Source organism: Eleginops maclovinus, chromosome 3 (assembly GCF_036324505.1).
Source record: "Eleginops maclovinus isolate JMC-PN-2008 ecotype Puerto Natales chromosome 3, JC_Emac_rtc_rv5, whole genome shotgun sequence".
NCBI lineage: Eukaryota > Metazoa > Chordata > Actinopteri > Perciformes > Eleginopidae > Eleginops > Eleginops maclovinus.
Window position 1 is genome coordinate 12,000,669 of NC_086351.1, and position 119,741 is coordinate 12,120,409.

At 40.2% G+C, this 119,741-nt stretch overlaps 2 protein-coding genes and 1 long non-coding RNA gene across 3 annotated transcripts; 2 read left to right on the forward strand and 1 right to left on the reverse strand.

The window, feature by feature from the left end:
• Positions 1-2,857: 2,857 nt before the first annotated feature.
• LOC134862124 (transcriptional repressor scratch 1-like) lies at positions 2,858-9,293 on the forward strand. The gene is made up of 2 exons (XM_063879857.1): positions 2,858-3,062; positions 8,439-9,293. The coding sequence occupies exons 1-2, from the start codon at positions 2,948-2,950 to the stop codon at positions 9,164-9,166; spliced, it is 843 nt and encodes a 280-aa protein (XP_063735927.1). The 5' UTR covers positions 2,858-2,947; the 3' UTR covers positions 9,167-9,293.
• Positions 9,294-20,172: 10,879 nt separating this feature from the next.
• On the reverse strand, positions 20,173-100,327 carry LOC134862160 (uncharacterized). Its single transcript, XR_010165472.1, has 7 exons — positions 100,250-100,327; positions 97,722-97,851; positions 60,168-60,246; positions 25,888-25,988; positions 21,268-21,369; positions 21,021-21,129; positions 20,173-20,518 (listed from the first exon to the last, which is right to left on the reverse strand). It is a non-coding gene; the product is annotated as an uncharacterized LOC134862160 (long non-coding RNA).
• dgat1b (diacylglycerol O-acyltransferase 1b) lies at positions 99,512-113,430 on the forward strand. Its single transcript, XM_063879899.1, has 17 exons — positions 99,512-99,945; positions 100,741-100,828; positions 102,019-102,059; positions 102,404-102,489; positions 104,918-104,970; positions 105,430-105,535; positions 108,283-108,411; positions 108,796-108,864; positions 109,005-109,108; positions 109,518-109,556; positions 109,783-109,824; positions 109,918-109,962; positions 110,587-110,699; positions 111,051-111,116; positions 111,517-111,604; positions 111,779-111,841; positions 112,318-113,430. The coding sequence occupies exons 1-17, from the start codon at positions 99,716-99,718 to the stop codon at positions 112,465-112,467; spliced, it is 1,512 nt and encodes a 503-aa protein (XP_063735969.1). The 5' UTR covers positions 99,512-99,715; the 3' UTR covers positions 112,468-113,430.
• Positions 113,431-119,741: the final 6,311 nt, after the last annotated feature.

Genomic DNA, 119,741 nt, shown 5'->3' on the forward strand with positions numbered 1-119,741 from the left:
GGCTTAAATGACCCAGATGCTTCAGTCAGTTCAGTCTTCGTCACCACCACCACCACCCAGCTCATTAAAATTGTTAAACTTGCAAGAAAACTCATCCTTCTGCAACATTTCTAACACAACGTCTTCACTGTCCTCCTCCATCTGTTTGACAAAAGTTGATTTATTCAACCAGCAATCTCTCAGTCAAGAAAGACATGACCAAAAACTCCCAAGATGACAGGCTTGGAAATCTCATCTCCTAATGAAAAACCGGTCATCATGGATAATGACTTTCCAAATATTCTAATACGTAATACTTAATTTATGAATACTTTTACCCCTGCCTGTTGACCCACATGTAGAAACCTTTGAATGAAACGACTTTCAAGCGCATTACCTTCAGTGTAAGTTCAAATTTGACCACCGTAAAAATAGAAGAAGGTAGGAGAGAAACCAATTAACCTTTTTTCCCAGCTGTGTGGATAATATTCACATGTCACACTCTTATCATAGTAAAAAACTCACCATAAAGATCTTTAATTAGTAAATGAGTAACTCAAGAAACTGTAGGTACATTTTTGGTTTCTTTAAATATTGATGTATTTGTATTAGTTATTTTGTTGATATTTGAACATTACATTTATCATTTGAAGAAACACAATTCCCAGTTGAATTCATAATGTATTCATGATGTATTTTAAACTCTGTTATTTCTAAATTTGGTCAAATCTTGAAAAGATCCTGAGTCATTATCAAGGTTAAAGTCTTGAGAATCAACATATTAATAATAAACCCTGATTCTGGAGTTGAATGCTCCTACACAGTGAACACTTGATCTTTAAATGTTTTATCTCAGTAGATCTGAGCCATGCGCTAAGTTTCCTCTAACCTTTAACAGATGTTCAGCCACTTCCTAACGGCACACAAACCTGAGTCCATGTATACCAGCCTCATTAAAACACAGCAATACTTTTAAAAACCCAACACAGTAATGTATACTTTCACACCCTGGGACTAATTAAAATATATTTATACACCGTCATTCTGACTCTCAAAGTAGTAAAATGATATTATGAACCACTTAAAACCTGCCAGTATTCACTGTTAGGGTCCCAAGCTGCTGTTTATGAACATATCAAACTTGACAGCATAGTATTAGATGGTTTATGCATTCTAAATGTAATCAGAATCCAACTTGTTGATACGATCTCTGAATTATGACAAACATGTCAGAAGCACAGCACCTTTAATATACATTTCTTGTAAAAAATGTATATTAAAGGTGATGTTATTTGACTTACAGTAGAATTCCTCAAAAGTGGGGCTAAGACGGTTAAGAAAACAGGAAGAAAGGAAGGCAAAATAAAGAAAGTCGTCACAGCAGATGATTCATTAATCTCTCAAATTATGTTTGTTGTTACATAATATCGAGACAATCCTCGATCTGGCAGTTAAATTAGCCTGTGAACCAAGTGTGACCCTGGAGCAGATATTTCTCTACTCTCATATTAATCCGGCAGTAATTGTAAAACACTTGGTCTACACCCATTTGCCTTCGGGGCCACATTAATGATAATTACGGGGCTCTCAGCATGCAAGTAAATATCCCCCCATATAATTCATGTCATCGCGTGGTAGGTCATAAAAGAAGAGGAAACCAAAAAAAAGTATTGACTCCCAGTAATCACAATGGGGCAATACCTAAATGTAGTGCAACACACTGAGATAGCTGAATCAAATCGATGAGTGCTTGAAAAAACTAACAATAAAAAAAAACATAACAACTTCCATTCTTATCTCCCCAAAACATGGCGCCTCATCTCAGACACACACACACACACACACACACACACACACACACACACACACACACACACACACACACACACACACACACACACACACACACACACACACACACACACACACACACACACACACACAAAATGAAAAGAGAGAGAGAATGGAGTGAGAATGAAAGACATAGAAGGAAAGAGAGAATGGGGGGGGGGTGGGGGTGGGGGTGTTGATAACAGCTTCAATAAATCATCCGGGCCAGTCGCCGCTCCCCAGGGATGGTGGATGGATTAAATTAAGCACTCCCTCTACCCGTGTGTCTACCCCTCCATGTCCCCCCTCTCTGTCGCTCTCTCTCTTTCTCCCTCTCTCTCCCTCTCTCTCTCTGAGCCGTATAAATGCCAACAGCTGATCGCGAGACGGCACACTCACGGGAACACCTCGCGGACGCAGCAGAAAGAGAGACAGAGGGGAAGAGAGGGAGAAGAGAGAGGGATACTAAAAGAAAAGAGGGGACGCTGTTGATTCACTCGCCCACAGGGAGTCTTATTGTGATATTCACCGTCCTAAGTATTCGTCATTAACGGGAATAAAGGACTATTTCGGCGGCAAAAAGGACATTGGACAAGGTGCCCGACATCTTTCTTTTGAAGAGCTTCCAAAATCGTCCTTTCTCCCTCCCCCCCCCCCTCTTATTTCCTTCGCATCCCTCCCTCCTCCTCCTAGATCTCTTCTTCCTCTTCTTTAGAGGGACCCGAGAGCTGCCACACGCGCTGCAGGTTGCGTCCAACAGCCTTTTATTTTGTTTATTTATTTTGTTGACTGCCCACGAGCCTCTGCCCCCTGGTCTGCCGCCTGCTTGCGAGAAAAAAGTGCGCGAGCCCCCCCGGAGGGAGCTATCCGGTGCTGAAGTTGCATTTCTCTCCCTGTCTGCACAAGGACTAAAGCAGGGGGACAGTCAGAAGGACAGAAACTAAAGACATCATAACTACGCGGTGGTTGGACAGTTTTAACGGTTTCAACTCGCAGCTTCTTTCAAAAGCCTGAAGACAGTCTTCCTCTGGTGTGTATCGGGCGAGTCAGCACGCTGGCCAGGCTGTCGGTAAACGGCTGTATTTGTGAGTGTGTGTCGTTGTGTTTGTGAGTGTGTGTGTGTCGGTGTCGCAGCACCATGCCAAGGTCTTTCCTGGTGAAAAAGGTGAAACTTGATGATTTCAACACCGGAGCGGATTTGGAGAATGTCTACCGGCACAGAACAGACCTCAGCCTGCGGCTACATGACAAAGGTAGGTCAGGCTGCTGCACCGCAAGCACTAACAGGTGTCTCAAAAACAAGTCTCTCTGACAGAGGAGGAGGAGGAGGAGGAGGAGGAGGAGGAGGAGGAGGAGGAGGATGAGGAGAGGCAGGGATCCTAGCAATGCTGTTTCCAAAAATAACACTATGTGACTGTGAGGTGGATCCAAGTGTTACATCCTGGAGGGAGACCCTGTGATTGTTCTTTTAATTGACCCAAATAGCCATGCAGACCTGCTGTTGTTAACACAAATAACTATACATTTCACACAGGGACTCAACAGTTATAATGAGCATACAGTATTCCAGTTTGCATGTACTGTTCTACCTGCTCTTGTCATGTCCTATAATATATCCATACCTAATCTGTAGCCTTCGAACCATTTCATAGTGTTGTTGCTACCTGTAGGGTGATGTGGGTGTAGCCGACCCCGGGCAGATAAGTAGCCTATAATTATTGATTACAGCACACTGGCAGAGGGCTCGGAGTTTTCACAGTTATTACCTTTGTGCTGCACGATAAAAGCATCAAAGCCCTGCACTAAGCAGTCCATTATAAGTCATTCTCTACGATTTGGCACCATAAAACACTGAAGAACTGCAAACCTTAATAACCACGACAGCTTAATGATACCACGCCACGTAATCCAACAGTTGATCTGAAGCGTTTGCTCGGTTGTAGGAGTTGACTTGCCACTGGAGCGGAAAGGTCACTTGGGATATCAACTAAATCCAGCGCGTCCCTCGTTTCATCGATTTTAGCCCATGGTCAGCAGGGAGTTTTCCCCCCTACGCAGGCTAAATGAGGTTAAAAGAGATAAAGACAGGGCCGAGGTTATTAATATGTGGTGCTCTTTAACTTGGTTAAGGGGAATTTGCAAGCTGAGTGAAAGTCAAAGTATTGGGTGCAGATATTTACATCATTAAGAAAATGTTTTACAGTGCTGTCCACCTGAAGACTCCAGGTGAAGCACAGATAAGCATAATAAGGTCTTGTTCTCCTTTATGTAACACCGCTGTGTCCATGACGATACCACCAGGGGTTCATTCATTGTTACTGATTGTATATAAAATGATCCCCATTACAGGCCGTGTTCAGGTATTACCTCTGGTGTGTGGAACATTTTGCAAGGCGATATCCCCCCTAGATTAAGTATTATTGTTATTATTTAATTATGCCGTATTATTCTTTCTGAATAAAAGCATCCCGTTGGGTATGCCTCATAGCTGCAAAAGGCTTACTTAGTAACAATATCACAAAACCATAATTGACACTCCTAACTGCACTTCTCCCGCGGATGAACTGTTGAATAGAAGTTACAGGTAACACATTCTGAATGGAAGTCACATTTTATTCCAGGGGAATCATTATTTTGTACAATCCTGACTATGGTGTTTTCTAATGAATTTATTTGTGATAAGCTCATTAGGTGTAACAGATCAGGGCCCAATCATGTCGGAGACAGTGTGACTCATAGTGCTGCCTCTCTGCTCCCAAGCTGTGAACTTCCCCACACCCTGTAACGGTGTGCGTCACATTTTACACCAAAAACCTGAGATGCCTTTGCAATGTAAATGAATCGTCTGCACTGCTTCCCCCCCCACAATGTCATTGACACACTGTTGCACATCAACATGTGTATTCTGTGCGCAGTCTTGCCTGCATTCCTCTGCTTGTTGAGCAAAAAGCTGTCAGTGGTGTATTTATAATGCCGAGGTTAACAAGCCCTGCTTGGCTTGACACGCGATCTGCCACCTCAGCAGCTGCGTGCACTGCCGCCTGTCCCGGCCACCTTTGTCTCTCTCCCGAACATCTGATGGAAACAGCTTAATGCAGCTTCCACATACAGTACAACAGGCCCCACACAGCACCGCGTTAGGAACAACTCTCTGCTTGAAGCAACCGGCTTTTGGAATAATTTATACCTCACCCTTACTCAGTGTGTGATGGGACTGTCTTTTCAGTTGGGATGCTTTGGCAGATATGTGGAGGCTGTTATCGTATGCAGACAGATATGTGGTGTCACAGAGCGGGTTGCTTCTGCATCTCAATCAATACCCCAAGAGACTGGATTTAATAAAAACAACATGGATTTCCTGAAGGGGAGAAAAAGTAAAAACTAACAACACTAATAAGTAATGTTCTGATGATGCCTATCACGAACAACTTCCCTTTACATCATAAACATATTTAATTGACACAGACTTAACATTTTCGACTTCCTGGTGATTCAACCTAAAAAGTATTTTATAATATGTAGATATGCTGCTAAGTATTTAGCAATATTCACTATTTATGGTTGTGATTTGTTTGTATAAATGCATTTCGAATGTGGACAAATGCACGCCACATAATATGATACTCTATTACGTCACAGCACCCAGCTCATATACTGTGTATCTGCATAGCTTTAGAGTGAGTTTTAGTAACTGTACTTTACCGAAAAGGCTTGCCATGCAGCTCTTCAACCCCCTGATGTGTAAAAAGCCAGCACACTGTTGCCCGCACTGACTAAGCCTGTGCAGCAGCCCTGCTGTCACTGTGCCATCGACCTGCACCGCACTGGAGCTGTCTGCGGTGCTGATGCTCATTTTCTCTGCCTAAATCAGCTTTCTCAAGTTCAGGGTCAGCCTCTGTGCATTTATCTTCCTCAGAGGATGGGATTTAAACTGCAACCTTTGAGAACTGTGGGGATGTATATTGCTGAATTATATATAGACTAATACTGCAGGCTTTTTTACACTCCACAGGTGTGCAGGAGTGAGACAGATGTTCTGCGTTACAGTATGCCAATTCACACATCCACATATGTTTACAGCTGTTGAAAGAAGTTACAGTAGCTGCTGCTAAATGTGAGTTGAGATCTTCCCAGAGTTCTTAAGCAGGTTTAATGCAGTGGACATTGATGCTGCAGCAGAGGGCAGGTACACCGTAGGACTGTGACTATGGGATGGAAAGAGACTATCGACACATATGGCTATCAGAATATTCAGTTTTCTTTCGAGGATGAACTGATGATGGTCAAAAGTCAAGGTCGCTGTGACCTCACAAAAGACATTTTTGGTCATAATGTAAGAATTTCTAAGCTAATTATGACAATTAAGCACATGTCCCAAAAAAAGGACATTTTATTCTGACATGGATGTAAACTTATACCTGCTGTAGGCAAAAAACAACTTGTATGTTGTTAGTTGTTACAGGGATCATTGCAAGTCCAGATCCCACTGATCAGATTGCAAAGAATCACCTTTTTATTTAGATTTGATGCATTTGTTCTTTATACTGACCGTTCTCCTAATATTAGATTTTAAAAGTGCATTGTAACGGATGCTTGCAGTATCACGCTGTATTGTAATTGTCAGCCCTGTATCGTGACGGATCACCACAGTCGTGCAGATACAGTATTCCGTGTACTCTACACCAGACATGTGGCAGCCTATTAAAGTATTTTACAGAGCATTTTATTGAGAGGAGGACCTCTGCACAATAGAACACATATTTTATAAAACCACAGATGATCTTGTGGTTAGAAGTCTTAAAACTACATGTAGAGTTTAAAAATATCTAGATCAGCTCTTCTTGCTGTAGTGTTTCTATCCTTTGTTTTTCTTCTCTTTCAACTTAAAGGTGCCATAGAATGGAAAACTGTATTTACCTTGGCATAGTTGAATAAGGAGAGTACATTGAACTGACATACCGTGAACCTCAAACACCATTGTTTCCTCCTTCACGTGCAAATCATGAATATGCATATCACAGCGGTAAAACGGGCGAATTACAACAATCCCTGTGTGTTACGTCACACACGGTAGTCCAGTCCCCAACATTTGCATACATCAGCTGCTGGAAACACTAACGCTAACACTTACCACTCCGTAACGTTGCTCTCCATTCTCCGACCAACTGGCTGTTCTTCAAATTCATCGGTTTCCTCCTCCGATAAAGACTCAAACATGTAAGGCTGGATGTCAATATCCTCCATGGTTCATCTCTCACAGTTTTGCGAACTTCACTTACTTCTGTGGGCTCTGAGGCAGCCATGGAGTACTCCTTGTAAATCAGCCAATCAGAGCAGAGCTTGTCTTAATTATTTAAATGAGCCCCAAATAAGGCAATTCAGTTCGTTTCATTCTAGGACCAAATCATAGGGTTTTAAATGGGTCTGTTAAACCGAATCTGGACATTTTTTGGATCAACCAAAGTTATATACCTTCTTTGTAGACATCAGAGAACAATATAAAATACCAGATAGATAAATTCTATGGCACCTTTAAAGGAAAAATGCGTATGATTTCTAAAGACACGCAGAACTGCTCAGCCTTTCGTGCCAGTGTTTGTGTCCATCCACAGCACTTAGTGAAGGCCTTAATGGTGTTCCTGCACACCTTACAGCAACATGCTAGACACAAGGAACCGGTTGAATGAACAAGCTGAATATTCATGTCAACCTAACGTCTCTATGTTTTCTTTTGTAATAAATGCACTCAAGTGGAATGTAGGAGCAGGAAAACACCATGCGGCTGTACAAGAGATGTACATCTCTAATGGCGTAGTTGTTTACAACCCTGAGTAAGCACTTGTTCAATTTCACCGATTCAGACAGAGTAAAGCTGCTCAGTAAAGTGAAGCCCTGCATTACTGTCTCTGTGAAGAAGGATAAGCTCGAGAAAAGAGGACTATCTGATTTCACTCTGTTCTTCCTGTCCAGCTGGCTAAAGCAATTTAATGGCGTTAATCCAAACTGTTTTCCCTGTTCAGTCCCTATTACGCAGACGTGTGCAGTCGAGAATGTCAGTCACATTACGTGCTGGTATCTGAACCGCAGGTCTCTGATGTGGAGTTTGATCATCCTTTTTTTCTTAATTCATTTTAATATCGCAAATATAAATGATGTCACTGCTACAGTAGGGTCTAACACCTAGATCAGACTCCCTGTGTCTTTGTTCCATTGCCATGCTTCACTATAAACAGGTTTTACTACATTTTGTTTATTGAAATGTTAAACTCTTATGTGTTTTATGAGGGCTGCCACAGTCGGACAACATATGATTCAACAAGGCACTCAGATGTGGCTCCCCATTCTATGTCACATGCAGGTTCACTAAAATACAGCACCGCTAATCTGAGTTTCTCCACCCACAGTCTAAGAATCACCTTTACAAAGGTGCGGTTGTTTTTACCAATTAGATCACAGATTTGATGGGGAAATTTAGACAAAGGGTTCAAACTTATTTATTTAGAAGGAGAGTATGAGAAACATTACTGATGATCTATAAAAGTAAAATATAACCACATGAAAAATATTAGTCACATGTGTCCTTTACCTTCAGTGTTCTATAACCCTGTTTTCGTTTGTCTCCATGCCAGCTGGTTACATCAGCGACTACATCAGCCCGGTTGTGTACGATGGTGAGAGTGACGGTGGGATCAAGGTGCCCTCCCCCGAACCCCTCTACGATGGTATCCACAGTGAATACGGGGCCCCTGACTCCGAGTCCCCTGACAGTCCTAGCTCAGAAATCACCGATGGGTACATCAACGGGGATGCTGCCGTGAGCGAGGGTTACACAGTCGATGCATTCTTCATCACCGATGGCCGCTCGAGGAGGAAAGCCATCAGCAGTCCCAGGACCATCCAGAGGCACACCTGCAACGAGTGCGGCAAAACCTACGCCACGTCTTCCAACCTGAGCCGGCACAAACAGACACACCGCTCGCTGGACAGCAAGATGGCAAAGAAATGTCCGACCTGCGGTAAGGTGTACGTGTCCATGCCCGCCATGGCCATGCACCTGCTCACTCACGACCTCAAGCACAAGTGTGATGTGTGTGGGAAAGCCTTCAGTCGGCCCTGGCTTTTACAGGGCCACATGCGCTCTCACACGGGCGAGAAGCCTTTCGGATGCGCCCACTGCGGCAAGGCCTTCGCGGACCGCTCGAACCTGCGTGCTCACATGCAGACGCACTCGGCCTTCAAGCACTTCAAGTGTAAACGCTGCAACAAGACCTTCGCGCTCAAGAGTTACCTGAACAAGCACTACGAGTCTGCCTGCTTCAAAGGCCCCTACTCTCCTCTCGGCCCCCTTGATGCATGACCCCCTGCATAGATGAAACACTTACTGCAGACATAAATGACCATTATCCTTACACACTGAACTGCAGACACAAACAATCTATTTTTGGTCAGAATATGACCTTGCTTCCCTCCTCTTCCTCCTCCTCCTCCTCTCTAACTTACCCTGCTTTTCCTCGGAGCCTATTCATAATGATAGCACAATTTTCTCCTTGAGGTTTGTCCACTTAAGGATTTAACTGATCGACGCATGCACTTCCTCAAAAACTCTTCACCTCCTCTTCCTCTATCTGCTCTGGATGGAGACAATAATACTAACACGGCTTCCTTCTGGCATCTAGATACGTATACTTTGGGACACTGATGACAGCGAGGACAACAACAAAGACAATATTAGCCTATAGCTACTGGGTGACTCCCTGCACTGACGCAGTGAACGAGTTTTACTCCTTCCCATTTTGTTTTTTGGGGGAATGATAGTAATAATAATAGTAATAATATTGATAATAATAATGTTCTGCTGCACCAAGTGACCATATTCTCTCCACTACTGAGGTAAAAACTATTTATTTACTTATTTATTTGAACATAATTTTACTTTTTTATTCGTTATATCTTTATACTTGATTGAATCACCACGAAGTGATACCGTTAACTTATTTGTTGCACTTTAATTTCTGTATATGTATGTAGGATATTTGCCAACCTCTTTCTATCACTACAGGCCAAAGCATATGTCACTTTTTTAAGTACTTTTTTAAGTTACCTTTTTTTTTTCTCTTCGTATTAACGTTATTGCATGCAAAAAAATTATGAAATCTATGCCAACGTCATAAAAAGCTTATGATTTTTTTGCCAAATTCCTATAAATAGAAACTTGAGGGCAATATTTTTTTCTCTTGGAGCCTCCGTAGGACTCTTTAAAAGCAATAATCACCTAATGCAGGGGTTTTCAACTGGTTTTGTCCCAGGGACCACCATTCGGACTAGAAAGCAATCCGCGGCCCACTGATGTGCCTGCGCGTGCGCGTGTGTATTTGGTGTTACATGCATAGCTCAATGCATGAAACATGAAAGAGAGGCCACGCAGATTTTATAATAATAAAAGTAGATTTATTAAATTAAATTAAATTAAAGATTATTTTAAAGAAAGAATAAAGAATAATAAAGTGTTGTGCAATTCAGTATTGGGAAAAGTAACTAAAAATGTCATGCAAAGTCAGTCTAGGTGTGTGACAAAACAACAACGGAGAACAAAAATCCAACAACACCGGAGAACCAAAATCCAACAAATGAAGACCAAGGCAGCCTCAACTGCTGGCTGGTCAGGGCTTTTATAACCCAGCCAGGACAGACCTGTCACCAATCACCTGCTGTAGAGACAGAGAGATTGAGAAAAGCAGAGAGAGATTGAGAAAAGCAGGGAGAGAGAACAGGCTTACCATTAACACAGGGCGGGGCCTAAACCCGCCAGGGTCGTAACAGTGAAAACATGGGAGAATTAGGCCTACCTGTCAGTGTGATATCTGGGCGTGGTGAAGTCCACACAGCCTGTCTATTCGTGGCGAAATGGTAGACAGAGACAGTCTCATGTCATTCTCTGGATCAAGCCTAGCCCTGTACTTATTCTTTAAGTACGCCAGTGTAGAAAAACCACTCTCACACAGGTATGTGGTTGGAAAGGGCAAAAGACACCTCATTGCTTTTGCAGCAAGCTGTGGAAATTCTGTCTGGCAACTTATCCAGAATTTAACAAGGGGCTGTGTGTCGTACATATGCCTCCTGACAGAGTCTGTGGACATCTCAATCAGCTTATCCTCTTCCACAGCCGTCAGACTTGACCCTACTGATGCATCGTCACTGAATGGGAGCAGGATCCACTTGCTGTCACGGCGCCACTCTTCCGAATCAGTGAAGTACTTTGCGAATTGACGCACAAGCTTCCTCAAATGCTCACATATAGTGTCGTTGATGTCAGTGCTGTCAGGGTATTCCTCAACTGAAGGAAACATCGCCAAGTTATTGCTCTCCACTCGTTCGATCCACTTTGACATTTTTTTCACAAATGCGTCGAGCTTCTCGTAGAGCTGCATGACGTTTGCATCTCACCCTTGCATGGAGCTGTTCAACTTGTTCAGCTCTGCAAAAACATCTGTGAGGTACGCCAGCTTAGTTAACCAGTAACTATCGTTGAAATTGGAAGCCAGATCAGAATGCTTCTCGCACAAGAACTCGTAGATAGCTCCGCGTAGTTCAAACACACGGGCGAGCACAGCGCCGCGAGCACAGCGCCGCGAGACAGCCAACGCACCTCTGAATGATAAAGGAGAGAGCTGTGTTCACTTCCCAAGTCATGGCATAGGGATGAAAACAGGCGTGTATTCAATGCGTTTCGTTTTATGAAGTTGACCGTCTTGACAACGACATCAAACACACCACTGAGCTCAACACTGAGATCTTTGGAGGCGAGAGCCTCTCTATGAATCAGGCAGTGTGTCCAAATTACCCCCGGAGCCACCCTCCTTACATGCGCAAACAGTCCAGTCTTGCTGCCACTCATGGCTCGGGCCCCATCGCTGCATAATGCAACGCACCTCTGCCACGAGATATTGTGCTCCGTGAAAAAATCGTCCAGTGCTTTAAATATTTCTACACCGGTAGTTCGCCCGGGCAGTGGTTTGCAAAAAAGAAATTCCTCGCACATAGTGCCACTGTCCTCGTATCGCACAAATGTTAACAGTTGCGCATCATTAGTAACATCTGTCGTCTCGTCGATTTGAAGGGAAAACAGAACTGTCTGAAGTTTTGCCATCAGCTGGTCTTTGACATCATTTGCCATTTCCCCAATTCGTCTTCCGATTGTGTTGTCTGACAACGGAATAGTTTTTAATTTGTTGGCACATTCTTCGCTTACCATATCACATATCTATGGCTGCTGGCAATATAAGCTGCTCTGCAATGGTATGGGGCTTCTTACTTTTTGCAACCCTGAGAGCGACCAGATACGATGCTTTCAGTGCGTTTTCATTTATTTTTGCACTCTTCCTCATGGTAGCCTGCTGTCCTTTGAAATCACGCAACATCTGTTGCATGTACTCAACGGGTTTGGCCTTCAAGTGGACGTGATGCGTCTCCATATGCCGCGTAAGTTTCGACGGCTTCATAGCTTCATTACAGAGAATTGTTGAACATACGAAACACAGTGGTACCTCCTCTCCTGCTCTGTCTGTCGTCACTGTGAATCCATATTTAACATATTCCTCATTGTATTTTCTTTTTCGTCTTTTTTGCGAAGTTGACGCTTCGGAAGCCTGTCCTTGCCCTATCGTGGCGGCCTGTCCCTCTGTCGTGGCAGCCTGACCCTCTGTCATGGCAGCCTGTCCCTCTGGCACTTTCCTCACTACAAAACGATCCATTGGTGCTAGATATATAGCTAGACTAGTACATATGTAACAAATGTTTGCTGTACTACAACCTATCTTAAAATACTCTCGTCGGCTATGCTTATAAATGTGTGTCAACTTTGCTCGCAAGACTGTACGTAATGAATAATAAGTGAGGTTAGCGACGCAACTCATTACCATTAGCGAATCACAGGCTACCATAGACTGGATAGGCGCAAGGCTACATTCTGTCAGCTTGAATTTCCTTTATATTATTTTAAACATATTTTTCACGATATGTAACGGTATTCTGGAAATGTGTTGAAATATCAAAGCGAATTTATATTAAAAAAAAACAATGGTGAACTGATCAACATAGGCTCTTGTCACGGACCACATGCAATGCCGCCGCGGACCACCAGGGGTCCGCGGACCACCGGTTGAAAACCCCTGACCTAATGCATGGTATTTTATGATGAAGTATTACCTACTACTGTATAGCAGTTTAAAAATCAGGTATGTTTTACTTCACCTATAGTCATAAACAGAAAAAAGACTAATATTACAGACATCAGGGAACATGCCAATGTAGTGTTAGAGTAACAAAAAGAAAAGTCCTGTCTTTCCTCTCTTGTTATGCACTGCCTGCCTCTTAGTGAGTAGAACTAAAGTAGGATGTAGGCTAGAGAGGCTGGGATCAGCTGCCTGCTGGGTGTGGGCCTACTGTAGGATAACTACAACCCCGTCAGACCTGTGCTAGGCTAAACTAGCATCAGAAAAGCCTGCTAACAATACTTTGGATTACGCGTTGCAACAGTTAGGCTGATTGGATCATTGGACATTCAACAGATTATTAAAGGTGCTGAGATGTTAAATTGGCACAAAACAAATCTGTGTCATGCAAATAATAACAGATCTTTAATAATCACAATAGATATATATTTGTCAACCAAAATTATAGTAATCATACTGTAGCAACTCTCAGTATTCCTTCAATAGAAATCAGAGTTTGGTGCATTGTAGAATTTGAACCAAGGTCATCTTTAAATGCAATGCATTATTCAACTCCCCTTCCAGTGCACTTCCAAACCATAAAGCGTGCATTCTTCAACCACAGAAAAAGCATGCACTTTAGCTGGAAGGCTCAACCGTTACAGTCCAACAGACACATTTGGCAAGATTATTCTGCAGTAGGCCCCATTTAACCCCACTGGGCCGACCATGGGCTAACTCTATGAGCGATATACCTACAGACAGGCTAAATCTAATCCACCCCAACCCATAGATGGTTAAACCTTTTATTTAGGCGGCCAATACCAGTGTTGCTGAACCCAGTTCTCTGCAGCTCAGAAACCTTTTCTACAGATCCTTGGAGCTTCCTGAGAGACAGACTGAGGACACAGATCTGAAAACATGGAGTGCTTGTTTAAATGTCATATTTATCATTGTAACTTTGCATGCCCACACATGAGAGCACACGGTGCCTGCTGTCGAGCTGTTGTGAGAAACACACAGGGGGAATGTGTGTCTGCAGTCAATCTTCCAACAATTGAAAAGAAATGGGTTTAATATTTAAATGTGAATCTCTGACAGAGGAAGTTTTGATAATTACAGTGCTTCCTCAGGCACAAGATTACTCAATTAGAGATGGAGTTGATTGATATCCAACACCATTTAGGGTTTTAGGGACAAAAGGAGAGTCTGCACTGATACATGGACCCATTACCCAATTTAATTAACATCTCAGAGATAAAATTAGAGGACCTGTGTGACATCAAAGGCTGAAAGATCTGCTCTGAAGTGAGAAGTAAACATTTTGCAATGAAAGGCTGCGTTTGCAGGAGACGATACGATCTTTAAGTATTTTACAAAGAAGTATTTGATTGTATGAAGTCAGTGAGAAAGAGGCGGTTTCTGTTGTGATGGGAGCAGTCAGTGTGTGAGTCAGCAAATTACAGGTCTCTTATCTCTCTGCCTGATGTGTGCACTAGATTTGAGCTGCACTTACTTGAATTGTATCAGACACTTAATCATAGAGCTTTTACTTCTTAGTGCGGACATTTGTCTTGTTATCAGTGATTTTTCAGACTTGTCCAAATCCTCATAATAAATAACACGCATTCATTTGTAAATTAAAACTCTGAGTACGGCCAAGACACAGTATATTCAAAGAAAAACAACTTAAAACATCTTAGAGATCCCTGTTGGTAGAGATACAAAGAACAATATGGTTCTATTTTAATTGTTGAATTTAAAGGTCATATATTATGCTATATTTGAACAATATAGGGCCATATCTATACAAAACATGTCTGTGAAGTGTTTTGCTCAAAATAGCAAACAGATCACCCATAGTAGCATGCCTCACCCCCCTCTATTTCAGCCATGTCCCTAAAGCGCTGATTCTGCGACTGTCGCTTTAAATCTGAGCGGACCTGAAGCTGGCCACGCCCCTTAGTAGTGATTAGCTTTGGGTGTCTACCGGAGACACTCTGCTAAACGCTGCCGTGATTAAAAGCCATATTATGTTCCAAACCACATCAAGCATTATTTCTGAAACAGTATGAAGCTCAACATTTCTCTCTCGCGGGTTTACCACAAGGACAGTACCTTTTATATCCGGCTTCTTTACACATAGTCTCTCCAGTACAGCGTTAGCTTTGAGTGTTAGCGACGCTTGCTAATGTAAACACAGACCATATTACTTCCAAAACACGTGGCGCATTGTTTCTGATACAGCACATAGCTTGAAATGTTCTTTCTTCAGTGTTTACTGCTAGATAAACGCCATTATATGTATTATATATATAAACAACAACTTTACTCTTATGTCCCTCCAGTATACATCCTGCTGCATACACAGCTGCTGGGGGGAATCAATGTAAAGCCAGCACACATTTCCGATATGACGTCAAGTCCACAGCAAATCTGGATCAGCTCTGTTGTACCCCCGTTTTTTTGGAGATGTGGGTAAGGATGAAAATAGAGAGGGTTTATTTTCTGACACTTTGTGAGTCTCCTTACACACCGGGGACACATATTCATGTATAACATACTCAAAAGTGCATTTTGCATAATAGGTGACCTTTAAAAATGTTTTTTTGTATTGAATCTTAACGCGAGCAAAAAAAAAGTAATGGAACAATTCCTGCTGTAGTTACTGATCAAAGTGTTAAACTACAGAAACCACTGATGGGCTCTCTGGCAGCGATGTCTCCTGTTGCTGTTTAGTATCACAAATTGTATCATTGTGTATGAAGAACTCTTTGGAACTTTGCACTGCAGTCTAAACGTCTTAAGGGTATTTGTTGACTTGTTGCTGGGTGGCTGTTTTTACTGGTTTTGAGGCAGGAAAGCTGCCTGTGTGCATCTGACTGTGCGTCTGTCTCCGGGGGAGCTCCAGGTCTGTTCTCTAAGCACTTCCATTCTAGTCATCTCCACCTTAAAGAAAGTAGCACAATGAAACTAACTAGAATTCAGGTAGAGAAGAATTAAAAACCTTGTACTAGCTTGACCTCTCTTCTTTTTTTGTATTTCCAAGTTAAAGAATGATGATAACCTAAATAATCATTTATTGCAAATGGGTTTGTAAAAAATCCTTTGGATTGAGACATTTTTACTGCTGTATAGCGATATCTAACACACCTTATCTCGGGCGGTCTGGCTCTCTGATGCAGAGAGGGGACCTCCTGGGTTTTTTTTGAGCCAGAATTCAGACAATGTAAGCACAATGAACACAAAGCATTTTGTGGCACTTCATAATAAAGAATAATCTTAAACAACCAGGGCGGTCTGTCATAGTTTTGTGTGTTGTCTGTTTTAAACAATATAATAACAGCCTCTGTTGATCATACTGAATACACCCAATACAAACAATAAGAGCAGAATTGGACTGTAGCTGCTCTGCTGCACTTGAAAGGTGAGTAATTCCGATTTTTCTCATTCCTTTTAAACTCTTTTGACTCCTATAATGTATATTCTGTTTGAGTAGCTTTTAAAGCAGTTCATGCAAATAAAATGAATTCACCTTAGAGTCAGAAGAGTGTTCATTTACATAGAATAACACTCAGCTATGCACTCCACAGGACATTCTTTGTATTAGCTTTGTCAATATTGTATGTTTAAAGAGGGTCTGGGTTAACACTGGTGCACAGTGTGCTCATTAGCTCTCTTTAGGCTGCAAGCGATCTTCCAGTAATGGGCTTCTGGATGGCTAAATACATACAGCAGCTTGTTTAGTCTGTATTTGAACATTTAGTGGTGGTTAAGTAGGGAATCACTTTAGGCCCCTTCGTTTCAAATCTTACCGATAAACTTACAGTAATTATGGAAATATAAATGTTGAAGTTTGGAAACTGGAAAATGTTTATTCAACTGTTAGCAAAAGTTTTCAAGAGTGATACACTGCACGAATAAAATACAATGCTACACAAAGATGAACATTGAAACACACTAAAGTGGAGTTCAAGTGCCTGATGCTGTTTCTCTGAGCTGGCAGAGGGTCACATTGTTTCCACAGCTGCTCTGTGGGTCTGCAGCCATGTGTGCTTCCGGTGACATTGCAGACATGCAGCATGGGAAACTGACCAACTAATCTTTATCTTTAAGTGACTTTGAATTAAAGGTGACCTGCACGGGCATCGTTTCAGCTGGACCTCACCTCAAAGTACACATTTCAGTGTAATTGGCAATTTGGAGAGCCACGTTGCAGAAGCTTCATTGCTAGTGACGAGTCAGAAGCATTTGTAAACTCGACCTAACGTCTCTTTTCATTCTCTATTTATTTTGAAATCCGTAATGTTAGTAATGCGTTACAAGTTGTATTTATAAGATTATTGAAATGTGTTTGTATGATCACCTGTTACCTAATATCCTACAGAGGGTAACCTTTTCTTTGCTGCTGTTTGCTTCCTGCAAAAAGTCAGAATATATTGTTGCTATGCCAACATGTGTCGTGTCCAAGGAAATAAACTACAGTATCTATAGAACTAAACTTTCAGAACTGCTTTCAAAAAACACCATGCATCACTCTCCAGCTTTATGAAGTACCATCCTAACCCAAAAATTGGTTGCACAGCAGTTAGAAAAAGATAGAAATGTGTCCGCCCACGTTCATGAATCACCTTCTCCTGTCTTCAAACTTCTCCTTATCTCCTCATCTCAGTTTTCTTTCTCATCATTTACAGCTGTTCCCCCTCTCCTCACATCTGGTTTTCTCTCCGCTCCTGTCCCCTCCTCTTCTTCTCCATCATCCCCCTTCTCCATCACCTGCCTGCTTCTTCCTGCCATCTCCTCTTCCTCCCTCCTGCGTGCTCCCCTCTCCTTCCTTTGCTTTCTCCCTCCTGCAGAGTCAAACCAGGCCATCAGGCCTTTGAGGACCTGAAAGTCATTTAACTCCTGGTAGATAATAAGTCTTAGAATATAGCTCCTCTCAGATAATAAGCTTTATCACTTGATTGCTCTGCACGCTCCCTACTGTCTTTAGATTCATGTCCAGGGACCTACTCAGGCGAATCACACTATTTCCTTCCTGGCAAGGCAAATTAAGATCCTGTGTGTGTGTGTGTGTGTGTGTGTGTGTGTGTGTGTGTGTGTGTGTGTGTGTGTGTATCAATGATTGCTCATTACAGGGAATGAGAGATTGCTGAGGGGGCAAATAAAATCAACCCAGCCAAAGGTTATCTTCCGTTAGTGAATGTGTCCAGTGGAAATAGTTAAACAGTTAAGATGTAATGGTCCACAATTGTAAAATAAACGTCTTTATTTAACCACATGCTGACTTTAATTTTTGTCCGTTTTAAAAGTCCCTAAGAAACTTCTCTCGCTTCACCTGTCCTGTGCCTCATCCTGCTCTTCATGTTTTACCTCTTCTCCGCTCTCACACCTAACTTGTTTTGGTCTCACCGCTGAAATCCTATCCTAACTGAAACTGCTTTATCTAGCACCTATTGATGGGCAAGGAGATGGAATAAAAGAAACATACACAGGAAGATTTTAAAGGGATAAAATAGGGTAAAATAAATGCAAAATATATGTCTCCATGCCCAGCAAAAGGAAATGTAACAATTTGCCCATCCAGATGATGATCTACAGATGCACCAGAGCTTGTAAGGAGTTCAAAGTCCAGAGATGTTACTACTGTAAGCATGCCGCGGTATAGAAAGGCTTGTTTTGGAGTTTTTGCTGATTGCAGGCGCACAGAGAATTATAGTAAGATGTAATTGGGCCATAAATAAACACTTACTGTATATTATAAGTGTTTTTATGAGCAGAATTAGCCTATTTTTTTAATACTCCTGAGTTAAAGAAAGCACAGCTCTGCAATTTAATCAGCTCAATAGGGCTAAGCTGCTTGTCCCCAGTGACACCAAGTTACAGGGGCCATATCATGTGTCAGAGAGCAGATGTTTAACAATGTGATGTCATTGCTAATAATGATGACCTCAGATTTCTCTGTGATCAGCTGTGGGAAATGTTTTGCAGGTTGAGAAAGCAGAAATTTAATGAGCCCATCACTCATCGTCTCGCTCATTCTTCCCAATCCCTCGCCTCTCATTGTGTCTCCTCTCATTCATGTCACTCCTCCTCCACCTAACCTCTGTAATATTAGGCAGAGCCGTAATAAGTCCAGCTTCCTCTGGGATCTATGATGTCGTCTGTCAAAGCAGGCATCATTATGTGCTTTATGAACTAAGTCGTGCCACGCTGTGCTGGGATAGCGCATATCAATTTAGATAAGTCAAACTGAAATTTAATTGCTTTTTTTTGTCTGTTAAAGCAAACATACAGTATATGCACTGTAAGCCACTAGTCCTATGTTCTCCTTTGAGGAGGAAAATCAGGGACCAAAAGGGGGAAATCTAATACAAGGTACATTATCAGATACCGAGATGAACGCCATATTTCGATACAGCCAATCACATATTTTCAGCTTTCAATCAAAGGCAGAGCAAACGTCACACTGACCAACAGACAACAGCCTAATGCACTGTTAACAAGTCTCCCTATTAGCCTTCCTGCTAAATTGTCCCTTTTATCGCCCTTACAAACATTAATGCACATTTTGTTATGCACAAACGAGCCAGCAAGCAACAATTCAGTGGTGAAATGAGCACTACAAATATCAATTTGCAGGTTAGATAGATTAATTAACTGTGTTAGTGTACATCTATTTAATGGTTTTGCACAAGTATGTATCAACGCAAAACAATCTCTAAGGAATGTAATGCATGAGTTGTTTATCTCTCAAATTAAAATATTTAAATCTGTAGTTTTGCCCGGGAAATCCTTTAAAAACCCCACAGTTCACTACCCTGCTCACAACAAATGGCAGACAGACACAGTATAAGAGACCAGCGGGTAAACATAGTGGAGCATTTAGCAGCTAAAGAGCCAGATTATTTCCCTCAAGAGTTGGCTGAGAACAAAAACGGAGCTGAAAGTGAGGGAATCAAATGTATAAATAAGCAACTGCTCACCATATCAAGTTAAGAGATAAAAATATGCCGATGTTGTTTCTGCTGCATCCAAATAGCCAAATATCAATTATACAGTTTCATGTGCTGTCCATAACCTAAATAAAGCCTTAACCTTAAATACTATGACTGACATCTTCAGCAGTACAGCTGTGAGACCTCATAACAATTGCAGATAGTGACTGCATACAGTACATTCTTTAAAAAATCTCCCACAGCTACTACTATAATAAAAAAGGGATGTTGCACCATGCCTGGTGCGATCCCTCATGGGTACGGGTAAACAAACAGTATATTATACTTGTATTCTTCTTCATCCGCTGCCGAATAGTGAATGGTAAAATATCTGTCTCAGTGTAGCCACATCTTTAACTCCCACTCCAGACGTGCTTGATGTTGAGAGCGAGGCAGCGTAGGACAGGGCTGTGAATGTTCTCACCACATCCCAGGCTATTTGTAGAGATGGCAGCTGTCATCAGAAACATCAACGGGGCTGAAGACAAATGCATTTCACACCTCCGGTAGGTGGAGGTGTGGAATGAAGTGGACAGATGTTCAGCTAGTAGATTTACACAAAGGAGTCTCAGTAGTCTTTGTACTGCAAATGGCTTTCCTTCTCAATTAACAATTTATCGTTGTGTAATGAAATGTACAGCTGCGAAATGTCTGGTACAACAATTCAATATGCAACGTGCAAATATGCATGTATTACAAGAAGTGCTATTGATCTGTACAATAACATGATGGCAACTGGAAAACAATTCATTCCTTTCTTTGCTGCACATGCACACACTTGCAAACTGACAACATTTTACATTTTCCCAGACAGCTAACATCCTGTTCTCACATTTTTCCAGTAAGACTTGATGTCAGCAAACAACAATACTCACATTTACAGAGAAGCATTTGCAGAAGGCAATGGCAAAGATTCTGCAAAAAACCATAACAGCCAAATAATCCCTTCCCCCTGGAAATGAAATATTAAAAAGATGTCAAAGCTGTAAGCACTATTTCTCACCTTAAAAATAGCAGCCACATGTTACGTGTGTAGCAACAGGCCCTCTGTAGTGTAGCTGTAAAACTGGTTTCTAGTCAATCTGCTACCATTGATGACGAGATGACAGGCGCTGCTGAAAGAAAGACGGACATGTGTGAGAGCATATGTAAGAATACCATAATTGCATGCATGTGATCAAATGTGTGTTTGCTGTGTGCATGCATCCAGGAGTGTTCATCAGGGTTTGGCTAAAGGCGATACAGCTCACCTACAGCTGATGAGTCACTGTTTCAGGCCAGCCGGAGGGTCAGGACATAGTTCCTTCTTTTTTCTTTTGAGTAAAAGAAAAAGCAGGAACACATCATCTGTCCTGCAAATGATTTTGGTATTCATTAGGCACGATGCGTTGTTTTGGTGTCAGCCGCATAGATAAGACTGAGATAAAACAGAAACACATGGACACACAAAAACAGAGTTATACGGTGTAGCTCCTAATTTGATACTTCTGTGGTGCACTGCAGGCAGCAGACTTGAAGCGTCAGCAGCAGCGCTACCTGCATTCACAGTGACAGGACACGTTGATATGTTTTATTTATTGTTTAGTGGCCTGTTGTGAAGTTTCCTTCATTTAGTTTCAGAAGTCTAGAAACAAAACAAAAAAACCTACAGTCTCTGATGTTCCAAATAAAACCACAGTATGCCCATAGCAGGTCGATTGAGGGGAGACAATACAGACGAATAGGGCAAAATTATTTACTGCTAAACTTTCCTGTTGATTACTAACAATAGACAATTTTCTTTTGTAAAGGGAGTACATTTAGGAGAAATCTACAGACCATGTATGAACAAACCAGAGCAACAACAACATTCAACTCTCACTGGTTGACCTGGTTTAGTGATCAGTAATGTAACCTCGTTCACTCTGAGACTTTGCAACAAGGAATAGACAGCAAATAGTTATATTTGGTAGAAAACACTCAAGTCTCGAGAACAGCCTTAAAGAATCTGAGCAGGAATGAGGATTCTGCTGGGAGAACTAATCCCCCTTAACAAAGTTATACATGAAAGGAATGAATCTTAACGGAGTCAACAATACCAGAAGCTTAGCACATAAGGAGAAGGCCGAGAGGGAGCTGCAGTAGCAAACTGTGTTGGCTGGCAGCAGAGGGATAGCAAGGACTGAGAGGCTGCCATGTACACCTGTATGAGTCTGATTGGATGTTAAGAGTCCGCTGCTAGCAGGAGCTGATGAATGAGCCACTGGTGTAAAAGCAGGAAGAAAGCAGCTGAGACAATCAACTCATGCAGCAAGTCGGATAAAAACATAATGTTAGCACTAACAGGTTTTAGCTTGAACCATAAAGGGTAGTGCATTACCCCCCCCCCCCCCACACACACACACACACAAATGCAGAAAATAACTGAAATCATTCATTGTGTCCTTCAAAAATGTATAGGCATCTTTATTTGACTTGGACACTGGATGAGAACACGGCTTGCCTCTGAGCTCTGTAGCTAAGCAAATACTAAGAGAGAGAGGGAGGGTGGGAGGGAGGGAGAAACAGAGGTGGGGGGGTGAGAAAGAAAGGGAGAAGGTGGGAGGAGAAAAAGAACGAGACAGAAAATGAGAGAGAGAGCACTAAGGGAGTTGAGAAGAGAGAGAGAGAAAGAGAGAGAGAGAGAGAGAGAGAGAGAGAGAGGAGGAGGAGGAGGATAGGATGGAGGGATAGAGGTAGCTCAGGGAGGAGAGGAGGGAGACTTGACCCAGATTGGGAGCCTAACAGCAGCAGCAGCAGCTGAGTGAGCCGGTGAATGTTTAATAGCGCCAACCACTTGCATGCTGACACACACATACGTGCACACACACACACACACATCCATCCACCCCCCCACACACAGAGAAACACACAGACACTGTTGACTGAGACTCTTGTTGCTCGAGTTCAGCTCAGGCCTGTTGAATTACTGTGGCGGAGATGTGATTACCTATGTAACTGGAATAAAAAAACACTGCCTGAGCGACCATGCACTGGATTTACTGGTGGTGCAGAGTGTGTGTGGTCATGGGAGGGGTCCACACTCTGTTCTGCATCAGCAATAATAGTGATGGTCAATGTGGGAGTCATCCATCCAATACTGCAGCATTACAGGATATGTTTACTCTGCCATTGCAAATGAAGGGGATAACACAACCTTGCTCTGCACACACACAAGTGTACTCTTATTTATTTGAAAGGCAAAAGTTTACTCCTTTAATATTTGTCAGTTTCCTTAAATCACCTATCCTTCAGCAGCTGTGTAATGCTGCATCACTACTACATTATTGTAGCACCAGCCTGTTCTGTTTCAGGCGACTCTGTTAAAACTCTGCTTATGCTGACAGCTTTCTTTAATGTCACATTATCACAATAGTTTCTGCTAAAGAAAACCTCTTCACATATGATCCTCTGGGTGGTCAACTGTGTCATTTTAAAACAATGTCGATTAGGTAATTAGTTGCTTGAATAGCTGTAAAATCAAGCTACTTCATTACTGTTTCTTCACTTTTTCAGATTATTCCAACACTTCATGAATGCAACAAACCCTGCGAATCAATCTATATCAATCTATCAATGCTCCAAAATGTAATGGATACTTCCTTTAGTCATGCTACACCGTTCTACCAAGTTTCACAAACTCCTGGCCAGTAGTTTTTCTGTCATCATGCTGAAACACAAACAAACAGGAACACAAACCAATCCAAAATCAAAACTTCTTTTGACTTTTCTCTAATCTAGATTATTTGCATGGTTAAAATTAATTAGTTGAAGTTTCTGTTTTAACATAGAAGTAGCTCAGTAAGTACATACCATCCATACCGAAACAGTACACACACGTTAGCCTCAGTATTATACCCAAGATAAAAGACTGCTATCCCTAAACATTGCCATACTGCACAACTCATTTGATTTAGATGTACTACAGAATACTTAATGTAACTTCATTTGATCAGCATCAGCAGAGCAGTTAGAGTTCAGGGTTGAGCCAGGATTAATTCCACCCTGGAGGCTTCCTTGGGCTAAACCAGGCCACTTTGATCTCTCTACTGGTCTATAAAAAAGTCAAAAATCAAAGTTCATGGATGTTTTTATGGCAAAAATGTAGATAAAGATGGGACTTTAAATTGTAGTTCTGTCCCTGGACCTTTCTGAATCGTCTTATTATCAGCATTAGTTATTTCACTAAAAAACCTAGCATTGGTTCCAAGGTCATACAAATGTTGAGGCCCTTTAATGAGAGAGGTGAGAGCAACAGTGGGTGCACAAAATAAAAACAGGACCAAAGGATTAGTAGGATACTGTGAGGTTAGTCCCAAACACACATTCATCATATACACACGATTGCACTAACACATGCACATATGGGAACAGTACGCTGCATTTGAATGCAGCACTGCTGATTTTCACCTCTATGCACAACTAAGCAAAAATGAGAGTGAAGTGGAGGCTGCGCTGCACGCTCTCTCCTTTCGCTCTCTCTCTCTCCCCCTCTCTCTCTCTCTCTTTCTGCCTTTTTCTTTCTTTTCATGTCACCCTGATTCTTTTCTCTTTGGCTCCCCCTCTCCCTCTGTGTTTTCCTTGTTTCAAAAGTCAGCATTCTTGTTCATGTTTTCAGCTCCAGTGAGTCACCCATGTGTGTGTGTGTGTGTGTGTGTGTGTGTGTGTGTGTGTGTGTGTGTGAGGCTGCTATTTCAGCACTTTCTAGTGCTATCGATTCAAACCAGCCTGCAGGGGAAAAAACAGGCCCCTTACAGACACACACACACACACACACACACACACACACACACACACACACACACACACACACACACACACACACACACACACACACACACACACACACACACACACACACACACACACACACACACACACACACACACACACACACATATACTACAGGCACACAATTGAAACATTAAAAACACAGATCACTCAAACACACTCAGGCACGCAAAATCTTTTTACAGATCGACATATGTACTTCAGTTGATGATCCAGTTTAATTTTCATGTAGGATAGACATGCTTATTCAGTATGTATGTTCTGCATGCAAGCCTACACTGTTTGAGTGTGCTGATGATTGTGTTTATGCATGTTTATATGTTTGTGTGACCTTCACTTACTGTACTACACACCCAGCAGGGAATACAAGTGGGAGAGGAGTGTGATGACTCAATGCTATACTAAAGCCTCTACTGTGTGTGTGTGTGTGTGTGTGTGTGTGTGTGTGTGTGTGTGTGTGTGTGTGTGTGTGTGTGTGTGTGTGTGTGTGTGTGTGTGTGTGTGTGTGTGTTGTACTGTGTCAGAGATATTGCAATAAAGGTTGGTTTGCAAGGTTAAACTATTTTTGTTTATCTGTTTACATATATGTGAGCAGAAGCATGTGTCTTTAAGTTGATTTAATGACTGAGATGTGTATGAATGTTGTGTATGTGTGTGCATATATGCATGTGCATGTGTGTGTGAATGTATGTGTATGTTTATTTACTTGTGTGTGTGTGTGTGTGTGTGTGTGTCAGATGGAGTGTGTGTTTGAGTGTGTGTCATTATGTCCTTTTTTTTTAGGTCGGTCTAGCAAACGAATGGTGTGAGAACAACTAAGGTATGTGTGTGTTTGTTAGTGTGAAAGAGAAAATTAAATACAAACAGATGTGTATTTCCAGTGAAGCAGGAATGTGTGTTTGGATTCCTATTCAAGGTCACTGGCACAAACAAACACACACACACACACACACACTCAGTAGACACACTAGCAGTTACTTGTTTGTATTTGGACACATTTGTTGCATATATGCATGCAACTTTACACACAAACACACACGTACACACACTGACAAACTCACCCTCCAGTGCTTGAGTGAAGGATACGCAGCAGGTGTGGGTCAAACCAACAGAGCCACATCACACCTCTCAGCGTGGCGTACTCCTCCGCCGCTGACCTCAGCTGAAAATAGAACCAGGAAGTTGTTATTTCAAGAGCTCATTTCCACCCGCACCAGGGGTAGACCACAATTAGCACAACATCTCTGTCTCTCTAACTGCCTCCTACCGGCTCCACTGGCTGCCTCACTGCAACTGTGAAGAAATTAAATTATTTCTCTCCCTGGTATTTACCGAAAAGGGAATTTGCTTGTTAGCAAATGCAAATTGAACCACATGTACGGATTCTACATGTCATCATCATAAACCATCACTGCATTTATACTATCTCGCTGTATCTAATACTTTTTGGATTATAATAATAAACGAAGGTGTTTTACAATCCAGGGAAAACGACATCCTTTAACAGCACACTGATATGAGGCTATGGTTAGTGTCCTGTGTTCCACTTTCTGTCATGTGGGTTAAGTATCCTTCAAACTAAACAACAATGGCATTTCTTTTTATACATAACTTTTCAACTTCACACAGTATTTGGACATGTTTGTAAAGATGAGGAGTACATTGAGGTGCGAGAAGAACGCAGAACTTGTACTTGAGTAAAAGTAGAAGTACCAGAGTGTAGGAATACTCTGTTACAAGTAAAAGTACTGCAATCAAAAGGTTACTCAAGTAAAAGTACAAAAGTATCAGCATCAAAACGTATTTAAAGTACCAAAAGTATTGATTATGCAGATAGGCCCATTTCAGAATACAATATATGATATGTTTTGATTATCATTATTGAAGCATTAAAGTGGTATCAAAGCTGGTAAAGGTGCTGCTAGTTTTAATGACTTTGTATACTGCAGGATAGCTACTGAGTGTTACTCCAGGTCTGATTTAAGTGTTGATAATATTTCACGTCATTAATCCAAATCTGTAGAGTAAAAGTACACATTTTCCTCTGAATTGTAGAGGAGTAGAAGTACAAAGTAGCAAAAAATGGAAAAAGTACTAATATCTCAAAATTCGACTTAAGTACAGTACTTGAGTAAATGTACATATGTAGTTATATCCCACCTCTGGGAATTAAAGCAGGATTTGTTCTCCAAAACTCTCATTCTCACTCTTAATACAACTACTTCTGTCTTTATGCGAATGAGTGCAACACCATGAATGTCTTCAGGGAGCATCATTATTCCCATTTGTGCGATTTGTTTTAATCCCATCATTGAGTGTAGCATCTGGAAGAGCTCGAAACACTTTTACTTTCAGATGTGATCAAACAACTTGTCACACCAATGTGTTTATTTCATGCATATCTCAACCTTTAGGCTACTAAAGCACTCTGAGGTTGAGGTTAGCAAAGGATTCTGGTTTTGGGTAAATATTAAAAAAATCAACATGTCCTAAAACTATTTCAATATTTTACCAAGACCACAATCTTTCTCTGAGCTCAAACAAGTGCTTTGAGCTTCTTGAACCTAACAATGAAAAATAACTTGTGAATGACTTATTTCAAAGAGCATACATTGTGAGGAAAATTAAATATGTCTTTAGATGTGTTCATGTTTCTTTTCATATGATCTAGGTTTTATTTGATAATTCCTCTCCGTTGTGTCCGTCCTGTCTAACTCATCTTTTCTCTGTATTCTCCTCCTCGTCTGAATGTCTTTATACAGTTTCCTGGATTTACTTCTCTGTCTCTGTCTCTCGTTCCCTCGACTTGTGTCTTGTACAGCATTCATTCCTTGCCTTTCTCTCCCTGCCTGTTTTCTAAACACTTGGCAGGGGTTCTGAATTTGCTGCAGTCTACGTTTGTTAGTGTGAATGAGTGTGCTTTTGTTCTTGTGCATTCAGGCATATGAATAGGGGATGGATGTGGTTAAACAAACAGTGAGTTATGGTCTTAGTTCAGATAAAACACAAATTATGAAACGACATTTTTATTTTGCAAAATGATGCATTGTGTAACTCCAGTGTCACTTTGAGTGCTGAGTTTCACACTGTTTTATGGTTTGAGTCTGCAGAAGTATTTCCTACAGTCTAAGTTGACATCATTCATGTTTTATGTACACTAAAACTACAATTGTTTTCAAACTGGGTGTATTTTGAATGTTTACAAAGGGTGACGTACTGTACAGAGATTTGAATACACATAATAGCACAAATTTAAAATCATGTTGATTCTGCTTTAGTCTATGAATTAAAAATGAGAACAGTCTGAGCCAGGAACCTTTACCGTATCAACTCAAAACAATTTAAACATTGGAAGTGATCTACTTAAAGGCAACAGTATGAACGGAAATGAATGGGTAAGAAAAACTGAAGCTAAACAATCTGATGAGTATCTACAACATTAAATCAGTTTTATATTCTCCAAAGAATGTGTTTGAGTTCCTCCTCAGCCATTAGTCATTTGCCTGTTCATGAACACTTGTAGTCTCATCTGCTCACATAATGTATTACTGGAATCAATTTAGCGGTAGTGTGGTAGTGTCACTAAAAGTCACCGCAGGAAATCATGTATTGAAAGATTGGATCAAAAATGATGCGCTGTCTGCTAATCTGCCTCTGAGTGTGTGTTAGAACAGTCAAATGTGTATTTATAATGTATAGCTGTGATAAAGCCGGTGTGTAGCTGTTGTAGTCGGGGATAACAGGGTGGATGGCTGCCTGCTAATCTTTCTGCTTTAGTTAGTCTCATCCTCTCACTGTCTCATTACAGAAAAACCACATACAGGGAAACTCAGAGACACATAAACACTCTTGCATTGCACAGCATGAATTCTCAGCTCTCACACACACACACACACACACACACACACACACACACACACACACACACACACACACACACACACACACACACACACACACACACACACACACACACACACACACACACACACACACACACACACACACACACACACACACACACACACACACACACACTTCTATTCTCCATTAATCTTTACAGAGAACATTTAGACTGCAGAGGGAAATAGTGTAACAGTCAGCCAGAGTTCCTCTTTTGAACAACTTCCAATATGCACTGCAAACTGATGCAACACCATTTTGGAGACAGTGACATCACTGAACAAGTGCCTAATTGTTTCCTCTTTTTTGCTAATCGTAAAACAATTAAAATCCATTTCTCATTTCCTTGCTTACGGAAAGCTGAAGGAAAAATAAAAAACGCACATTCTGTTTTTGTTATTGGATTGAGTCACTTGCCAAACTGATTATTCCCCTGCAAGTGTGCTGTACAAAGCTCCTGATAAATCGCTGACGAGCCGTGACGAATGTTCTCATTTTTATTCAAGTTATGCTGACGTGCAGATTATTTTGTAGTGTATAATGCATCTATTGGTTATCACAGGCTGATGTATAGGTATACAGTAATACAATTACAGTTGAATTCAGGCTGCAGGTCTGTGTGTCTATCTCACTTTTACTTTCTCTGCCAGCGATTAGCTTTCTTTGGTATGCCACTTCGCTTAGAGTTGACTTTTTAAGCCCATAAGATCTGTTTCTCTTCCCTAGCTGTAACCGTTTGTTTCAATATACTCACTTTAACCATAGACTGGCACTTAATGGCCGTTGCCTCCGCTATCCTTCAGAAATAGTTGTGTCTGTTTTATTTATTCTCTTCAAAACTTTTTACCATGAATGTTAAATCTTCTGGGAGTAATAAACTGGCCCGATGACTCCCAAAACAATTCACTAATTCATAAATCTATTTCAACTTGGGGTTGACTAAGTTGCCTTTGTGGAGCTTTAAATGATGCCACATGACGATGTAAATGTCGGTGTTTAAATGAACTTTTATTTTCTGAGTATTTTAAGGCTTCTTCTTTCAAGTTGAGTGTTAAAGATCCCGTTTAACTTTGGACACAGGAGACACAATCTGCTAATGAAGTGCTAGAAACAAGATAAAAATATAAAAGCTTAACTTTTGCACAAGAGGAGTAAGAGGAGAAGATCAATACAACATTAAATATGAAGCTACAACCAGCAGCTGATTAGTGTAGCTTAGCATTACAAACAGAAGCCCAGTGAAATAGCTAGAAACATATCACTTTTAATGATCTTGCGGCTTTGAACATGGTGTTAGCTGTTCTTCCGAGCTTTACGCTATGCTAACAGATAGATCTGAGAGTGCTAATGACCTTCTCCTCTAACAATAGCTATGAAGCAAATAAGCGTATTAACCAAAATGTTAAAATATGACTATGATGAAGGCAGCCTACCAGGCAGTCTCTCTGGCTGCAACTCCCTAACAACTAAAATATTCAACTTTTAGCCTAGAGGCAGGAGGTACTGTAACATTTTTAGTTCATGGCACGGCACCTGTCAGTCATCCTGAGTGATTGGCTCCGACACTGAAAAGACTGAAATCTTGTGTCAGCCACAAAAACTAAAATCTGCTCTTGAGCTGGGATGTTGCTGCCCTTGGAAGAGATGTTGTCTCGGAGTAGCTCTCACTTAGAGTACTTTAATGGCTTATGTCTGATAGCTGCTATCACATGGTACGTTTTAAAAGGTAATGCATGTGGGTTATTCAACCAACTATTACCACTATTTTCATTATATAATGTATCATGCATATTGATGTTTTGCCACTCTCCATTCTTACAGGAAACAAACTTTCCCATCACTGATGCCTCGAAATGTGGCCTCGAGATAACACATGCAGACACATGTAGCTCGCTTATAGCCTGCAGGCTGCCTGCTCTGGTTGTCACTGTGTGTTTGGTGTTTGTTTGGATACTTAGACTACTCAGAGATTTCAGTTTTAAGATGATAGGTAGAAGTTCATCTCCTGCATTCATCTTCGTTCTTGTCTGTCTGTTTGCCACCCGGTGGCTCCCCATTTTTCTCACTTTTCCTCATCTTTCTGCATTCATTTAAATTACATCTCTCTACCGACACAAATGTACAGATCTCTCTTCCTCTTTCCCTCCACCTCTCCCTGCTGTAGGACAGATAATTAATCTCAGATGGAACTCTGAGCCCTTCTCCATGTTTACATCCCCTGTGTGTGCCTTCTAGATGTGTGTGTGTGTGTGTGTGTGTGTGTGTGTGTGTGTGTGTGTGTGTGTGTGTGTGTGTGTGTGTGTGTGTGTGTGTGTGTGTGTGTGTGTGTGTGTGTGTGTGTGTGAATGCGAGTGTGGTTCAACTGAAAGTATCTCCATATATTTGTATGCATGTTTGTGTGTGTACAATTTTGTGTGAGTGTGTGTTACTTGCTAATTTGATTAACGGGTGTAAACAGTTAAGCTAACGGTAATGACTACCAAGCAGTCTGCTGCTGTTGCCAGTGGGCTTCATACTGATTACTATCATCATGAAGATAAACCCATGGAGCAGGGAGTGTGTGTGTGTGTGTGTGTGTGTGTGTGTGTGTGTGTGTGTGTGTGTGTGTGTGTGTGTGTGTGTGTGTGTGTGTGTGTGTGTGTGTGTGTGTGTGTGCACGCACAGTTAGCCAGTAATAGATGTGTGTTTGTGTTCAGTCTAAATATGTGTGTGATTGTGTGCACACTGTTTATCTTTATTTGTGTGTGCTAAAAAAAAGGTTCTTTTTTGCTGTTGTAATGTAAGCAATGCAACAAGAGAAAGGTTCATTGATGCATCCTCTCTACATTTTTATATTCTATTGGAAAAGTGGTCAGAGCATTACAAAGTCAAAGTCAAAGTTCTGGCAGTCCCACAGTGCAAATATAAACAAAAACATAGAACATAAAAAGATAAGAGCCTAGAAAGAAAAAGGGGGGAGTAAAACGGGGTATCCAAAGAAAACTAAGTAATATATACATATACCATAGGCTTTGCAACTGTCCTTAATGAGGAAAATAAATTCAATTCAATTAAATGCAGTAATATGTAACTGAATTCTAACTGTTACAGAAGGGTCTGCATCAATAACCTATAAACAGTTTAATCTGTAGTGGAGTGGTATTCTGATATGTTCCACAATATGCTCTTCTGTTCCCCTCACGGCTCTCTGCTCAGCGTTTAGTTTCACACTACTCACATACACTAACACACACTACACCCTACATGCACAAACACAGGCATGAAAGCTCACAAGCAGAGACGCTAATAAACAGAGAACACACACACAAACATGCCAGCGCTCACACAGTGGCAGAATGCAACTGGGAGGCTGCTCCCTTGCCTTGCCTGGAGAGGGAGAAGCTTATTATGGAGCCTTATTGAAGGCTTCAAAGAGTTTAAATTAGGGTGGAGAGGAGGGATTAGGAGACGAGCTGGAGAAAGAGGAGGGGAGAGGCAGTGGAAGAGTGGGTAAGTGAGAAGAAAGGAGTGGATAGTGAGAGGGAGGAAGTGGCAGAAGAAAAGAGGCACAAATAGAAAGAGAAGATAAGATGTAAAGAAGAGGATGTGGGGAAGCTGAAGAGGGGAGGAAAAGAGAGGGCACGGGGAGGAGAGAGACAAATGGGAGGAGGTGAGTCAAAGAGTTTGCTGGCTCATGCTGATCTTACACTAGAAGATGTTTGATGTGATTTTAGAGTTTATTTCCAAGAGGGAGTCACAACACTCGCTACGAGTAAACTCAGTCACAGCAGTCTCAACAGTCTGTTCTCACAAATCAAACACATGACACTGTAGGAAATGTGTTGCTCTAGGTGCAATGGATGAAACAGGCTGTGTTCGTGTCATGTACAAAAGCAACACGTGTAACCTTGACAGAACAAACAAAGGATGTACAACGCAGTAGCTTTAGAAAAGAAGAAAACATTTCTGTCGCAATGTGACATGAGTGAGTAAACTGACACTATTATCATCTATTGATATCACTTCAGAACGATTTTCAGATGGTTTGATTTTTCAGATCCTATTATCAGGGGAATAATTAAACCTGTACATGACTGGGTTTTATCAATGGACTGTCACGATAAAATTGATCAAATATAAATCTAAATGAACAAAAGAATATAATAACACTTTATCATTAATACATTTTTTATACATTAGAATAATATGGGCCGCCGTAAGAGCCCCTTAAGGAGGACTTGGGCTTGGACCATTTGTTGCATGTCATCCCTTTTATGTCCCCCTTTCAACACAGTCACTTAAATATAGGCGCTGGTTTCCTGAAAATAATATTATATTATTAATGCAGTACTTTAATACAATGACTAAAATGTGTTTAAACAAATGCATGTTTTCCGCATAATAAAAAAACATATGAAATCAGAATCAGGTTGTAAACCTCAAAATGGAAAAAGCTTTATTATTAGAGACTTAATGTCCTTTGTATGTTGGTATTTATCTGCAAAATCAACCGACTAAAGCAAAGCAGCTAACATTTGCTCATTAATGACACAATTAATTGGGCATTGCATTAAGTTTGTATCTGACTTTGTAACAACTATCACACTGACAGAAATCACAGAATGTGAATAAAGAGAAACTAAGAGGGCAGTAGAAAGGAGAGAAAGACATTGTGAAGTGATGAGATGAAGGAGTGGAATGAGAGGAGAGAGACGAGGGGACAGAGCGAGGAGGGATGCTTTGACCTACAGGGATGAAGAAAAGGCTGTCAAGGTTGCTACACATGGAGCACCGAGAAAAGCCCCGGACAAGAGCAAAGGAAAGGGGATCAGAGGAAAAGAAAAAGGGGAGAAAAAAAAGGGAAAGAACAAATAAAAGGCATTAAAGAGGCGAGTGAGAAAAATGGATGAGTGGAGAGGGGGAACAGTGCGACTCAGAGGGACAGAGTAAGGCTGTCAAGGTCGCTAAACAAGCAGCAGAGACGAGGACCTAAAGGGATTGGCTGCAGTGCTGAGCAGCAGTGACCTGTTAGTCATGGTTACGCACACAAACAAGGCAGAGAAGATCAAATAAAAAAGAAATTACTGGCAAAACAGAGATGACAAAGATCTAAAGAATGGCCGATTAGATTGGAAGAAACAGAAGCAAATAAAAAAACATGGAAGATTTCAAAACAGTCTAACCTCTTTACTAAACACTTTTCTGAACTAGTAAAAGATGCCATATAACTGCAGGAGATAGTTTACATGTCTCCTTTAAATGTAGTCCACATCAACAGCAAATGATTAAAATTAAATTTAATGAGCTTGTCTTTTTTTCACCCTCCAAGCTATAGCAATTTGGGTCAATTCAGTTTGCCTGAGAATCTTGTTGATTTTCTTAAATGTGCCACCAAAGTACTTACTGTAGCACCACTGGGACTCAGTCTTGGGGCAGATAAAAGTCTGTCGGTATCATAACCTGTCTGTCTGTCAGTCTGGAAAGCGTTAAAAGTAGAGGAGGATGTCTGCGTCCTGTGTGTGAGTGTGTGTGTGTTTGTGATTGCCCTGGGGAAAACCACATGGCATAAAGCAACCATCACCTGTGTGCTTGTGTGTTTGCCTAAGGGCATACAAAGGTAGCAGCACGGCAACAAAACCAGCCACAGACTTTAGGATCACTTTACAAATAAAACTCACGCACAAACACACACACGGTACGGCACTTATACAGGGAATAGATGTTTCCGTCACCTGAAACTATCATTGATATGTTTAATTAAATACAGGATAATACTCACCAGGTGTTGGTTTTGACCGTGTCTCCTGTTTGTGTTCTCTGACAGCTAAGTGAGAAAACCGCAATCAACTACAGTTCACGGGTACGTTAGCGATTGTTGCAATTCAAGGTATTAATAGTAATAAACCAACCAAAACACTGTGTTGTGAAGTATTTTTAAAAGATTAATAGGTGGGTGACAGAGGGATAGATGCTGGCTCAGGCCATATGAAAGTGGCATCGCCATATAAAACGGACAGACACGGTATAGCAGCCTGGTGGTAAAACTTTAGCAGAGGCAGATATTTTCATCAGGAGGGGGTGGAGACCAAAACAGAGCTAAAATGAAGACAGACCTTTATCAGGGATATGGAACCAAAGTCTAGATGTATAATAGTATTGCTCCATGTCTGTAGGATTTGTAAAAGGAAACTGTTTGCCATATCAAATCAATATGTGTAGGAGAATGCCATTCAATCTTATTTTGCTCCCCCCCAAGTGTAAAGGCATATAAAAGGGCTGCCTAAACAAACAGTATGTTGACAGTGATGACTAAACGCTCTTCTCTCAGTGTTGCCACTGCACCTCATATCCTATAACTTTGATTTGCTGATAGACCACATTTTGTTGGTCTGATAAAGCACAATGTATTTGCAGTTGGGGCGACATAATAGTTTGATCATAACTTCCAGTCTGGATTTATGGAAATTGTTGCCATTGTTTGGATTTTCCACCCAAATGAGCTTTCTTTCATAACAGCACCAGCAGCTCTGAACCAGAAAATGGGCCCGTGGCCTTGGAAAATGTGTTTTATTCCAGGCACTGTACATCTAATTGATTTATTTACACAAAAAAGCAGTTGCCAGTTTCTGCTGAATGTTTCATGTTGTGTCCTCAGTAGTCTGCTCTTTGAGGACTTGGCAGCACTATCAGCTTTCTTATCATTGTCCCGGTTGGAAGAATAAATCTAATTGTTATGAAACAGGATTGGCTCGCAGCTCAGGGATGACCAGAAATAACATTGTGAGGATGTTTGTAGAAGTAAAAACATATTAATGGAAATGGAGTTTTATGGATATATTTTACATATTTATGACAATACTCCCATGGTTTCCCTCTCACTTCCAATCTGTCTTTCTCTGTCTCTATTTGTCACTGACGAGCAAAAACTCATCCCCATAACACACACACAAATTTCTGTGTGACTATCGAAAGCGTTATCTCTGCATTGCAGACTATTAAACATTGATGTGTTGTTATTGTAACAGCAGCAATCTGGATCATCCAGGCTGAATGACCCAAAATAAAAACACTTTGGCTTGTGACAACACGGATTCTCTGATAAACAACAGTTTTTTCTGCAGCGAACAATTAGAGCAAGCTTTGCTCAAAACCATTTTGTTGCAAGATAATCTTTTTTTGGGAAGTTATTGTTTGTAAGAACCCTTTTTTGGGGGGAAATGTATTATCAATGGTAAGCACTGTGCAATGCTCACAGAAAGACCAGAGACTAAATAACTATCCAACTACTCACACCATCACTTTACTGTATCTGGTTAACCCTGATCAGCCGGAAAATCTGATACATGTCTGGCATATTTCCCTGTGTCACAGATTTGTTTAATGGTGACGTTTTTCCAGCTTGCCTTGTCTTCTTCTACTCGAGATTGAAGGGTTTCCACATTTCCAAATCACAAATGAACTTGAAGAAAGTTACATTTCTTCTCTAACAAAGTGAATAAGGGGTCATTTATCCCTCACCATATATACTTGGATAATTTGACCTAAAGCCTGACTCAAAAGCTAAAGAAATTGTGTTTGAATGACAAAGGATAGGTAGGATCCAGTGTTGTTTTAGAGACCATAACTTGGTTTCAGTCAAACTACTTTTATTAGAAACAGAGTATATCCATTTTTTATTATTTTTCTAAAATCCTTTTAAAGCTGTTATTTCCTGGAATGCAGTACACATCTTTGACAGTGACATCATGCTGCACTGGTGGGTGTACAATACATATATAATGGATAAAGCCTTTACACATTTTGCTCTACTGTTCTGCTTAGTGTCGTGGAAATGTATCATAAGTCTAATTTAATGATATACCTTGGATTGAGTCTCTCACAGTTTAAAATCACATCTACATGTAGCTTTTAAATGTTCTCAGGTTTACCATTGACAGGAAATTAACATGTGGATGTAAGGTACATTTAATCACCATGTATGCATTGAAACCTCATCCAGCCACCATTTGAACAGCCTGTAATGTAGAATGTGATTGGCTGAGACCTCCCCCTTCCGGTGTCTTTTCCTGTATAAAGTGATTGCTTTTCTGTTGTAACCTTGTCAGATACTACATTACTGGTGCAGGACTCTGTCCTTTCAGCTGAAATAGATTGATTCTGTTAAATGCTATAACTTTTTATCAAATAACACAACTTTAAACTTGTAGATTTGTTCATTTCTTACCAGAAGGTGATTAAGTGTGGAATTTCCTACCACATTTAGTTTTAAGAATAAACACATTCAGACACTAACATTTGACAAGCACTTTTTTAAAGCGTACTGACCCCAGCAGGAAGCTATGATACTATTTTATGGGACTTTAATGTGTCTTCTAACTTTATAAGAGATTATATTTCGAAAGTATCCCTTTAGTTTCTTTTTATTCCATTGGTGTCACGGTGTCTCAGGGGAACCACCAAGAAGAAACCTGACAGACAAAACTTAAGTCAAAGAAAATGTCTGAATGTCTTTACATAGTGGAATTAAGGAATTACTGGCTTCCAGGGTGACTAATAAACAGTCAGAAAGGTTGGTTTAATTCAGATGAGACTTGTGCCCTCTCTCCTTTTCTCTCTCTCTTCCCCTCAATGTGTGAATGTCAGCAGCTCAGTCAAGCAGGATAATTCAGTTCTCACTCTGCGGATAAGGACTTCTTTCCAGCTTTATTCTGTCACAACATTTGTTCCACATTTAAATTAGACTGCTGCAGTGGAATGATTGCATATAGATTTGGAGAAAATGGGAGAGAAGGGAGTAAAGGAGGAGGAGCTTTGGCAAAAAGCAGGAAGAGAGTGAGAAAACTCAACAGGGTAGAGATGGTAGGCAAGAAAGAGGAGGGCAAAAAAGAAGACACAAAGGAAGAGTACCACTTTTCCTTGCCAGAAACATTCAGTACAATGAACTGCTGATGTTCACCATCCCTCTGGTCCCACAACAACTGTCCTGGATTTTGATGCATGCATCTCAAACAACACACATCTATCAATAAAAGACTGGAAATCAGACAGGGCATGTGAAGCTGAATGAATCTGAGAGTGCCTAAAACAGCAAACCGCTACATCACATCCAACCAATGCTGGATTTCTGTGTAACCAGGATGTACATTTAACTTATTTACAATCTTTCCTATGACAATGCATCATATTTTATAGCCTAATGTTGCAGGGTTGTCCGAATCATCCACATTTTTTTGGGCCCAGTGCAGTTCGGCAACGCTTGGCGTCACCCCATTCAAAGTGAATGGGAAGGTGCGTCAAGCATCAACGCAACGGAACCGTTTGGACGGGCCGTGACACAGTCTAACAGCCTCAAACACAAAGCAGAGCCACAGACCTTTAATAAAAAAAACATACTGTATAAGTTGAAGGCAACGTCCCATTCTCCTCCACTTGATGAACAAACTACAGAACAAAAGAGTATATCTTCTTCAAATGTTACCTAGTTATCAAAGTGGCTGTGGAAGTAAACAAACTTGACAGAGAAACTCAGTCAGTCCTCTGGTGCTAGACACTGTCTCGGCTTTATACAACATGAACAGTTTTCATAAACTGCAGCAGTTCAAATCATTCAATAAGCTTTTTAAGAGGATGAGACACAAACTGCACTAAAAGGCTACTGTTTTAATTTGATTTGTGCGGCAGGGACAGCAGGGGAATATATCACTGTGGAGTTTTAAAAGCTCCAGATAGATGTTTTCTTGTATCAGGAGAAGCCTAAAGATGACGCTTCCAGTTTTTAACTCTTGATTGTCTTCTCAATAAATACATCATAAAGTCATTCACTCTTCATTCCAGATACAAAAGGTTTGTGCTGTTCCAGCTGCAGGTTAGAGAATGCATGAACATGTATTTGATATACTGTATGTGTGGTACGTGCAAGCAATAGCAAGGTTTGTATTTTGATATACGAGTGACATGATGCGTGCCTGTTTTGAACAGTATACATGTCTATGTGTGTTATGTACAGTACGTGTGAGTGTTTATGTGTACGTGTCTGTCATTTCCATCAAGGGAATATTTTTCTGAGCGTGATCTCCCCATCTCTGTGTCTCTGTCTCTCCCACACTTCCTGTGTTCCTCCCCCTCTCCCCCTCTCTAACCGATGGTGACAGTTGTTCTTTTTAAAGCATAGTGGATCAGAGTGCGGGCGGAGCCGCTCTTAATTATGGATGGCCTGTTTATCCTCTCAGGAGCACCCAGGGAGGCAAAACATCCATTTTAACTTTGCCATCCGAGCTAATATGACAGGAATCCACATACTGATTCTGCACCTCAAAGTAACAGCCCCGATAGCCTCATCATACACGCACAAAACACAACACTGATTCATCTAGAGTCCAAGAACTGAAACCCCTCTGTCTCCAACACGTATAACAAAAATGTTAAATATTGAACTAATAGAGAAACAACTCTAATATTGGCACAATGTCAACTTGATTCTAGTTGAACACATTCTGCTTTTTGCATTTCCTTATTCACTCATTAAGTGTCCTTTCTTAACCTTCCTAGCCCATCTGCTCCTAATTTATACCACAAGTAAATCTCAACTCCAAATGTTACCTGCCTTGACTCCGTCATACTTGTGTGTCCAAACCTGGTAATACTGAGCCGTTAAATTGCGGACTGATGTTACACATCTTGGCCATGGCCCACATCTTTGTATTCCTAATATCTTTCATTAAATGTGTTTTTGGAAATCAAATGCTGTAATTTGGAAATTACAAAAGAGAACAGACTGCTAATATCTGTTAACTTGTGAATTATTATTTTAATCAATCAATTATTGTTAGGACTACAATTTACAAGAACATTTTCACAGATCCTAAGGGAAAATATATTTGCTTGCTTTGTCGTTAGCCCAAAACCCAAACATATCCCGCACGTCATCTGACATGTAACCTCTAGAAGGCCCTAAAGGACAAAATTAGCAGCTCAAACAATCTCTTAAAGGTGCCATAGAATGGAAAACTGTATTTACCTTGGCATAGTTGAATAAGGAGAGTTCGGTACATTGAGCTGACATACCATGAACCTCAAACACCATTGTTTCCTCCTTCACGTGCAAATCATGAATATGCATATCACAGCGGTAAAACGGGCGAATTACAACAATCCCTGTGTGTTACGTCACACACGGTAGTCCAGTCCCCACATTTGCATACACCAGCTGCTGGAAACACTAACGCTAATACTTACTCCGTAACGTTGCTCTCCAATCTCCGACCCACTGGCTGTTCTTCAAATTCATCGGTTTCCTCCTCCGATAAAGACTCAAACATGTAAGGCTGGATGCCAATATCCTCCATGGTCTCCCACAGTTTTGCGAACTTCACTTACTTCTGTGGGCTCTGAGGCAGCCATAGATTGCTCCTTGTAAACCAGCCAATCAGAGCAGAGCTCGTCTTAATTATTTAAATGAGCCCCAAATAAGGCAATTCAGCTCGTTTCATTCTAGGAACAAATCATAGGGTTTTAAATGGGTCTGTAAAACTGAATCTGGACATTTTTTGGATCAACCAAAGTTATTTACCTTCTTTGTAGACATCAGAGAACAATTTGAAATACCAGATAGATGTATTCTATGGCAGCTGCAAAACTTCATGATATCATATCTATTTCTAAGAATGTTAAATCTTTAACTTTAAAAATGTTTTAAAAAGCGTTTAATCTGATGTTTCAGCAGCTAAAAACAATGAATCTTCAGCATTTGTTTTCATTTATAAATTACTCACAAACTGTTAATAAACTACATCAAATAATCTACTGACAATCAAAGCGTTTTCACGTATGACTATGCATGATGACATTTTCTCTGCATTGTGTTGTTCTTTGTTATGGTCCAACAGAACCACAAATCCTTATAACAACAAAATGGCTACATCTAAAAATGCATAAGAATCCATCTGTAACCTGGTTACTCGAGCACTGACTGATGGCAGGGATTTATTTAATGTAGAATTGAGCTGACATCCATGTACAACAGGTACAGTCAGAGCCTGAGCCTGCATGACTTCACTTAGCTCACTGATTATGGCTAACTACTCCTCAAAGCCCCAGACCAATCAGTCAGTCCTCTGATGACTGAGGCTCATTTAACTCTTTTCTGATTGGTTCTGAAGGCAAGAAAAGAGTTAGGATTGCCCAGTGGGAGGTTGGGAATTGGAGTTTTAAAGTGTTTTATGTGTTTCTCTTAATGTCCTCAAACTCTATAATGTTTGTCTAAATTTAATTTGTGTGTGTATGCACGATAATTCCTCTCAGTGTGTATGAAGACGACTGTGTAATGGAGAGTGTTCGTATGCAAGCTTGTGTGTGTACATAGAGACGTTTTTAATTAGCTAATGCTGTAACACATTGTGGCAATATGTGGTAGACAGAAAAGCAGATGTTTATTGTTTTTAATAGTCTAACGACGGTGATTTCTGCCAGTGCTGCACGGTGGAAAGTGTTGCCTACTGTGTCTGCAGACAGTGCCAGAGAGAAGAAGCTTCAACCTCAACTATGGAGATGATGACATGCTGACTGATGTCTGATCTCAGGGAAAAATCAGATAAAATTTGAAAACTTTAAAGGGTGTTTTTTAGTAGCATCTGTTGTAAGCAGTGGGGCATCACAATAAAACAAGCAAACATGTCCCCTTTCATTTCAGATATTTATCTTTTTAAAGCTTTTTTCTTCTTCCTGCTCTTTTCCATCATCGTCTAAAGTGCTCTAAGTCTACATGTGTTGCATGAATTCTGAATTCTGAGTGGAACAAATAAAGGGATGAATGCAAAACCCTCCACCTCATAATAGCCCTATCAGGTTTACTCAACATTATTAAATGGCCAGTCTGTAGTTTTGTGGGGTGTGAGCAGGCATTGCATTTCATTTTCTTAATGTTTTCATTGATGTAAAATCACAGGAAACTACAAATAATTATGTATGCAACCTAAGAAAAGTAAAGCAAATAAGTGAAATGTATCAGAAACAGCTATAAATCCACACTGAAATTTAACGGATAAAGAGCCAAGAACACAACACTATATGTTTATCTGAGACCCATTTGTTTTTCAGTAATGTATTGAACATTTTGCGTGCAGACATCAACATTTAGATGGAGATAAGGAGTCTGTTGAGTTACTAATAGGAGCTCAGCACAGGAAAACCTAACAACAACAGTGACAGAAAGGAAGGAGAAAGAGACCAGCATTGCAAACAAGCAGCAGGTTTAAAGGGCTAATAATACAGTAGCTTCCTCAGGGTGGAAAAATCTCAAATGGATTAAGAAGAATTGCATTTGTTGGTGATGGAGACTTAATGTATACACAGTAACGGCTTTATTTTCACTTTCACTCTCTCTCTTAACATCTTGTTCCTCTGTTCAATTTTGTCTCAATCTGTCTCTCCAGAGCTCTTAACTCCTCTTCACGAAGAGAGATTCCCTGTGTTCAGGAGTGACACACTGAGCATTAGTGCTCCACAAATCACATCCTGATCATGTTCTCTTTTCACCAGCCAGCCATTAATTTCTCTGTCTCCCTCACACACATTTTCAGGACAGGAAGAGATCATGAAGTTCCCACAGGCACCGGCCAATCAGAATCCAGCACAGACCAGGAAAATCCCCCTCGGCCTGCCCACCACAAACGCGCATGCACACTGGCTAATGTGCGTACAAGGACAAACACACACACACACACACACACACACACACACACACACACACACACACACACACACACACACACACACACACACACACACACACACACACACACACACACACACACACACACACACACACACACACACACACACACACTCCTGTAGGTTGGGATACTATAGTGCCTAGGGAGTAAAACACCAGTATGGAGAGGACACTCGGAAGGACTACAAACACACAAATGTGAATACACACACACACACACACACACACACACACACACACACACACACACACACACACACACACACACACACACACACACACACACACACACACACACACACACACACACACACACACACACACACACACACACACACACACACACGCACAGGGGAGCAGGATAAAAATACTGTGCTGACAAGTCAATTAATCAGATGTGAAGGTGCCGAGCAGAACAATCCTTTACAAGGCTGGAGTTCAAAAACTGTGTGTGTGTGTGTGTGTGTGGATGTGTGTGTGTGTGTGTGTGTGTGTGTGTGTGTGTGTGTGTGTGTGTGTGTGTGTGTGGATGTGTGTGTGTGTGTGTGTGTGTGTGTGTGTGTGTGTGTGTGTGTGTGTGTGTGTGTGTGTGTGTGTGTGTGAGTGAGTGTGAGAGATATTGAAGTTGTTCTGCTTAATAACCTGTGTCATAAGCTGTTGATCAGACTCTTGACCTCCCTACATCATTATTTTCAGGGTAACTCACGGCCACAGAAAACAGTCGAAGATGAATTTGACTTTTTGAAGTAATTTATTTAAACCTCTATTGATATTGCAATCATATCTTTATTGTGGCTTCTTTCGGCCATGACAATTGTATATCCTACAGTATATTGTAACTGCCCTATTTGACGACAAACCGAGTTGTTCTATCTATTTCTTGATCATAAATGCTAGAGAAAGCAATACTGCGTTGACATCTGCTGAGAGAGAAAGTTCCCTAAACGTCATAAATCTTTAACTGCATGTTCCACAAAAAAACAAAAAAAAGTGGATTGAAATAACCACCATTTCTTTTGTTGAGCTTGCATTCTTTGGTGACTGATGGAGCTTAAAATCCATGATACAGTTAAGTATTACTTGGCTTCTGAAAAGCACAAGATTTGTTTCTTTTCCTACAGATGTGAAGCCCCCCATGGTGCCATGATATGAGTTTTGAGTCCACAGGTAGGTCAATAACTTTGTGCAGTAAAACTGTGGTAATAAAACACACTTCGTAAATCATCAATGGCCAGTCAGTGCTGTCTGCACCACTCAAGTGTGTTGACTTTGGCTTGAAATCAACAGTGTGACTGACTGACTGACATCTCCTGAGTGGTGCTGAAAGCAGTCAATCAGCAGTGGGTGCTGCAGTAATGACAGGGATGTGTGCACTCCCTCAGGAAGAGCTGTCAGGTCAATGGATCACTGCCACTCTGACACACACACACACACACACACACACACACACACACACACACACACACACACACACACACACACACACACACACACACACACACACACACACACACACACACACACACACACACACACACACACACACACACACACACACACACACACACACACACACACACACACACACACACACACAGTGAAACAATATATTCCCGTATAAAATATGCTGCCATTTTGGCTGTGCACACACAGTAAAACTCTCAAACATGCAAACAGTCCAGTGTTGACAGACTGTCGTGCTGCTTCCGTCCTTTCATTCATTATGAATTCCTCCCAGGGGATTGACATGCACGCACAAATACAAACACATTTAAAGTACTTTATGTGCATATGCTGAATTGGATAATAACTTGCACTGTATTTAAATGACAATAGTCAGAGTTCGAGTATATCTGAGGATACAAAGCGTATTGTCTGTACCACAACTGCAGAGAATGAACTGCATTTTGCTGGTTGATGGATGCTCCCTAATCCTGTTTGTTCCAGGATATTTCATCTGGCCTGTGTCTCAGGCTGAGCAACTACATTCTCTCACTTTGGGTCCCCACACGACAAGAGCACTAATATGTTTTAAATTGGCCTGAGCCCCTGGGTAACAAACTACATTCCCTCTGTTTTGCTTCCTGTGTGACAAAATAACTATTATATTACAACAGAGCTGGATCAGAGACTTCTCTTATCAGAGGTTGTGTTTTCCATCCAGTTTGTTTGGTTGTTGACTGTTTCTAATGGGAAACTACTAGCCTGGTTTTTATGAAACTAGGTGGGAGTGTGTAGCATTACTTGCTGCTGCGCTCCCACTGCTGCAGCATGGTCATCCATCCACCCAACCTCCATTACTCTCTCTCTTGGCGAAACAATAGCAGAATAACTTTTTGACTTTCTCGTCTAGACACCAGAATTAATTTGTTGCTCCTGTCCTAGAAGCTGAAAACCTGGCTCCTCACGTCCAGATCTCTCTGCTCCATCACATCATTCTCTTTGATATCATCCTCCTCTACTTCTCCTGAAAATCCTCCCTCCCTCCATTTTTCCCCAAAGTACTCATCTCTAAAGGTCGAATGAGCTTTGCACCTGATAAGTTTGTTTCACTGCAAATGACGCAAGCTTATAAGAGCATCATCTATGGACCTATAATTTAAATGTAAATGAAAGAGCGCAGAGAGCTGCAGACAGGTTGTTTTAATGACCTTTCATATCATGCAGGGACATGGTTGTTTACAAACAAACAGAAAGCGGTCAGACCTGTTTACCAATTAAACAGAAGTGACAGATGTGTTTACAATCCACAAACACTGCCTCTGATGATTTTAATATTCATACCTGGGCTCTCTGGAAACCTCGGTAATACAAGAGTGTAATGCATTTAGAATCCTTTAAATAAATCTAAATAATTTTTAACACAACTAAATATTCTTGGAGTGCTTTTACTGTTTGCCATTATGTGAACTTTGTGCTGTTCTTAATGCACCCTTGGATCAAATAGACTGCAACAAGATGTATCGTGCCCACTTATCCCTTATAACCAACAGGAAGTGTGTGGCAGTTTCTTTATCTGCATAAACCGTGTCCTCTGCCTGGATTTTCTCTTTTCTTTTGCTTTGTTCAGGTCTACGCCTTACGATTAAGGCCAACAATAAACGCCCATTTCAAAGAACCGACCTGTCTCTGTGTTGTGAAAAGAGCTACATGTACTATCTTATTAATGACAAAAAGCTTAGCTGAAATGCTACGAGTACTAAGCTTCTTCCAGAACAAGAGGAAACTGGGGTTGTCTTTAAACTGTGGTATGCATTGTGATGGTGGTTGAGTCGATGACGGGGTTAACTCTGAATATGCTTTCTGCCAAGCAATGAATAAGCAAAACATTGGACTGTTGAACCACAATCAGGAAGGATAAGGGTTGTTTCAGTGCCACAACTCTCTCTAGAGACATGACTGTTGGATATTTCTACAGGGATACTGCGTCTGGCTTGTGGATTTGTCTTGATGTATTGCTTTTGTTTTCATCATTCTCTGCAGAGTCGTTCATTACAGGTGTAGCTGCCTATAGAAAGGATTTATTATTTATTTCACGTTCGCCACTTCTCTGCACTTCTGCGGACAGGTGGGGAGTAAGGATTGGAGAGACAAAGGGAGAGAAAGGAGATGAAATATTGAGAAACAGCTTACCTCTCGTAAGAAGTTAGAAAATGGAAAGGCAGTGTCAAATAGACAAAACAAAGAGGAGAGGATAGAGGTGGGGAGAAGGTTAGAGACAAGAGGAATAGAGATGAGATGAAGACGAAGAAGAAAAAGAGACTAACGTTCACTACCTGTTTATATTCTTTAAATGTTGTTCCAGGATTTGGGGTCAGCACTAGTACAAAAAACAAGTCAATACTACACTAACATATCTTTAATCCAATGCATTTTTCATTAGGAAGCAGACATTTCTGACCACAACTTGAGGTTAACTGTCTCTCCCCCTCGGAGAACAATAACATATGCAGTAGGAAACTTCACATGCATAATAAAGCTGTGCATTAGGCCTTTGATATACATGCATTATCTTCTTGCTCTTGAAAATTTCCCACGCTGCTCCTGAGAGTGAACCTCGCCAATGCAGGCTATACATTTTCTTTGATGTTGTGAAGGAAGTATAGCGTCATTTATTGAACTTTGGCCTGCATAAAACACGTATTTCGTTTTACTTAGAACACATTAGCCATGCAGAAACAAAGAGGTCAAATCTGTATTGCATCTCGCTGATCTAGTAATAAAGGCTTATATTATAATTATGTATATGAGTAAATGTATATAAATATAATATATATTTATAGCTTTGGGGAATGCTATTAAACTTGACTCTTACAGCATCTACACATTTTCTCTCACACAACAAGGACAAGAATCCAAACCTTCATTTTTTACCTAACAAAATAATATATATATATAATAAAGAACTTATTACTCAATAAAATCTGAAACTAGAGATATAAAAACAGAATATTAAGAACAAGAACAAAAGCTGGCTTCTTCATTTCACATCAATAAATGAGTCAAGAATTCCACGGGAGAAATGAACGTACTACTTTTAAACTCTTTTTTTTCTCATCAGAATGCAGTGATTTCTGTGTATTTAGACAGTGTCAGATGTAACATGAATTATACAAAATGACCCTTGTTGTTTATCTTGGTTAGGCATGAGCAGCTGAGAGGCAAAACGCTCTTGAGTTAAACATTTTACTGTAACAGGAACGCAGCAGGACACCATGGCTTCACATGACTTTAAATGGCCTTCTTGACCCCCTCACAACACCATGACAGGCAGGCAGAGGGACAGTATTTATGGGTGATAAGTGTCGCCTTCTGCAGCTGAACTTGGATTCATTCACGCTGCTACAACTACAGCCCGTCCCCTGAGGAAGAATCTGTCACCAATCCAACGTAACACCAATCAATATTTTTGAATAAACAACTATAATACAAACCCAATTGACAATTCTTCACAGAAAAAGTACATTTAGTATGAAAAGTAAACTATAGCTCCAATTTAAATGCAAAACCTCTTTCCTGTGTCTCGCGGTGTGTGTTTGCACACTGACTAAAGTATGTTTGTCAGTTGGAGTTGTTATTTTTCTCTGCAGCATACGCCTCAATGGGCTGTCTGTCTTTTTGGATGGAGCTGGGCATGGCAAATTGACAGCTTTACACACACGCACACAGGCACAGAAATACATACACAAATATATATAAACACAAGTGTAAGTGTGCATGCTCACACACACACAGACAGGCATACATTGGCTGACAGATTGAGTGGCAGTTTATTTTCAGGACGTAAATGAACAGAGGGATGGACTGGATGCTCTGAGGCAAAAGGAGAGCAGAATAAGCAGGAGAATATGAGCGGCTCGGGGGTGGATGGATTCCACATTAGACGACACACACAGTGGCTTTTGTCGCTGCCGTGCCAATGTCTGTCTATGTTGGATTCAATGACCATAACTGACAGAGTTGCTGAGAGAGCAACAGAACAAAGAGGGGATAAGAATTTGTAGATTTACTGGTCACCCACACATCTCCCTGACTTCAATCCTGAAGCAGAAATGCAACAGCTTTAGCAGAGGATTCATCTTGAAAGCCCCACTGTAATACAGTACGTAATTGGATCTATTGTTATAAAAAATCCTTTCTGTCAGACAATTGGTTGTCAGACCCTTTCCGGATCAAAAATGTGGAAAGCGAAGAAAAAAAAGCAAACGTTTTACAAATTTCCACTCAGTGTGCATCACCGCCGCAGCAAAAAAAAAGAGACACTTTGATCATGGCGCTAGTTTTAAAAGAGATAGTTTGAACAGAATCGGCAACTTACTGAGGCAGAAATGTGTTTAATTAGGATAAGTAAGGTCTAAAGCATTTTACATCTTGAGAGCAGGAATAACATGACATGATGCGAGAAGAGAGAGAACAGGAGAAGCGTTCAGAAGAGCTGACTTTAGGGATTTTCTTTCCCAGTAGTCGAACATTACATGGCAAGAGAGGAGGAAAGAGAGGCTGTGAGGAGAGGAGAAAGGAAGGAAACAAGAGCGCTCAGAGGGAGGAGGGATCATCCCCTTTCACATCTCTTAATCACCTTGTCTAAAGGTTTCTTTAAGTTCCATTTTAAATACTACTCTGCTTTCTTCCTCCATTTAGTTTTCTTCTTCTCGTCCTCTCTTTCATCTAGGGCTTAATAATTAATCAGAATTGTATCCAAATCACAATATGGACTACTGCCAAATCATAATCCTAAGAGGCGCAATATTTGTAAAGGCAAAATATGTGTTTAATTACCGTTCTGGGTTTAGTATTGTGGTGCTGCAGAGATGTCCTGTCCTACAAATGGTAGTCTACAGACTTAGGTAAAACATTTGTTGTGCTAATCCTCCAAAACCCTGGATTATTTCAATGTTTTCCAAAGAAAATGAGAGCATTAATGCTAAACTGAGAATTTATCGGGAATCGCAATATCATTCAAAAATAATCGCAAGATATTTCTTTCTCATTCAGAACCTAATGTCATCTCTTATCCTCTTGTCCTCAGGCTACAAATCACATACACAATACCCTGATGTTTTTCCATATCTCCACTTCCTGTTACTTCCTTCATGACTTTCCCTCTTCCAACCCCTCCTGTGACCGGATGTCCTCCACTCTCGTCCACTTCACTTTTTGTCCTTTTCCCGCTTCCCTGTCCTCTGACAGATTTCCATCCTTTGCTCCTCTCTTTCCTCAACCAGCTTCCCCCTCTTCCTCTTCCTCTCCTAACCTATCCTATACCATGCCCCCCCTCCCCCTCTCCACCTTGCTGCTGATGTCCTCTACCTTGAGTGCCCTCCTCCTCTTCTTCTCTCTCCTATTGTCCCATCCACCTCCATCCCGTTCCAGGTCCCAGGGCTCGTTAAACAATGTCCACATTCACCTGACATCATCTGCAGAGAGCCGCCTATAGGGGTGACAGTGTGTGTGTGTGTGTGTGTGTGTGTGTGTGGGTGGGTGGGTGTGTGGGTGAGAGGGAGAAAGTATATACGCATAAATTAAAAGACTGCAAGTGTGCATTTATTGCTTTGGAGAGGGAATAGTAAACGGGACTGTATGCAGAAGTCCAAGAGAAGGCAAAGTTTAACACACACATTAAAGTATAATGAATTGAAGACAAACGGTACTAAAAGTTAGAGGGAGACAAAGGCGGTGAAATTGGGAGATATAAAGGGACATATTTTATTTGGGGAGTTTTCCAGTCGACTTTTATCAGTGCAGAACAATTGGTATTCACCAGAGTTAAGCACGCAAGCTGTTGGTCTAGAGACAAGCAACAAACTCTGTCACACCCAGCCGCCAAACACCCCCAACCATCCCACACAGATTTCCAATTTCTTTCTGTTGTTATAATTCATTGTCTGCTGTCATTCAAACACTAATTTCTCCTCTCGGTCTTTCTATGTTTTGGACTTGATCCTACATATCATTTTTTGGTTTACAGTAACTTTCTTTCTGCCTTTTCTTTTCCTGCATCTCTTGCACTTCCTCTCTCAAGATCCTTTGATGTCAGCTCATACCTGCTGTCACATACCACCTGTTCAGCTCTCAGCGGGATAGGACCGGAATAAAGGAAGTCCGCTGCAGTGGATGGGACCCGGCTGAACAACACTGGACAGATCAAGAAAACTGTGAGAAGATTTGGATGGTGCAATAAATGCACTTATCGTCAACTTTGGTGTGACCAAGGTTATTTCCTGAAGTAGAAAGCTTTAGTTCTGATTTAGGCTTATAACAAATACATTAAGCTTTCATTATTCATCAAAAACCTTAAATTGTATAAATATTTTGTTGGAATGTTTTACAGTCAAATCAATAATTTGCAACAGCCAACATTGAACGTAACTCCACAACAACACATGATTATTGTTATTGTGTTTGAGTTCAGGAAACTAGAGCACTTGGTAAATGTTAATAATGACATAAAAGATTGGATGAGTTTCAACTAACATAATGGAAGCTCAGATACAACAAACACTGCAACAGTTTTTTTGTGTCATGAAACACACTCAATAACCCACTCAGCTTTGGTTTAATGGAGTAATAATCTCCACCATGGGGCATTGACTTGTCAAGTAACACATTAGCAAAAGCGATTAGTACTGACTTTAGGTTTTCTTTTTCTTTAGCATTTATTCTGACGTTTTTTTTATAAAGCTATTCCAGAGGGGTTTTAACTTTCCCTTGATTTTCTTCTTTTCAGTCAGAGTTGGCTCTGATCTTTATCATGGTCATTTCAGTTCAATTCACTAAAAGTATTTTCCGTTTTAATCTGTCCTGTATGACATTGTTCCACTTTCCCCTTTGTGTTTCTGGTCTCTCGTCTTTGATCCAAAGCAATATCTGAGTTGAAAGGTGAGCTCGTACTTTGACCATGACTGCTCTCAAATCTAGAAACATGAGCACTGCCACAACCTAAAAGAGAGAGGCCAGAATGACTGTGAATGTGTGTGTGAGTTTGTGTGTGTGTGTGTGTGTGTGTGTGTGTGTGTGTGTGTGTGTGTGTGTGTGTGTGTGTGTGTGTGTGTGTGTGTGTGTTCTCCCAGGTGACGGAGCATGGACGAGAGAGATACTCGTTTGATCCCTGGAACAAAGAGAGAGGGGAGGGTAAAGGAGAGAGCAGCGAAGGGAGACAGCGGGAGGGAGAGGGACAGAGAGACAGGACGGGAGAGGGATGTGTGAGAGAGACAGATAGCTGCAGGGGGGAAGAGAGAGAGACAGGGCGAGAGAGAGTGAGACAGGGGGTTAGGAGGGATCAGGCCTTACGAGAACAGAGCTTTGTTGAAGGGGGTTTGAAGATCACGAGCAGCTTTGTCAAACAGAGTGAGAGGCGAAGGAGAAATGTTGTGCCCAAACACTGTTCAACACACACACACACACACACACACACACACACACACACACACACACACACACACACACACACACACACACACACACACACACACACACACACACACACACACACACACACACACACACACACACACACACACACACACACACACACACACACACAGAAGAAAAACGATGTAAAGGTTTATGTGGAAATATATATTCTCATGTTCGTATTACTTTACTTACTGCAGTTTACAATGTTGCAGAGAGCTTGTCAACACTGAAAACGCCTCAGAAGACAGGCAGAGATAACTTTTATTAAATTGGAGGAGAAAAAGAGTCTTTCCCCAACTAAATAATGTGCTTTGCTTTCTTTGCCTAAACCCAATCACGTGAGGCCTTGGGTTTCACTGGGAAACAATTGCTGTTTAATATAATCAGCATTTTTGTGTACAGTATAATAAAACAACAATAAATTGATAGCAAATACATTTTAAACCTCAGGTTGAATTTTTTTTCTTGGGAGAAATATATAAAATTATAGTGAATGTGTTTTTTCTAATTTGGGTTAACACAGTGGTCTCAACAAACCAGACCTCCATTTCAATTGTGTATTCATCGATCCCGCTACAATTGCTTTTTTTTGCCATCCCACAGTTTCAGTAACAGCGATGCTGTATGCACAGTGCGCTGAACTCTATTACCTTATATGCAATCGGTGTCAGAAAACAGCCGACACTAACATCATGGCATTTTCCTGATGTTGGAGAAAAAAATGCAAGGGAAATCATTTTACTTTCAGTACGGTCATCAAGACTCCTGATCAGCAGGTACTGTAGGGAAAGGTGTTTCAACGTGCTGAAACGACGAAAAGCAGGCAGATGAAGGAGAGGAGGAGGGAGAAGAAAGAGATTAGAAAAACAGAGGTCGAAGCAGTGAACATTTCGCAGTACAATTGAGTAAACTGTTGTTCGTGGAGCAGCTTGGCTTCTATATAACATATTTTTAATGTTTTGGTTATTTAATCTTTCATCTCTTTTCTAATCCAATTAAAGTCTCATCATGTTTTGTTCATATTCTGTATGTATCCTGCTCAAGGCCACTGCATACATTATAATGTGACTGGATCACCTTCATGCACATATGCACACTATATTATAATGTACACAGTAAACCAGCCCCCTCAGACTCCCTCTCCTTCAACCCCCCATTTTGCTCACCTCCAAAGACATTTCACTGCACTGTTAAACTGCAGTTTATTAAAATGGGTTTGCATGTTTAAAGAAATCACTCACATGTTCCTGTGTTGAAAGCTACTGCTGCTGTTGCTACATGTTATACACATTTAGGGATTTTAAAGGAACACACTTCAAAATGTATACGAGTTTAGATGTCCTTTAGCGATGCATGTTGCCAGAGAACATTTCATAATAAATCTCCTTATTTTGTATACTGAGAAACTGCACATCTAGTCAAGATGAGGATAAATATCAACTGAACTGTCAATGGTACTGTTACATATGAGTGATCTCTAACATATCCCCCCCTGTCTCACTTCTCCTGACATACTTCTGTGTTGTAAATGGCTTTCATCAGAAGTGCCTTGAAATAGCAGGAAAGTGTACTGCAGTGTACTGTACATCTTGTGTGCATATGCCCAGTGGGAATTAAACTAAAGATATAAAACACATTTTTATAAAACTGAGTTTAACGCAGAGCGACTATAAACCCAACCCCCACATCCCCACCCACATCCACCTTTTTATTCTCCTTCTTTCACAGAGACTTTTATCATGATCCTCCAAGCATGCCCAGGAGAAATGTGACTCACTCAGAGAGATAGACTTGTTACTCTACAAGTTATTAATTTCATCTGATCGTAAGAGGAGGCACAGTCCTAAAAAAAGTAATCTATCCAATTTAAGACAATCAAAGTAAAATGGATTTTTGCTTTGCACGATATCCATTGATGGGAGCAACATCCCTGGGACTCTGAAAAGGAATTGGCTGGTATAGAAAATGGATAGACCTCGCCATTTCAAAAACACTGTCTTAAAAAATGCTGATATTTTTTGTAGGTATTTCTGATTGTGTAAAGAATGGATGTGTGTGGCTTTGACGTCTGATTCACTTTTACATTTTGTTTCTCACCAACAGTCAACTTTCTTTAATTTATGGCCGTGGTCTCTTTCTAAACTTAACCAAGTAGCATTTCTTGTAACCTTAACAACAATCATTCCTGAACGTTCATCCCCAATAATGACTTTTTCAAAGACAGACAATATCATGCCTCGGATAAATGCATCAGAAATGCTCATGTTGGTCTTTCTGAAAGGCCATGACAAACTGTTTATCTACTGAACAGCTCTGGTAGAGCACATTTTAAGACAGCTGTGTACTCTAACATTGATTTTGGTTTAAAAATGGTTTGAGACGCAGGAAAGAAGACAGTTTGTGTAGTTTACTGGTGGTCTCTCCCTCTGTTTTCTCTCTTGGTTTCTCGAACTAGACAGTGTTGAATCTAAGCTGGTAGCACTGCTCTCTCCCTCTGTCTCTGTCAGACAGGAGCAGTAGAGAGTGCTGACTATGAGCTGGTAGCATGGTGAGTCAGCCAGCAGCTTTACATTTAACACATGCCAACGCTAGCAGGACTGAAAAGGAACGCAGTGGGGGTGCATTCTCTCCCTCTGTCTTGGTCTCAGTCTGTGGCTCTCTTCCCGTTCCTCTCTCTTCCTCTCGGGCTATTTCTCTCCTCTCTCTCTCCCTCCATCACATCTCTCTTTCCATCTTCTTCTCCCTCTTGCCACCTATTACCCATTGTCTCCCCCATCCCTCTCTGTTTTTGCCCTCCCCCTCTAACAGCCTCTCTATTTCCCTCCCTTTTCTCTTTCGCTGTAGCCTCCCAGTGGTCTTGCTGAGGGGCATATGCTGTTGCAGGGAGAAGGGGATGTCAGCTTGGATTTCAATACTGTCACAACAGGGGAACACACACATACGTGCACACATTCACACACACAGACACACACATGCAGGTGCATGCACAGGAAGCAGGAGGCCACTTATAAAATATGTTGCATTTTTGTCTTGTCACACACACACACACACACACACACACACACACACACACACACACACACACACACACACACACACACACACACACACACACACACACACACACACACACACACACACACACACACACACACACACACACACACACACACACACACACACACACACACACACACACACACACAAAATGGCCACTTGTATGGTGTGTGTATGTACAGACACATTCACTGAAAGAGTCTCACCAGGGTAGAAACAGCGCTTGTCTGCAAACTGCCTGACAGGCAGAAAATAGCACTGTCTAAGGAGGAGAGGAGAGGAGAGGAGAGGAGAGGAGAGGAGAGGAAAGATGTTGGTCGACGTAAAGAGCTAAGGAAAGAGTGCGCAGAAAGAAAGTGCAGGGAAGAGAGTCAGGCAAGAAGAGTTTATAGATCAGAAAAAATAAAAGGGTAAAACAGTGGACAAAAAGAGAGATAGAAATGAATGTAATGGATGACAATTCTAATTTGTTTTATACAACCCATTTCTTCTTTCTTTTATTTCCTGCATCCTTTCCTCCTTCAAAGCTTGTTCCCCCCTTTGTTTCCTCTCTGTTCTCTCTCAGCTCCTGATATTGTATCAATGACCTTAGCAGTACAGCATGGTCACACCGGGCTGACCAGAATCCCATTACTGACACCCTTCATGTGTAACATTACTGTACGGTGTGGGTGTGTGGGTGTTGTACCCATGTGTACATGCGTGACATTGCCCTTTCCATAACAACAACAATATTATGGCTGGTGTGTAACAGACAGACAAAAACTGACACGCAACACACACATACACACATTCAATTCACATATCACCATGCTTTTACTGACTAATTTTCTGAAACACACACACACACACACACACACACACACACACACACACACACACACACACACACACACACACACACACACACACACACACACACACACACACACACACACACACACACACACACACACACACACACACACACACACACACACACACACACACACACACACACACACACACACACACACTTAACAGAAGTATTCAATTGTTATTATTACAGCTCCCTCCTATAAAGTTAATAATCCCCTACACAGGGGTTTTTGAAACATTCCAGTCTGGGAACCAAGCTCATTAAAATGGCGCTCATGTGGGAACCCACCAAAAAACCCCTCTGATACAATATGTGACTTCACGCTTAGATTAATAGCAGCAGAAAAGTTTTTATGAAACGCTTATTTTTCTTTTTATATCACACATGAGGTTTTAAAGCTCCATCATGGTTTAAATATTTGAATACCATATTTTTTCTTTAGTTAAACACATTTGATCTAGATGAGGAGCATCTGCTTCTCTGCCTCTGAGGGCTGTGGTGGACGGCTCTGCTTTGTTTATGTATGTCAATAGCAAATTTGCCAATGCAAACGCTCATCCCAGGGGCAGCTAAATTCAGCTATAAATCAAGGCTGGGAAAAAAAAACGCCTTTTTGATGACCTTAACTATTTACCTTTGATTCTTTGTGTAACAGTACTGTACTGTTTACATCTAATATGCTGGAAAACAATCGCAAAATATGTTTGATTCAAGAATAAACATTGAGTAAATTAAACGGGGTTTTATTGGAAGGATAATAGGTTTTCTTAGTGTTAAAGCATGAAAAGCACATTGTAAAGTTAAAAAAATAATCTAACAAGATAATGTACCACCAGGAATATATCCGGTTAGATCTTGGGCTGCCTTTAGCACCCTATGAATACCAATAAATACAGACTACAGGATTGATTAGAGTTGACTTTAACAGAAGAGCGGCTTTCATTTTATCAGCTGCTGTTAAAATTGCTGCATCAGCCCTACAGTGGCCATATGGTTTGTTTTATAAGCATGGGACAGGCAACCATTTTGTTCTGAGAAGAGTTTAGGGATGTACGTTTAAGTATCCTACAGTATGTTTAACATCTGAACACTTTGGTAATATGACGCACATTTTTATCTCTCCGTACACAAGGCTTAAGTCAATCTACAGTATATCTAAAAAAAGACAGTGGAATTAAAAATCACCTGCATGAGTTTGGATGAGAATTGCAGTAAATGTGGACTCTGGTTCATTAATTTGCAGAATGTAAAAACACAATGGGTCACACTCAAAGCGTCTTATCTGACCACATATTACGTTGCAGCATAAAGATCCAATAAGGTGGCTGTCAAATTCAACAAGGTTGGCTGATTTTTCTGCAAATTATTCTCAATGATTAATGGTCTTATTACTATATCCGCCCCTACCTCCCTCCTCCTCAAACGCACACAAGAGAGATACAAGTGTATGATTAGAGGGGTGGAAATGAGAGGAGTGCAGAAAATAGAGGGAGAAAGAAGATGGAAAAGCAGAAAGAGGAGAATGGGAGTGGCAGATTAAACTAACACCATAAAACCGATCTCACAGTGGAAGTGGGAATCCTTACATAGTTACACTGATTAATGTATTTTCTTCTCACAGCAGCTCTCTTTATACTGAATAAATGAGAAACAAGCTTTAAATCAAAATGCCATTTATAATGAAACATAAAAAGGATGAACTGCTGATTGGGATTATGCAAGTCGAGGGTTTTAAAACAGACAAAATAAAGGAGCGTGAAAAAAGGACAAATCTACATAATGCATATTATTGTCAAATTAGCAGGGATAACAACCCCTGCATATGCACTGTTTAGCATTAGGTATTTTGTTCTGGCAGATGGGGGTAAATAACTCAGCACTACAACAATTGACAACAAGACAAAAATAAATTCGTATAAAAAAACAACTCCGAGCGTAGGCTGGCATTCAGATGGTTTTCCTTTTACGGTGTGCGTCTGGAAACCCCAATCATCGAGGAACTAGAATCAGCAAAACAAGACTTTTTGCATGTTTGTGTTTCTGTGCTGGTTTGCATGAGACGACATGCTCTGTTAGAGAGTCCGCATCCTGAACCAACATGTTGCTAAACACCTGTGTTGTTTTGCAGAAAAGCTGCACTCTGTATTTGCTAATGGAACAATCTTTAGTTACTGCCACAGACTTGTTAAACATGTTTTGTGTTAAAGGTGCCACCGCAGTGTAGTAATTGTCATTCAGAAGACACAAAGTGGTTCATTTCAGGTTCAAATAACATCCGTTCTTTGTGTTGGCATGATGTGATGTGGCATTTTCATAGTTTGCTGAGCCACTTGTAATAGGTTTGCTTTCTTCTTCGCAAACACAACGACCCCGGTTTGAGGTTTAAGAGTAGGGAGAGATACTTTCACTTATAAAACAGTTGATCTATGTTTGTCTGAGATGTGTAAACGATGCATGTTTTGTAATATAATATTGTGATAAAAATCTGGTATGATAGGGAAAGGGGATAAATGAAAAGCTCGCTGGGATTCCAGTAACTTGAAAAACAAGTGCAGAGTGATGGGGAGAAACAGTCTTCCTGCAGTACTGAACAGATGCTCAGAGGACAGGCGTCAGCAGAGCAGAGAAGCAGGACAAGAAACAGTGAAGAAACTGGCCTTACTAATGCTAAATTAGAAATCTAAATAATTAGACTAACAACACAAAGTGCACAAACAAGCAACTTTCTCTGTTGTACTGCAGCAGTGCACTGAAACAACTCAAATCCTTTGTCCTCCGGGTTGAGAAAATCAGAAGGGCTGTGTCACGATTGTATTTTTTTTCATGACTATGATCATATCTTTAAAAAGCTTTGATTCAATTGTATCATCACTGAGCAGAGTACAGGTACCAGCGAGTGAAATGCGGTTAGCATCAATGCATGAAAGTGCATATGTAAAAGTGATGCTAGAAGTCACATACTAAGAAAACTCAAGAAATGTTATCTATCACTTATTTTCTGTTACTACGATTTGGAAACTTAATTGGATTGGACAATAGCAGATATATTTTGCACTGACTATCTGCACATTCAGCCCCATCACTATGATGACTCAGTCAGAAGGCAGAGGAAAGCTCACGAAGGCCAAAGTCACTGCCTTAAGAATAATAGATGTTTTAAGCTGAGGAGCACAAAACTGATGCTCACGTCACTCCAGCCACTTCAGATTCAGTCTTAAAAATATGATTTGTGTGAGACTTATACATTAAAGCATGCTTTTCAAAGCAGGGTCGGAGAGACTGCATCCTTATACTGTGCTTCTCACACTTGCCCTGTGGGTCTACAAGTAATAAAACATCAACATCAGTCCCTCTAAAGTGTTGAAGTATAATCACCCCTTTTCTCCACCATTATTTCAGTTTCCACCTTACTTGAGACAAAGGGTATAAAATGAAAAGAATAAAAACCTAAGGAGCAAAACACAATGACCAACAAAAAAGGAAAAACAAGGATGGAAGGGAAGGACAAATTAAGAAAGGGGAGATAGTGTGAAGCAGTCCAGGAAGCGATATAGGGAAGGTTAGACAGAGAGATAAAGGAGGAATGTGGAGAGTTTCAGACAGAAGATGCATGGGGGATGAGATGGTTTGACTAGAAAGGTGTGATGCAAGGAGCAGGATGAGTCTCTAATTAGTTCTTTCAGCTCAAACTTCAATCTCTGACTGTGACCTTAATAAACAGATGACACACACCCACACGCGCACACACACCCACACCCACACAGATCGACGGCTGTGTGCACATACACATTGACACACAGTGTGATGAAAGTGTTACCTCAGCATTTTCCAGCTAAATGTACTCATTAGCCTAGTTGCACATGGCTGCCTGAGAAAACAACAAAGTCAGCTCCAGAAAGCAGAAAGCATTCATCTCAGAGGCTGTCAGAGCGCGAGACAGAGAGCAGAGGTCTCAGCACTACCAGAAACTCAGGGCTGCATTATTTTCTCTAACACTGACTCAGATTGGATGCAATTACATACATTTCCACTACATGTTTATTCAAGCAATTTTCAGCTTCTCCTCATAAGCAGTCCCAAATAAAAGTTGTCATAAGGATACATTTCAATTAACACTGCTGTCAGTTCTAGCAATGTTTGTTTTCCCTGTCCATTCTTTTTCCTATACTACAAAGCAGAGTGTATAGGATCAGTATCTGAACTAATGCTATAGCACTACGAAGTTTTAAATTCCATACAGTGCATACAGCATAGATTAAGTAGTAGCAAGTGCAATAAGGACTATTATACGCTTGATACATGCAGCATTCTTTTACACTCCACCATCTGACTTTATGTAAAATGTACCAATCAAGGAGTGTTTGGCTTATTAAACTTTTAGAGAAAAGATGAACATGTTATGCTGCTACAGTCTTTCATGTACACCTTTCCAAGCTCCTGTTACTTCAGGTTAAAGGTTTGAAAATAATAGAAATGGGCTAGGAGGGGGGTTTATTATTCAAAATAGAATACCAGAGAGCAGAGAGCCAAGTCAGCGACCATATCGGTATCGGGGTGAATGCTCCAGTCTTAGTACAGTGGCTGTCCCATGGATAACACTTCCAGTCCTACAGTATATCAGTTCATGCATCTCTAGGGTTGGAGCCTTATGCAGCATGTATGGCTGAATGGCACCAAAGTAGAGATGGGAGATTCATCAAATTGTATCTGAAATTAAGATTTGGCTTCTAACAATTATTTTAAAAAAGATAACAAGATAAAACAATTCTTGTGTTGCATTCTGGTTTGCCAATGTTCTTCTGTTTTGTGTCAATCAGCAGAGCGAACCAGAAAGCAGAATTTGTTTTGTTTTTTAATCTCTAGTTAGGGTGAAATACTGGACAGTGTCATACACTCACCCAAGTCCAAAGGGGCCATTTTGTGTTGCAGTTAAGGCGGCATGACCATCTGATTCACGGGCTGAGCTCCTGGCAGAATCTGCTGGGCAAGAGGATTTCATGAATATTTGGGGCTTTTTTGTGCATATTCCTGCGTCACATAAAGCTCAAGGCTCCTTTTTGCAGTCATAAAACTAAGAACAGGGGCACAGTTGGACACACACACACACACACACACACACACACACACACACACACACACACACACACACACACACACACACACACACACACACACACACACACACACACACACACACACACACACACACACACACACACACACACACACACACACACACACACACACACACACACACACACACACACACACACACACAGGGCGATAGAGAGAAAGAGAGACAGTGTTTGTTGTGTATTTTAGCACATTTTAGTACATTTGTCAAAATGTTTTTGTTTTCTCCAAGTGACAGTGCAGAAACACAATTCCTTTACCGCCAGTAAATTAGGTCCTCTGAGACTTATTGCCCTGCGATGCCTGAACTTAGATGTTGATGTGGACAGCAGGAGTGTTTCTCATCCAGGAAGACTTAAGGCCTCCTCTAAATAGAAAGTACTCTGTTGAACGGATGCTTGTGGGACCCAAGCAAGCCCAAAAATTGGACAGGATTTAGTGTTTGCTCACTCAGCCGCTCTGCCCCACCAATTGCTTCGTGATCAATCCCTAATAGTGTGCAGGAGTCAAAGTAAACGAAGCTTGGTCCAGTACCAGTGGCAGATCCACCTTCACGATCCAGATAAGACAATGCCCAGCAAACATTCATGAACAGCAAACTCGCAATAAACATCATTATAGTATTTTATATTAACAAGGAGTAGGAGGACATAAATTCTTATCAAGTCCAAACCCTTTTCCTATTAGATCAATAAACATAATGTTAAATAAAGGATTAGATCCATGTATCATACACTATGGTCCTTTTGGTAGCTAGTATAATTTACTAATGATTATTCAATAACACTCAGTACAATAATACAGCCCTGAAAAACTAAAAACATGTTTTCCGAGTGTACTGATCTTACTGTATATATTGCTAAATTATATTAATTAATCAGTGTTGTTAAGTCTTTTTAATTTGATTTTAATTAACTGTGCGTAGATGGAATGAATGATGGATTCAAAATGTTCTAAACTCTAAACTCGTTGTCGCTCCAGCTAGAAGAGAGGTCTCAGTTTCTGCAACAATTATCAGCACCTAGCTGTTGTTGGTGGTATGCTACTGTCAAGTCCCAGGTGTATAAAAATAATTGAGGCATTCAGAGGTTACTTATTTATATTCACTACCAGTGAGTAATGATTCCAAACAAAGGTTTATTTACATATTACAGCTAACGAGTTAAATGCAGGGTAGCTTTAAGTACCTATAACTCCCATTGCACTTTTGCCTCACCTACAAAGAGTAGGACTTTTTTAAATATTATTAAACGATATTATACTTATATTGATGAGAGGAAAACAAAGTCAGTCATCAGTTTTATAGCTTGATGTGATGTCATTTGAAGGTAAATGCTTTTACATCATTAGCTGGAAATATATTCATTGAGATGATGATTGAGAAGTATAGTGTATTAATTGAGACCCAGTGGTGGCGTGATAATTGAGGAGTTCAATTTATACATATTCATTACTCCATAATGTGCTGTATATATAATCTGTGTGAGCCGAGCTGGAGATGCAAACAAGCTCCCAGTGAAATGTTTTAATTGGCCTGTTCCATTTCCATTTCAATAAGATGTCCCCTCCTCTCCTCTTCCCCTCCCCTCCCCTCCTCTTTTGTCCCCTCCACTTCTCTCAACTGTCCTGTCTGATATTTGACATGTTGGCTCACTCTCTTCTTCCTGTTAGTGGATTGCTTACTCCATAATTTGAAACTGTGAGGAGATAAAGCAGAGTGTATGTGGATGTTGGAGTTTGTGTGCAATTGGATGCAGCAGGACAAGAGTAACTCAGGAAGTTGAAAGACGAGGAGAGGGAAGGATGAAAGGAGAGACATGAAAGGAAATGGGACGAAAACAGATAAGTTGAGATTTTATGAACACTACAAGTGGAGCTCTGGCAACTGAGATGAGATGTGCTTCTGATCAGAAGCCATTACTGACTGCCACCACCAAAACTATAATCCAAAGTTATTCAGAATAGCATTTCAATTCAAGTATCAAAATAGTTTTAAATGTTGAGTTGTATAACCTTGTTCGAATGTATTTTAGCCTCAGTTGATACTACTGTGTGATACTATAATAAACTGACATAACATAATTCATATTTGAACGTTTCGAAGCAGACTGCTAACCTAAAGTCTGCTTAAACCAATTCAGCCATGATTATTTTTTGTCTTAAACACATACAGTATAACACATCTTTGTGATAGATACAAAGAGCTGATTATAGAAATACAATATAAAGTATTTGTATTGCCTTGTGTGCACAAATACCCTTAAAACATGACAATGCATAATATAACTGAACTCACATTGTAGTGTTATTGTCCAAGCTTGACATGTGACAGCCTAGTACTCTTTAAACTATACAACTAAAAAAGAGCAATAACAAAAGTCAGTTTTTATGTTTTTTAGATAAAACGATTCAGGTGAATTGTTAATAATATGATCAAGATAGCATATCAACAAAGGGTTGACTTGAACCTAGAATGATGATAATGTCGGTGTAGGCCTAAGCAATAAATGATAAGATATACCAATAGCATTTGACAATCAACCACAGACCTGTGGTCACAAGAGAAATGTCCCAGTTCAATTGTTGATGTGAAGATGCAGATGAAGAAGACAACAGAGAAATGGATAGATGACGAAAAAGATGAAAATAAATACTGTCTTATCATGCCAACACTCCGTCTATCCCTCTCTTTTCTCCTCTGATCTGGTCCTTCTTTCCTTCCTCCACACCTTCCTCTCCTCTGTGCTTTGCTTCTGTCTTTAATTCCAACAGGATCTTTTTTTTACTTTATTGTCTCTTCTTTTCTTTCCTATCTCCATGGCCTCCTTTCCCCCTTTAAAACGTTCTCCCTTGTGCTTTATCTCCCTATCTTTTTCCCCTTATGTTTCCTGGATCCCCCATTTTTCTTCCTTTCTTCCATCTGTACCCCTCTTCATTTGCCCCCCCTCTCGGTTCGTCTTTGTGTGCCCTGCCATTCTCCATGCTGCCCCAGGCTCAGACATATGGCGCTCTCCTCTCTGCTATTGTCATCCATTAACACAGTTGTCGGTGGGAATTACAGACGCATAGCGCAACACGCGAGGCTGTGCTCCAGCTTCTGATGTTGGAGACAGAATAAGGAAGGGAAATCTGTTAGACGTCTCAAAAAGGCGAGGAAAGGAATGTGACATGCTGGATTTCAAAGAATACCCTACACATGAAATGTCTCTCAAATTATGACAATTTAACATCACTTACATCATTTTAAGAGAAGCCAGAGAGCTACAACCAAGAATCCGTCTCAATGTTTATACTCTTTTTCAATGGAAGTAGCTAGCAGCACTAGCTTAAAGAGCTAACAGAAGTCGCTAAATTGGCAACACTGTGACAGCCTTTCCTTTCAGGCCTTCCACCAAAGACACTCACCCAAAGTTATCAATATGAAAGTAAACATGCACATGCCAATTATTATAACTTGCAGCTATCAAGCTAACAGCTTGTTAAGACGCAGGTGACATCGTTGAACGCACACATAGCCTACAACCCCTCACGTTTCTGTCGATGGTGTAGCAACATTTACTGTTAATATCCATTTTCCATTTTAAGTGTCGCGGCACAGGAGGCTTACTCACGTTAAACTCAGCTGGTAGCTCCAGACGGTTCTTAAACATCTCTTGTTCAATAAGCACTGGCTGGAAGTGACACAACTACAGTTCTTTGTGTATGATTAAATGTGCCATTAGAGTTTGCCTTTATTGTGCCGTTTTATAGCTATGACAACAAAATTAAAAAATACAAGATTTGTCCATTGGTATTAGATGCCACTGTAAGATAAAACTGCATAATTTCTGTCTGCAACTAACTAGTGATACCATAATAAACTGACATAAAATAAATCTTGAAAGTCACATTTTAAAGTTTCGAAGCAGACTGAAACTAAATTCTGCTTAAACCAATTCAGCCATGATTATTATTTGACTTGTACACATACAATATAACAAACCTTTGTGATAGACACAAAGAGCTGATTATAGAAATGAAATATAAAGTCTTTGTATTGCCTTGTGTGCACAAATACCCTTAAAACTTGATAATGCATAATATAACTCACATTGTAGTTGTTATTGTCCAATATAAATGGAAGTCTTAAGCTTGACATGTGACGGCCTAGTACACTTTAAAAACTGTAAGATAAAACTGCATAATTTCTGTCTGCAACTGACTTGATTATTGAAAGTTTGATTGGACTGGAAGGACATATCAAAGCTCACACACACATGCATACACACACTTCTCTGAAGCTCTAATTAAAGTGGTTGTGATGACAAAGCTTAGAGGGTGATGTACAGTATAACACGGCAGCCGCTATCACATCCACAATGAAGTGTGCGTGTGTATGTGTGTGTATGTATGCGTTCGTTATTAATCAGTCCATAGGAAATGAGAGACCAGAGAGCTGTGACAGCTTGTCCGCCAGCTAAATGTCAGAAACACCAACACACCTCTGCGTGCAGACACAAGTACACCACTGCTAATCAAAACTTAAAGGTTTTACATCTGACTCAGAATTATTGTGCAGTGATATAAAGCAACTGAATGAGAAACAGTTTTTTTTTTAATGAAATGACAGCTGATCATTAATTAGCAACATAAAAGGAAGGATTGGCTGCTGTTGCTGGATGTATCTAACAGGTAGAGAGTATGAGCAAGACAGACAGACAGACAGACAGACAGGTATAAAGGCAGAGAGACACAGCCTGAGGTGGTGTGTTTGCATCTCTCCTTCATCGTCTGCAGGTTTTGATTCTGTTTGAAGTTTTCCTTTTCTGTGATGGGTTTTGTTAAGTCTTGTCAGATTGTTCTCTCGAGTTGTCAGGACAAGACGTCTTTAATCTTCCTTATCCTTCGTATCGGCAAAGAAAAGACAAATACAGCTCTTTTTCCCTTTTCCGCTCATACTAAGATGAAACCCACAAGCTGTGTCCATATTCCAGCTTTCTTTGATATCAGAGTTGTTAGAGCACATGTTAAATAAATTGACACTCAGATCTTTAATAGAGTGAGGCTGTGAGCAGACCACAGGTATATAGAGGAGCGGATTCAATAATTAAAATGGTGCCTTTACATTATGCAGCACACCTCTCACTCATGCAACCGGGGGGAAATCACAGTTTGGGGAAGATTTTTAAAAAGCTACATATTTAACAAAACAAGATGAAGTATTTTTCAGATCACACGTAATATCTAATAACCAATTACAATTACAGTTTAAAAAAATATTTTCCAGAACTATACTTGACCTGTACTATACTTACCTTTTGTAATACATACAGCTATTACAAAGGATGTGGATATAAGGGTAATTTGTTCAGAGAAGGTGGGTTAAGTTGAAGAAATAGACAACTTTCTTTGTTCTACTTGAATATTTGCAAGAGATGGTCATCACCACTACACACACACACAGCGTTTGTAAGTGTATGTCAGCATGTATTTTAATGGCATGCTATAGTATGCAGGATATATTTCCAGGTGCAGGTGTGTTTTCCTGCTCCGACACCTTTTGGAGTACATCCTTCTGTCAGTGTGAAGCATTAAACATTACGTTTTTTGCAGCCAGCTAATCTGCCACGTACTGTAACACAGCACAAAATGAACTCAACAAGAAGAGAGGAGAAAGTAAGAGAGCAAACAGAACAGCAGAGGAGTCAACTGAAAACTGAACACAGCCGAAAGCCACACAGATGCAGAGCAAAGAGCGGCGTCATTGAACGTCCTAATCTTCAGTGACTTTGTGGGAAAGATCTGGAATCCTTGACCGTTAAAGTTAATCTCGTCATAATACGGGTCTATTTTCCAGCTCACAGTTTGCTGACAGAGGAAATCATCGTGCTGGGGAGAAACCAAGCGTTCACACTTCAAATTACCAGTGACCCTAATGCATACACACACACACACACGCACATATTAACTCACACACACACACACACACCCACGCACATATTAACACACACACACACACACACACACACACACACACACACACACACACACACACACACACACACACACACACTTCAAAGACAAGAGCACAATCACACACACACTGACATAGAGGGTAAATAAACAGATGAACAAAGAGCACATGCTGACACACACATGTACATGCACAGATGGACACCATGAGTCTCTACCTGAACACAGTCATACCAATAGTACTGTGAATATTCGCCCAATTCCAGAAACACTTTCACATGTTGTGCGGAGGAGTTTGAGCTGATAATGTGCAGGGAAGTTATGATCATCTTATCTCTTGTCTAAGTTATCTTAGGAGTCGGGCTTTGTTACACAAACAGTTCCACTCTCATCAAATCAATAGCCAGTGAGGTTAGTGATAATTTGTATCCTCTAAGAATCTGAATTGTTCCCAGAATTATAAATCATACTGTATTATTTGAAACCGACATGGCTGGTATTATTAACTTGTAGAAGTTACTTTTCATTAAATAATTGATCAGGTTATGTACGTTAATAACACACTTTGCTTTTACTGATTTTGCTAAATTTCATCAATATCATTAATAAGATATAGAATTGTTAGTACTTGTGCTGTAAATGTCTTACAATCACTACAAGTTGACATGCTATGCAATATCTGTCGTTGTTTGGATTATATTAAATTTATTATTATTATATAATTAATGCACTCTCATCTCACAGTAGGAGCCCATATATAGGCTCCTCATCTACAACGAGGTCCCACCTGCTTTCTGTTTGCAGCTTGAACTAAAATGTGTCCTGATGAAACAATGGAGAGTCTCTCACACACAAAGTCACACACACACAGACACAAACCACTGTGAAAGACAGTGCAGTGTAAAGGGGTAATGCGAGGCAAATGCAGGGAAAAGCAGAGGAGTACTCTAGAAGTCACGTAAAATTTGAAGAGCTACTTAGTCAAGGTCATTATTGTTCTGAGTCTGTGTGTAGGCATGTGTGTGTTCCTGAATACGTCCATGTATATGGTATGTGTGTGTCTTCTAGCGAATACAATAATGCAGGCATTTTCAGCTATACCACGGTGGACTAAAACCATTAAATGTCTGACAGAAGTGCTGACTGTAGATTAGAGAGGCGCTAAATTGGAGTCAGGCATTTTGAAGCCACTGTGCTGCTCAAACTTTGGTATTTTCAACAGCCATTAATGTGGAACTGCATACAACAAGCAGCATGTTGTGTTACTTAGCCAGACAGAATTTCCGAATAGAAAAATGGATGGCTATGATGGTGGTATGTGGTGCTACCAGTGGAAAGTTGATAGTTTGGATTTTGGCTAAAGAAAGAGCATCCGGCCCTCTTTAGGTGTCTTTCAGCTGACCTGAAACGAGCATACAGTCTTTATGTTACATAGTTGTTGAAATTTGACATGAATGGAGGCGATACTGCAGCGCTTATCTTGTACAGTAAGTTTGAAAACATGACGCCCGTATACAAGAAAGCACCGCAGACATCTGACGGTCTATTTGACACGATTTTCATATTTTTGGAGTAATTATACAGTTTTTGACGAACAGAAATATGGTTTCCTGGCGTCACTTTAACATTTTACGGGGAAAATTGGCATTTTATTATGAGGGTGAACTAAAATAATAAAAAAAATATTAATAATTTGAAACAGATAAATTGCATTATTTTGTTTACTTGGGCCTCATTTCACATAAAAAAAATTGTGAGCACTGCTTTTAAGCGAATGGCAATGTCGGCAGTATTACTTAAAGGTGCCATAGAAAGCATCTATCTGGTATTTTAAATTGTTCTCTGATGTCTACAAAGAAGATATATAACTTTGGTTGATCCAAAAAATGTCCAGATGTGGTTTTACAGACCCATTTAAAACCCTATGATTTGGTCCTAGAATGAAACGAGCTGAATTGCCTTATTTGGGGGCTCATTTAAATAATTAAGACGAGCTCTGCTCTGACTGGCTGGTTTACAAGGAGCAATCCATGGCTGCCTCAGAGCCAACACAAGTAAGTGAAGTTCACGAAACTGTGAGAGATGAACCATGGAGGATATTGGCATCCAGCCTTACATGTTTGAGTCTTTATCGGAGGAGAAAACCGATGAATTTGAAGAACAGCCAGTTGGTCGGAGATTGGAGAGCAACGTTACGGAGTGGTAAGAGTTAGCGTTAGTGTTTCCAGTAGCTGGTGTATGCAAATGTGGGGACTGGACTACCGTATGTAACGTAACACACAGGGATTGTTGTAATTCGCCCATTTTCTCCTTATTCAGCTATGCCAAGGTAAATACAGTTTTCCATTCTATGGCACCTTTAAAAATGATCGTCCATTGCCAATGTTTTATTTAGTCTTCCTTCATTTATTTTGATTTGAATTGTCAAAATACAATAGAATACAACTGGTGTTTCATATCACATCCTCTGTTTTCACCTTCATTTGACTATTTTTTCCCCCCTTCAAACATCTTGACAAACGCATGATAAGCAACAAGTGTCAGATTATCTCTCTTTTACAAGAAGACCAACATTTACCACAAGAGGGTAGCCATTCCAAGTCCACAAAGAAGATGTATCCAAAATATATCCATCATATTCTTATTAATTGCTTTTTACGAAGGCAAAATTACATTAGGCTTTTTATAGACCCCATTTTAAAAACATTTGTCTTGGAGTGTTTAGTAATGACTCTCGGAGGAAATTAAACATTCCAAATAAAGTTAAGAATCGCCCGGTATTTTCAGTCATGTCAAAAAAAACATTTATAAGAAACGTCTGATTTATTAGAATAATTACTATAATTCTGTTGTTTTTTAGTTGTTTTAGAAAAACACTTATGAGGCCTCCCAAGCACCACTCCCACTGAAATTGTGTTGAATATGTAATATCCCGCCATGAACTGTGACTATGTATGATGAACACCCTCATGCAATCATTTGCAACACAACAGAAGCTCCATTTAATGGGTTTCCGCATAGCACTACAGCAAGATTAAATAATAAGTCAAGTGTTACAAAACCACTCGAGACGGGGATTCCTTACAGCCTCAATAAGTAGAGGAGTTGCTGTGTGCTAATGCTTCAGCTGCACCCTCTTTACACCCCGCCTGGCCATCTTCTGTTGGCGATCAAATGTTTGGGAGATGATTGATCTCAGGTTCACTCCAACAGCTAAGCTGGGGGGGAAAAGAGAGAGAAAAGGAGGGAAGAGCTCAAGACAAAAGAGTGAGCGGAAAGAGTTGAGGAAGAGAAAAAGAGAGATAAGCAGCATGTGTGAGCCTCTAACCACCAGCCGACACTCTTCATCTGTTGTGTCTGCACGCCTGTTCCACCATCGGAGCACTGTGGGTTTGTCTGAATACATCAAAACAGCCAGAGAAACAGAGAGTGAGAGAAAGACAGACGGAAAGAGGAATAGCGTTTTCTTAGAGAGACTCTGGCATCAGCTTTCTGTCTTGCTTTCTCTTTCTTTCATTTCTCTCTGTAATATCATTTCCCCACTCTGTCCTGCTTTTATCCCCCCTCTTCTCCTCCCCCCCATTTCCTCTCTGTCTCTCTCTCAGCGTCTCCTCTCTGAAGCAGAGTTGGGAGTTGGGAGCAAAAGGCAGGAGACAGACAAGATAAAAGCTGTTTCCTGATTTTTCAGCTCTTAGCTTCTCTGCTGTCAGGCAAGAAGACAGTGAGTCAAGACAGAGAATTTCCTGCTAGATCTATCCCCGCACAGCTGCTGTCGCTAACAGGCAGGGAGAAGAGACAGACGGAAGGACAGATGCACCGGCAGAAAGACACTTATAGGATATGTAGATAGGTAGGAAAAGAGGCAGACAGAAGATGATCCTGCAGATCTTCACTCTGACCTCTTTAGTAAAATGCAGGAACGTCTGTGTTGCATGTGTGTGGAGAGAAAAATACTCTTTAGTACAACATCTGTTGAGTGGAATTTTCATTAGAAGTTGTCGCCACTAAAGATGTCCCGCGGAGAGGAAAACAAGTGATAAGAAACGTGCACATTAAAAGATACAACTGTGAAGAGAAAGTATTCAGTACACACACACGCACACACACACTCATACTTACTGGATACTACAGTATAGTGGTAGCTATCAGTAAGTCTGTAATGCTTCCTGTAAGTGATGGACAGAGTCTCTCTTCCTGCGTCTGTGATGACTGATGGTAAACTGTATGACAACAGCAACGCACACACACACACACACACACACACACACACACACACACACACACACACACACACACACACACACACACACACACACACACACACACACACACACACACACACACACACACACACACACACACACACACACACACCTTTACCCTGACACTATCTCTTGAAGCCCTAGCCTCAAGCTTGTTGTCTGGCAATTTGTTTGTTTTATCTGCAGGGAAATAGTCTCCAATTCTCAGAGCAGATATACTGTACGGTAAATGAACTGAACACATGAAATGCTCTCACACACACAGACAGAGCAGACTGGTGGTCTGATGAAGTGCTGGATGTAATGCCACACACTTAACTCTGATCAGCAAATACCACTTGTAACAAAGTGAAAAGGGATTCAATTTCCTGCAACTTCCCATCTGAAGCAAAACTATTTATGGCTTTGTGGAAATGTTTCAAACCTGCCTGATATCTTTCAGTCTCCACTGATTTGTGTGAAACAAACCGAGTGACTCTAGTATGATCCTCCGTAGGTCCATTCCCTTAGTCAAACTTTGCTGACATTTTGCATCTGTGAGTTCATGAAGGTAAACTTGAATATATCATATTACTTTTAAGGTACAAAAAGATCTACAAAAGTTTGATGAGTAGCAATATGGTGCACTGAGTTTGGTAAATATTGTATTTATCAGACCAATGTTGTGATGGCAGCAAGAGAAATGGTGGACTCAGTACGAAGACAGATAGTTGAAACTGAAAAATGGGTGTTGTTGCGGTTTCCTGGCAAAGCAATATAATAACCTCTTCCATAGGTGTATGGACTACATTGTTGTGGCTGTTCTCATGCTGTCGTACCGACCCGGAGTTACACCAAACTTTTGGGAGCTCTCACAAAAGTTCATATTTTTTTTTAAATCCTTGGATTCTTTATTCTGCCTCCATGTCCCTTCCAGGGCTTCATTATTTTCAGTTTCAGAGAAAAAAGTTTATATTTACTTTAAATGCAATTTGACAGTTCTTGAAGTTTCTTCACATAAACGTTCCTCCAGTGAGCCGTTAAAAGCATTTTGTTCTTTAGCCGCAGAGTGTTGCCACAGATTAACAATGAAATGTCCAGCACTTTTTAACTATTCAGTTTGTTCTAGAAATATTCCACAAGAAAAAAATGAATACATAAATCTACAGCTTAATAGAGAAGTGGAGAACGTTCATATCATTTCCAATAATTACTTAAATGCTCACATGCAATGCCTTTCATGTCGTATGGAAACTTTAATGAGCCTCATGACAGAGGCGGAGCGCAGTTATCCAGCATGATGAAAATTCAACACGTGTTTACATTTATTGATTCTACGACACATGCTTTGGTGCCTCTGTCGGAGTGCTTCCCTTATGAGAGCATGTATTTTAGCCCTGCCATTCTGTGTGATGAGTACACACCTGAGTATACATGTGCACACACTCTCTCTGTCACACAAACAAACACCCAGGCTCACGCTTTTGGTTGCAGATGCCAAAATTGCTTTCTGTCACGCTTTTCAGGTCACTTACATGTTTCACTTTAAATGATTAATAACCATTCCTCAGTTTAGTCGCGTGAAGTTCGACACTGATAGTGTTCCAAAAGCACTGCCAAAAAAGACAAGCTAACTAAGTGTTTTATCTTGTATTCTCAGACAACAGGCTTGTGTTGAGACATCCAACATTACAACACTGCACACGCCATTATCCTGATACATGTCTGCACATCGTCTCCCTGATAATCATTTTAAAAGGGGTTGCTGTCACCTTGTATAATGCCAAACTAGACAACCCAACCCGTGTGAAAGGTGTGTGCATGCCAGCTGTGGTGACAAAATTCAGTCGTTCACAGTGAGATTACCAGCTGAGGCTGATAGCCAGTATTACACATGCATTAACCTTTCACATTTTTCCATGTCGGTCAACTGTTGGGTGCCTCTTTCATGTAATTCTAAATGTATTTTAACTTTCAGGCCTGTAACAGCAAATTCAAGTTGCACAAATACAACTATACTGTTGATTTTGCAGCAAAAAAGAATAAAGTTTCCGCCCCAAACAACACAAACTGGTAGGACCAAGACATGTCTTTGCTCAACTTCAGACAGGACGGCCAGACACGTCCCATGAGAGAACAACTTTCCCTTCTTTCGCGATGTAATTCACTTGACACCAGGGGGTGGTTTTTTTTCTGACACTGTCTAAGCTACAGAAAGGAACAGGAAGAGCACTGTCCCTTCAGACACCGCTGCTCTCTCAATGGAGCTGATATCATTCTCTCACTCCTTTCCCCCACATCAACATCATTTTTGTCATCCCCTCTCTTGTGTCTGTCTTTTATATTGTGATCCTCTGACTGCGGACTGTCCCTCTCTGTTCCTCTAGTCTCTGCCTGCGGGATGTTTTTTTTTGTGTGAGGTGTGTGTGTATGTAATGTGTGTGTACCCCATCCAACCCCATAGGGGCTTGTATACAAGTCTGGCCCTCACTGCCTGCCATTGTTATGCCAGCTTTGTGCCTTTGAGCAGCTGTGAGTTTATGCCCATGCTTGTGTATAATATGTGCATGTCTAAGTGTGCTACCATATGCGCATTTTACATACCGTATGTGTGAGTGTTTATTCAGTTTTATCCGAGTGTGTGTGCAACTCTTTTCTGCCAAGACCCAGCTCCTCTCTGTGTCTGTCCATTGTGTCCAGTGTTGTGTTCAGAGGCTCGAGGCATTTGGCCGCTATAGAGGACAATGCAGAACAGACAATAGTCAGACAATAGATGGTATACTCTGTGGTGCAGCAGGATGAGGCACCTACCATGTACTTACAGTGCCACGAATTTGAAAGCACCAGAAAAAAATGTCTCCAAACCTTCCTCCCATTGTCTATTGTGAACAAGGTGTTATATCCTAATAATGGCATGTAGTAATACCAAATAATGATGTGGTATATTGCAGCACTTATAAAGCATCAGGTCCACATCTGACTGGCAGCCAAGGCTCTCTGTGTGTGTGTGTGTGTGTGTGTGTGTGTGTGTGTGTGTGTGTGTGTGTGTGTGTGTGTGTGTGTGTGTGTGTGTGGGACATCTAGCCATCATGCTTTTCACCCCCCTCCTCCAATGACCTCCTTCGTCCAGCAAAATCCCACTGGCAGCTTGACATCCTGTATCTAAAATCTATTAGTCATTCCTTCTCCGTCGCTTCATCCATCTCTCTGTCTCAATAAGCCATCAGTGGTTTTGGTTCTGATCCAAATCAATCCTGTTCTGACACCGCCCCGAATCATTCATCTCTCCCCGCTGTCTCTCTCTATCTTTCTGCCTCTCTAACAGTAGGAGTGTGTAGCCAGCTGCCAGCTAGCATCAGTCATGTTGTCAAGTTCTGGCTCTGGGGCTGCTTTTGGCTTTGAGGGTGAGTTCTGCCACGAGTTTCTCTACAGCCCGTCCCTAAACAGCCTTGATGCACTGACGGCATTAAGTGTTGTTGGCCTTTTTGGCTTTTGAGCACAATTTTAGGCTGTGCAAGCAAAACCTGAGGACTGTTTTAATGAGTATGGACTATTTCTTTAATGAAAACTAATCCCAAGCAGTTCAAATGAAAAACTTCTTGTAAAGGTAATTATATTTTCTTACATGTTGCTCTTTAAATATAAAATGGTGTCAACTCAAAGAAACTTTGAGAGCAACTCAATAGCAGCTGAATAAATTATATGTTGCATTGTCTAGTACACTCAAGGATTTGTTTGTATATTTGTTGTTATCATTTGTCCTGTATATTATGAAGGTGGGAACTGCTGAAGTATGTGTACAGTAAGCGTACAGTAAATGTTTTCTTGGTTAAGTCAGCTTATTTTTCTAAAGAAATGTGCAGTAGCTACAGCAAATGTTGACCAAGCAGACTGAGCATGTATAAATTAAGAAGGCGAAAGCTGCATTTCATGTGTAATTAACACTGAAAATGTTTGTTTTATGTTGATTGTACCTACAAATGGCCCCTTTCCTTTTAAATGAAGTCCAACTGAGTTTGTCATGTGTTAAGTTAAGTGAAATGGTGTTAATTCACAACTGACGTATAACTAATAACTGAGCCTGAGGGTAAGAGTTGCATTATGAGACAATTGTATGGCTACAGAGCTATACTGTAAAATACTAAATGTAAGTTTGTATGTTCATGGAGCCCCATAACTTAGTATTTGTTTTACAGAACATTAAAAACAAAGTTGAACCATTAATTAAAGAGTTTGACCTTAGTTCAGTGGGGATTGCTTAAGGTTAAGCTCGTGTTTTTTTCCATCTAGGGGTTTAGCGCCACACCTTGCTGAAATGACTCAGAAAGGTATCCCATTGTGTTTCATAACACCATGATTTGACTGGGTAGTGTAATGTTTTGATCATTGTACAACAATTATGGCACTTTAGCAGTACTGCTGCATCTCAGTTTTAATGAGTTAAGTGGTTGGTTCAGTTTATTAACTGGAGAAACATAGTTTTCTGCTGATGTGCCCAGTATGGTAATGCACAGCATGAGCAGCTGTTTTAGGGTCATAAAGGCACAGACAGTGATGTCTTCACTGAAAAGGCTGAGCCTCGTCTTATTGTCTGGTGTAAATTATATTTTGAGATAATACAGGTCTCTGAGCATAATGTTGAATCACACACATTCATTGCTTCGACCTGTGCGACAATGCTATATGTGGCAAACAGCTGTCAAACTCTCAGAAATCAGTGCCAGGAAAAAAGCTTCATACAAATGTGAAGAAAATGATTAACTAACTACCGTAATTAACATCATGTTCCCCACTTTAAAGATCTGAGTCAAATCCAGTTGAAATTAGACGGTGAGCAGCTGCATTTGGAAGTTAGCATGTGCTTAATTCCTTTGCTGTATTTAATCTTTTCTTTCTTTCCTCTCATACAGCAAATATCATTTACCTGCTGTTCACTCCCCAGGGACTCCAAAAAAAGACTACAAATTAAGAAAAAATGAACTCCCCCACACTCATATTGCCAATTTATTTCTCTGTTGCCCTCTTCAGCTCTCTCTAAACTCCCACATTTGCCATTTTTCTTTCCCCCTCCACCCATTCCTGTTTCTCTAAGATCAAATATAATCAATCTACCCAACATGACAAGCAGTTTCCAGCTCTATTGCAGGCTTTCAAGATCATAAAATGTAAAACTATTCTGCTTTTTTAGATGTATTTTCCACCAAAGCCCACAGAGTCTCCTCCAGATTTAATTGGCCCTATAAATAAACCGTTCTGCTGCAAAAGTCGTTTAGAGGGAGAGAAATAGAGAGGAACACACACAGAGAGACAGAAAGATGGGGAGATGCGGAGATAGAAAGACAGACAAAGAAGACAGACAAAGCGTGAGGGAGTGAATTACCACAGTAGATGAGTGTAATTCTCTAAGTCTTGCCTGAGCAGTGTTCAGACAACTGACTTTGGATGCACACAGATAGTGATGGCTTCATCAGAGCAGCTGAGGGAAGGAGGGGTGAGTATGCATGAGAGAGAGAGGATGTGTGTGTGTGTGTGTCACATAAGGAGGTGACAGAGAAAAACAGATGCAGAGTGAGGGATAGACCAACTTGCTGAAAAAGAAATCAGAAGAGGGGAAGATGCAAGATGTTAATCATTTCTTTAAACCTGTAACTTGAAATACTGTAGGATTCAAACCTGGGCCGCAGCAGTAAGGAATTGGTCTTGGTACAATAGGCACCTGCTTGGTCAATTGATTGCATGGATAATATATTGCTTTTTACCCAAAGCCACCTACACATTTGCCTCTCCTTCACCCACACACTGACGCACGACCAGCTGCCCTGCAAGGCGCGACTAACCATCAGGATCAATTCAGGAATCGGTATCTAGCTACGACACTTGTTGACTGGAGAAGCAGGGGATCGATTCACCAGCACTGTGATTAGTGGATGACACGCTTACCAAATCAACCTAAGCCACTTCAAAGTAAATGGAAGTAAAATGGTTATTTGAGGTTTAACTGCTGCTTCTTTCAATATAATGCAACTTCAACAGGCTACCAGGACCTAAATAAGAACAATTAGGCCAGTAAAGTGGCAAAAGTGGAAACTGGAAAAAACTATCCAGTAAGAAATAAGTATGTTAAAGCATATCCTTCTTATGAGAGAGAAAAAAGAGCCATCTGTATTGATTCTGTGTGTAGGCTCCAATGAAAATCTATGGCATCCAATGACAGTTAAAGGTTCGATAAACAGAACTCGGGACATTAATATAGCAGTAACAGCAACATGTCCCACCAAGGCCATGTGTACACGGAAACGATCTGAACAGAAAACGCAAAAGTGGCGTCGTGTTCTCACTATTTATTCCGCGTTTAGAGGAGCGTTTTGGGGGGGAAATCTGCGTGCGTACGGTGACCCAAAAGTGTGTGGCATTCCATGTTGTATGCACGCCAGGAGGCTAGGTGGTAGTGTGAAACACTGCCACACAACACCACCAAGTCCACGCGGTTCTCCCAGGTCTCGTCTAAAGCCCCCTGGTTCGCCTCCGACGAATTGGTGCATCAACAATTTGATGGAGGTAATTAATGCGCCTTCTCTGTTCAGTAATACCATCTGTAAAGATTTGGTACAACTGCTGAAAAGACTCTAGGATGTTTATTAGAGCTGCTAGGGCAATTCGAAGGTCAGACGGATGGAAATAATCTGACATGGTTGTTGTTATTTTCCTGTACTGGCACATGCCTGTGACGTAAACGCCTACGCGACGTGATCAGACCGGAGCAGACTTTTGCGTTTTTACCCTTTAGACGGGAATGCGACGGTGGAGCGTTTTTCAAGATTTCCACTCTGGAGGGTGGTTTCACTTTTTTGCGTTTTTGAACCCCAAAAACGCCATCTCCATCTAAACAAAAGGCACATCCGATAAAATATTTTGTTGTTCTCATCTGCGAGCGTTTTCGTTTAAACAGGGCCCAAGTCTAGCCTCGACTGAGCATAGCTGTCCCTCTGCATCCTGCTGCAACCAGTTCATTGTTCAAGCTGTCATTCGCTTGCACAGACTAAGAAATGCTAGAAATGTTTTGCCAAGTATACTGTACGTGGACTGCTGTTTCTTTAAACATTTTTTAGGCTTCTTGTGTTTATTTATGTTCTTTTTGAGAGTTTACCAGAGTACTTTTGATGGACCTGCAAGAAACTGAATCTCAGGTACAAAGCCATCTGTACACAAACGTGTCATTAATTTGAATACCAATTAGCGCTACTAGAAAGCTCCAACTGACGTTTGAGAGTCAGATTTTTTCAGTGCGAGTTTTCAACAGCAACATAAGGCAACACACTTGCTGTGTGAACTGCTAAAGCATAATTCACACAAGTGGGATAATTTTGTAAAAACAAAAACAAATGAGGACGACATTTGCCAACATAACTGACGAAAATGGAACAGTGGTTACATTGGTGGTGGTCACAATTTAGATGTGTGCAAACATGAAAACATTTGTGTTGATGTGTGTAAGACATATTTACACGTTAATGTTAAGGAAAAAAGCAAGCATGAGTGTAAGATGTGTGTGTGTTTGTGTCTGAGAGACAGAAACAGAGTGTAATCATCGCCGTGCAGGGTGTTGACTCTACAGGGATGTGCAGAAACATGCCGTCTAATTAACAGTGTCCTCTCCGTGGCGAGGCTGGTTCCCACAGCCCCAACAGCCATGATTAAAAGAGATGCTCTCAAAGGACGGCAAGCTCTTCCAAATCACTCCAATTCCAGAAACTTCCTGGATGCCATCCACACACAATCAACCATCTCATCTTGACCAGAACGGACGCTCTTTAAACTTTCCGTCTCACTCTGGGTCCTTCTCAAGTAAGCACAGACTTCTCTCCTGCTTTGTCTCTCTCTCTAGTTCCCTTCATCTGTGTGCTGCTTTTTTCTCTCTGCTCCTCTTTTTCCTGTCTTGCCTCCCTCTCGCTTCTCTCACCCGTGCTGTCTGCCAAGGCTTCACATCAAAGCCGATGATTGGTTTCTTACTGTTCAGTAGGCAGTATTTTATCCCGCTTTGTGTGCAGAGACCAAAATAATCAGCATGAATATGGAAAAACTTGCTTCTATGGTAATATCCAGCCCAGTAATATCCATATCAGTCAAACTAACTTGGCTTAATTTGACTTACATACAAACGGATGGCAACACTTTACTCCAAAGTCCCCTTGGCTTAGATTCACATTGTAAACACTGACTTTGACTTGTGTGTATAAATATAGCAACTTGTCAAGGTTGTTGGCTCAGTGCTGGATTTCAGTCATGTACAGAAAGCAACAATGTATTTCATTTCTGTTGTTTTCTTGGCACCATCTCCTGATGTAGTCTCTTCACCTTGGTTCGACTCCTCAGTAGACGACCACTAGTCAAGGTTGCTGGCTAAGCGTTCTGAGGCTGTTTTAAGAAGTTTCTTCAGCAACGTCTCCGATTAATTTAATAGTGAAGTTGAATTAAATTAGTCCTTTGTCCTTGGACTCAAGTTTTATGAAAATGTACTCATTTGGGACATGATTTTAGAAGTTTTATGTTTCACATGAATTCAACTATAATATAAATAGTTTAATGAAGAAGGTGGATGCCTACCATGCTAAGAGTACACTTCAGGGTCAGTTTAAATGAACAGAAATAATAGTAAAAGGTGCTCTTTGACACTTTTTGTCCAACATTTGGCTATAAGAGAAATAAGGCCAACAGAAAGGGGTACTTCATCTCTCGTCCTTGTGAAATTGACATGGGAATTACTTGCAGGGCTTTATCGCATACTACTGTAGCACGCTAGCCAGAAACATGCTAGCTTTAGAGTAGACAGTCAGAATAACAGGCTTGGTAACTAACATTTATAAATCTATTTAGCTTTATTTTCTCGAGAGATGCATTTTTACCATTTTTCTCTCGTCTCGGCTGTCGGCAAATCATCCTTCTTTAGAGGAAATGTTCTGCAAAAATGAAAAGATATAATTTGCTATGATAATTCTCATATTTGCCAGTTGATAAACACAATGTCAATATGGTTTGCTATAAGTCATTATGTAAGTGGACCTGCTCGTGTTGAGATTTCAATTGAAATGATTCGGTTTTGTTTGGAAAGATTTAAAATGTTTGCTTAAAAAAATGACATAACAGACTTTCAAGCCAATATGTCCATAGTTAACATCAAGCTTAAGTAAAAACACGAGTAATCATTCATGTTAGATGTAATCAAATGTAAATAGAAAAAGTACAATATAGTCTGTTAATCCTGTCTATCAAGAAGTGTTCAGTATTGGTTCCTGTAATAACAGCATCACTGCAGCTGACACTTCAAATCCACCACCTGCAGTGTGTCATACTCGCTTCAGATTAGCAGCCACAGATGACGCATTTCAGTAAATATGTTCCAATTGGTTTGGGTTTATACTTCAATCAAAGTCTCCTACAAACCCTGACCTCACTTTGAGCTGTACCCTGGTTTCATACTGACGTGGAGATGACAAACCATCTGAAAGAACGGAAGGTATTAGCCATTTGGGGTCTTTATCTCCAAAATAATAGATTCTGAGTTAGCATATTTGACCCAAGTATTCGGAAGAATTCACATAGCTTGATAGATTAAGTCCAGTGACATGATCTGAATCCTCACTGAATCTTCGTCACATTGTCCTTTTCCTTGCTCAGTGACAGTGAATGAAGCAGAAAATGGAAAGAAAACACAGAATGACTAACAGATTGAGGGAGAAATGGGGCAGGGTGAAAATATGTATTTCTCTCAAAGATTGATAAAAGAGAGATATTTCTGTTACTCCGGGCTAATTCGCTGAGTGGTGCCAGATCTCACTTGGGATTTATAGGCCTGGCTTCAAAACAATTAGCCGGAGAATGGGAGGCATTTAAAAGACAAGGAGACGAGGAGATCTTAATACAGCTGTGGGAATTTCCCCATGGAGGAGTCATTTTTACAACCTCCTTACAGAGTCTCACTCTCACTCTAATACTGCTAGCCAATCTCCTCTGTCTGGTTTCACAAAGAAGACAATTTTCTGAAAGCTGCTGTAGGGAAAAGAGAAGAGAGAGAAAGGGAAAAGGACAGTGCTGTAGACAGAAAGTGAGGAGAAATTAAAAAGAGAACGATTTGAGACAGTGTGAGGTCTGAGAGTATTAAAGACAGGAAGGGAGTAACTTACATAGACAGTAAGAGAGATAAAACACAATTGGAAGAAGGGATCAGGGGGTGCTGAAAGAGAGAAGAGCAAGCAGTGAGACAAACAACAACAAAAAGAGGCAGAAACAGAAATAAACAACCCGAGTAATAGATGAAGCTCAGCAGAAGGAGGGTTGGGGTTGTCTGGGGATCAGGAAGATTGAACATCCCTCTCTTTGTAAGGACTTCCTGCTCGCTGCTCTTTGTATGCCGAGGGCCAATCAGTGAGTCCATCTCTCCGTGGGGGCCAATCAGTCAGAGCACAGAAGAACTAAGTCAGCATGTCCTTGTCCACACAGGTAATCAAAGAAAACGTTAAGCCGCCACCGCTGAGAATGCTCTTAAACCAGGGGTTTCCACACTGAGGCACTTAACAGCAGAGGCTGCCTTGGGGTAGTTTAGCCCCTTTTTACATGGCAGCAGCTAACTGGGGGCTGAGTTATTGTACTCTATGAACCCTCTTACTTTACCGTGGGGGCTAATGCTGCTTCTAATGTGGAAGTTACCATAATTACCAATGTGTCAATACCCCTCTAGTCAACATTCAGGATTAGAGTAAAAGCTACGATATATTGAAAGTGCGTTATGAGAAGAAAACATATGCCTCATGACAAGATCAGCAATTCAAGGTGATAAAATGCAAACTAAAAGCTGCTCTATTTCCACACAAACATCAGACCACATGACTATGTGTAATGTGACAGAGGACCTTTGTAGTGACAAACCAACTCAAAATTATCTTATCTTATATCTGATTTTACGGGCCGACAGGTTTACTGTTTTGTTTAACTCTTAATGCTTTCATCAACCGCACATCCAGCCACAAGAGGAGGTTGTTTAGCAATAAACCCACTGTGCGCATGTAAAGAATATTAGATATCTAGTATATGTAGTTGGTGGGGATTGAAACAGAGCTAAAAATAGTGTATTCTAATGTGTCTCTGTGCCTGCTGGAGGTGGAAATATGTAAATGCTTTCCAACAAGTTTGCCTTGCCAACCTTTCTTTTGCGATAATATTTGACAGCTTGTTGGGTTGACTTTTAATGGCAAAAATATATCATCAAATAATGCAAATCTATTGTATGCAGTGCTTTTTCACCATGCACACAGTTTCATGTCCTAATACAAGCCACATCTAATGCATGTAAACTTTAACTCCCACCTCAAATGAAATGATCACATCATAAAAGGCACTAAACTAAACGTAAATTGCTGTACAGTCAAAATGTTGTCATGAACACTGCATTAATCAGGCAAAAAAATATAAAACTGCCAAAAACATTGAAAAATAATAATAATTTAACCCAACGCCAGACACATTAGCTAGTATCTATTATCTATATGCCCCTCAGCTTACAATACATTGTCCAAGTAGCTTTTTAATGTCTGAAAGTGAATAGGATGCAGGAGAGGTTTCTAAACTAGCTTGATTTAATACCAGTGCTAGTCCTAACCATTACTATAAATTGCCGCCTGTATACCACTATCACAGCCTTAAACAGTCAAAACAAAACAATTATATTATCACTGCAATCTCCCCCCCCCCCCCCCCCAAAAAAAAAGCAAAGAAGAAAAGACGTTTTCTATTTAAAAAACTGATTAAAATGTCCTGTTTACATTAAAAAAAAAAGAGGATTTTTTTCAAACCACATTTGAGTTGTATGACTAGAATTTTGTAACAATGTCGGTCTCATTGAAATTATTATGGATATTCCTTTTCAAACATATCTTTTGAACATCCACTGTGTGTTATGTACACATACAGTACCGCAGTTCTCTGTGGTGCAGCAGCCCATGGCATCCGACTGCTCGACACACCTCGTCCTCTCACTATGATAAATGGACTTCTCCCTGGAGAGTAAACAACAAAGTCATCGAACCTCAGCCCTACCAGTCACTGTCACTTTCACAGATATAGTGTTACAGGTTACATGTAGCAATAATAAACGTATCCGAAATTTAGACACATTGCAATAAAAACATATAACAATGCCACCCCAGGTAATGACCTAAGGACCTGGGTTCATGGAGCAATAATGTCATTTTAAATGTTGTCTTTTTGATAATCTTTGGAGACCAAGTGGAGTACTGTGAAGTGTATCTTCTGTAGAAGGACTTTAATGTAATAAAATACTATAAAATATATCTTTGGCATTATGATACAATGTCAAATATCCTTAGCTTTTGCCTGTTCCTTGCTTTACCTGTGACCCCCGTGTCTATTCTTTGATGCCTTATAGGAGTTGTGCAATGTCCCATGCTGCGGTAAAATAAATAAAAACCTTCAGAATCATCAACACAAAGATTAAAAAGTGTTTATCTCCTCACATGCTGGTCTTCTGGCTTTTTGTTAACCTGATGAAATTGAAAACTCTGAGCACTACTGTTGTCAGACAAACAATTGGGAGTTCAATAGCTTTTCTGCCTGTGCATTCTGCTTTTAATTCGGTGTTTCTGTATTATTTGCATGTTAAGGTGTCTCTCACACTGGGGACCAATTAAATGATAAAGCAGTGCTGTTACAGGTTTATGGAAATTCACCCTGCAAGCGGCTTGTATTGATAAATGGCGTGGAATTACAGAACAGCAAATAACTGCAGGTGGTGTACATTCCTTTTTCCTTTTTTTTTTTATGTATTGATAAGTTTGCAAAGAAACATTCAGTGTCTCAGTGTGAGTAGCAAACATTTCTCAAGGGTTGTTATGTTTAAAGAGAAAGTAATGGAGAAAATGAAAGCAATGCTGAGGGAAGAAAAGAAACACTTGTTCTCACTAACTAATGCAGAGGCTCAACAGCTTGTTCATCTCAGGTCCTGAGTGAGAAATACAGTCTCTTATTTCTGCAGCCAACATCATTAAAGCTGCATTAAAACAATATTTTTTTATATTAACATTGAACAGGATCGCTCCTGGAATCAACAGCCCCGTCTGCAGTTCTGCTGCTCTCAGACACTGCTTTGTCTGACCCAAAACAATACTCATTACCGATGCTCTCAGCACACAAGCCCTTTGACCAATAGGTATAAGTTTTGAAGTCTATCAAATCAGCCACAGAAATGTACAATTTCCACCTCTTTTCACAAAAAATGTTGATGACTTTGGGGAAATCCTTTCTGCCAAGGCCTGACGTTTGCAGACCCTCTTGTTGGTCCAAAATGACCTATTAAGAAGATGCAGTTTGTAACATATTTTGAGTGATAACTGATATTGTCATTATTTTGGAGTGTTAAAAATATTCATACTTATCCCATATAGGAAAACTAACCTCTGTCATTTCCTCATTGTGGTGGAAACTTCTAGAGCAATGGAGAGGAAACTCAGAGAGACACGGCCGGAGAATTGATAAGACATTTGCTGCAGCCACGAGTTGACAGAGCGGTTACCCGACCAATTGTGAAGATCTCTAATACAATACGAGGTTTTAAAAAGTTCTGAATGGACAATCAACATTCTTCAGTCGCCAGACTTAACAAATATGGACCCTACGTCTAACTAAATCTGTCATCTAGGTCAATAGAATATGCGTACAAGAGCACCATGGTGCCAGATAAACTGGAGCCCAGTTGTCCCAAACAATAAAACCAATCTTAGGTCAGCATGAGCTCATACCGAGTATGGGAACAACAAGGCTCAGGAAGCCCAGGCTGCCCCTTCTTAATGAAGATAACAGCACCTACAAGGCCGAAAAACTATGACATGGCAATACAGACAGAGGAAGGAGAAAATTAGGAACTACGTCAAAGGTTAAACACCTAAGCAAAATATTCCCTAACACTCATCATCGAGTCAGATTAACATAGTGTACCTTACCGACACTGAGACAAAATAACACATGGTTTGTAAAAAGAGAACAAATACAGTACTACAAACATACACTTATCACCAATAATACAGATACATGGTTTATAAAACCGTTACACGCAGCTACAGTTTTCATACAAAGTGGCTCTTCCCAAATAACAAGATCACCAATTTATATAAAAGCATGTTGAATTTGTATGAAGCTTCATCTACTTAGGAGAAACTGACAAGCACGGAAACAGACAAACCAAAACATACACACATTCACATTAACACTCACACACAGACATGAGTCAGAAAGGCCTCTTGATGTTCTCATCAAGCCAGAAGGCACAGCAGGGACTGACGACTCACTGTCAAGAGACAAATCAGCACACAGACATGCAGAAAAACACAAACACACACTCGCAGGACAGGAAGAGCAATGTCTTCATATTTCCCTCTGAAAAGCAGGAGTTGTTTCATCGAAAACTTAATCGTTTGTGATTCTGTAGGATGTGGAATGTTTTTTAAGACAGAGATGTATGGCAAGCCGTTTGAGTATTTATTCCATATCCTTGATATCAGACGGTAGTGGCCTACACTGGTTGGGTCTTTGATAGCACTTGTTAGATATTTGTTCACACTGGTTTGGCAATTTGTTTTACGAGTTGAATAAAACATTTTACTAGTCATTATTTTTCAGCAACTAGTGGCACTTTTGTCCGACTAGTTTCTACATAAGCCTTACTAGTGTTGCCAGGACTGGCACTAGTGGCACTAAAGTCCCAACTTGTTCGTTTTTTGATTAATTAGTGGCCCTCTGACCGTACTAGTGACGCTAAAAGTCTTACTATTTAACAAGTGTGCTGCAAAAGCTCTGACATGTTAACTAGTTACAAAAAAGAAGCAGAAAATGACCAAACTGGTTCACTAGTGGCATAGTTGATGGCTCTTTTGACCTTACTAGTTAACTAGTGGGTCTCAAAATGTCTACTAGTTAACTAGTGAACCTTGTTCCCTTACTAGTTAACTAGTGAGATACATTAAAATTCAACTGGTCAACTGAAGAGGCTTAAAATGTTTTACTAGTAGTACTACGATCCCAAACGGCTTGCCATAGAGATGCTCTTATGTCAGAGTGTCATTGGAAAAAGACAGGATGCAGATCGTTATTGTCCTCCAATTTCATCATAAATAAGATTGAAAGAAAATATATAAGCACATTAATAATGAAATGTCAAATATATATCGATAAATACAGTCAAGCTTATAGTACAGTAATGGTTTACCCTAATAAGACATGGTCCACCCCCACAGGTGATTTCATTTACTCTAATTAGCCCTCTCCTCTGTGTGGGTGTACACTAACGGCCTCCTCCACTCTCTCAGCCTTTTTTTAACCTGCTGATGTGGGACAAATTACACCTATACTATTTGTATTGGTACATGGAGTCTGGTGACCTCTGGTGATATGTCCGCCCACCTTCCAATCGAGCAGAGGTTTAATCAGCCATAACTATAACAATGTGTGGGTTTGCAAGACTAAAATCTGACACATTTATTGAGAGAGAGAGAGCTAAAGTGAACAATGGAAAATCAATTATTCTCCAGAATGTTATTTTGAAATGCTATAGTCCCCACCCCCGAACCGTAATAGTCAAATGGTGTACAGGAATGTGTTAAACTAATCCAACATGGGTCTTTCATTTATAATTTTGGACATCTCGGCTCTACTGTAAAATCCACTCACAACCTTTTATAAACTTTTGAATCAAACCGTTTCATTTTGTATGCTATAGAACATTTAAATTGCTACGAGAATGTACCTCTACCTGTCACCCCTTTTACATGCCAGGATGTATAGTGTGTCTTGTATTAGCATGCAAACTATAACAAAAACCACGAGCTTAACTTCACGGTTGTATTGTATAAAATGGAAGAGCCTTTATATAAGTCGCACACTCAATTCTGGCTCTTCAATACGTCTTTGTTGGATTGTTTTGGCACCTGGCAACACTGTGGAACAGTTTCAGAACATTTTCGTGCAATGGATGAAGCACAATGACTTTGTACACCGCTGACTTAGAGGAATGACTGTAGAATTTGTGTCAGGTCGCACCTCTATGAAATATATTGTCTGTGACACTCTTGCCAAAGTGCTCTCTCCACAGGTGGGCCGTTTTTCACACAACAGTCCAGTGAGGGTGGTATGTGATTTTGACCTTCATCTTTCCAGCTCATGAACTCTGACAGGAGAGGCTGATGTTTCTCTGTCAAGTCCTTTACGAAGCATAAATGAGAGAGGGGTAGTGTAAACTCAGGAGGACTAAGAGGCTGCAGTGTGCTCTGATAACTCTAAACTGGCTTTAGATCAATATTACAACCTTAGCTACAGTATAGTGATGCAATGAGCTGACAGGACAGACTGACTAATAGGGATGGCCTGCCTCCACACTGACAGCAGATGTGGGAGAGGTGATCTGCTGTGGATCTGTTATCATCAGCATGCTCTTCTCTGTGAATTTCTGTAAACTTTATAAGACTCTGGTACATGAATTCAAAAGCCAGGATTAACTTTTGCTTTTAGATTTTAGGAGTAAAAATGCAATTATTAAATCTCATTTATATTTTTTAACACTTAAAATGACTTCATGATCAAAACATCAGTTATTAAAGTTGCTTTGTGGCCTTACTGTTTTCTGCCTTGGTGAGAAATCCTTTACAAAAAAACGTAGGTTTTATTGAATAATTGGTAAACATCAGCATTGTTTTATCAATAAATCTCTTATTTACTAGCTGACAAACTGGCACCAGTAAATACATCTTGCAGTGCTGCCCACACTTGTGTTTGGTGGTGCTAGGTAAAGATAAAGGCTTGGATTTGTATTTTCATCTGCAAAGAGCAAACCGATTCAAGGAAACTTAAACTAGTGGGTAGTCTGGCAGACGGTGAGATTTCGCTGCTGGGTGGATTGGGTTTTAAAGATGCTAGCAAAGCAGTATACAATGAAGTGTCATGTAAATCGGACCACCATGTTTTACTATACTTGTTTATTTGCTACGGTTAAGGCGGAAAACCACAGTCATAAACATGTTTGCCTCCACAATTCAAATCAACCACCAGCTATAGTAGAAGAGATTGATGTTGTAACCGCAACTTCATGGTGATTCTATCCAAGTTAGATAAATGGATAATATGTACAGAAAGGTGCATTCTGAATCATTTCACAAACATACTTTTGCCGAGGGCGTCAACACGAGCACACTGGATGGTAGAGAGAGAGAGGCGTGGAGTGATGAGGATGGTGAATGATATCCTAATCAGAAAAGGTGAAGATGTGCAAATGTGTACAAAATACAGAACAAAGCGAAGCGACAAATATAATTGTCACAGTTCTACACAATGATTTATTCCTCTTTTTTCTACAAGTTATTTGCATATTTGATATATTTTCAAGGCTGGTCAGTTCTTCCATATTGTTTAACGTTGTGGTTTATCTCGTAAGTAGCATTTTTTATTAGGAAAACTGCAGGGGTTTCTGTTATCATGTGACTCATACCTTATGCTAAAAACATTGTTATGGTAAAATAACTCTGTATGTAAAATTCTTCTGCCTATGTGTTATACAAATGATGCTTGAGTTAGATTTACTAAAGGTGAAACAGGCAAGACCTGTTACATTTATTCAGCAGGCTTCCTTTAATTCTGTCATCTCAACAGCTTTAGACACTCTCCTGCTCAAGCTTGTGTGTGTATGTGTATGTGTATGTGTATGTGTGTGTGTGTGTGTGTGTGTGTGTGTGTGTGTGTGTGTGTGTGTGTCTAGCTAAGGAGGAAACTCAGGGAGACAGTTGCCACCATCATTACAGCACCCAACAGTAAAGTATCGATCTCTTGTTTCAGCAGCTTTTCTTTCCCCCTCCCCTCTCTGCTCCTCCGTTTCTTGCCGCTCTTCATGCATCTCTTTTACACCATGCTTGCCCCTTTATTTAATAAGATTTTGTATTCCTTTTTCCATTTCTTTATATATTAAATATCTTCCCAAACCACCATAAAATCTAATCTCTCCCTCTACCCTCTTCCTTTCTCTTTTTTCATCTCCTCAATTATTTCTCCCTCGTTCTACCCTCACCCCTCCTCTCCTCATGCTGTTTTCCCTCTCCTTGCTGCCCCCTCTTCCTGATTCCTACAGATGTTAACCTTGTAGCGCAGTTTCCTCAGGTTGGAGAGTCACACACACACAGAGAAGAAGCGGTTCAGAGCTCAATACCTCCACCCTCAGGTGATGACGTGAAGTATTCTCTCGCAGCTTGAAGGTAATAAAATCAAACTTTGATGATTCATGGATTTTTACAGCAGCGGATAGAGGGCTGTAAATCACTTTAAGATATCATCCACATAAACCTTGGCACAGAATCATGGTTCCTATGCAGACAGAGATGTATAGTATCGTGAAGTTGCCTTCATGATTCGCTGGACACTTTGAAGGAAACTTAAAAGCCTTTTATTCAAGCTCTTATTTCAATACAGCTGAAATACAACGCTGTGATCTATAAGAGAGATGCAGTCCGACTGATTGATATATTGATTAAAGGGGTTGAAAAACAACTAAACATCTGTGAAATTATCCGTGTCTCAATGGAGTTTCTTGGTGCTGAGAAAATAAATGATCCGTGCAGGCATATTATTAATGAAAGTAATTACACTGAGACAAAACACAACAACAACAACAAACTTTATGCCAAATAAAATCAGAACAAAGGAAAATGATGCAACACTATTGCTAATGCTCATTCATATAAGGCATGGGACCTTGTTGTTAAACTTTAACATTATCTTTGCTGGTAACTTTCACGGTTAGATAAAGAATAATACAATTCAGTTTACAGTTCTGTTTCTTTTTTCATATCACAGTCCAGAAGTCTAGAAAGGTTACCACACTACTTAGAAGAAGAAAGACCGAACGTCATCATAACTTAAATTACAAGCATCACGGCCATGCTGTTTGATACATTAACTTTAACTCTGAAAACTGTCTACTGATTGAGGTAAAGAAAACCAGCCTTAATGAAAATCATAAACACCTTTCATTTTTTTAAGGCCACCTGTTCGGTGCTCTTCTTATTACTGTATAAGAGAAAGAGATTCAGTCATTTGGATAAGGCAGGGGAGGAGGAGGAAAAAGATGAGACAAAGAAGAAAAGGGTTAAAAAGAGGGGAGAAAGTAGAGGCAATAATGGGAAGGGAAAGGAGGAGGAGGAGGAGGATGTGGCAGAAGAAAATAATAGAGTGAAAGAGCGAAGAGGAGTATGGAGGAAACTAGAGGGGAGAAAATTAAAGGAGAATGAAAACAAACAGTAGTGTGTCTGTGTGGCTAGGTGTGTGTGTATGAGAGAGAGGCAGAAAGTGTTGTCAGTTTCTGCTCCTTCACTGTCAGCCTGCGTCAGTTGAAACACTGAAATTGGCATTTTCCCTGGGACAACATACACAGACACACAAATACACACACTGGAAGAGAGAAGTTTTTCTATTTCTGCAATAAAGAAGTTTACTTTAACAATCCTCATTATTCTGAACACCCACAAAGGCGTGGAGTGTGATGCTGCTGTTCATAAATTAACTTCCTGCATCTCCCAGGACCAATTTCAATGATTGAGGTCTTTTACTGTGTTTAATGTCAAAGCAAGTTTCTTTGTTGTTACCAGCAAATATAAATAAATCACTACAATTTATTTAACATTTACGTTTTACTGTGATAGGATTTAGGTAATTCCCAGCTGGTTCATATTTAATGGGACACTTAAATGAAAGAAGAAATTAATTTCCTGCAGATTTTCAAGCCGTTAGCTCAATCAACTAACCCTTCATAAAGAGACGACAAATAATCCCTGCTATGCCCCTGGTAGCTCCACTTCAAATAGCTATCATGCACGAGTGTACAAACACACAAACATTTCAATACAAAGGGATAAACAAACATGCGCATAAAACACACAAAGTTTTCAGGGACACACCTCTTTTGGCAGCAGATCAAGAGCAGGAAGTGTGTGTGTGTTTTTGTGTTCTGTGTGTATTGTGTCTGTGCTTGTTTAGTGAGTAAAAAGGAAGGGCTTCTTGGACAAATCAAGTCTAAATAATCTTCCTATCCTGGCCGTCCAGATACCGACGCTGTGTCCCATGTGGCTTCATTACCGTTGCCGCTAATTAAGCAGCCCCAAATAAACACCATCTTCTGCCTTCATTAACGCAAACACAGCCGCATCAACACATGCTTAGACTGGATGTATTTGTTGATGCCGACATGGATAACCATGGAAATACATCATATCCAGTTGATAATGTGGGAAAATAACAATAAAGATAATATGACGTATTTATTATTCCTTGTAGAGTTTATATTCCCATATGTTTACAATTACCATATTTTTGCATTATTTACCTCTATATGGCTGCTGACCTAATAACGATGCCTGCCTTTCGTTTGCAGATATGAATCTGTTGAATATAATCAATTTATCACAAAGGCAAACCATTTTTAAAATATACATTATATTCAGTATACTTTACGCTACCATTTATAATAATAAAACACGCAACAATTATAGACTTGAACTCTTTTAAATGATAAATCCATATCCACGCTAGTCTTGAAATCAGCAGTATTAAATTAAAAACGAATTAAAAACTAACCATGCTGACATGCTGGAGTTTATCAGTAATAATGGCTCCCATTGTTCATTATCTTTATTATTTTAAAAAGAAAAATCATGAAAATATAGGTAAATTGATGGATTATTAAACATTATAGTTAGCTGTAGCCATACCAAATGTTTATTTTTATAGTCATTTAGAGGTATGAGACGTTGCTGGAGAAATGAATGAAAACATTGGCACAGTTCCATAGCAACATTCACGTGTACAGCTGTATTGTATTAGCACTGACAACGCAAGTACTTAAGCTGTGCCAACACTTCTGACTAACACTGCTGGATAAAGCTGTCCTATAACCATTTATCAACCTCATGACCAATAACTCACTGTATGGATAATGGGAGAGTCACAATATATCCACAACCTCCACTGCATCACTGGATGGAGATGGGATTTATCATCAGCCGGCGAGAGGGCAGACAACAACAGAAGATCTAGTTTAATTAATTTGAGTCTGCAGTGAAAAGTGTGTAATTACAAAAGAGCTGAGAGTGGAAAAATCATTGAATTGAGGTGAATTGCATCAGAATTGTTTGAGCAAAATGCTCCAGAGTCCTTAAGGGACGAGACACACACGCTTTAAAAACTGTGTGTCTGGCTACATACACCAGCGAAAAACACACACAATCTGTACAACAACAAAAGTGTGTGTGTGTGTGTGTGTGTGTGTGTGTGTGTGTGTGTGTGTGTGTGTGTGTATGTGTGTGTGTGTGTGTGTAATAATGCGCAAAAGATAAATCATAATTGTTTACTGAAGTCTCAGCACTTCAATTTATTCCTCCATTAATGCTCAGAGTAAGACACAGTGCAGAGTGAGGGAAGCATTTGATTATGAAGCTGTAATGTAAGCAACAGCAGACCGCCACTGAACTTACACGTTTTCTTTCATCAAAAACAGAATTGATCCCTGATTAGCATACAAAGACATTTGGCTACAAAATGGTTGGAATGTGCAAATGTTTGAGGCGTTTGAGGAGTGCAGTGTTGCGGTTGTTCATAGAGTTTTGCTTTCACAAAGTGTGAGGTTGATAATGTCAGAGGAGCTGCAGATTCAGTGAAAGTCTGTGATAAAATGCTTCATAACCCCGTGACTAAAGGACATCTCGCCTCTCTTCTCGTAACCCTTAGAATCTCCATCTTTCTTCGCTTTTCCCATTTCCAACAGTTTACCCTTGAGCACCCTTTGAGGACAAAAAACACAACAGTTGTACTTGTTTCCCTTTTTTGAAGTCACAAACCCATGTGTTTAGGAGATAAAGGGAGATATTATCACTGCCTGTACAAAGGTTGAAGTGTAAGCATTGTAGCCTCACATTTTAAGCCCCAGTTTTAATGGAGGAGGAAACTGCAAGATTTTAGTAAATCAGATTATCTGAGTTTTAATATGGGTCACAAATTAACAAATCACCATCCTGTGTAGAGTTTGCAGTGTTAATGGGTGCTGATTTTTCAGTGACAATTATATGGAGTTGACAAGTTGATTGGAGTGTTGTTTGTTCCCTCATAGAGTTGGTATGTGACTCTGGGGAAAACTGCTTCAAAGTCTTTAATAAACTATGAAGGTTTTAAACATACTAACCATATATTCTAAATTTTAAAAATGTTTTATCGGTTCAAAATATCATTGAGTATAATCATGCTGCAGTTCAATTGATGAGTTAGAAATGGGCGTAAGTATAGGCACATGATATTAAGTTCAGTTGAATTTTCCCAGCTTTCTGGAACTTCCTGAAACCCCTAAAGTATTTTTGATTTCAGTCAGTTATTGCATCACCACACACTTGACACATGGTGGAAAAACAGTCTACAGTACACATGGTTAATTTGCCTGTCACCACCGGAGGCCATGTTTAGCATGTTTCTCATTTCCTGTATCTATATGAACATATATATTTTATTTTTCTTTAAGGACACTCATTGTGTGAGATATTCCATTAAATTGAGTCAGAGTCAATCCCATTAAAATCACGTTTTCCTGTGTTGATGCATTCATGGAAAAAGTGCCACAGTTGACAGCGAAAGAAGCAAAAGAAAGACATTATGACATCATATGTGACACCACATTGAAACATTCACAAGTATAAAATAATGAGCGCGAGAATTGTCACCTATAACGATCTTCAGTTCTGCCGTATTCCCAGGGTTGTGTGTGTGTGTGTGTGTGTGTGTGTGTGTGTGTGTGTGTGTGTGCGTGCGTAAACAACAGTGAATGTAGATTTTAGCAGGTTAAATTCAACAGTCCCTTACTTCTGCATCCTACCTCGGACAACACCCATCTTTAAACCCAGCCTTCTGTTTGATCAACTCAACTCAACTACACGCCTGTCAACGTTCCAGACTCATATATTTTGCCATCAGGTTGGCAAAATATATGCCACAGACATATAATCAGCTGGCAAAGTGCTCAAAACCACCTCTCTGCTGTCTCCAGGACCACATACTGACATTAAAACACACACATGCATCATACAAAGGTGAAACCAGTTCCAGTGCATGCGCATAAATGGTGCCTAAGGAAATATAGGCAACCGACAGCTATTGTAACAAAGTACTTCATGATTTAGACTTTAAAAGGAGTGATACATTTGACCTTTTGAAATATTGTAATTGAATAACACTAAAGCAGCTATGACCAATTATGTTATGTGCAAGTATCACACATTGACCTGTACTGTATGTTAAAGTTGTTGCTCGTAGTGAGAAACCAGAGTTCCCCTTAGCTTTATGGATCTTTGTAGTGTCAGTAAATGTATTAGTGAGGGTTGATCTGAATCAGTTATAGTCACTTTGCTGTTAAATGGCAAAAAGCAACCCCATGAGGCAGCCATGATGAATCTATCCTAGATCTCTCATCCAAAAAACATTCTCACCCAACCTATTCCATTTCTTTTCCTGCATGGATCCCAAGTTCACACAGCATGTAGGTTTGAAGGTCTCTCCACTGAAACCAGATCTGATGAAATGTCTTTAGTCGGAGAGTACAAACTCACCTATTTCACGGAACGGAAAACACTGAGGCCCCAAATGAAACAGATAAAAAGCTTCTCCATTCTGTCTCACACAAAATAATTTCCATTTTACATCACGCTCACATAGCGAGTGGTAAATGACATTTCCCGGGGCCAACTGTTAAACATGGTCTGCTTCACACACACACACACACACACACACACACACACACACACACACACACACACACACACACACACACACACACACACACACACACACACACACACACACACACACACACACACACACACACACACACACACACACACACACACACACACACACACACACACACACACACACACACTGCATGTGGATGAAAACAAACTGTCTTGTCCCTCTCAGCTCTCTCTGTCTAACTCCTACTTGTGCCCTTTAATATTCTGAAGCCGGTCAAACTATTTAAGGTGGCATTAAACTCTGCCTACTGCTTTAATGTGTCCAGTGAATATCACAACAGCTGTAAACCGCTCTGATTGTAACCTTTACATGATATATTATTCTTTGAGTTTAATATTTTTGCCATATTTCTTCATAAAATACAACTCTTCATGACAGTGAGTGTGGGGGTTTAGAGATAACATGACAGGTTGTGATTCATTTATTCAAACTGAAAACTTTTTCAGCATTAGATCGTGTGTTTACCAATGAGACACAGGTGTTTCACCTCACAGGGCGCTATGAAAGAAAAGCCATTCAACACATACTGTATGAACAGGGTTTTCTTTATATTCTATCAAGGCATATCCTAATGGTGAAATAAGGCCAGCATTGTATTTGACCAACTATGTTTTATCCTGTGAAAGTGCTGTAAAAATTATTTCTGTAATTTGTTAATCGGAAAACTGCTGAAGCTGACTAGAGAGCACAACGTTTACTGACTGGCTGTGACTCTTTCTATTGCAAAGGAAGAAGATGCACTGAATAACCTGAATGCACACTAATAAATAAACTAAATAATTAAAAGGCGCAGAAACACGAGTTCATAAGAGGGCCTGTTTTTTTACATAATATAGAAAGATGTCCAGAGTGAATTGGGATTAAGCATGAAGGGAAAGACTTCCCATATATCAGAAAACAGGAAGTTACCATGTAGTTCTTCTATCCTGAGAACCTTATTCCTCTATAAGAAAGCTAATGTAAATGGCTCTGTGGCTATTTTTGCGCAGGGAAGGTTGAGTGCAGCAATACAGCATGCCGCAACGACCAGAGCACTGGAGTGGACCATGATCTGGATGGGATAACTGTGCTTGTGATTGGTAAATGCTCTGTTTGAAACACGCAGCAGATTTATTCCAGGGTCCTTGAAAGAGGAAGTTTGTTATCATTTATTCCTCCATCTACCCTTTTCCCATCCTGCTCCTGATTCCAGTCTTCTACCAGGAAGTCCATCCCTCTCTCTCCAGCCCTCACCCTTTCCCTCCCTCAGACATGTGGAGATGGATGGACAGTTGTGCAGGAGTCCTTGGCTGAACTGTAGAAGTGCTGACGTGGTGCAAAGCCCTCTAACAGCGTGATGACGCCTCTATCTGTCTCTCCATGATGCACTCTCTTTCTCACACACATATACACACTCACAGGTGCATGAACAGATAGGTGCCTCATTTACTAATGCAAGGCTCCACATTTACACAGAAAAGAGCAAACTTGCATGCCTTATATCTGCTCACAGATGTATGTGCTCACACATGCAAAAAGAACATGAACAGGCACTGGTGCATGCACAAACACACACACACACATGGCTGTGCATGCATGGCAGAGCACATACCTCTCTATCACCGTCTATCCATCTACTGACACCTTTATCACTCCATCCAGTCTCCTTTATAATCAGCATTAGTCTCTATTGTCACTCTCCAAACATCACCAACACAAACGCACAGATGCGCTCACACACACACACACACACACACACACACACACACACACACACACACACACACACACACACACACACACACACACACACACACACCCACACACACACACACACACACACACACACACACACACACACACACACACACACACACACACACACACACACACACACACGACAGCTGAGTGATGTTGGAGTGTGTATTTCTCTTCTGCCTGTGTTAAAGTGAGTCATCTATCCTTCCACAGCTTCATTACAACCTGCAAGGGCAAACACTATCTCTCCCTCCCCGTGCCTCTCCACATGGAGGGAGGGAGATATTCAGAGGGATAGAAGGTGAGATCTCCCCCTCTCTCTTTCTCTTTGTATCCCCCCTCATCTTGCTCTTTTTCTCTTGTTCACTCGTCTCTATTTTTATCTTTCATTTCGACATCTATTGCCTTATATCTTGTGTTTTCAATCACACAGTCTTTCTCTCTTTCCTCTCCCACCTAGCCTTGAGCAAGTGCCAGCACGGGTTAGGCAGCCTGTGATGTAAACATGTTACCCTACTGAAAGGTGCAGAAACAGAGTTGATAGATACACATGCATGTGTGGCCAAAAGAATGTGGACACCCCTGCCATGATAACTCTTAGTTTTGGGCATTTTTTATAGAGTTGTTATTAAAGAAAAGCTTAATAGAATGGCATACAGTGATAGTTTGTACTACAGTTTGATTCCAACTTTCCGCAGTAAGACAATTATTATAGAATTAACGCCAAGTTAACAAATTCCTTCAAGTTGTTGCTCTGATATTCCGATCACAAGAAAAATACCTATGGCCAACTCTTTGGTGGCGGCATAAAAAATAAGGAAACCATTTTCAGACTTTCATGTTAAAGAAAAACTTGATCTGCAAAGAGCCCCCAGTAAGCTGTTTATGCCACCAATGAATGGCTGGGTTTCTAAATAACATGTTCAAAGCATCTCATACCGGTAAAATGTTTAGGTAGTGTATCCTGACAGACAGATAATGTAAAAGAGGTACTAAAAAGGGAATTAGAGAGGGGTAAGGTCATGTAAAGGTCATTTTTCTATAGCGGGAGGCAGAACGAAAGACGTGAAAAAAGTTTGTGTTCTTAGTGGCCTCTCGCACTTCAGACAGAGATCCTGCGTAGAAAGCTTCCATTTTCCGGCTCCACAGTAAACATGAATAATGCATAAGTAAAACCTCTTATTCTCTAAATTTTAAATGTCTAGCTGTTATCAAAAATAACTTCATCTATGGAGCATTAGCAGGCTTGCACGCAACAGAGAGGCCACTGCAGTACAATACAGAGAAGTTCTTTTCATCATTTGAACTTTTTTTTTCCCAGCACCCCTGTATTAAAATCAAAACATGAAAACAAGTCACATTGATACTAATTGATACTAATTTATTCATGAATGCAGTATCTGATAAGTAAAAAATATATGACTTATCACAAGGGCATTAAACATACTTCAGGTTGTTCAACTGGGACCCTCCAATGAGACACAATACAATGGCATGACTCACCGAATGGGTAAAAACGATTCAAGTCTTGGACTCCCTCTACTGGCTTGCAGCGCAGGCTGATACAAATTCTGTGATCATGTTGCATCGTCACTACTGAGGCTTCTCTTCAATAGAATATCAGACTGCCTCCCTGAGAAAGATTAAAACCAGTTGTTAGAAAATACACCAGTCAAATGCTGAAACTCTGGAGGAGCTATGCTATTCTTTGTTCCAGTAAGACTTCATCATCAAACCAGTTTTACATCATGTACAGTCACCACAAACAAAAGAAAAAATAAGACGGATAAAAACAAGAAAACAGTTGATATTGAGCTTAATATAGTTAAATGGTTTGGGGAAAACACTGTAGTTCAGGGAGGAGTTAAAACAAATAGTCATAAGTTTCCTATTGATTGCTTGCAAGGTCTCTTATCCCAGCAACAGCGGACAGGTTCATTACTCTAAAAGACAACCTTATGGACAGTAAGGACTGATAACGCTGGATCAATGCCACTGATCAGTTTCCACCACAGATTGGATAAGTACACAGAGCTAGATTAGACAGAAAGGGCATTCTCATTAAATGAAACATTTCAGAGAGTCTGTTGGCTGCTTTACACAATAAGCAACCTATAGGATGTTGTGTAATTATCCGGTTTGCTCAGCCTCACAGAAATAAAATTGAAATCCTAGTTCACTGAAGTACTTCAGTAATACTATCAAAATAGAGGTACCGGTATATATTTTTACAAGAATAACAGTCCATATTTTTCCCACAAGTGGACCAGTGTGGCTGTAATGCTAATTATGCACTGCAAAACTATGAATGGGTGAAAAGTAGAAACCTACTTTTCTTAGTTAGGGTAAATCTGGAATAAAGCATGTAACGTTTGGCAGCTGTGGAGGGGGAAAAAATAGAGTCTATGGCTGGAACAAGAGAAACACACAATGCATTTTTGCTTAGTCATAAAGGGTTTAATTATTGATGTGGCCATCCTTAGCTTGTCAGGTTCTGAATTACCAGACCTAGCTCAGATATGATCTATCTACTCAAAACTGGTAGATAGCTAGACTTTGTTCAGGTTCAGTTGTTTCTTTGGTGTTTTGAGATGTTAGTTAATCATAACACTCCATTTAAAAGAACCCACTATTGAGATATCTACTTCGTAACAGTGTTGTGATATCCGCTGACAAATCAAAAAAAAAAAAAGGCCACTGGTCCAAACACACTGAATACTAGTATCATGAAAGGCTTTGCCCTCCATTTGAAACATATAAACTTCCATTCTTTGTAAAACCATGGAGCGTGTTGTAACTCGAGATTTTACATTCCTCCTGTGAAAGGCCACTTTAACCCACTTCAGTTTGCTTACAGAAGTAGCAGAAGCATATTTATTTGTTTTAGATCATTGCTAAACATGTAATGCACCATTAATAATAAATCAGAGTAGGCTACAGTATAAGCCGAATTTGGGGATTTAAAAAAAAGATTATAAGTATTTAATGACACATCTGCATGTCTGTCTCAGTGGTATGGAAGTATGGACCTTGAGATGTTATTTTCTCACCTATTATATCATATTCTTCTGGCATTTGGCAAGCATCAAACGCACAGGCCCTTGTGAGCTGGCAGGAAGCACAACTACAGTATTTGCTTTTTTCACGGGATTAGCCAAAACAAGTAGACTGACGTTTATTGCTTCTTCATACTTCTGCATTGAAGAAACCCTGAGAATCTGACTCAACGGTCAGTTGCAGTGTGCTAATCACAGGCAAGTTAGCCTGACAACTAACCAGTTACAGCCACTTGCTGCAACTCCGTGTGGCGTCATCCATAAACTCCTACCTCCATGTTAGTGAACGGATATTTGAGTTTTGGGCGGATTGTTTGGCAGCCAGTTCACTTCCCTCCTCTATGCCACACTACGCTATGATCAGCAGGCATGCTACAATCGGAAATACGCCGTAGAGTTTAACTTTAAGTTGGTTTAAAGTTGTTGTTTTACTCTGTCAGTATGGGTGTCTCGGACGCGACTCTGAGAAGAAGGGCGACTTTCGCGGCGGGGTTGGGTGCAAGTATGCAGCCGATGAATGGGAAGTCTGCTGCGGGATCCCAGAGCTCAGTGACCGCTGACTTTGGAAGAGACAATGGCCTGGGAAAACGAGACCGTTTAGTAGAAACAGTCCGGTCTAAATCAAAGACTGAGAAACTTAAACGCACGAACGACATAAGTGAGAGAATGAGGTGAGTTAACTCTATAAAACAAACTGATGTTTAGTCCGACGAAAGTTTAGTTTAATATACACCTAACGTTAGACTTCAAAGGGCTGACGACTGACGTTATATTCACATCAATTTACTTGTATTACCGTCCTATAGTCAGCATGACTTTTGAACTAGTTTGAATGCAGCAAACAGTGAGGGGTTAAACGTTGGTCAGGGTCGTTTGAGGTCGCTCTGAACCAGCCCAGTTGTTTTGAGGCTCTTTTATTCATACTTTAACCCCATTGTTAGTGCTTCTTAGCAGATAACACACTTAATCACTTACCCTGCATGGCCAGCGTTACACTAGTTACTGTCACTGCGGTCGCGTCATTGATTAGGGGCGTATCCGATAGTGCTCCCAGGAACAGGGTGAATTGTGGGTAAGCTTAAACCCCCAAAGGCTTTTTATGTAATGTAATTTATACCCTATGAACCGACTAAGGACTAAATCAGTCCTTTATTAGCAATAAATCAGTATAATACTTTATTTTGGTGCTTTGTAATAAAAGTAGTATGACAGCTGCAACAGGATTTGTATTTATTGGGCGTACCCTAGTGTTAATAAAGCCTAATGTGTTAGGCTTGTATTTCCATCTTCCATTCTTTCCTTTCTTACTGACAGCAAATCTAGAGGATACACGTGCAGGTTCAACAGTTTATTTTTTTGTTGCATTCATAGTAGATTCTTGAGTGAATGTTGTTTTTTTTTTTAATCTTAAGCTATTCATGATATTCATTGCTTCAACTATTAATCTATCTGTTTTCTTTCATTAGCTGTCATAAAACACAGGAGTCTCTGTTGAGTTCAGCCAGTGGTTACAGTAACTACAGAGGAATCCTAAACTGGTGTGTGGTTATGCTGGTAAGTGTGCATTCGAAATGTATGGTTCATATAAATACAACACTAAAGCCATGTCACACCAGGAAAGGGCTGAACAATTATTTGATATTTTTCCGAAATTGTTATATGGACTAGTTCAATATCCCAAAATCCACAGCAGCTGCAATATTTGTTAAACGCCGTTTTGAATATGCTATAAGTTGATGCAGTGATGCCAAGGTCTTCTTCGGAACATGACTTTGTTTGGTCCCATTCAGCACAAAATCACACCAGGATGATTTAAATGTTTTTTTCAATAATAATGAGAATATGGATGCAATAATTATAATTAGTTTGAGCACAGTTTAGCTTATTTTTACAAGTTAAATTAAGTTATTTGGTTACTTTATTCATAATAAGTGAAAACATGGTACCAGTAAAACAACAAATATGCCCTTACATAATGTAAGTAGTCTTGTTCTAATCAGTTATTATCCTGTTTATTCTTACTAATCTGTAAATAGAAGGAGAACAATGCAATCCACTGGCATGGATTAATACATTCAAATATGTCAAAATGACATCAAATAAAGAAGCCTCCACCATCTTATCAAGAGGTTGTGTTTGACACAAAGACTCATCAAATTATCACAACACAAATAATTATTGAGTTTGCTTGGTTTGAGAAAGCCCATCATAACCGTTTTCTTTTTAAATGTGAATTTTCTTAAAATATTAAATTACGTGCAAGAACAATTGAACATTGACAACAAGTTAATGTAAAGCTCAACATCTTGCTCTTCCTCCTCTTCCTGTGCCGGGGGTAAGAGAGAGAATAAGACAAGGCTAACCCTTCTGTTAATCCAGGCTTTGAAAACAGATCATTGTTTTGTTCATGCAGGAGGTTTTTTTCTCCATTCTCACTGAACTTGTCCAATCCCCAGTCATAGAGCCTTTGTGCTGGTTAATGGGATATTACAATCCATTTAGAAAGACAGAGAGAGGAAGAGAGATAAAAAAAGAATTTGGGGAGGAGGAGTGGAAATATGTAGAGGAGAGAAAATAGATCAGATATAGGGAGAGGGGGGCAACAGAAAGCGAGGTGAGGTGAAAATATTCATTTATTGAATTAAAAGCACAGGAATTAAGAAACATACAAAGGTTATTATGGAAAAACGTGCAGTGTGAGGGACAGTCTGATAAACATTTTTAATTATTGCCTTGTGTTACAGGTATTGAGTAATGCTCGCCTCTTCTTAGAAAACCTGCTAAGGTGAGTTCATTGGTTTCCCTGTCTTTTTCTTATACATTATGCCTGTACCCAGTGTGGCCTTTGTAAGATATTTCAGTGGCGTTAATGATGGAAATGATAAAGATAATCTTGTTAACATTTTGCTGTAACAAAATTGGGAGCAATACACAGTAAGTGTAATCTAAAATAATACTTACCAAGAACAAGGTTTCCCTAAAAATGATCATCCTTACTTTGTACAGATTTCTTTAATTAATCACAGACATTTTTGATATCTGTCCTAGAGTGCACAGGTTCAAAGGTTCAATTAATACATAATATTTTAATATGGATTTGTCTTTTTCTTCTTTGTTGTTGTTTGTTAGGTACGGTGTTCTGGTGGACCCTATTCAGGTGATTTCCTTGTTTGTGAAGGATCCGTACAGCTGGCCAGCAGCATGCCTTGTTATCGGTAAGTACAAACACTTCGAAACACGAAGAAAATCCTAGTTTTGAGTTCAAAATGGTTTGTATTTATTCAATCAAAAGATTAATTGCTAAACTTGTGTTGCTAAAGTGTTTTCTCACTTTTCTGATACGCACACAGGCACATACCATTTTCAAAGGTTTCTGCATATTTCTTTTTATGGTATATCGCAGTGAAAGTCTGCAGTGGTGCAGCTTACATTGTCTCTAGAGGGACAATCACCTGCCCTATATACTATACTGCACACTGCATGTGCTGCAGAGAGGGGAAGCGAGTGAGAGAAATGGAGAGCAAGAGAGGAGAAAGGGAGATGAGTGGGGGTGAAAGGAGAAAAGCTGTGGGGGGGTTCTTTAAATGGAAGAGAAAATGAAGTGCTTTATGGTCTATAGAGAGGGTTGGTAAGAGGGAAAACGGCAGGGTTTGAAAAACAGAGTTGAGTTAGAAAAAGGGGAGAATAAAGGTGTGGGGAAGGAGGAGAGAGGGACAATATAAAGTGGTGCACAGGGTAGGAGAGAGGGAGGGAGAAAGGAAGAGAAGGATGGAGTTAAGGTTAATGCCCGAACTGACGATGTTGAAGAGACGGGAATGGGAGTCGGCTTACAGTAGCATGGACAGTAGAGCGACTCATTCCCAGAGGTCATACTGTTCTTTGAGAGTCACTGCAGCAGGCCCAACACACACTCACTCCCACATACCAAGACAACAATTAAATTAGAAGGCCACAATTTATGGTAGCCTCCCAGCAAAGAGGGGAAAGTTTAGAAACCAGCCTAGAAAGTTTTACAGTTAGGAAACTGTCCCTGTGAGTGACCTAAATAAAAAATAAAACTGACGCTAATGTAAGGTATCTCACTGTCGTTTACGTCTGTTGCTGCCTAAAAGTCTCCCAAAGGCTGCTCTGTGCAGGTGCTAAATGGCGCTGTTTGTTGCAGTTTGATGCACAAGTAGGCTCAATAGTTGCCGTTAGTCAAAGATGCTCAACAGGCCTGTGTCCAAAATAGATTTAAAAGAAACATTAGCAGAAGTGTGCCATGAGGTGTTATGCTCTTCAAATGGGATGGTTGTCTTTGTATTTGATGAAGAACTAGGAATAAAATAAAAACAGTTCAAATTGAATGAATAAAACAGTCCTGTTGAATAAATGCAGATTGACTTTACTGGGGGATCTTTTTTCAGTGAAGACAATTCTACTGAATTTAGTAACATTTGGTATTGACATATGACTATTAATGATGGTTGTTTACCTGAGTGTATGTGCTTTTGTTTACATCAAAGAGGCACTTTTAGTGGTATAAACATGAAATTTGCGGAAGTTTTGTGTAACTTGATTGAGCATTTTCTTACTCCTTGCAAATAAGACATTATTGTTTTAATTAGTTAGTTCATTACTTTTTCTTTATGGATTAATCATATTAAAAAAAAAAAAATCTGGAAATTATTTGTTCCCTATTTTTCTTTTGATAGTGCCAAAAACAAACACATGGCTGCACTGTTAAACAATTATATTTGAAATAGCAATGTTAATAGTTTGTTGATGAGAGACTGATAGGACTGATTAATAAAAACAGTCTCACATTTAAACATCTATTCATTCTAGATTAAACTGATGGACATACTAATGCACTGATTAGGGTCTTTAAAAGGAGTAATTGCCGCAGATACGGAATGTTGCCATCGGTGTTGTTCAGCATGGTAATGAGTAGAGGAGTCAACATACCAGTATGTCCTTATGTTCATTCAGTAATGGTGCAAAAATCTGCATACAATTCAGCAACGGTTTCTGCAGAATCAGGCTTAATGGCAACAATTATTGCATAATAAAGTGTGGATTCAATTAAAATGGGGCACTAAAGTTACTTTCACTCCAAATTGGTTTTGGTTAATGATCACACTTTTTTCAAAAATCTGGATAATGTAGCTGTTAAATCCAAATCAAGGTCCCCTTTATTTACTTCCTATTAGATTTAAATGATGAGAGTATGTGTTTGCACCTTCATGCACACCCATTTATTTGCCCTGTCACTCTGACTAACTAGCAGTTGGCGTGTGCTGTGCAACACATATGTTCTGTTAGTGCCGGCTCATTTCATCCATCAGGTGTTGATGTTTAATCATCCAAGAGTGTGTGTGTGTGTGTGTGTGTGTACGTGTGTGTGTGTGTGTGTGTGTGTGTGTGTGTGTGTGTGTGTGTGTGTTTGTGTTTGAGACAGCAGGATCTTGCTAAAGAGGCAGGTGTAGAGCTTAACTTAAAACAAACAAACAGACCAGTACACAGTGTCTTGAAACCCTGTATCTTATCAAATTAATGGAAATAATTATTAAATAAATTGTCAAATAATACGTTTATTGGTGTGAAAGGAACTGTTTAGAGGAACTGACATGAATTTCTCTCTCTCTCACTGTGTTTTGATAGTGTCCAACATGTTCATTCTGGTGGCTCTCTACACAGAAAGGTGGCTATCCAAGGTGAGTGGAGAAACCCCCTCTCCCCACTTAAACATCAGAGCACTGTGGATTTTAACTGAACTGTAGAATTTGGAGCACTTTCATAACTCCCAGGAGGGTTTTTTTTTTTCCCTAAAACTAACTGACCCTCCCCAACCGCATCTGCAAATGGTAAAATGAATAAATTAGTTTCACCATCTGCATTTAGGGCATACATCTCTTTGGATTGAATATGGAACATCCTACAAACTTAATTCGGCCACCATTATCATAAATGTGTGTTAAAGCAAAGCAGTAATTTCAATCATATTTAGCCACTGTCTTCTACTCACTGATTTAAGAATAAGATAAGATAAAACATCAGCTAACAAACTAAAGACATTTTGTCAGGGGGTTGTTGTTTAAAATAGTAAACCTTCCTGTCTGTATTTTATATAGTAAAACCTCCTGCTCTCCTCCTTTTCCTCTCTTTCTGCCCAGGGTTCATTCACTGAACGTGTGGGATTTCAGGTCCATTGCATTAACATGGTAACCATGCTAACATTCCCTGCTGCAGTCGTCCTAATGGTCCCCTCCTTGACCCCAGGTAAGATCTTTGATAGAGATAAGTAGTTGAACAAAATAGTATCATATATTATGCAGCCAAAGCATTATCCAGTCAATGGTAGTTAAAGGTGTTTCCATGTGTATAAAGCAGGAAATAATTTAACTGATCAAGATTAAGAGGACATTCACATCCTTGCCCTTCAGAGAAACAGTCGACCAGTTTGATAGTGCAGTAAAAGACGTATCTTATACAGAGCAATAATTGGAGTCGGTTAGTGGTAATGGACCAGTTGGTCATGACTGGATTATTTCCAGCTGGCTCTTAGGGGAAGAGAAGAGAAGAGAAGGGAGGAGAGGAGAGATGCCAAGGTAGGGGTGTGGTTTGCAGCACGGGGTCAACCAAGGGTCACCTTCCTCTGTCTTCATCAGGCTGCCTGACAGAAACCATTGCTGCCCTCCAAAAAATGACACAACTCACCCATAAAGAATGTGCAATTTTCAACCGATCATGATTCACCAGTACGCTATAGTTCTGTGAGTGATTCATTTACAGAATTATATCCAGTTTTAAAAAAAAAAAAAGTGGCCTGATGTGCTTTGGTTTTGGTTATAGCAAAGGTTGTGCTTCTTTTTTGGAGTAATAATATGTGTAATGAAAAAACTGCATATTTCTGGTTTGTGGGCTTTTTATCCAACTCGCTGAAGGGTTAGTCACATTTCTCACTTAACCCAACAACATTAGCATAATATACTTAGCCCACATTTCTTTAGGACAGTCTCAGTCCTCTTTTGCTCAAATTTTAGTCAGGACAATACAAACCGTACCTTAATCATGAGACACATAGTGAGTGTCTTGTGTCATCTTGCAATTGGTACCCACTGTAAATGGTCATCAAGTTTAAAAAATGTATTATTTTACTCCCATGTTGGTATATCCTCCTCTCCTCTTCTCTCTCTCCTCTCCTCTCCTCTCCTCTCCTCTCCTCTCCTCTCCTCTCCTCTCCTCTCCTCTCCTCTCCTCTCCTCTCCTCTCATCTGTTCTCTCTGTGGGAGGCAAAGGAGTTAGTCCATCTGTCTGTCTGTTCTCTTCTCTGCGCTGCTGTTCACACAGGAAGGGCAATGACAGAGGGCAGGTGTGTGTGTGTGTGTGTGTGTGTGTGTGTGTGTGTGTGTGTGTGTGTGTGTGTGTGTGTGTGTGTGTGTGTGTGTGTGTGTGTGTGTGTGTGTGTGTGTGTGTGTGTGTGTGTGTGTGTGTGTGTGTGTGTGTGTGTGTGTGTGTGTGTGTGTGGAGGGAGGTTACTGCTTATGTGTTCAGACATTGTACATCAAGCAGAGTGCAAGTATCTGATTTCAAGCTACATTTATAATAGTATTAAATTCCTTTTGAGGAATACTGTAGGGATAAGGGGAAACTGTTCTCCACTGGCGTTATTTAACCTGCTTTTGATGTCCTTAATTTGCTCTAAGCTGTGAGTAAACCACACTTGACTTATGCAACCAGTACTCAACCATTGTGCATACACCAAGGGCTTATGTACATAGGTATCAACCTCTACAGTTTATTTTATTTAAGTTTTCTGTCTATATTATCAAACCCTCAAGCTCGCTGATGTTCCTGATAGAGAAGAGCATCAAGTAAATATGAGGGGAAATTATCTTTGCACAGGCGTATTGATTCTTATGGGAGACAAATACTTTTTCAGCTTTCTTGAATGAAGGTACTCAAGCAGCTCTCAGTGTGATGAATGATCAAAAAAGAAGTCCTCTCCACAGCAGAATAACTAAGTCAGGTGCTAATGGCGAATTCCCATCTTAGATCCAAACTGAAACAATTATCGATACTGCACATCCTTGAAAGAAATGTGTGTTTTGTTTTTCATTTAAGCTCCACCTCTCACTGTTTGTATGATTATTATTGTTAACAGTAGCTGTCTTTGGAGCAAATCTAGTTGTCTAGAAGCCGCCGAGAGCCAGAAAGACAGATGGTTAATGGATAAGATCTGCTGTGGTTTGATGCCAGGTGTAATGACCTCCACATCACCCTATTGGCACAACAGGCAGTTTTCATTTGTGTGTCTGTGTATGAGTGTGTGGGTATATGATTATTGTATGTGTGTTTCCTCCTCTCTGTTCAGCATGGTCCTTTACTATCAGGCATATGGTTACTAGTGATGAAGCTGTGTTAGGCCTGTGTGTGTGTGTGTGTGTGTGTGTGTGTGTGTGTGTGTGTGTGTGTGTGTGTGTGTGTGTGTGTGTGTGTGTGTGTGTGTGTGTGTGTGTGTGTGTGTGTGTGTGTGTGTGTGTGTGTGTGTGTGTGTGTGTGTGTGTGTGTGTCTACAAGCACCCCCGTTAAAAAGAGTTTACTTATCAAACATCAAATATCTTTTTATATCGACTCATAAAAAGCAGTTGTTGGCATCCACACACACACACACACACACACACACACACACACACACACACACACACACACACACACACACACACACACGGGTGATAAACATGGTGACTACTGTATGATAACGTCCTTGGCATAGTTAGCCTGCACTCTCTACTTTGAGCTGAGATGATTCTCTGTTTGTTTTCCTCTTTATTTTCTTACTTCCTGCTCCCTTTCTCCTCCTCCATTCCCTTTCCCCATTGTTCCTCACTATTTTCTAACATCTATTAGCTTTCCCTCATCTCTGCTTCCCACCTGAACGTCTAGGCAGCACATCAGTTTATCCCAATACAGCTTCCTCCACATCACAGTGTTAAAAACGATCTCTTGTTCTCTCTCTCCGTCAGTTGGCGGTGCGTTCGTTGTTGGGACTCACACCATCCTCTTCCTAAAGCTTTACTCCTTTAAAGACGTCAACTTGTGGTGCAGAGAGCTGAGCAGTGTCAAGGCAAAGAAACTGGCCAGATCGCTGTCGTGTAAGTCACAAAAACATGTGTGCAAAAGAACTAGTTAGCGTACTCACTTACATAATACCTAATGAGATTTCTTAGCTAATTTTAATATCAGTTAGTTTCTGTGTATGTTTTGCCTGTCCCTGGCTCATGCTATTACAGTGACATCTAATGGCAGACAGTTGATACTACATCCCTCGTATGCTGGGATTTGTACAGTTAAGCACACAGGGAATGTCCCAATACATTGTGGAAGTCTTGATATGCAACAGAAATTCTTGTAGGTCATCATCCACACATAAACGTCATCACATTTTCTCTGTATTTCTCTTGTAAATACTTCTGTATACCACAACATTACCCATCACATACTTGAGACGCATGTTTTTGTATTCATTCTGCCGGCAGGTCCCTCAGCACAGCACCTAAATGGAGGTGACCACAAGGTGTGTTACCCTGGCAACCTCACCATCAGAGGTACTCAAATCAACTCTCTAGATTTTGTATGAAACTTTATCAATGATATTTTTTCTACCATGTGCCACACCTCTTTTTCGCGTTTGATATTCGCGCATATTTAACTAACTACCACAATGACCTCTTCTCCATCTCTGTAGACATGTACTACTTTGTCTTTGCTCCAACTCTGTGCTACGAGCTCAACTTCCCTCGCTCTCCTAATATACGCATGAGTTTCCTGCTCAGGAGACTGTTTGAAATGGTGAGGAAATATCTCATGTCAGCTTCAGCCAGAAAACCCCCCCCCCCTCTGCTGCAGCTCTACGCTCTGTCAGAGAGGTCCCTTCTCTCCAGATAATGACTGATCTCAGAGCTCGGGGTGTTTTTGTGAATGCTCTGTCATTTTAAAAAGTCCCCCTAAAAGTACTCAAAAGCAAGAAGCTAGATACAGTAGCTTTTGAGAGCTTGGAATGTGCTTTGAATTTTGGTGAAGGAAATAATGAATTGCTTTTAAAGTCATTTGCTTATTTAAGGGAAAACAATGTGTTTCATGTTTGTAGTTTTGACTTGCAAAAACACATAGCTAAAAAAGCTCTTTAAAGTAGAAAAATATTGGTTTTCTTTTCTAATGTCATGTCACTCACTTTAATTATCTGTGTCTTTGTCCTCAGCTGTTCTTCACCCAGATGTTAGTTGGTCTCACTCAACAGGTACAAAAACCAAAACTGATGTGAAATTCTTTATTTAGTCCATCTTCATTTTGAATTTGATCAGGTCATCAGTTTAATATTTATACTCACAGCTCATAGTTTAGGTTTTTACCTAATTACATTTCCGTAATTGCCAGAACAAGTAATTTAAAAAGAAGGATGCCGATATGTAAAATTCACAGTTTATGGTGCATGTCTGAAAAACTGTTTCTTGTTCTTGCACCAGTGGATGATCCCTATCATTCAAAGTTCCATGAAGCCACTAGAGGTGAGGAGGACAGAGTGAAAGTGAAGCTTGTCATTAAAATAAACACCATGGTGTCATGTGTTTTTAATCACAGGGTCTCTCCTCTCTCTTTAGGACATGGATCTGACCAGGATGGCTGAGAGACTTCTAAGACTGGCTGTAAGAGAATACTTAAAATGAGTAAATACAACATGTAATAGTATGTGTGATTCCAGGACCAGCACAAAGGGTGATATTGCAACAGTAGTATGAATACTGCCCCCACCCTCTGGAATGATCTTCCAGCTGAGATCCGCAATGCTGCCTCCCTTGACATTTTCTAGTCATCATTAAAAACTCACCTTTTCACCATGGTCTTTGAACCCTAAACCATCACAGTCCCCCTGCTTCCACTCCTACTGCTATTTATTTATGTTTTACTTTATTATTTGCCCTACTTTGTTTGTTTCTTTGTTTTTGGTCTGTCCTTACACCTTGTAAAGTGGCCTTCGGTCCCTTGAAAGGCGCTATAAAAATGTAATCTATTATTATTATTAATAATAATCAGACGATCAAAAGACCATCAAGATGACTTTCAGTCCATCGGTTTTATATTTAAGATATCCATTTATATAGTATATAATTTATCAAGAATATGTATGAGAGTATAGTCAGGATGCATGCTTGAGTTTTGCATCATGCTTCTTCTTGATGTTAGTTTGGACAGTTCTTCTTAAATGTCTCACAGTCATTCAATACATTTTTTTCATTTTGGTCCTTTTCATTCCTCCAACACTTCTTCAGGTTCCTAACCACTTGTTGTGGCTGATGTTTTTCTATGGGTTCTTCCACTCCTCTATGAACTTCAGCGCTGAGCTGCTGCGCTTTGGAGACAGACAGTTCTATAAAGACTGGTGGTGAGTTTCTGCATGATTGTTTGTATCAGTGCATTTATACAGCAGTCCGTTTATTTGCTTGTGTTAGCATGAGAATGGATTTGCAAGCATACTCATGAAAAGTTGTATGCTAGTAGATGATGTCAGTACTTTGCAAAACTAATAGACCAGGAAGTCACCTTATGTATGAACATTGTTTTATATCACTAAATCCATTTTAAGACTCAAATGTGCTGTAAAATACTTCCTCGTTTCCTGCATGACAATAAAGGTTTCACACGTTTCATGTTCATTAATATTGATCCTACTGCCTACATCCATTGTGTAAAACCTGTAATCTTTCAACACTCTATTTGCTGACTCCTCTTTCAGGAACTCAGAGACAGTGACATATTTCTGGCAGAACTGGAACATCCCTGTTCACAAGTGGTGTCTACGGTGAGTTATTCACACACTCACACACTGAGAGGGAGCAATGAAATTTATAGAATTGAACATAGGCGACAGCAGCGGGTTTGATGCAGGGAGACAGACCTAACAAGGCACACTGATGTATTCTGGAAATTGATTCATCTGGCTGCTGGAGAGTAAGTGCTAGTAATAAATACGGCAGCCTGCAGCCAGTTCCACAGTCACTAACACAGCAGCAGAGCAAATGCAGTAAGGTTATATTAAACAAGACAAAGCAAATTAAATGCTATTTAAGCCTATTTACTTTGAATTCCTGTCGGGGAGGCAAAACTGCAGCACATAAAAGAGTGAAGATTTTTCAACATCAGTATTATACAAACAGATACAATATATTCATTCATCATCTGTTCTTTTGTCTTTCTTGCAGACACTTTTACAAGCCCCTGCTGAGGAGAGGATTTAGTAAAATGGTCAGCCAATCAGCTGTCTTCTTCTTGTCAGCTTTCTTCCATGAGGTAAGAGCTGAAAACAAGAACCCTTTTTCTTATATTACATCTGTTGACAGAATACACTGCACCGTATGTCCTTAAAAATCCTCCTTAAGGAAGATGTTTATGTGCAATTTCTCTGAGTATATTTGATAGGGAACATTTCCTTGATGTAATGATTTCTTTTTCCATTTCTGTCAGTATTTGGTGAGCATTCCACTCAGGATGTTCAGACTTTGGGCCTTCACAGGCATGATGGCACAGGTGAGACTCAACACACATATCACTGATGTGGGACAGACACCTGGGGTGCGCACAAAAATGTATTGTACGGTCTTACGTGAGAAATTCCTTCGGTTGAAGAAACAACTGTTGGTTAGCTAAAAGTAGCTGAGCATCTATGAAATACTTAATATGAGAAGGCCAATAATGGTTCCTTTGACTCCTGTGGGACTTTTCAAAATGTGTTCTCATTGTTTGGCCTTGTCTTCTGTATCATTAACTTAATGTATAACCTCATTAGGATGACAGGGCATATTTGATGTATCATGGGGAATATGGCAGGACAATTGCCAGTATAAGTGGTTCTTGGTCTTTGCTGACTTCACTGTTTATTATTCATTAGAGAGTGCTGAGTCATAGACCACAGGAACAAATACACAAACAGAAGGAATGTGAGTCTGTAATAAGTAATTAAACCCCCAGTAACTCGCTATGTTTAATTTGTATTTGCTTAACAGATTCCATTAGCCTGGTTTGTCGGTCGCTTCCTGCGTGGTAACTACGGCAATGCTGCAGTGTGGATGTCAATTATCATTGGTCAGCCTTTCGCCGTCCTGATGTACGTCCACGACTTTTACGTCCTTCACTACAGACAGGAGGCTGACTGATGTGCACACACACACACACACACACACACACACACACACACACACACACACACACACACACACACACACACACACACACACACACACAGAGGAACAAACACAGAAACAACAATGAAATGATCACATCCTGATCATAGTTTGTTGATATTAGACACCTTGGACTTTGTATCTTCCTGCAATTGTTTTTCTCTTCCTAACATTTTTTTTAAAGCAGAGGACAGGTAAGACACGCTAACAGTGGGATTTTATATATATTTAAAGTGGAAAATGTTCATTTATGAAAAAGCACTGTAACAATACAAGGTAACGTACGAAAGCTTCACATCTCTACGCAGTGACTTGTGCAGTTTTTTTTACTCAGGTTATTTTTCTTCCATAGTCTTTTAAAATATCTGATGGCCAATTTGGGACAGTTTTGGTTGTATATGTGGTACTGCAGAAAACCTTTCGTTTTACCAGAGAGGGTTTGCTCCTCCTCAGCCGTGTGCTTGGACAGTATAATGTGGCTCAATTGTCAAGTTGACAACACAATTCAGGTGCCTTTGTAAAGGTTGTGAAAGAGATTAATGACCCACTACTTCCTTCTGAGCCAAAGGGGGGTTTTACTGTGAGGTGGAAAAATGAGTGTATACTGGTAGGATTTGAAAAGAAATTCAATTTTCTTTCTTTTTTTATTATGTTTTACTTTGTTGGTTATAAAAAGGCCAGACTACTACATGTCTGTTTGTATTTCTTTATGTCTAAAGTGCCATTTCAATAATACAGCACAGGCACACAATCACATCAACATTTTCTATACAGTATATTGATTTTGTGTAGATCAGAGAAAAATGTTGGAATGCAATATCAGTGAATGTGTGTGTTTTTTTCATGTCACTGGTTTATGGACTTCTGCCAAGTAATGATGTCTAATCATGCAGCTAAAGACAATGTTGTCTGAAAATAAACATTCAAAGATTTCAATTTGAGTCTCCATTTTAAGATTTTGTGTCTTTTTTGTTTTTTTCCATCACAATATAAATTGACTTTAAATGCAAGTCAGGGTTTCCCCATGACAGTTATGTGACTGCTATAGACAGGTCTGACATGAAGTAATTTCACATCAACATGTGTTTGCTGCTTCACCAAACTGTAACCATTAGTTGCTATTCTTAAGAGTTAGTTACAGGTATGATGCAGCTGTTATGAGTTCATTCATATCTATTGTATACCCCTCTTAATGTGTTACCATCAGAGATGGGAGTAAGTCACACATATGCAAGTCTCAAGCAAGTCTCAAGTCTTAACCTTCAAGTCTCAAGCAAGTCCCAAGTCATTTTTGTGAGTCGAGTCAAGTCAAGTCAAGTCAAGTCATAGCTTAGGTCAAGCAAGTCACAAGTCAAGTCATAGAAATATAATAAGCTGGAAGACAACCGTCTTAAAACTGTAAGAGACTGCAGCCTAAGTTTTATGTAGCCCTCCTTTGCACAAAAGGGCTAACAAATAGAGGAAGGGGATATAAGGCTAAAGAATAATTATAAATACTCACTAGGACCAGCAGGATCAGAATTACTAGGAACGACTACAGGGCCTGGTGTACCAAACAATAATTACCAGACACAGTACTCAACACAGTAGTTTGTCTTGGGAACAGCAGCAAACCACTTCCTTTTATTAACAACCATTTTTTCAATATGTTGCAAAAGACAGTCCTTTTTTTTTATTTGTTGCAAAAGACAGAAGACAAAGAAGTGCAAGAAGGAATGAACTTGAACAAATACAACTTCTATGTCCACTACTCCTTCAAAAAGGCCTCACTCTCTCATACTGTATGTTGTGAATGTGTGTGTGTGTGTGTGTGTGTGTGTGTGTGTGTGTGTGTGTGTGTGTGTGTGTGTGTGTGTGTGTGTGTGTGTGTGTGTGTGTGTGTGTGTGTGTGTGTGTGTGTGTGTGTGTGTGTGTGTGTGTGTGTGTGTGTGTGTGTGTGTGTGTGTGTGTGAGGGGGAGAGAGAGAGAGAGGGTGTGTGTGTGTGTGTGTGTGTGTGTGTGTGTGTGTGTGTGTGTGTGTGTGTGTGTGTGTGTGTGTGTGAGAGAGAAAAAGAGAGAGTGTGTGTGTGTGTGTGTGTGAGAGAGAAAGAGAGAGAGAGTGTGTGTGTGTGTGAGAGAGAGAGAGAGAGAGTGTGTGAGAGACAGGGATTCCACGCTGACCAAACTCACACTCAAACATTTCTTTGAATGAGCAGCTTGTATGGAGAATGTGGCTCAACCTGGAGGCTTTCGCAATGGCTGCACCAACAATTCTGGTCTCTTTCAGGCCATCTCTCACGACCAGTTGCAGTGTATGTGCAAAACACTGCATTCTGCATTCACTCTTCGCCATGATAAAGAGGTGAACCCTCTCTTGATCCTCTGGTGACAGGTCATTCCACAGATCAGCATCGTCTAGGTCTTCTTCTTCCTCTTGACCTGGAAAGCAGGTGGTGAAGGCCTTCATGTTGGCCGCATTATCACAGATAATGTGGTCGAACTTCCTTCTCAGCTTGAAATCTTCACACACCTGCTGAAACTCCTCACAAATCCTTTCACCAGTATGTGATCCTTTGAAACGGCTGCATGCCAGTAAAGCCGACTTTAAGGAGAGGGAGTCATCAGCTGAAGTCATCAGCCAGTGTACTGTTACCCCAAAGAACCCCCTCATCTGTCTGTCGGACCATATATCTACAGTCACCGACACACTATCTGCATTTCCTAGGTCTGATTTTAGCTTCATCCGTCGCTCAGCCACTACCTCATCCAGCTTTGTGGTTATTGTCCTGCGGCTCACAGGGGCGTACCTGCTGTCCACTACAGTCAAAAAGTGCTGAAAGCTTGGGTGTTCAATTATGGATAGTGGCAGGTTGCAGTCAATTATCAGATCTGACAGGATTGAGTTGCTGATGGCTCTCTGCTGTGGATGATTAAAGCTGTAGGTATTGCTTGGAGTTCTTGAAGTAATAAACTGCGATATCATTGGCTGAGTGGTGTCAAATGTGTCCTTAGTAGTGATGTACTCTTCAAATCTAGACAGAGGGGAGAAGTGCAAAAAAACTACTTTTAGCTCATGTTTTCATTGCATAATATCCCATTAATAAATACCATACAGAAATGAGTATTTTCTTGTATGGTAACTTACCATACAAGAAAATACTCATCAGAATGTTGAAGTCCATTAATTGAAAAATATGAACAGGAATATTGTTTCAATTTTTCCTGTTGCTAAATGTCGGCCAAAATGATTGAGTCAGACACTGGTTTTTGTGTACATGTACTAGTAAACTTGCATTTACACAGATGTTAAGCCTTTACAATAGGAATATGTCAAACATGTCAAAGTCTACAAATCGGCAGGATAACTGCCACTGTTTCAACAATGATCTACTGTAGTGTACTGCTGTATACAGTAGTCTATACCTAGATCTACATTATCAACTTCAAGAACCTTTTGAAGACTGAAAGGAAGAAATCCTGACCTTACTCTCAGACAGCAATTCATTTAATTGACTCTTCTCACTGCTTTTTAAAGGACCCTTGTGCTCCAGTCAAACCAACGCTCGCAATCTTAAACACTACTTAACTTCACCTTCTCCCAAATTGTATGTCTTGTTTTGAGATCATACTAATGTAAATTACATTAACCATGTGTCTATGCTGCGTCCATACGGAGACACCTTGAACTCCCTAACATTAGTTTCAGTCAGACATTTATCAAACTACATGTTAAATGACTTAAAACAGTCATAGGTCAGTGGTATTCATCATGATTAAGATATCTTCCAGGCTTAGTAATATCTATCTACTGTAGGTGTTAAATACTTTGACCAATTTGGCCATCTAACCAAGGCACCACAATAACATGTTTGTGTGCGTGTCCAGGCGCAGTGTGCATATATAGATTTGTCATCTTAATGTGAAATGTGAGAACCGGACTGTGAACCTGTGTTATGTCAGCCTGACAGTGAATTAAACAGCAAGTCTAAGGCATATCACAGAGTTTCTTCAGGCGTGTTTACGTGCCCTCTGAGCATGTGACATTAAGTTAAACAATCGTCAGTGGGGTTTAGAGAGGAGATCTGACAGGAGACGTGGCTTTGGGGCTTCAGGGTGTAGAGCAGGGGTGCCCACAAATTCAACTTTTGCTTGTCTTATATTGTGCTTCTCAAATATATATGTTCACATATATTAATGAGCCCAATTTTTAAATTTAGTCCTTTAAAATTTAAAACATTTTCTAACAAATCTTAGTTGATAATAAAAACCCCAATACTTATTTCCATAACAAGCTTGAAATTGAACCTTCATATTTACTCTTATTATAAGCAATCTGAGGCTTGTGTTTTAAGGAATGAGCTGCAAACAAAATAAATGAAACCCTAAAAATAGATGGGGTAGGCCATTCACCTACATTTGATTTGTTTTATTAATTTACAACTTCACTTTTGAGGCAATATTCACCTCTATAAGTGACGCAGCTCTCCGTATATTTTTCTGTATGTGGCCCTCGGTGAAAAAAGTTTGGACACCTCTGGTGTAGAGAATCCGCTCACACTGACTCAATCCTTTCTTTATTATTCCTACAATTAAGATTTATATAAAATGAAAAGGGATTTGATCCCCTGTGTAGGGAAGTATGCTGAGCTAGTCAAATAACCTAGACACAGCATGTTTAGCATCACATTGTAAAAATCATACTGTCCTTTCTTGAGGGGTCATTATAGCCTCACTCTGTTGAACATAAATACTCTGAAGTGCTGTGTGAAGGTTTATAAGTGGTGTGGTGGGCAAGCAGTGAGATGTTCTCTTGCATCTTATTCAACAAGAAGGATACGTGCAATTATTTGTACTTGCAACCAATTCCTCACGTCTGTCCACCACCAGTGCCAAAAAAGTAAGCTTTCGCTGCAGGACAACTGTAATCCTCCATCCATCCCACTCTCATTCCTGACAAATAAACCACGAGGGAGACGACGGGGGAGTGGAATAAAAAGTGCAGAATCCTCGTCTATCATCAATATTCCAAAGTCCTGATATAAACAAAGCTTTCCAGTTCCCCTGGTTGGACTCCGTCACACATTTCTCAAACTCTCTTTGTGCCTGCACATATAACGATCAATCTGTCATTTCAATAACTATGCTTACAGACAGATATACTGTCCCCACTCTGTCTCCCTATCTATTTATTTTTTCTTTCACACCTCTTTTCCCACTCTCTTCTTTCCTTTCTGTCCCTAGCCTGCACCTCCTCTTTGTGCTTTTCCTCAGTAACAGGTTGATCCATGGCTCTTCTCCTGACATCCGTTATTCCGGATCTTCCCGAGGAACACTGACAATCTGTGAGTGATGATGATCCTCTAGACAGGAAACCAGGAAACGCAAACCTGTCTCATTCTGCGAGATTGATGGGGCGTAGGTCCAGAGACATGTTGTAAAGACACTGATACTTACAGTTCAATACAACTTTGGGTCAGGCGTTTGTTAATTTATATCTAGATACAGTATATCTAAGTGATACACCAAGCAGTTATACTATACTGTATTTCCTAAATATCAGTTTAAAGGAGGTCTACCTCATACAGACCCTGACCTTTACAATGATGTTCTTCCTGTTAATATATTCACTAAACTGATTCCTCAGATTAGATGAAAAACACACACCCATTTTCTGGCAGCAGGAAATAAATGGAACATCCGGTTAAATTATTTGTTGCTTTGGTCAGTCCTCTGCCCCCACGTAAGATAACATCTACAGTCTGCTATGTTACCTAATACTAATCATAGTTTTTAACCTAAGTCTCATATGCTGATCTTATACGCAGTTTTGCAGAAAAACATTTTAGATTCAGGATAAAAAGTATATCAAATCACTACCAAATCACTCATCAAAACGAGATTCAAAATTCTGCTTTGAGATTTTGTGTTATGGGTTTATTATAATTGTTCACTGTGAATCATCAGGCACTGGTGTTGCATCACAATCACAACACAAACATTTTTGATAATATTGTTTTTGCATATATATAGCTTTCTGTCTTTGTCTCCCAGTTCAATCCCATGTATCACTTTTCAGTTAAATTCATCATAAGTTACAGACAAGGGTCGACTAAATCCATTTCCTTTATAGAAGACACCTAATTTATGTTATTTTTCCTGTCAAAAAGATAGAGATTTATGGATGCATCGACAAAATGCAGTGTTTTTCAACAAATAATATATATTTATTTTTTCATCTTCTAGAGAAATTAAATGAAAATCATTTCTAATATAATTTTTTGGCACAGGAAAAAAAGTTAAATCTTTTTCCTCTCATTTCTCATGAAATGTAATAATGTACTCTGCATTCAGCAGTATTTCACAATGATGACATACCATAACACCAGCTCCATTCACTAGTTAAACATGGAGAACCTCCATCACTTGTGTTTTACAGTAGTCATTTTAGTATAAGCCTTAAACATAACAGTGTTTGATGGTTTGGAAAATGCATGGACCTTCACTGTATATAAGGTATTTAAAGTATGAGCTGTGCTTTATGCATTGCGTGCCCAAAGATATCTGGTGCGTGTATATTTGTGCATGTGTGCTTCACAATTGGTGTCTTGTTATACTGTACATGGGCATGCATGTGTGATTCCCGGCAGAACGTAAACACATATTAAGACTTCCTGTCTGAATACCAAACTTAGGGAAGATTTAGAGTGAGAGGGAGGGAAATGGAAAGAGTCATTGAAAGGAGAGCGAGAGACTGAGAATAATGCTCACAAGGAAAGGTGAAGAAGAAGAAAGACACATTGGAAGGAGTGAGACGAACAACAGTAGAAGAAAGATCTGAGGATGCTTGAGAAATGGATACACTGAGTAACAGCAGACAGGCTGACAAAGTGACAGAAAGGATAGGGATGCACAGATCTGAAGAAGTGTGTTGATTACTACAGGAGACTGGCATGACTCATGAATCTGTGAGAAGAGACAAACCTGACCCATTGACAAGAAAGTTGGAAATTCTTACTGAAATGCTGAACCTTCTCCAGACCAAAAAGAAAGCAACAGACGTAAGTGGATGTTCAGAATTGATACAGGGCTGCAAAGTTGAATGAGAGTTAAGTCATCCTTACTTGATTCTGCGTCACCTGGTGGGACACTTATGGACATGAGGACATATCAGCTTCACTTGACACAGATTTAAGCTGTCCCTTGGTTGGTTGCGTGGTTTGACTGGTTAGTTGCTCCTTTTTCTTTAGAGGTAAGTGGTTTTCAGCATT

Coding starts and splice junctions, on each gene's coding strand:
- dgat1b (XM_063879899.1), top strand. CDS start 99,716: ATGGGTGTCTCGGACGCGACTCTGAGAAGAAGGGCGACTTTCGCGGCG. Junction 104,971..105,429: donor CAGAAAGGTGGCTATCCAAG/GTGAGTGGAGAA, acceptor CTTTCTGCCCAG/GGTTCATTCACTGAACGTGT. Junction 109,963..110,586: donor AGAGACTTCTAAGACTGGCT/GTAAGAGAATAC, acceptor ACACTTCTTCAG/GTTCCTAACCACTTGTTGTG.
- LOC134862124 (XM_063879857.1), top strand. CDS start 2,948: ATGCCAAGGTCTTTCCTGGTGAAAAAGGTGAAACTTGATGATTTCAAC. Junction 3,063..8,438: donor CCTGCGGCTACATGACAAAG/GTAGGTCAGGCT, acceptor TCTCCATGCCAG/CTGGTTACATCAGCGACTAC.